Source organism: Leiobunum rupestre, chromosome 9, assembly GCF_980474605.1.
Source record: "Leiobunum rupestre chromosome 9, qqLeiRupe1.1.hap1, whole genome shotgun sequence".
NCBI classification, from domain to species: domain Eukaryota; kingdom Metazoa; phylum Arthropoda; class Arachnida; order Opiliones; family Sclerosomatidae; genus Leiobunum; species Leiobunum rupestre.
In genome coordinates, this window is record NC_143392.1 from 25,126,412 (window position 1) to 25,270,590 (window position 144,179).

Sequence of the window (144,179 nt, forward strand, 5' to 3'; positions counted from 1 at the left end):
TTTTTTTGGTCAATTTCTATATGTGGCAATGAAATATTAGAGAGGGTCACTCCACCGCCGCCGCCGCTCCCAGCTGCAGGACCAATTTTGGAGCAGGAAGGGAAAAGGGGGACCATAAGGGAGGATCCCCTACCGGATTTTACCAAAACTGACGCCTTTACGATCTACGCCATCCTCTAGCTCGTAAAACATGCTTTAAAACTTCTAGTGTCAAATGGTTATAGATTGGAAGACCTAATTGATAGGTGGCGCGAAATTCCATCTTGACCGCGAAAGTTAAATACCATGTAATATTTTTAGTCTTGCGAAATAACATCCTGACCGCGAAAATTTAAATATCGAGTGAACATATCTCGCCATTGTTAGCCTTTCATAAATTTTTTAAATCGAAACCCAAGAAGTTGGGCATTTGCCCAACTTACCGATTTCGGGAGTTTGGCTTTGTGTGGTAGATATTTTGTTAAAAATTAAGTCCGGTAACGTTAAAAACAATTTTATTGGATAGGTAAGGATTAAGTTGAATTATCCCTTCGGTGCGATGCTTACAACGTATGACCTGAAGTAACAAATAAGTGTGACACTTATCGGAGTAATACGCGTTGCTAACAACGTATGACCTGAAGTAACAAATAAGTGTGACACTTATCGGAGTAATAGGCGATGCTTACAACGTATGACCTGAAGTAACAAATAAGTGTCACACTTATTGGAGTAATATGTTGGAGGCGTTTTCCTTATGAAGTTACATTTGGACCTCGAATTTGAAATTATTCGCGCTCCTAGGCCGAAAAAAGTTTGTTTTTATGAAACCATTTTTTATACATAGAAATATACCCACAATTCCCAAGTGCAATTTATCGCTTCAAAAGACGGGGATGGAAATTAACTTTTATTTGACTCGATTTTCTCATCATTTTCATAAGGAAAACGCCCTCCGATTCTGAGCACTATTTCGATAACTTTGGTTCATTTACTTCTGGTACAGGGCGGTTGATATTTTGGTGCAATTTACACTTCATTTGTTATAGTCGACTTATTAATTTAATGTACACGGTGATTTAACTATTGTTCATAATTAATGGACAGGGTGATTATTAGAGCGTGGTCATGTATTTTTCTTTGAGTAAAAATTCCGCTTTGATTGTTAATGCTTAGTGTGTTAGTTATGTTAAACGACAGTATGATTGTGATATGGTTTTTAATATACAGTTTGGTTGAGCAAACGTTCATTTTCGACAAAATTCCTCTTCGCTTATAATAGTACGTTTATTTAGTTAATATACAAGATGATTGAAAATTTTTTCAAATTTAAATTTAATATATAAAATATATTTAATACATTGGGAGGATTGTGTGTACTTAAATGACTTTGCCATCTTGCTTCTTATAACCAGAATTATTGTACCGCGGGGAAATTATTAATAAAAATAATAAAAGAAAAGCAATGGGATAGATCTTCTTGATAAAGGATAACAAATAACTGGCTTGAAATAAAACTCAAGAAAGTTGAAAGATCTGTCCGGCCAAGGCTTAGTGATTCCGATATTGTTAAACAAAAACATTGCTAATGTTATTTTCAATCGTAAAGCCTTAGAACTGTGCCAATCTTCTACGCAAGCTGAGAGAGAAGTTTGAATACCAAAGGTTAATATATAATAGATCTCTTACGAGTGAAGTATCCATCTCATCCATTAAAATGAAACATGTACCTTCGCGGGTTCATTTAAGAACTACTTGCTCGGCAATTCACGGTCTAAAATTTACCGAATATATTACTTCGCTTGAAGATTTGAAATGTAAAAATGACACTACGTAGTGATATTAACCTATTTTAATATTAGCGATGAAATTGTATTAGAAAATCAATATATGACGGTCTTCATCCCGCACTATTTTTCTTCCCAAACGTTTTTGAGAAATCAACGGGTGCCTGAGTAGGTGCATGTTATGAGCTAATAATATTTGATAGGTAGGTAGATGAATAGGCCCACTTCTCTCGTAAGATATAGATTATAAAAATCCGTTTATACTTCGGGAGAACAACTATTTTGGGACGATCCGTGGGTATCATGATCGAATTTTTCAATGAGGGCGGGTGGAGAGAGGAACATGTAATCGCGTCGGAAAACGGCAGTTTTAGGGAATCGCGCTGATTTTACTTTGTTTTGGGGGCAGGATCTTACTCTTCGAGCAGTAGGGTGATTGGGAGAAACGCCAGGAATCATCTCAACATAGTCATTCTCCAGAAGTAGAAATAACTAGGACGTCTCAAAACCCGGAGCCGGCATTCTCGACAAAGACTTGAGCGGAGCGTGGGCGCTACGATAATCGTGAATTACGGAGTTGTCGAAGAGTTGTATAACTTTAGTAATGATAATAAAACGTAATTAGCATAAAAGCAATAAGAAGTGTATTTTTTGAACCAACTTAAAAACAAGCAGTTTATTAGTCCAATCTTTTTCATAATTTATAATAAGTCCTCTTTATTTTTCGCTCCCCCCTCTCTTTTCTTGTCCCCCCCCTCTCTCGCGGCGAAGGTCTCCCTCTCCTAAATAATATTTTATTAGTCCAATCTTTTTTATAACTTATAATAAGTCAACTCTTTATTTTTCGTTTAAATTATATCCTGAACGGCAGTGCCTTGCCCCCCCACTCTCGCGGCGAAGGTCTCCCTCTCTTCCGGACATTACCGCGAATTTCCCCCTCTCTTCTCCGTCTCGTTCAGAGTCCCTTTCTCTTCTCCCCCAAGTGCGACACACACACACACACATACCCACACACAACTTTCCCATTGAAGTCACCACAGTGAGAGCTCCACTCACTCGCTTCGCTCGTTCGCTCCGCTCAAATACATTCTTGGTAACATAATACATTCTTGGGAACCTAAAACATTCTTGGAAACATAAATATATTCTTGAGAACATAATAACATTCTTGGAAACATAAATACATTCTTGAGAACATAATTACATTCTTGAGAACCTAATTACATTCTTGGAAACATAAATAAATTCTTGGAAACATAATTACATTATTGGGTATATTAATGTACTCTTGGGAACATAAATGCACTCAAATGTACAAATTTCAATGGACAAACCTTCACGCTGAACGTTTTACGGGCGGGGGAAAACAAATTCCGAATTTTTCCCTTCCGACGGCAGCCGGCGCTAAAGCCTCTAACCAATGAAAACTGTACACGATAAATCCCACGATTTTTGACGGGTTGCGTTCTCCTTATGTGGGGTGCTGTGTTTGTCGCTCCTAGCAGGAAGTAAATGGTTTCCTGTTCCTAAACTTCCGATTGCGTAATCGCTTTGAGACAGACTATCATTAAGGGAAATATTTCAGTGTTATACTTATACGTGTCATGTTACTTATTGCTTTAGGTGATAAATTGAGATCAGTTACTAAAATCATTGAAAATTTTCCGTTCAACCCTACCACGCTGACCTGTTTTTCGTCATTCTTCAAACATCAAATAGTTCAATGTTTTATATCATATTCTCTTTGAAAACGGAATAATTGTAAAGAGAGGAAAATCCAATTTACCCATAAGCCTCTACCTGGTAAGTTTGGATCCGAGTGCCATGTTCTAAAAGCTATACCTTCATATCGTCAACGATCTCGGAATTGGGACTTTCAACGTACTTCAAAAGAAAATTTTTTCAACTAAAAACTATAGATTAAACCAAAACGTATTTAGGTTAGTAGGAACGTTCGAGTCTACCTTCACTATACTTATACCCTATTCAGACGAGGGTAATAAAACTGGGTTCAGTAAACCAAAGTTCAATTTTTATAGCACATTTCAGTATAGCTAGATAAGCTGTGGTTTCAAAAACGGGATCTAAACCCGGATTTATAAGCCTCGTCTCTAAAGAGTATTACGATCCTTTTAGGAATCTCCATCTACTATCGGCTTTAATCAAGTTTTCCGCTATTTTACAAAAGAACGCGGATAATGTGTAAGATTTTTTCTCAAACTATCCTGAAGATGGCGCTACACAACACTATGGGCTTTCAAGCTTCTGTTTATTAACGGGGCACGATGCGTGCTTGATGTCACGTGTTAATTGGAACGCACAACCGATCATGAAAAGGGAATGGGGGTTGTAATTCCCATTTGCGGACACGTCAATTTTCGTGCCATTTGCGGACCGTATGTTATTAGTAAAGTAAACAAGACGGCCCAGCCATTATATTAGTTCCACATAAGCCAAATGTATGGTCCCCAATGGGCATCGCTATAGATAAAAAAATTATACCTCATGAATTGACGCATCGTTTACATTTGTGAACTCATCGGTTTCCAAGAAATCAATTTCCAAAATTTAAGGGCCCCAATGGATAACGCGATCGAAAATTAATCGTTTATATCTGTGGCCTCAGTGGTCGATGATAAATCAAGGGTCCAAAGTTACGGGCCCATGATGGTATCATGCCTCTTGAGAGTTTTTCATACCCTATTTATGACTTATCGTTCATATTTATGACCTCAGTGGTTGCTAAGAAATCAAAGACCTAAACCAACTTGTTTTGTTTCATGCCCTCAAAGTGGGGTGGCGGAGTGGTTAGCACTTTCGCCTCGCAGCAAGAGGAGCCGGGTTCGATCCCAGCTTGTGGCACTGGGTGAAAACTCGGAACAACTCCTTCTGCGTTGAGTTTGCAAGTTCTCTCCCCACTGGTTTAAGGGGTTTTCCCCCGAGCTCTTCGGTTTCCCCTTCCATAAAAACTTGTTGAGGTTAACGGTAATAGTGAGTGTAGGGAGCTGTTGGCTTGATCGCGTGGCATGCAGGGCTTGCCACCACCCTCCTACGCATTGTAACCCGGCCACCTGAATTAATGGCTTCAAAAGTCGCATGATGACTTAGGCCTAAGGTGGTGCCTTGGGTATTAGCCTAGCTGATTATTATTATTATTATTATTATTATTATTTCCGTTTTCACAAGATGTTTGCTGGTCCTCATAGTGACGTAGGAAGTTACTGAACGGTGTTATTTCTAGTCAGCGCTGTTTTTAAAGATGGTGGCTATAAATGTTACGGGCCCAAAAATATTATTTTCAATAATTAATGAGTTGGTAAATGACAATATTATTTATTGTCGCAACGATCAGTCTTTTATTAAAAAAGCGTAAACAGCCAGCTGAGGCAAAAAATTATTTTTTCCAAACCCATGAAATTGTCCCGATTTTCGTGAAAATTAAAATATAAAACTATTACTAGTCATCGAATACCCCCTACTTCTACAATACAAAGTTTTGGTGAAAAACGCTTTTATAGATCAATTTGAAACACCCTGTATTTTCTGTGGTCTTCCCCATCTTAATCTTTTACCTGGGCTATGTGAACAAAACGTTATTTTCCTATATTTATCCCACTGGCCAGGTCGGCTGGTCGGCGTTCACCGAGGGCCCCCGGCTCAAATGGGCCCCAAATCGCTTATAATATTTTTTTTCTAAAGGTTCTTTAGACGCGTTTGACGTTTCAAATTATTGTGCACGTAGAATCTAGTACAGTTTAAACGTTATTTGTTGTCCTATAAATTAGCATTTAGAATTTTATTCCATATTCCCACACCGCCCGGATCAAATGGTCCTATCTCCACCTCTGACTTTCAGGTATTGGCTGGAAACTAGGCTTCGGCTCAGGCCAACGGAGAGGGTCTAGACAAACTGGTCACCTCGGCGGATTTGGTAGCCTACTGTGGGGTGGCGGGTCTCCGTATTGAGCACGTGGCTTTGTTTCCTGGCCTGGTGGGGCCCACCGGGATCTCCGGTGCCACCTGTGCCGGGTTATGCTGAGTCACAGTGTGCCCATTAGGCACCATTTCTTAAGGGCTTTGGCACTTTACTTAAGTAGGGTGTGTTAAATCTTCGCTAAGATTGCGTAATTTTTGTATTTAGTTTATTTCATTGTGAATTCATTTTTAAGTTTATAAGGTATTTCTATTTTTTCTAAGTGCATTTTCCCACAATTTTGTTAACGACCCCTTTTTTATTCTTCGCTTCTCGAAGAATAGTTGAAAAGCCCCAATATTGTCCCCAGTTTCTTTCCGTGGTGAAATCGTGGAAAGTTTTTCTCCGTGCGTCAGCGGACCAACATTTTCCACTCCCAGGGTACAAAACCCGAGGACCGCTCCGAAGCTGGGGTCAGTCGTCACCTTTGTTCATTCCGAGAGAAACCCTTTTCGAGACCTTCCGCGATTTTTAAACCAAGTTTTAACTAATTCTATTTTTGTAAACCCCTCTTTATATTTTCAATTAAATTCAGTTTATTTTCAATTCTTAACAAGTCGTTATTATTTAATGTCGATTAAGTTATTCGCGTTACGCGTTAAGTTTTCATTCAGTGATTCCGTGATTCCGCGAACACCGGGCTTATTTTTCAGTCGGTAGGCCCACCTTCCGTGACCCCCAAACGCTCTCCCAAGCTATTCGTGCACAGGGTGATATCCTAAGATGCTAGAGCATCCGCTCTTATTTCCCTTGCTGTGTGCGAAGTGAGGGGTTGGTCTTCCCATTGTTGCACCTTCTGCTGGGTTGAACGGCTTGCGTCGAAGGTGTGACTGTCAGCGGTAGGGTTCTCTCACTGCCTTGGCTGTTTTATCACTTGTCCGGGCTGTGGACGCAGGCGTAGGGCATAATGATGAAGACCTCCCGTGTGAAGACGGTACATTTGGAGCTGGGACAATAGAACGACTTCAAAAGGTCCGGTTCGAAAATGACCCGTGATTAAGCGAATTTTAATGAAACGGTATCCCCTAGACTTCAATCTGACCATATTTAATTGTAATCTCCCTAAGTTAATTCGCCAAACCCAATAGTGAAAGTTAAGTCAAAACAAGTTCAGATTTAGGGTAATTTAATTTTCCAGGACACTACGAAATAAATTATTAGTGCACCAATGCCTTAGGGCGAAATACGGTATAATTTATACCAAAAGTATATTTAGTATCTCGTACGATATAAGTACGACGAAAGTTTAAAAAATTAATATATTGGAACTCTTCTAGAAAGTGAAATCCAAGTTGTATGGTTTCACCTAGGACCCGGAATTCCGTTAATACCGACTTTATTTAAAGTACGATAGCAAACTTTCCTATTTATACCACGCCCACCTTATCAAATAAAATTTCTGCGTAGGAGTTGATAGACATGTTCCGCAAGGCCTCGTTGGAGTGCAGACATAGCTTTACTGCGTACAGTTGGCAAACTTACAAATTCCCCCGTTCACGTCGTCGAGGGCTGGATTAACCTGTTTATCAATTACGCGGTATTTATATACTTTTGATATCACCACTTGATGTACAAAATAACACTTTTTATTGTCAAATAAAAACTAAAAGTATCGGTATTAAAATATGTAAAGAAGAAAGTAAACTTAAAGTTGTCTATATGGTCAAAATTAGACATGATCTAATGAATGCAGTAGGGATATTTCCCTTTCGTTGTTAGATATTGCACCCCCGTGGCCCGCGTAGAGTCGCTGAAGTAACCCATTCGGCCACAGCTTCCCGTGTTGTTCCCTGATCCACAAGCCGCGCAGTCATCCACGTCCAATCCGCAACTATTGCTCAGAAAATGGCACTTTGTTGACAAAATACTTTCGGTGAATAAATACACCGCTCTGAAGTGATCGCAGTAAAATCCGAAGAGGAAATCTACATTTGGCAGGAAAAAGAGGCAATTGTAATTTCTGTAATTATAGACACGGCCAACTTTGATCTCTCGCGCTACAGCGGCCGTCTCATTCGTTGACGTTTCTGTGTTAACCTATGAGCAAAAGATGTGTATGACGTCAGCGCCCCTAGCGGATTATTATTTTTAGTATAGTTTTTACATTGAAGACAATATAACCACCGAGCGTGGCGCTGACCTCCTACACATTATAGTACAGTTTATAGGGGGCAAATCCTTGCTCGCGGAATTTCGACGAATGTGTTGGCCGCTGTAGCGCGAACAGCGCGTGATCAAAGTTGGCCGTGCTATAGAGTAGTATAGACTCTCCAATAAGACCGATCCCGCAATTAACCTGGACGTGCAAATTTCTCTTATTATAGTGCTTGCCGCTTGAGGTTAAAATGGTGCCAGAAATAAATGTTGATTTTCAAATGGGTAAAAACCAAAGAGGTAGAATAAATAGAGATCCAAATCCGCCTTCCAGGACCTACCATTTCGCGGGATATTATTTTTTGAGTTGGAGAGTTAGGCCTAGTAAATTAACATGATCAAATCGTGTTAGCGCCATCTATCGTGTTATTGGAAAACTAAACCTTAATATAGTGTGTAAAAGTGTCTGCTTATATAGAAACAGATGGCGCCAACATGATTGGATAAAGTTGAAAATCAAATAAAACGTGTCCCGCGAATCCCAGATTTGTTTGCATCTCTAGTTCATATTCTACCTTATTGGCCAAAACGGCGAGCGTTGAAGCTTAAATGGAATGCCTAAGCCTTGGCGTCTAATGGACGCTTCAATAAAAGATACTCGGTTTTTACTCCCGTCTCCAAATTCATCTGGGAAGGAGCTATTTCCGGTCGGTCGGTTAAACGGTTAGAATGGCTAGCCAAAAAGTCATATTTAAGCCCATTGGTGACGCGTTTTTGCCCTCATGAGAATTTTACGTCAGATAAGAAACCCGACGGCTCACGTGTATAAGGAACATATAAATGTTAATTTTCGATAATATATTTTAAGGTAAAATATATGATGTTATTAAAAGTAAGTATAAGAAGATAATATTTTTATTATTATCATCCTCTTATGGTATAAATAAATAAAATTATATGTAATATTTTTATAATACCGGGCAATTTTAAAGCTTCTCATGGAGGCAGAGTTAATTTATTTCGTATAAAATTATCTTTTGGAAAAAGATGAAAACTCATTCCTTTAGAACTAAACATATTACTTTTGCAGTACGGTATGCAACAAGTGTTTCCTTTTAACCAGGTAACTTTTTGTCATCTTAAGGCTTAGCAAAAAACCGATTTATGTTCGAGAAAGTTTCCAGCTTTCTAATATTTCAACAAGCACTATATAAATAATAACTTATGAGTCCTGGCTGTCGAAATATTACAATTTCTGGGAAGATGTTTTTTTTAAGCGCCTATTACTCATAATCATGGATCAAGAATCTAAGGGGACTCGCTGTTCCCGAAATTTTGACACGGTAGGCGTGGCTTAAATTAGAAGGCTTACCGAGGTACACCAGCCACTTGGAAGCGCCTCAAGAATTCTGTTCAATTATCATTACGATAATCTTAGATGAGGCTTAGGCGACAGTACGTGCGAAAATTTACTTTTAGTTCATTAAATTTGAGATTTGAAATGAATTGGATTCCAGTAAATTTGATTAAAAAAAACTCGGCCATTCGTGGCTTACTGGTTATATTTGCTTAACACAATGGTTAATTACTATTACTTAATCTTTAATAAATAATAGGTCTAAAACTTACTAAGCCTAATCATTTAGCCGACAACAACGGCGCCATTTTGTCAAAATTGAACCTGAACGCTCCAGATTCTCTACCGACATAACTCCAAAAAAAAAAAATACTTTGATTTGATTTGAACTACGCAGGAAATCGACTTCAGCGACTCCAACTTTGTCCACATTGAACTAAAATTAGCCGTGATTTTCCTATTCCCAGTATTAACGCGTGCTTTTTAAAGCCTGAACAGTGAATCCCTTTAAATTCTTGGTTCAATCGTTTTGAATTGCGCGCCTAAAGAAAAATTCATTATGACGGACGCTAGTTTTTTTTTTAAAGAACAAATGGTGTTAGCATCAGGCCTTAGACACCACCTGGCGGGCTTTAGTTGTCACCAGCGCGTCTCCAATCTTTGGTAAGTACAAACGTTTTTACGCACGTAAAGAAAAATACAATATGACCATGTTATGACGACCTAGTGGAAAATAAGATTTAGGCCTAACGGAGATTTTTCGCGTCTACGCTAACTCGCTCGCCTTTAAGCCTAGTTCCCACTTAGCGGAAAAAAAAAACAATTTTCGCGCTGAAAATTGACGCTCGCGAATAAAATTTGCGATTTTTTCAAATTCGCCGCTAAAGTCGCGTCTTCGCGGTATCTAGCGAATGTTCTATTTTTTGACGTCCACACCTTGGCGATAAAAAGCTTCAGCCAATCAGAAAACGCATTCCCTCGATTAGTGGCGGACTGGCCATAGAGTGAACCTGCCCGATGGCAGGTGGGCCCCATGGAACGTTCATGAAGTGGGCCCAATGTGGGCCCCATTAAACATGATAGGGTTATAGTTGTTAAGGCTGGGGCCCTTTGTCTCCTGGCAGTCAATAATATTAGACCCAGTCCGCCACTGCCTTCGATCTATTCCGCTCCCGTCCGTCACTTATTAAGCCTAGGTCTTTAGAAAAGCGGCTCAGCCAACTTGACCAAGATACTGAAGTAAAGGTAATTATCTCACGAATAGAATCGTTTATTTATTGAAATTATCAACAGGAACATCCATTTGGTTCATTTCGAACTGATGTTTTATGTTAGGCCTAAAACATTACTAAAAACCCGCGCGAGTTGTTCTCAGCGTATTTAAATTTTCGCGCTAAAGTGAGAACCGCTTCCCCAGCGACCGAAAAAAACGCGTCTTTTTTCGTTGCGCGAAAATTTTATTCGTCTCGAAAATTCGCCAAGTGGGAACTAGCCTTCACAGAGTTTTTTTCCCCATTTTAAAAATGAAAATCAACAAAAAAAACTAAAGTAAATTTATAAAGTGAATAAGTTGACCTTGGATAAATAATAGTGTTACACTATTATTTATCCAAGAGTTGACTATGTTTGGCTTGAGTATATTTGCTTCTTTGATTAGCCAATTTAATTTGGTAACACGACCACTTTTATGGAAGCGTCTATAGTGATATTTTTGCTTACGACATCCGGCTTGATTGACGCCGCCATTGGGGTAATAGTCCACGTGTCCGATCGGCTTCTTGATGCCGACGCTGCCGGAGGCCATGTTGAATCCGTGGCTAGTGTGTATTACGTCAACGTAATCTGCATCAGTTTCTCTCAAGTGAATGTCATTACCGTAATCGATGAATAGAGTGGCGGCCGGATCCAAAGCTTTACAGATGATTGAAATTAGACTTAAATACCAGAAGTATATAGTACATATCTTAAAAGAAAAGTAGCCATCTACCCACACTGCTAATCAGTGGTGGTGCAAGGAAAATATTTGGTGGGGTAGGCGTAGTAATAATAAATTATGGGCTAAACGGAGGCGTAGTAATGATAAATTATGGGCTAATACGGAGGCGTAGTAATGATAAATAATGGGCTAATACGGAGTTGTAGTAATGATAAATTATGGGCTAATACGGAGTTGTAGTAATGATAAATTATGGGAAATACGGAGGCCTTGCAAGGATAAATTACGAGTTATACGGAAGCCTTGCAAGGATAAATTACGAGTTATACGGAAGCCTTGCAAGGATAAATTACGAGTTATACGGAAGCCTTGCAAGGATAAATTACGAGTTATACGGAAGCCTTGCAAGGATAAATTACGAGTTATACGGAAGCCTTGCAAGGATAAATTACGAGTTATACGGAAGCCTTGCAAGGATAAATTACGAGTTATACGGAAGCCTTGCAAGGATAAATTACGAGTTATACGGAAGCCTTGCAAGGATAAATTACTAGTTATACGGAAGCCTTGCAAGGATAAATTACGAGTTATACGGAAGCCTTGCAAGGATAAACTACGAGTTATACGGAAGCCTTGCAAGGATAAATTACGAGTTATACGGAAGCCTTGCAAGGATAAATTACGAGTTATACGGAAGCCTTGGAAGGATAAGTTACGAGTTATACGGAAGCCTTGGAAGGATAAATTACGAGTTATACGGAAGCCTTGGAAGGATAAATTACGAGTTATACGGAAGCCTTGGAAGGATAAAGTATGAGCTACACAGAGTTATAGTAATGAGTAATGGGTGATACCGAGGTATAGTAATGAGTGATAACGAAGCATATTTATAAGTGATACAGAGGCATACTTATGTTAACAAACGTTTATGATACCGAGGTTTAATATTGAGGTATCATAAACTTATGATGTTACAAATAGTTTAAGTAAATACGTAGTTGTACTTAATAAAACGTAGTGACTTACCGGTAATCCTGGCAATGGTAACTCCGCGTTGCTGTTTCAAATATCGACCAATAAATCCGCTTATTTGGGCGCCGAGACTGAAGCCAATTACGTGGATTTTTTTAGGCGAAGTTCCTCTGCTCATTAAATGCGTAATCAAGACTGCCGTTTGTCTGGCAATTAGCTCGCAGTTGACAGCAGCGGTGAGGTAATTACGCACGTGGGCACCCGCCCTCCAGTCCACCATCACCACGTTGACGTCTTCCGACTGAAGAAGGGAATTATGGTAATTATGGCCGACGAGATAGGGCGTAAAATTCAGGGCCTATTTTAGTCGGCATTAGATACTTCCATCTAGGAGCAACAAACACAGCATCCTACACAAGGAGAACGCAACCCGTCAAAAATCGTGCATTTTCTTGTGTACATTTTACATTGGTTAAATGCTTTAGCGCCTGCTGCCGTCGGAAGGGGAAAATTCGGACTTTGTCTCCCCCCCCCACCCGTAAAGCCTTCAGCGTAAAGGCTCGTCCAATGAAATTTGTACGCAACACTGCCTTAGCGTGTTAAAAGGCTAGCTGCGTTCTCCTTGTGTTTGTTGCTCCTAGCTTCCATAAAATCCCCATCAAAGTCAAATATATAGTTTGTGCTTACAACTAGTTTTTTGATATACGGCCAAAGTAGTCGTCAAAGTTATAACAGAATTGTTTGGCCTGGGAGCAAGACCGTCGGGGATGATTTTATTTAAAAGACTGCAGTATTTGGAGAGGTTCGAAAATTTACTACTACCTAAAAATGTTCAGTTTGGAAGGACTTCATTTATGGTAGCGGAAAAATTGTTTTTGAAAAAAATTTCTGCAAAAGCGACAGAATTACCAATCTTAATTTTCGTTAAAAATCCGTAAATAAGGCATTGATAAAAAATAGCACAAATTACAGTGGTGGCCCACCCTTCTGGCTGGCCCGGGTGGTGGGTCTTTTGTTAAAAGTGTATCTTTTATAAATTTTTACTTCTAGTAGTAACCGAGGGGTCGAACATTCGTCTAGCTGTATCTCGTACATTTTGAAAATCTTGAAATTTAGTCGAAAAATAGAGTGTTGAATTGGGCAGAGTGTTCCATGAGTATTTTGAACACTTGTCAAATCCCAAATATTTATTTAAAATATTAAAATAAAAAAATTGTAAAATATGGTTTAAAATAAATTCCGAAGTCTCAAAATTTGCAAAAAAAAACCATGGGAAATCAGCTCCAAAACCTCACTTTCGTATTATCTGTTTTGAAATAACCTTGAGATTCAAAATGCCGTACACAATATTCGTAAATGCGAGCGTAAATGTCAGAGTCGTCACTAATAACGGTTCTCTTCGGGTCTGGTAATATTGTTTTAGCCCTCAATACGTATATTATTAGAAGTACCCGTCGAATCCTTCTTACCAATCTGAGCAAAGCGTTTTTCAGGCTGACAAACTTCTTAATTGAGCCACTCTCGGCATATCCGTGGACGATGACCTTGACTTTGTTTCCCGGACGGTAGAAGCTGCTACGAACGACGGTGTCCGGTTGCTGGTAGAGGAGGAATTGGGGCAAATTGGGATTTCGCTTGGTGTACAGCATAAATCGAGTTTGTACTTGTTCCGGGGTGTCCGGTAACACCGCCACGTGATTGAAAGTCGCGTTACGATAGAAGCAGCCCACGTATTCGTAGCACACCGAATTCTCTCTCGTCGCGAATAGCTTCCGTCCAAGTACCGCTAGTTTGACCAGCTTGGCCGTGTTTAGAAACAATGTTTGACCAGTGGTTACGAGGCATAAAAACGTTAGAACCATCGCCACTAAATTATTAAGGAATTAACGTTACATAATTAAACGGAGCTAAGGGTAAATTGGAACAATAGCCCCGCCACTCCCTATCCTTCCCTTTCCCGACCCCCCTTACAGTACTTTTTAAGGAGATTCCAATGGTGCAAAAATTATTCCCCGCAAAGCATTATTAAAAGAGGTACGGTTACTTAAACCATTAGTTTCCCCTTAATAAGTACGTTGGTAAGGTGTAACTAAAAAGTGGAAACTGTTTGGCGGGGCTATTGTTCCAAATGGCCCGGATGGAGTTACTAAAGGACAGATACAAAATTGAAATAATAATAATTAATAATAAAGTATATTATTATTTGAATGCTGTATCTGTTGTTTAGTAACTAAACAATTATATTAATTCAAACCATAGCAATTATATTTTCATTTTATGGTTATATAATTAAGTTACGAGAATCCTTAGTATGATTTTAATAAATACTAACCGTTCATAATGGTACGAAAAGTGTCTAACCGTCGCGTTAGAAAATATAGGGTAAAATGAACTCTACGAAAACATTTTTGCAATGAACGTCAGTAAGTGCCGAAACTGCCGACTTCAGCCTTTTTTGATAAGTGCCTGGTAGCCCTGCTGACTGCAGCGCCTCTAGCTGACTGCAGCGCCTCTAGCCGTCTTACGGTAACAAATATGGCGGCGCTCATTTATTTCTCATGAAATAGGTATAGACTTATACCACGTGATGACTGAAGCATGGCTGAAGACCAAAATAAATCAAATCGTCGTGTCTACGGTAATACAATGTCCATGGGTCTACATTTCCAAAAAAAATATATAAAAAAATAACAAATTTATAATCTAGCTAATCTAGTCTATGATACTTCACATCTGTGATGTTTGAATTAATAAATGGATAATTCTGAATTTTAGTTAGTAATAATAATTTATTTCTTTATAATAAAAAAATCATATTTTTTAAATCTGGTTCGTTTTGCCTTCAAGGGGGGGGGGGGGGGTAATATTTAATTCCTAAAATTTCAGGGGTTCCACGGATTTTAATTTAATAAAGGTTGAAAACCCTTGCGCTACGTCATATATAAGGTACAGTCCCGGACAAAAGTTTCTGGACACTTTGTTTTTAAAATGTTTCAAAAACCGTTCACAGTAGAAAGTCGATTAATACCTTTTTGGAAAGTTTAAAGAACGGAGAAACTTTCTGCTGCTTTAAATTTTTAAATATTGTATAAGTATTCGACCGAGCCCTAATAAACCGAAACCTCGCCTTTTCAACCAATATTAATTCGTGACACTCTTGCACGTGACAAACACCGATCGACGCCCGGAAGTGTTTCCTTTCCGAAACTGGATCCGGTTTCAAAATCGGACTAGTGATTCCGATAATATTGAGGAAAATCCAAAACCGAAAATCGAGCTTATTAAGCCTAATCGAAATTCTTTCAAATTTAAGTCAGTTTTAGTTGGCAGCGAGGAATTGGCCGACGCCCCGGTATACGTCTATTTTAAGTTGTTGACGGTGTTGTATGATATTTCTTGGTAGTTTTTTCGGTAATTTAGGTTATTAATATCATATCTTATAGCTTAGTCAGTGTTTTACGTTTCCCAGTTTCCTCTAGCATTTCCTCGCAAATGCCATCAGAGGGACTAATCCAAAAATATCGACCTGATTATGCAGTTTACCGGTACGCCGCGAGCGAACTTTGGCGCTGTGTGAAACTTCCAGGCAACGATGGCACATTGGTTTGGTGCGGAATCTCCTAAGTTTTGATTGAGACCAAGGCCTATTGAAAATTTCATGAACGCTTTCATAATGAAAACTGGTGCTTACTTTGGCGAATTAATGACAATTTATGTAATCAGACTGTAAAAATTGTAAAATCGACTATTATAAACAATCGCTTCGTTTCTGGAGCACATGTTTTCAAATTGGAGATCCAAAACACGTTTTCACTCTTATTTATCACCATCAACGTAACCTGGTAGTAATTTTTCCAATAAAGACTCTAAAGACCGATAAATAGATATTCACTATACAGTGAAACAATCAATTGGAAGAGTGATAAAATAAAATACGCGAATGCAGTCCATAGGTGGTTCTTAATCAATTGGTAGTCCTTAGATGTTTGATTTCAATGCGTGTATTTGCAATTGGTCGCTTGCTCGTAGCGTCATAACAAAGTCCTGCCTTGAATCGGCCTCCTTGACATTATTTTAACGTCATATTTCAAATCTTATGAAGAAAATGTCCCAGAATGCCTGGTCTTAATAGACGCGTCTCCTGCAGAAGACTTCTTTAGATATTGAGCTCCAACTCAATTTAAATCAAACTCCGAAACTTAAAATTGTTAGTGAGCACTTACAAGGAAACGACCAGAAGTGATTTTCACCGATTTTATTTGAATTCGGGGGATAAGTACACCTTTATGTAACGTGAAATTTCCCAAAAGGAAAAGTTTCGACGGGCTTTAGTTTTGCCATAGCAACCAAAATTGTTTTTGATTATTTAAAATCTACTTTTTCCTATGGGAATTAACATGGAGAAATCGCCGATATTTAGGCCCCTTTGAAAAAAAATTAAATATTAAAAAAAAAAATTATGTAAATTCAGGTTAATTTGGGCAAATTTTGTCAATTTACTTGCTTTTACCTAATTTACACATTTTACTAATATTTATCGAAATGTACATGCATATTCCCATTTTTACCCAATTTAAATAATGTAATCCAAATTTACACGCATTTACCCAAATTTACCCAAATTTCTCTGAATTTACCCAATTTACAATTATTTTAATATAATTTTATTTTTTAATATTTGAAATTTTTCAAACCATTGAATCTGCGATCAAATCATTTTTGGTTGCTATGTCAAAACTAAACCCCATCGAAACTTTTCCTTTTGGGAAATTTGAACAAAATCGGTGATGAGCAGTTGAGGTTCAAAACACCAACACTTGGACTAGGTGGCTGGATGAGGTGTATAGTGTCGGTGTTATTTATTTACTCCTGTATGCTTGATTGTCTCCATACTGACGTTTTTGTTGGGATGGCTAGAAAATTACTTAAGTTAGCGCAAAGAGCGGGTAGTACGTTTTTCAGGGTCAAGCGTTTTCTTGGAGTACTGTGGACAAGGGAGGCCCACGGGGCTCAGTCCTGGGACCTATTTAATGGCTTTCTAGTGGGGTGGCAGAGTGGTTAGCACTTTCGACTCACAGCAAGAGGAGCCGGGTTCGATCCCAACTTGCGGCACTGCAGGTGACAGCTCGGAAAAACTCCTTCCGCGTAGAGTTTGCAAGTTCTCTCCCCACTGGTTTAAGGGGTTATAAAATAAAGGGGTAAAAATAAAGGCGTTATAAAGGTGTTTAAGGGTGTTATAATGGTTTAAAAGGGGTGTGAAAATGGTGTATAGCCTCTTGTTAAGGAAACAAATGGTATTAAAAGCACCTTTTAGGAAGGTATAGTTACTCTTTTTATACTGTTAAAAACACCCTTTTGAAGATCGAAGTGACACCCATAAATAATTAAATTACACCATTTATGTTCTAATTAACACCTTTAAAGATCTGAATTAACACTTCTCGGGATCGAAATTAACACCGATTTGCCAAAGTGTTAATACGCCTTTTTAAGAGTTAAATCACACCTTTAATAGTGTAAATAAGCCCTTTTGTTACAGTAAAATCACACGTTTAAAAGTGTTAATACGCCTTTTTAAGAGTTAAATAGCACCTTTTAAGGTGTTAATAAACCCTTTTGTTAGAGTTAAATAACACCTTTGAAAGTGTTACTACGCCCTTTATAAGAGTTAAATAGCATCTTTTAAGGTGTTAATAGGCCCTTTTGTTAGAGTTTAATAACACCTTTAAAAGTGTTATTACGCCCTTTATAAGGGTTAAATAGCATCTTTTAAGGTGTTAATAGGCCCTTTTGTTAGAGTTTAATAACACCTTTAAAAGTGTTAATACATCCTTTTTAAGAATTAAATCACACCTTTAAACGTGTTAATACGCCCATTTGTAGAGTTAAATCACACATTTAATACTACACATTTAAGCACATCGTTAACTAGAGATTTTTCATAATTCTTTATTAACTTAAACATGGTGTAATTGTTTACCATTTTACACGGTTAGGTGTAGTTAATCCCAATAAGGGTTTTCCTAGAAAGATAACGTTTCTGTCAAAAATGGATTAAATGACAATCAAAAATCGAATAATTGCACAAATAACTAGTCTTATAATGTGCATTTTCATTAACGCTTACCGTGCCAAAATGTTTAATTACGTGTTTAAAATAAATGTATTTTAATTTATATATATATTTTGTAAATATTAGTGAATAATTATCTGTTTTTAAATGTTATTGGAATTTCAATTTAACTTATTGTTTAATTTGCTTATTGGTTTAAGCAAGAAGTGTTAAAATTTCTATAAAATGCGAATTAAAGAAGAAATAATGACCAATAAATATCATGTTTTTGATTGATAGTGACACCTATTATCACGTTAGTGTCAATTTTTTAGTTATTGCTAGAAAATCTACAACGCCTGGGCCAATGAAATGGTCCACAACCCCAAATTTGCCCATTGCGCAAAGCGTATCAACATCCGTGAATTATATACAACAGAGCTGGTCCGAGATGGTCAGCCATTACGCCTCAAGTATAATATCTTCATCGAGGGTGATTAGTTAAATAAAATACAAATAAAATATTTTTTCCTGCTTAAGCTATCAATAAGTTTTTTATACATATTTTATCTCTCCGTCATTCGGTTTTTTAACCGATTTTATCTCTCCGTCATTCGGTTTTTTAACCGATTTTATCTATCCGTCATTCGGTTTTTTAACAGATAAGAATACTTTTTTTACACGTTTGGTTTTCGGTATAAAACACCCTGGAATTATTGTTCGTTGTCGCAGTTTTATTTACGTCGTAAGTGTAGCCGGTTCCTTGTTGTGTTAGTGTTACTTTAGTAATACTGAATTTTAAAAACTTTCTCGATTACTTTGCCGTGCTGAAAACTTTCTTCATTGAAAAACCACTTCTTCGAACTAGTTTAATTGAAACCATGTGAAATGAAAAATATATATTAATTTAAAAATTAATATCAATTTGTATTCAACTACACTAGTGTTTTGTATTTTCACTGTTTCTAGTGGTAAAATAGTATTTATTAGAAACACAATTCCTTTAACAATCTTTCAAGGGTGTTTTTCAAACCAACAAAAGGTGTTATTGAACACTTTAATAAGGCATACTAAAACCATTACAATTGTTAGTGAGCTATTAGGTGCAATGTACTTTTTAAAGGTCATTTAAGCCGATTTATAGGTTCATTTATTTATTAAAGGTGTGCTTTTACTCTGTGAGGGGCATATTTTCACCTTTAAAACAGTGATTTTACTCCTTAAATGGGCATATTTAGAAAATCGAAAGGTGTGATTAAAGTCTTACCAGGTGCAACTAAGCTGTTTTAAAGTGTGCATTAACACCATTGAAAGTGTGATTGTACTCTTTAAAAAGGTGTTTTTACACCTCTGTAGGTATTATTTATCTCTTACCAAGTGAAATTTCTCTGTTTTAAAGTGAGCATTTACACCTTTAAAAGGGTGATTTTTTTTTTAAAAGAACCTCATTACACCTCTGTAGGTGCGATTCAACTCTTATCAGGTGCGAATCAACTCTTATCAGGTGCAATTTGTATCTTTTAAAATGCGCATCTACACCTTTTATATTGTGATTGTACACTTTAAAGGTGAGATGTAACTCTCACCAGGCGCAAATTACACCTTTAAGAGTGTAAATTTATTATTTAAAGGTGTTCTATAACTTTTTAAAAGGGTTTTGAACTCCTTCACGGGTTCGATTTTACCTTTTAATACGCGTATTGCCACCTTTGAAGTCATGATTTAATGCTTTAAGGTGCAAAATGACTCTTTAAAGGTGTATATTCTGCGGCCAAAAGGTATACATTGTAATTGTATATTTTTAAAGGTGTAGTTACTGCCGCAAAAGGGTGCAATTGCATACATTTAAAGGTGTAGTTTCTTTTGCAAACAGGAGTATTTTCGTTTAAAAAGGTGTACTTGGTATCCCGAAAGGGAGTACATTAAGTATCTGCAAGGTGTCATATTTGTGGCGAAGAAAAAGGTGTTATGAAGCACCCGTTTTTTTTAGAGTGAAGGTCGCTAGCTGATTATTCCATGCCGGCTGGGGTTAATTTTGGGATTCTTCTGCTCTTCGTGGATGATTCAAAACTTTTTCTTAAAATTAAATCTCTACCAGATTATATAGAGTTGCTTGTGTATATACTCAGAATTGAAAGATTGAAAATTCAACTTTATTTACACAATACCAGAAGTAAATGAACCGAGTTATCAGACTGCTATACTCCCCATGTTGGAGGCGTTTTCATAATGAAGTTACATTTTGACCTCGAATTTGAAATTTTGCCCGCTCAGAGGCCGCAAAAAAAAAGTTTTGGTTTTTATGAAACTATTTTTTTATACCCACAATTTCCATGGGGGATGGAAATAAGCTTTTATTTGACTCGATTTTCTCATCATTTTCATAAGGAAAACGCCCTCCGATTCTGAGCGCTTTTTCGATAACTTCGGCTCATTTACCTCTGACAATACCATGGGGGACGAATGTCCGGTAACTAAATAGGTTTTGTTACGCGATAGAGGGGGTAAGAGGTTCTCTATCAGATTGCTCCAAACTCCAGGCTGGCCTTCATGCAGTAATGCAGTTAATACCTGGGTTAAAATTAAGGCTTATCCTTGAATAACACCAAATGATCTGTGCTCCATCTCGGCACCAAAACCCCAAATTTTAACGAACTTCACCTTAGAATCACCACTGACCCGGCTCTTAAAGTGTTAGTTGCACCAAAAGTGACATAATTACCAAAATTGTGAAAATCCCTGTACTTTCGTATGCTAAAGGTTTAATGAATGCTCGACTCGAGATCGACCACATAAAAGACTATTTATTGTCGCCTTTCTGGATCTTTTTTTAGTCTATGGTACTAAATAGGTAGATGGCGATAGCATCTCCATAGAACGACCAAAATTCAAAAAATACACTAACTTTGACCAGTGCTACTTACAATTGTTAGTTCCTCCGTTACTCACTACGAGGCGTTATTTGTTGGTTTTAACTTCCTTCCCTCCCCAACGCATACTTTCCCTAGAAGGAACTGAATTGGAGGGATTCTGTTAACTTGTAGAAGTTTTTAAACCCGAGATTTTTAATCATAATATTAGGCTTATTATCGACGTTTTCATGAAGAATAAAATAATAACGGTTCTACAAGGCTTGCTTCGGTTTCACATCATTTTTCTAATACGTAGCCTATTTCAATTACTACTGCGTAGAATTTTTCCTGGGTGTTAAATCAACCTGCTTTTAATCCCAGATATATTACAGACAATTAGCCAATGATACGCTTCGCATTTTCTGACGTCACGGGTTCGAAATTAATTTGAGAAGGAAATTCGCTAAAAACTTAACCTCTGGCTTAACCGATTTTGATGAAATTTTCTGCTTGTTTTCTGAAATGTTCGCTCTTTCTAATGCATCATTAATTATCCATAGCTAAAATTTCGTGCAACCGACCTCAATTTTATTTGTTATTATCCATAACCGAAAATAATTTTTGCATATTAAATCGTTTTATAACCGCGAATAATATCCATAAATAAACAGTTAACCGAAATTTTTATGAATAATCTAAATGTTTGCGGTTTATTTATCTGTTCCGCCGAGCTCTACCCTCGACTCATTAAAACTCTGTATAATACTAAAGATAATATATAACTCTGTACCCTAGATTCGAATGCTGAGAGCTTCCCGATTGATGGTTTGGTAAAGAAGCGATTACCCACTTCCAGCACGTGACCTCCGAAACATCGGCCTCCATCGGTCGCTGTCATCTAGGTGTAACAAACACAAGGAGAACGCAGCTAGGCTTTAAACACTCCAACGCAGTGTTGTGTACAAATTTCATTGGATGAGCCTTTACGATGAGCGGTTTCCGGGCGGGGGGGAAGACATTTTCCGACTTTTCCCCTTCCGACGGCAGCAGGCGCTAAAGCGTCTAACCAATGAAAAATTGCATGACAACTTGCGCCTTCATGTAAGACCATAAGTGTACCAAATGGATACATAAATGTGACACTTCCTATTCTTCACATGCAAAACTTTTACTGAGAGCTATTCACAAGACAGACAGCATTACCGGGATTCATCACCGTTTTAAATAAATAAACAATCAATCAGCTAGGTTAATACCCGCGGTACCACCCTATAGGCCCCAAATCATCTAGCGACTTATAATGCCACGCGAGTAAACAGCTCCCTACACTATCTATTACCGTTAACCTTTACAAGTTTTAATGGAAAGGGGAAACTGAAGAACTCAGTAAAATATTCTCCCAAGTGACAAACCTACGGAACGATATTATAGACTTATTCATAGATTTCGAATACTTAAAAAATCGGTCTCCTTTGTCTAGTATTCCGCGAAACCAAAGAATGGTTTCCTCCCTGATACAAAAGTAATTTGTATTTAAAAGGTTTCATAAAGATGCATTAGTTAATCGTTCCATTATTTAGAACACTCTTTTAAAACCTAAAATATTCAAACGAAATCTTAAACCCGAAAAATATTTTTATTAGTACATTTTCGCTATGAGATACAATACTGGCATTTTAAAAGACACGGAATTATTTTCATTTGGCCTGGGGCAAACAGTAAGGTTGGTCGTCTTTCGTCTTTAAGTACAGGGATCCTCTTCCCGGGAAGTTGAGACTATGATATCCCAGCACTCCGCAAACCTGCGCCGCGCAGTCGACTGGACATTTACCTTCTTTGAAGGAGGTCAGACCTCCGGCGCAAGGGTACGCCTTGAAGACGCACTCGTTCTCCAGGGACTCGATAAAGAGCTCCACGGATCTCCTGTGGCTGCAGGCTATCGACCCTGTGGGATTAAGTGGTTGGAGGGAAATAACAAAAAGAAAATTAAAATCTTCTTTTAATATTCGCCTTAAACGATCCACGAATTTCATAATTTTTCGAATAATTGCTGGCGATTGATTTTTAGGATGAAAAGTCCATAGGTTACTCCGTTGCTACTACCATAAGTAACATAATAGCAATAAGTATGTCAATTAGGAAAAATTATCACCGTGACTCTCGACGTTGTCGTTTAAACTTCTAGAGTGTTCTGCTTAAACTCTCTATTACTTCTATTACGTAACATCCCTTGAACACGGTTTCATTAGGAAAATACAGAAATCCATACTTCTACTTGGCAGTGGCGTAGCAAGAAATTCGACAACGGGGGGTCGAAGTATGTGAATGTTAAGAGGGGGGTCGAGAAGGGGGTGGGAATTTAGTACAGTCAAAGGTAGGCCCAAGGGGGATCTGGACCAGGAAACCACCCCCCCTTGTCTACGCCACTGCTACTTGGAATGCTTATCCTGGTGTATCGCGTACGTTAAGATCACTCTGACGGCTTTGGCCCCACCTACGAGAGAACAAATCCGCTCTGCGCACGCTCCCCTCTCACGTAATTGTTTGTTAAGTTATCATAGTGACGTCAATAAAAACCGACAACCACATCGAGACGAAAATCTGCCGAGATAAGCATTCCACCCAGAGGTATGGAATACTGCCGAACAGATTTTCAGAGCTATTATGCCTTTCGCACTTTCGACTCGCAGTAAGAGAAGCCGGGTTCAATCCCAGCTTGTGGCACTGGGTGAAAGCACGGAACAGCTCCTTCCGCGTTGAGTTTGCAAGTTCTCTCCCCACTGGTTTAACAGTAATAGTGAGTGTAGGGAGTTGTTGACTCGCGTGGCATGAAGGGCTTTCCACCACCCTCCTTCGCATCGTAACCCGGTCACCTGAATTAATGTCTTTAAAAGTTGCTTAATGACTTGGGCCTAGGGTGGTGCCAAGGGTATTAGCTTAGCTGATTATTATTATTATTATTGTTACTTCCAAGGACGATAACATGCTACTCAGTTCTAGTGCAAGTCCATGTCGGAGCTCAACTAGAATGTTAGTGTCGAAAAAAGAATCGAGCAGGAAATTAGCAATAACAAAGTGTTATCAGAAATACATGAACCAAAATTATCAGCGAGCATATTTTTGTCGGACGGCAATTTCCCCGTGCGAAAGGGGAGGGTTAACAAGCGAGGCCTTGTTAATTTTCCGCCTCCCGCGAACACAGGGAAAATTTCGAATGCACCACGGGTAACTAGACCGCCATCTAGTGAGGCTAAGATAAATTATTTAATCGAAGAAGATCGTGAGAAACGTGGTCTGTAAACCTAGGCTTAGCCGTGTTTTGTTTTTGATAGAGGTCAGTGGAAGGCGGTAGCTGCAGCAGCTGTTCAATATGGAAAAAGTAGATGAATTAAAAACCTTTTCAACTAATCTTACCAGATCATTTATGTATGAAAGAACAGAGAAATAATTAGTTTTATTCGAATCAGAAAATATACCAATTACTTAATGGAGCTACTTTAGATATATGAAACCCAGATAAAAATATTTAAGCCTGCAGTAGCAAAGAATATGGGAAGACCAAAGAAACAGAAGGCTACGGAAGAAGAAGAAACTGAAATTAACCACAAGAAAAGAACTAGTAGAAATAAGCTATTTATATTTCAAATAAAGCAAGTACAATTATTTTAACAAAATAATACAAATACTTATTGTTTATAATTCTTAACGTAGTCAAGTTAGACTAGTTTTTATTAACTGGGCTTCATTAATTAATAACAATTAACTGATTACGATGATATTTGTTTGAGCTATTCTTTCCCTGGACGTTTCTTCTAATAGTGACAGCCTTTCTTCCACAGACACATGATGCACTTGTAATTTTTCCCCAGTAACATATTTTATTTATTTATTTGTTTTTCGAGAAAGTTTCGCTCGGCCGTCGCCAGGTAGCGTATTCAAACCTTCGCCGCGGACGTGGGGAGGTTCTCTTTTCAAGGAGGGGAAGTTGACACGTGGCCACTAAGGTGGGGGAAAACGGGGAACTTGCCTCCCGTGTTAGAGGAATAGGACGCTGATAATTTCGGTTCATGTATTTCTGGTGTTATCCTTATTGTTATCATGTTACTTATGTTACTACCAAGAATCTACTTAGGGAGAGAGACTATGTTGAGACAATCCACGGGCACTATGATCTAATATACCCCAAAATTCGTCTTTCTCAGGGGCGTTCTACTCCACTCTCTTACTTTTAGAAGTTAACGACGCTTGCTAAAGTAGTGATTTTTCTACTCTAGCTTGTTACGTAAGAGAAAAAATTTAAATTTCGTTACCTAAGTTTAAACATAGACAAATGAAAGATTCTCCAGAACAGCTGTCCTCTGCAAAACGCGTCTTCTCAACGTAACTCTCGACTTCTAGCGCCACCTTTTGAACAAGAGTTGCTAACGCATAAATATGTCGATTTGGGTACAGCTTACGTCACAAACGTTTTAAAGAATTTTTAACAAACCGGATATTGTAACCAATTCCGTTTCCTCCCCTACGCCATCACCAGGTGGACTCGTGGAGAGTTACGTCGAGGAGACGACCATTTTAATACGTGGAAAGGTACGGGTTAGCGGCCTTGGCCCTTTGGATAATGGTTTGAAAAGGTCGTTATACTTGAGCTACGACGTTTTTAAACTAAGGTAACGATTTCTACCTTTTATTGATTTTTATTTTATTAAAAATTCTCTACTTCCTTTACCATCAGTCTCTTTTGGAAGGAAGCTAAACAAACATTAAAACAGGGAAGCGGAGCGTTAAAAATAGCCAGATACCACCATGGACATTAAATGTCTTGGTTTTCTGCGAATTCACTTCAGTTCAGAGTCAAAGGAAGTCGATGTAGACCAACCGTTACGTAACGTTTAAATAAAAATTAGTTAAAGACCGAGAACAGAGCGAATTTCCAATATAATCCCGTACACAATAGAGTAGTAGCACTCCTTAGTTTTTTCCATGGCAGCCATTGCGGGCGCGAATTTTATATGAATAGGAAAAAGCATGGGTGACGTCGTGTGACGTAGCACTGCCATATTACTCTATATTTTGACGAGTGACAAATTGATTGATAACTATGATATTGGCAGTTTTGCTAACTTATCACTTATTTGGGGAAAATGAAAAGAAAACTTTATTGATTTTAGTCTTTAAAATGGATTCCTCCAACAAAGACTGCTAGCGCTCGTATTTAACCCTTGGCTCTGCCATTTTGTTTTGTTTTCATTGACGAGAACAATAGAACAATTTACAGCGTGGCCAGATTTTTTAAGCAATAAGGAGAAAAGTATTAACACAGGGCGCGTGAAAATTCGAAGAATTCTCACTTCTCAGAATTTTGACGGTCCTTCTCACAGGACCTGACGTAATCTCTTCTCATGAGTTCTTAAGAGAAGAACTCTTTAGAATTTTGACGCGCCCATGGGCGACTCAATTCATTTATCAGTCTCGGTAATCAGGAATACATACCTCTACTTGGAATGCTTATCGCGGCAGATTTTCGTCTCGATGTGGCTGAAGGTTTTTTGACGTCACTATGTGAACTTAACAAACAACAACGTGAGAGGGGAGCGAGCGCAAAAAGGATTTTTTCTCTCATAGGCGGGGCCAAAGCCGCCAAAGTGATCTTACCTTGGACGAATAATTACTGGACCCGAAACCAAATGGCGCGCTTGGTGCTTTTACGGCAGCGCCGCTTGTAGCGCCGTAGTGTCAAGTATTGGAAAGATTTCTATTCAAATACTAAACACGTGCCCAATATTAGGCCAAGCGTTCTTAGCTCGTCACTGTCGTCAAAGCTTACACCTTTATTTCCATTTTGACTAGGCATTTTAAACTTATAATCTATTTACACCTTCACACAAACTATATATGCAAAAACATTAAAGCGAACTTCCTATTTAAATTAATTAAATCATTACCCTTTAATTTTTATTCCAATACCATTATTACTAAATAATCTTAAAGGGGCTGGAAAGTGGGGTTTTGAAAAACGTCATCCGTGACGTCATTAACGAAATTTGGCGCGTAGAACTACTTTTTCTCAAGTTCGCGAAGACGTAAACAGGCACCGCTGTGTTGAGATTTTTGTATGACGAAATCCAGCGTGGTCTTGGTTAGTGTTATAGCTGAGCTCGTAGGAAGTTTTCAAATTTCATTAATCTTTATTGAGATTTAGTTTAGTTAACAACAAATGTTTAACGAAAAATTCATTTGAGTGATAAGGTCTTTTGGTAGTAGTGTGTTCGTAATTTTTTAAATTATTATTTACGAGTTTCATCGAATTTTGTAAAAAAACGCTAGATGAATCGAAGCCAATTTCTTAGGGCCTTGGTTTCACTGGAGCATTTTGATAAACCTTAGTACTACAGAACAGTTTTTTGCCTTTTCCCACTTATCTAATTCGCCAACAAGAGATATTTTCGTATCATCACGTTTCCGTTTTTTATTTGAATTAAACTCGTTCATTAACATCATTATAATTAAATAAATATTAAAATACTAGAACCAAAACCACGTCCACGAAGGCCCGAATATCTTAGTACGCGTATGAATACCTGCAGAAGAAAATAGGGGGAAGTACGCTTCTAGTCAGCTTTGGAAAGGCGTCACTTTTCACGAATTTTCGCGCCAAAACGGTTTGGCGGGAAATCGCGGATGAATACATCGTTTAAAAAATCAATTTTTCTTAAATAGAACAATTGTAACATAATGTCCTTCTCATTCTCTGCTAATTGAGCTAAGGCGTATTTGCTTTCGTCGTTTATAGCCGAGTTGAATCAAAACAAAAGTGGAACTACTTTTTCAGTTTGGTTTATTATGCGTAAAAAGGCATTTTCGTGGGTCACACGACGACTTCTATGGCTCAAAGCTACAGATACGTACTTCCCCTATTTTCTTCTGATACCTGTCACTATAGTCTCTCTCGGGTCGCTCCTCACTATTTTCAAAACATCTCCGTCAGAGACAAATTCCTCAAGCGGGGAAAAAAGGAAATAAAGCAGGGTCCGGATTTTTTTGGAGATACCACGTCACTAGACGATTTCAAAACCCCACTTTCCAGTCCCTTTAAGCCTATTAAAATTCCAAAAGCCTCACTTCTATTAAAAACAGTAGAGTAGACGACGGAATGCGGGTCATCTGACATTTTTACGCACGAGTTTTGTATTTGGTAGAAATATTTAGCGATTATCTCAGTAGGAGCGCTGACGGGCGATGCAAATTGTAGAACCGGGGATTTGGCTTAGGTTTCGAGTCTAGTAATTATTCGTCCAAGATGGTACCATACGTGATACGACAGGATAAGCATTCCAAGTAGAGGTATGGATTCCTGTGGTAAAGGAATACCCTTGAGAATACTCACAGAAATAACAACCAGGTTGATCTCGGCCGCCATTGGGGTAAAAATCGACGTGTCCAATCGGTTTCACGATGCCAAAATCAAACATGAGGATGTTTTTGCCGGCGCTGGTGTGGACGACGTCCACGAAAGTGGCGTCGTTTGGTGACAAGTGCACTTTGCCGTCCTTGTCCTCGAAGCTGGGGCCGGCCGGATCCAGGCCGGTGATGCGGCCCAAGGAACGGCCGAATTTGACTCGCAAGTTCTTTCCGACCAGTCCCATCAAATGGGCGCCCAGACTGTAGCCCACGGCGTGCACGTTTTCGATCACTAAGCCTCGGCTTTCTCGCAGTAGAGCGAGAATGTGGGTCAATTGCCGGGCTACCACTTCGGAGTTGACCATGGCTTGACCGTAGTAGGGAAGAACGGCTCCTTTACCCCAGTCTACCAATATAACGTTGCAATCGTGCTGGAAGGTACGAGTACTTTGATTAAATTATATGATTTTATTATCTTAAGCTAGCCAGTTTGCCAGTATAGCAACTGTACCCAATTTCATTGACGGCGTATTACGTCATCTTGTTTCTTTTCCGAGGTCTATGAATATCACGACTTGACGGCTTGGCCTAGTTTTCCACGCTGCTTTGTTTAGGTAGGGACCGTTTAAGTTGGGTTAAGTTTAGGTTGAGCTTAAGTTGGGTTAAGTTTAGGTTGGGCTTAGGCTAAGTTTATGTTTGGTCTAGCGCTGTGTTAAGATTAGGGTTGGCTAAAGTTGGACCAAGTTTAGGTTGGGCTTAGACTAAGTTTGGGTTTGGTCTAGCGCTGTGTTAAGATTAGTTTGGGCTTAAGTTGGGTTAAGTTTAGGTTGGGCTTAGGCCAAGTTCGGCTTTGGTTTAGCGCTGTGTTAAGATTAGGTTGGGCTTAGGCTAAGTTTGGTTTTGGTCTAGCGCTGTGTTAAGATTAGGTTGGGCTTAGGTTATGTTTGGTCTTTGCCTCGTCGTCATAGTGACCATCACGTGCCTTGCTGAGATGTAGGACTAGGGACATAAAATAAAGGTGACACAGGGTGTTTCAAAAGGTTATGCAAAATTTTAAGGAGTTGTAGGGAGTGAGTTGAGAAGTATGACTGTTTTTCCCCCATTTTCCTACGATGAGTTAAAAGAGCGCCAGAGAGCTTCAAAGTGTGGCCTACTAGCCCCTGGAAGTCGGCTGCAACAAGCAGTGGTAAAAGTCCGTGAGACGGGGATGTGCCGGTTCGGGTACCTTTCCTGATAGAGACGTTGAGTAGCTAAAGCATTGCCATCCGCTAGTCTATACACGAAGTGAACCCCATTGCTGCAGTTTGAAAATGATGATAAATCTCGGTCCATCACGACTTTAAATAATGTTTAAGTGTACTTTTCTACGCTGTACATATATATATATATATATATATATATATATAGATAGATAGATAGATAGATAGATAGATAGATAGATAGATAGATAGATAGATAGATAGATAGATATGTGGTTACTTCTCTCCTAAGAGATATCTCTCGTATCAGTAATTATTTGGTCTAACTGGCACACTTACGGAAGATAATTACAAATCAAATAATATCATACTTGGGCTAAGAACAAATTCTTCATTTTCTGCATCCAATCTTTATTGGAGTCTTCGTTAAAACCGTGGCTGATAATGAACAGAGGTTTATCCGGTTGGTAGAAGGCGGTGGTCAAGCTGTTCTTATCCAAATAGCTCAGTTCGACAGGCTCTTTTGTATTATGTCGGCTAAAAAGTAGGAATCTATTTTGCATATATTCCGGAGACTCAGGGTCCAAATCGATGAAGCTGAAAGGGCCTTCTTTCTTGGGAAAACATCCGATTTCCTGGAAACAAATAGTCTCTTGAGCGTGCATGGCGTAACTGCTACTCGGAGATTCCCCGCGTGCGATCTTTCCGGAATCCAAAGCGATGGCGATGGCTTCTCCCATATCTTCGAAATTGCCATTCGTTTCATTTCCAGAAATTCCTTGGAGGCAGAATAAAGCTAGATATGGTGGGAAAGAATACCCGCTTACTAAAGTTAATTAACGCGTTAAAATGGAGGAATATTTATAAAAGCATTCAAGAATTTTAATAATTAACTCTGTAATCTATCGGTGTTTTGGTAAACAATGATATAATTCTAAAACTACATTAAATATAAAGCCAGATCTTGTTATAAGTAATTACAAAAGTATATAGTATATATCGTAGAGTGAAGTATACCATATTCCTTATAATTCTAAATACGTTTTGGGATAAAAAATAGCCCGCAGGAAAATAATAATCAGCTAGGCTAAGAAATAGCCAAGGCACCACCTTAGGCCCAAGTCATCTAGCTATTTATAATGCATTTAAACAGGTGGCCGGGTTATAATGCGTAGGGTGGATGGTGGTGGCCAGCCTTTCATGTCACCCGAACCAACAGCTCCCTACACTCACTTTTACCGTTAACCTCTACAAGTTTTTATGGAAAAGGGAAACCGAAGAACCCGAGGAAAACACCTTTAACCAGTGAGAAGAGAACTTGCAAACTCTGCAAGTTTTCACCCAGTGCCACAAGCTGGAATTGAGCCCGGCTCCTCTTGCTGCGAGGCGAAAGTGCTAACCACGCCGCCACCCCACCAAATACATTGTTTTTGAAATAAATAATCTCTACGCCGTGCAAGTTTTATATTTTACATCTGTTACATCACAACAGACGCTAGTGGTTATTGGCGCTAGTTACGTTAAAATCAACTCGTAGCGAGTGTTAGGCGGAGTAATACCAAATGTTAAGAGGTGGATACTTCACTCTTAAAATGTATATTACATAATTCTGGTAGTTAAGAAAAGACAATATTTAAGTATGATTAAAGATTTTGTAAAAAATATGAATTTACCCAATAGCAGTCCTAATATCAAGCACCGCATTTTTGTTCTACTTTCGTAAGCAAGTTTGTGTCTAAAGGAATGTTACGTTTGGAGGACGAACACCTGAATGGTAGTGTTACAAAAGGTATTTGCTTTTTACTTTAAACGTCCCAGATGTTTTATTTCATGATGACGATAGCGGCTCCTTATCTTGTTTTAATCCTTTAATTGCTATTGGATCGAGGCAAACGATGTTTATTATACCTAGGATTATTATATATTCCTTTACAAGTCGAATTATGTTATCAACATAATTTATTACGTATTAACGGTAATTATCGGATTAAATAATAATTTACCGCTTCGAATATAAACCGTTTAATTCCTCTGATAAGTGACTTCTTCGTAAATGCTACCGATTGGGGTTGGTGGCGATCGTACCCGAATATTTCGAAAGTTTTGATGATCGTGTGATCGAAATTTCGAACCCGATATCTAACTCATGACCTTTAATAAGTTATTAATTAAACGCGATACTTGCACCGAAGTTCCTTCTTCTTATCAGAGTACTTTACGTGTGATTGAAACCAGGTGTATTCAATGTTTTGTTCCGCATAGAACGCGCCATATTATCAGCTCAACGCCATTGAACTAGTGACTTCATTTTCGGGTTTCATTATATTTTTATTTATTTTATTTTTATTATTTTATTATACTATTTTTTACTATATTATTTTATTACACTATTATTTTACTAAATTACTTTATTACACTATTATTTTACTATATTACTTTATTATACTACTATTTTATTTTACTACTATTTTATTATACTATTATTTAATATACTACTATTTTATTTCTATTTTATTATATTATTATTTTAATATAATACTATTTTATTATATTATTATTTTAATATAATACTATTTTATTATACTATTATTTATTGCACTACTATTATTATTTTACTACTATTTTATTATACTATTATTTATTCTTATTAAAATATACACAGGTGTCTTCAATTTTATATTTTTATATTACTTATTGCACTACTATTTTATTTTAATACTATTTTCTTATACTATTATTTAATGTACTACTATTTTATTACTATTTTATTATACTATTATTTAATGTACTACTATTTTATTACTATTTATTATATTATTATTTTAATATACTATTATTTTTAGTGTTGTAAGTCGGAAATTTTTCAGTGGAAAATTTCCCGCTCGAAAAATTTTCCGGAAAATGACCGAGGCCTTTTTTCCGGAAATTTTCCGTATTACTTCCGAAAAAAATAAAAAAAGTTTTCATTCCATGATTAGTCTAATACATTGTTTGCATATTTAAATAAAGCGGCATTTTCACCTAATTGTTGGGAATCTGAAAGTAAAACTAAACCTCTAGACTAGTTTAAACTGATTAACTATGTAACACTATTAATGTTTTGTAGTATGTTTACTGATATTAGACATTTTATATCGATAAAAAGTTAAAAACATTAAGAACCTCTAAAAAGTAATTTATGTTTCAATTTTTTATTTTTCCGATTTGCGAAAAATTTTCTGGAAAATTAACAACACTAATTATTTTATTATACTATTATTTTATTATACTATTATTTTATTATACTATTAATTTATTATACTATTATTTTATTATAATATTATTTTATTATAATATTATTTTATTATACTATTATTTTATTATACTATTATTTTACTATACTATTATTTTACTATACTATTATTTTATTATACTATTATTTTACTATACTATTATTTTATTTCATTTTATTTTAAATGTATTTATTTATATTTAGGGATAATGACTATGGTGAGATGATTTTTGGTCTTGCTTGCAATCCCCTCACGCTCAAACAGTAAGATCCTTTTTGATAAAAAAAAATTCAAATCAGCCTGAAACTGACGTCTTGCGAGGCGATTGAAGGACAAACCGGTGAGGTTTTTCCTCCCCCCTCTCGTGCTAGGGGAACTTACTAATAACTCGTACAAATAGAGTGTTGTCGTCTGATATGATTTTGAAAACTTGTAACGTCACAGCTGTAGTGTTAATACCCCTGTAGCAAATTAGAGTCGGGCCGACGTCGGCAAATGGTACTAAACACTAAAGTCGGCCAACGGTCAGCCGACCTTTGGATTTAGGGTCCAAATGTCCTAAGGGTAAAAGGGTCGGCCGACCGTCGGCCGACTACAAAACGTCGACTCTTTACCGCCTTTTAATAGACCTAAGAACCGACGTCATTCCGACTTAGAATGTACTGTATAATTACGTCGGCCCTCAAGGGGTCGGAGTGTGCAATAACTGGTGGCTTTACCGGGGAGTCGGGGTCCGGCTCTTGTAACCCATAAGGGCGGTGGCGCTCTGGGAGATGTTAGCTCCGTCCAAATGGTCCTATCTCCACCTCCGACTTCGGTCAGGTGTGGGCTGGATACTGGGCTTCGGCCCAGGCTAACGGAGAGGGGCCGGGCAACCTGGCCGCTTCGGCGGATTGAGTAGCCTGCTGTGGGGCTGCGGACCTCCGTATGAGGGCACGGCGGACCCGGGTTATGCGGGCTGCCATGTGCCCGCCGTTCCCCTTTAGGAGCTCTTTCCAATGGGCTTGGCTCCCTGCCTTTCTAGGTGGGGTGTCGGCCGGCGTTGCTAGAGCATCCGTTCTCTGTCCCACTGCTGTGTGCGAAGTGGCGGGCTGGTCGTCCCATTGTTGCGCTTTCTGCTGGGTTGAGCGGCTTGCGTCGAGGGTGCGACCATCAGTAGTGGGGTTCTGCTACCCATGCTGGTTTTGTCACCTGTCCGGGCTTGTGGACGCTGGCGTAGGGCATTCTGATGATAGGCCTCCGGTGGTGTGGTTCTTTTCTTACCGGTACACCGGGCTATAAATTCTGACAACATGTATAATTACGTCGAAACGACTTACTTTTTGATATTTTAAGTGACTGAAAATGACCAAATAAAACCGTAAATATAGCTATATAAATAGCTATATACATGAATGTAGTTGGTCAAGTCCCATGAACGGGAGTGAAACAATGAGTTTATTTCCGTCAATTGGAAAGCTCTTGAATCTAGAGTACAGAGTTCTAGAGTTTCTTCGGGCTTAGTAAAAGAACCGAATAAATCTTCATTAATAATATCTTAGCCTAACATATTTAGCTATACGAATGTAACCTACTTGAGCTGAGAGATTTTTAATAAAGAAACATTCTCAGATTGAATATATAATCTTTTTCGAAAAAATATAATACAGAAAGGAAGTTATTTTAAAAATATTTCAATTTGTTTTATTACATCGCCAAAGTTTCACAGTTTTGAGCGATTAATTGGCAAAGCGCGACCTTAAATAGACCCTTTGTGCCACAGGGGTAATAATTAAATGTAAGGTATATTTTAAGTCGGATAATGGTCGGCATACCGACCATAAATAGTCCCAAAAAAGGATTTACGGTTTTAGTGTCGAAAAACTTTCGGACGTTTTAGGTCGGCATTTGGTCGTCAACTATAAAGCGACTTTTCGACCGTACCCCGACCCTAAAACGACTTCATGTGCTACAGGGGTAGTGGCCGCCATGACAGTTACCGTTTTTTATCAATAGGCATATTACAATGGTGACGTCGCAGGGTTTCAGACGACAACACTCTATATGCTATTTTATTTAGTTTTTATGTAGTTAATTTCTCGAAGATCTATTCTATCCGAGATTCGCGTTTTTTGTTTGCTCGAAGACCTATTGATACGAGTTATTAGTAAGTTTTTAAATTTCTTCTAATTTGTTTAGGGTTTAGCTATATTATCCCTTTTAATTATGGATTAAATTACTTTTTCGCGTATTTTATCATCCTTCGCACAGTCCATAGGTGGTTTCTTCTAACTTAACTTATCGTGCTAGGGGAAATTTCAACCAAAATACCCGCGGATGGACTGAACATAATCATTCTACCCAAGTTTAAATAAATATATTTTTGTTATCACGTTAATGTTTAAAAATGCAAAATATCCGTAAAATTTATGATTTTATAAAACAAGATATCCAGGAAATTTAAGTACACGCAATTGTATTGTATTCCTAATGATTCTACGGATAGCCGATGCGAAATAGTTCATAATAATAATAATCAGCACGACCTTAGGCACAAGTCATCGAGTGACTTTTAATGCCATTAATTTAGGGGGCCGTGTTATACTGCGTAGGAGGGTGCCACCCTACACAGCCGGGCCCTCAAGCTTCTAGGGTCTCAACTGGTATAAACCTGTCCTTGGCCCAGATTACTAAAAATGGATACAGAGATAGTAACGACTTACTGCTAAACTACCGATGGTAGTGGTTGTTTATCAAATTCAAATTTAAATTCAATTTTTTTTTATTTACATATGATATTAGAAAAACTTGTTGAGGTTAACGGTAATAGTTAGTGTACGGAGCTGCTGGCTCGCGTGGCACGAAGGGCTTGCCACCACCCTCCTAAGCGTTGTAAGTAACCCGGCCACCTTAATTAATGGTTTTAAAAGTCGCTTGGTGACTTAGGCCTAAGGTGGTGCCAAGAGTATTAGCCTAGCTGATTATTTAATAACCTATAATTGGTATAATTTCCCTTAATTGTAATATCTGACCCGAGGTGGCCGATGAACTCGACACTCCCCTAATCACGACCTTGACCTCTTCGTTGCCCTTTCAAAGTCGAAGATCAAATATTTGGAGAAAAATGACTTCTTTGTCTTAATATTCAATTGGTATTACATACAAATATCACCATAGTGCGTAACTGAGTTGCAGGATACTGTGAATTGGCCAAAAATTCTTTGAAATTGAAATTTTTTGACGCAACTAAAATCGCTCGTAGAAGACAAGGACGTATATAAGGGGGGGGGGGGGGGTTATGGGGTTCAAACCTCCCCCCCCCCCTTAGGACTCGATTCCTTTCTTACGATAGGAGCGCAACATTAACATTATTATTTTCCAATAAAAATATTAAATTTTGCAGAAAGATATCAATTTTGTTCTTTGTTTTATTATCATTTTCTCGCAAATATATTAAAAAACTTCGTTTGATACACGTGCGGAAATGTCATTGTCACTCGTCCCGACTCCCGAGTCTAGCCAGTACTTTAAATATGCGTTATTGCTAACGAAAAATATCGTATTCTCTGAAATGGCCGATTTTCTTGATTTTCATGACGTTTTCTTTGAGTTAGAAAAAATATTTTTCATTTTTCATTTTGCATTTTGAGTTTCTAGGAAACTGTTTGGCATTTTGCATTTTGTCGGTTTGATAAGTGGAAAACAAATTTCGAAATCCTTTTTCCTAATGTTTGTACTCCCAAGGTACCATCATCGCAGTTCGTCTGCTATTTACTCCCAAGTAATTATAGATGGCGATACTCAGCTATTCATTGACTCAGAAGCAGACGAACATTTGTACAGTGCCACAGCTTTATTTCCCACGCTGGCTGCGAGGATGGTTTTCAAATATCTACGTAATTATTATTAATTACTAATTAATAATAATAATTAATTAATTAGTAATTAGTTATTAAAAATTACAAACTAACTGTGCATTTGTAAAAATATTTGGCATTTTGAAAAACCAATTTTCAAAATGCATTTCGTGTTTTTATTTTGAGCTGCAAAAACCATTTTATATTTTGCATTTAGGAAAACCAATTTTTAAAATGCAGTTTGTGTTTTGAGTTATTGAGAAAGTATTTTGCTTTTTGAAAAAGAAATTATTTTTAACAACCCTGAGGAATAATTTATATAAAAAATACATTCTTGGTATACCTAGTAACAATAGTAGTAACAATATTTGGTCTTATTTATGTCGAATTGTCGATTAAGGCTCAATTAATAAAGGTTAATCCAGCACCAGAAAATGGGAACAGGGAGCTTGTAGTAGGTGCAGGCTGTACACACAAAGGTACATCTACACTCGTATAAGTTCGTCCTGCGCTGTCCCCGTTCGAAGCATTGAATTGATGTTAAGCTTTTTTATTTTGGATGTTTTTGCTTTTTATTTATTTTGCTCTGGAATTATTTCAATTATTTTTTTATTTTGGTAATAGCATAAGTTAATGATACCTGGATCTAAGTAGACAAATGGCTATGCTGCCTATGGCGGATATGCTTGTCCAAATCGCCCTATGTCTCTCAGACTCTCCGTACTGCGTATCAAAGTAGCCTTAACATAAGTTAAGTTAGAAGAAGCCACCTATGGACTGTCACTGTGAGAAGGATGATAAAATACGCGAAAAAGGAGATTAGTCCATAATTAAAAGGGATAATATAGCTAAATCCTAAACAAATTTGAAGAAATTAAAAAACTTACTACTAACTCGTACCCAATAGGTCTTAACATACACTTGGAACTGCCGAAGCTGACGTTTCTTTAATCCCGTTTGGTGCAAGGCTAGCTTGAACTTCCCCAAAAGAGATATATTTCGGTATTCCCTTAGAAAATTCGTTCCCCCCCGCAGAGGCAAAAGAACGTTTTTTTTGCTATTGGTTTATTTATCTCAGCCCAATATAGTTTCATTCTCGACCGCACAGCGTCGCTGGGTCCGAGATATTTTTCAAATCTTTCATTTTCGCGGGAATCGGAGAGACAAGATTTGACATCATATTTTCTGGACAAAGATTCCACTTTGAAAGGTCTTATTTGTCTACTTAGAGGTATCATTAACTTATGGTAATAGTAAGTGTAGGGAGCTGTTGGATGGCGTGGGATGAAGGTCTTGCCACCACCCTCCTACGCAATTTTACCCGGCCACCTGAATTTAAGGCAATAAAAGTCGCTAGATGACTTGGGTTTAGGGTGGTGCCTTGTGTACTATCCTAGCTGATTTTTATTATATCAAAAAACACAATTCCCAAGGTTAATTTGATATGGTTTTTAGCCATCTTCTTGTTGGAAGCAGCATTGCAAAGACTAAATAGTAAGCCTAAAAGGCGGTAATGTTTTTGCTGTTGTTTTACTCAAATACTAATTTCGTCGTCATGTAGCCTACTTTACGTTGTAATTGGGAGGGTTGTAAGTCGGAAAATGACCGAGGCCTTTTCCCGGAATATTTTCCGTATTTTTCCGAATACAAAAAAAATTTCCATTCTATGATTAGTCTAATATTGTTTGCAAATTTAAATAAAGCGGAATTTTCGCCTAATTTTTTCGATTATAAAAGTAAAACTAAACCTCTAGACTAGCTTTAAACTGATTAACAATGTAACACTATTAATGTTTTGTAGAATGTTTACTGTTATTAGACATTTTATATCGATAAAAAGTTTTAAAAAACCCTTAAAAAGTAATTTATGTTTTCTGGACATTTTTACGCATTTTATTTTTCCGGAAAATTAACAACGCTATAAATTTGTATGGATTTCGTATCGCCTAGTTGTCTACTTCTTTCGTAAACGAAATGTTAATATACTTCTGATCTCAAGCAAATCAGGCTTCCTTAATGAAATTCTTCAATATAATAGATGATGACCTTGAATACCTTCGAAAAATCATAACACGTTATTTAAGATAACATCTGGGCTTCCTGTGACTCTTTTATTTGGGGGGGGGTGTCTCCCTCCCCCCATCATGGCTTCGCAACTGACATTCCTCGTCCCCCGTCCATGGATTTACCCAGGCCCTATTTTTACACTTTTCTAAATAGGTTAAAGGGCCATACTGGCGTTGGAAAAATATGGTTGAAAATTGAGTAGCTCCTCCTCTTCAGTACCTCGTGACATCAGATGCGACCAATCATAGGCTGGAATTTTCCCTACTTCCGCATACGAGTAAAATTCAAACGCCCTGGTGTGGAACTTTTGAAAAATGACCATATATACATCTGGCTTATATTGTCAGCCCCGCCCAAAATAAGCGCCTATAAAATATCTCGCTCGAAAAACAATTTACGTAGATTGGTCCACACCCCTTAGTGTTTACGCGTACATCGGACCAAGACAGAGTTTTCTGGACGTATCATTATTACACTGACCACCGAATCGACCTGTCCGTTGCTATACGCGACCATCCAGAAACACAATGCTTTTTCTGTCATTATTATCTCTTCTAAATGGTGAGTTTGTTATTGACAATTTATTCGATCAGAATTGTAAATTTATATTACCACTAAAACCAGAAGTATATTATATATTTCTTACGATAGAAGTAGCCATCTATCTATACTGTTAATATTAGACGTATACGATAGGTCGGATATCATATTTACGCTCAGATTTTACCAGATCAGTTTATAAGAGTCAGATAGTTTAAACCCGAAACTGAATTCAGGTGAGCTGATTTCAAATGCCTCAAAGTTATCGATTTTACATTTACATATCAGTCGATTAAATTCAATTTAAAAATTTTAATATATATTTATTTCCTTTCCCCAGGTTATATAAACACTAAATGTATAAGTCAGATAACTGTTCAGCTAACTGAATCTGATGAGATAAATTTTAGCGGATCAGTTTTGATCGGTTTTTTGAGATAATGAATCAAATACACTTTGAAATCAGATTAACATGTGAGGGGAATAAAAAGATTAACCTGATCTGTGTAACTGGTAAAATTCTGAAAATTAGATTAAGGAATAATTTTTTTATAAATAAGTATAATGTTACAACGTAACTAGTTCCTGAAAATCTGTACACAGATGACAGGCGTAAGTGAAACTTACAAGGAGAGTACCCGAGGTGCTTATTGACGATTTTGTTCAAAGTCGGGCGTAATTTAGACCTATATGAGATATGAGATTTTCCAAAAGGAGACGTTGCGCTACCCATTCGATTTGCCATGGCAACCGAAAATATTTTTGACCACTAAAACAAAAAAATCTCAATTTCCTTATTTTACCCAAAAATTGTTACAATTTTAAAATGTTCTAAACTTGATGAAATTTACCTAAATGTGGTCCAAATTATACATGGGATTTCCTCTGTTTTAAATTTCAAATTTTAATTAAATTTTCCCAGAATTACCACTTTTATCAAAATAAGATTTTTTCACTATTTTACCCAAAAATTGCCACAATTTTACCCCAAAAATGTCCCAATGAAATTTACCTTAATGTCACAATGTGGACCAAACATTTTCGGTTGCCATGTAGGTCTACATTACGGCCAGCTTTGTAACAAATCGGCAATAAACACCACGGGTACTCTCCTTGTAAGTACAGCCACTGGTAATACTGTAATCAGTTACTTAATAACTAAAGTATACAGGCTTTTACACCGATTACGTTGGGTAATTTTGATGACCTATATTTGGTCAGAAGTAATCTTCTGCCAAAATTCCTTATTTTCCAATTGTAATTGGTATAGTGGTGATGGGTCAATTTTACTACGATGACTATTATAACCGTACCGAATGCTTCACCTGCCTTTTGGACGTTTCCAGGGAGCCTTACAACAAGGACCACCCTTGCCTGGTGCCCGAAGACGAAAAAGATTTAGCCAAGTGTAGCAGAAACGCCCATTTTTGCCAAGTAAGCGAATATCGTCTTGATCATCCGATTGAAGATTATCCGCGCCTAGACTTCGATTTGGCCCTTTTCGCCTCGGGCCTTAAACCGCATATCCTCCCTGAGAACTAGTAGAAACAAAGGGGGGAAACTAAGGGACGGACGCCCACTTTCGTTTTTATTAGTTACGATAGTGGAAATAGATTTTAGCTATTCTAGTATAATATTGTTATAAATAGAAAATACTTCATTTTGCATTTATTTTATTACTAATAAAAGTTCCACTCTATTGGCAATTATAACTTACACCTACAAGATTCCGCGAGAAGCTCTCGAAGATACAGAAATTATAAATTATAAATTCGCTTTTTCAATACCCATTAATGAAGTCTTCTAAATTAATAGTTATTTTTATAAAGTAAAGTGGCCTTCTTGTTTAAATGTGGCTCTTACGTCACAGTCTCTTACTTTGACAAGGCTACGAGCGCGCGCTAAAGCTGTGTCTTGTGAAGTAAAGAGCAACATTTTGACAAGTTCGGAAAGACCACTTGTTACATAAAAAAAACTAATATAATATTCGTAATAATGTTTATTTTGAAAAGACGTTTGAACCGCAACCGAAAATTCTATTAAAATCAATTACTTTTTGGTAAATGGGAAAAACATTTTTTATTTTCTAGATGTATCTAATGCGGGTTTTGTCTTTTTGGTAATTTCGCGTACTTGACGATGTGAGGTTAGGTTGACGTGACTCGTGTTGGAGGTGCCCTGGTGCTGTTCGAAAGAAGATGCGCCACGGAATGCCAACGTGGGTGTTTGGAAAAGGGGTTTGGCATCGTTCGGAAAATGTGTACTTTCTGTTGCCGTGACAACCCGGCTTGCGGAGAAGTACCCGAAAAATAAACCACTAACAATCGACTTACAAGTTTGAAGTTAAGCTGACGGAGAAGCGAAGACGAACTGGCATTCTTTCGGACGGCGTAGACTGTACCCTATCGTCCTTTTTGAGCAGACTGTCAATTAACACTTAGATATGATTGTAAGGGAAAAGTTTTTGCTTCCCTTGTCAACTGTCTTTTTTTTCCTAGAAATCTTTTGACATATCAACCGCAAAAACGTACCTTTTATACTTTCGACCAGACTTTGACCTTGGAATATGGTCATCATCCTCCACCTATTGAGCTACGTTTTCATCAAAATCCCAAATCCATGATAAAAAACCATTACTTCAGTACTACTGTTTGAGCAAACGCGGAATGAGATATGTAAGTTTCTTTCCTGTTTTAACCAACGTTGCCAGATTGTGAAAATAGCATTTAGAAATAAATTATCGTGCGTTTGAAAATTGGTCGTGAATTTGTATTTTATCTTGTTTAAACCTAGTCGATTGAGAAATCAAATATTTTAATAACACTTAAATGAAGCCTATTGATAAGTCTTGAATGAAACAAAAAAAAATAAAAAATTAGTTACCGTACGGTCCAAAATTAAATCGAAATTATGGACGTGTTCGATAATTTTTATCGTACGACCTAAAATTATATCGAAATTATGGCCGTGAACGATAATTATTATCGTACGACCTAAAAGTAAATCGAAATTATGGCCGTGAACGATAATTATTATCATACGACCAATTAAATCGAAATTATGGACGGGTACGATAATTGTTTTCGTACGGGAAAATTAAATCGAAATTATGGACGTGTACGATAATTATAATCGTACGGCCCAACATTAAATCGAAATTATGGACGTGTACGATAATTATTATCGTACGGCCGAAAATTACACCGAAATTATAGACGTGTATGATAATTATTATCGTACGGCCGAAAATTACATCGAAATTATAGACGGGTACGATAAATATTATCGTACGACCTAAAATTAAATCGAAATGATAGACGTGTATGATAATTATTATCGTACGGCCGAAAATTACATCGAAATTATAAACGTGTATGATAATTATTATCGTATGGCCGAAAATTACATCGAAATTATAGACGTGTATGATAATTATTATCGTACGGCCGAAAATTACATCGAAATTATAAACGTGTATGATAATTATTATCGTACGGCCGAAAATTACATCGAAATTATAAACGTGTATGATAATTATTATCGTACGGCCGAAAATTAAATAGAAATTATGGCCGTGCGCAATAATTTTTATCGTATGGCAGAAAATTAAATCGAAATTAATGAGATAAATATTATTTGTTTATCATCGCTGGTTTTAACCATATGGTCTGTCGTTCTACGAACTAAAGAATAAGCCCTATAAAAATATTTTAACTTGTCATTAACAGATAGGAGTAAATTTAATGAATTTTTAAGTGGAGGAATTCCTTTAAATATGTGCTTCGCATTTTTGTTTATTGAACTTTTAATTGAGTTTCGTCCAATTTTGAGCTCAGCGGGATAGGGGTTTGTTAAATTTCGTTTTCCACAACGTATCCATTTAAAATTTGTTAAATAACAGCGATAGATCAAGAACTAATTTAAGCGAGGAATAACCTAGGACTGCAGGTCTAGAGTACCATCTCGGAATACGAAATAAATTAGTTTTATAACTACATGGTATTTTGTAATATTATTGTATAGAATATTAATTATATTTCATTGGTATTTTTTTAACATTCTCGTTACAGTATTTTCCAAAAGCATATTTAGAAAAAGATAAAAATTGGGAAAATTTAATATTTGTGAAAGTTGCCTTTATGAATACTTTCGATTTCGCTCAATAGATGGCAGCATCTAAGTCCTACAAAAATAAATAGAGCTACGTGAAAATTAAAACTGTACCGATTCGAAGTTCTTACATACATAAATCGGTTCTTGGTAATGTGAACATTTACGAAAAATTTCTTCAATTTTTTTACGAATGATTTGAAATAAATTTTAATGATAAAAAGTCTAAAATTTTATTTTATAATGTTAAGTCAAGAAATAACACTTTTAATTTGACAAAAGAATTTATTTTTGCAAGAAATCGAAATACTCTGGTAATATATTAAACTGTCAGTATTATATTTGCAAAGTAAAGTTGATCGTCCTCCACGTATAAATATGAAATAAATCTTTATAAAATAGATTTAAAACTGGAATCATATTCCGGACAAAGTCGCGGTACGGAGTAGAGTATCAGGATTCTTTACGGGACTACTAAGTAAAAAATTCCCTTCGTATACAAAAAATAGCTAACGCGGGTTAAACTTTCCCATACATTATAGAAATATATAATTCAAAATAATGTTTGTCGAGATTCCTCGAATGCTCTTTGTACACGTATTGATACGGATAAAATCAAATAAAACCAACTATATGTATTCACCACATTTAATATAAATGTTCGCCATATATTGCAATATCTCGAAATGTTAAATTTTTTTAATATAATTTGAAAAATTCAATTTTGCAACGCGGATTTGGAAAAATATATACACAAATCAATTCTAATAATAAATGAAAGTCGATTAATAGGGTTCAATTTCGGAAAAGATGTCCATTGAATATTTGTTCATTGTCGTACGTCATTACGTGTAGTTAATAATTGTTTGCCAGGTTATCGCTATCTAAGAGCAAATATCAAGCGAGTCAAAAGAAACCCATTTTGATAAAAGCGATATTTTAGTTTTATATCCACAATAATCGCAAATAATAATTTTGAATAATTGAAATATACTAAAAAGATGATTAAAGTGACATTAAAAATGAAAAACACTCTGAAGATTGTTGTTTCGAATTTATTTCAAAAATCGCCTATCTCGACTCGCTTGACTTTGGCTCTCGGATAGCGTTGGTTTCTTTAGCGTCCGATGTATTGGCAGAAGTAAATGAATACGAGAAAGGCGAGTGCCTGGCGTCCGGGAACCAGGGCGTCGTTTGGAGCTCCGTTTCCGCTGTTGCACATGCTGCCTCTACAGCACTGACGACAAAAGCGTATCTTGTTTCTCTCGCCCAAAATTATGCAGCCGCTGTCGCATTTCGATGCGCAATTTCTTCGAGTCAACGCAAATAAAGAGAGAGAAATTAACTGATTAGAATTTTGTCGTGAATCATTGCCTACGTTATTAGATAGGCCAGTGCAAGCAGTGGCGTAGCTGATGGTCCGCAGGGTCCGCGTCGCGGGGGGGGGGCACTAACCATAAAAAAATGAAAAGGGGGGCCCCATAGAGATTTTTGTGGGGGGACCTCTGAGTTCTCAGCTACGCCACTGAGTGTAAGATGGCCAATATCTTAAATAACTACAAAATAACAAATGGGGGAAATGTTTAAGCACGGCCAACTTTGATCTCTCGCGCTACAGCGGCCAACGCATTCGTCGAAGTTCCGTGAGCAAGAATTTCCCCCCTATAAACTGTCCTATAACCTGTAGGAGTTCAGAGCCACGCTCGTTTTTATATTGACTTCAATGCAAAAACTATTCTAAAATTAATATTCCGCTAGGGGCGCTCAAACCATACAGATATATTTTGCTCATAGGTTAACATAGAAACATCAACGAATGGGTTGCCACTGTAGCGCGAACAGTGCGTGATCAAAGTTGGCCATGGTTTAAGAGTAGCCACCTATTAGATGGCGCCACTAAATACTAGGGGTGAAACTTGTTGACCTTTCCCCTTCTTTTCTATTGGGCGATAAAACAGCGTGACCTTTAATCCGCTTGCGCATTGCTGGAAATAACTTAAATCCCTAGTACTCAGTGGCGCCATCTAATCGGTGGCTTTTCATAAACATTTCACTCATTTCAAAACAGCTGATCAACATAGCGTCGTGAATCGTGGCCTACGTTATTAAAAAGGCCGGTGCAGGCCTCCGGATAATAGTGGTACATTTGTGTTTCTTTACGTCTGATCTGGAGCTAATAATCTTGAGGTTTTCACGAAGTTCGTTATGAAGTTAATCAAGGTTTACACCTCCATGTAAAAGGCACTTTGCACGCGGAGCTGTAAAACTATAATTAGTACTTCAAAAATGTACTGATTGTAGTTGGCATTAAAATTGCAGACTTTTAGCACGGGCTGGATTACGGACTAATATAAAACATTAATATTAATAGTAAATTTATATTTTAAATTAAAAAATAATTATAATTTTTTTAAAGTGGAAAAAAGTTGTTTAATGTTTTTAAAAAAAATATATACCCATTATTAATTAATAATTAATTAACGTCTAACGATGTTCGACAAACGGGCGTAGTTTAAACTACATTCAATATAAGACGCGGGTATTTTTAATGGTTATAGACGTCATTGACATCTACTTCCGGTTGAAGACCCGAGTGAGTTAGTGCCTTTTGTGTACGTGCCATTTACGGACACGTGGATTTTCGTCCCATTTGCCGACAAATATTTTTTTAAATAAAATAAATTAATTGTAAAACAATTGAGTGGTGCCATTTGCGGACATGGTCTAACCTAACCTAACCCAACCTAATACCAATTTAAAGGGGAACGGCCAAGCTTTTCCAAATATGGCCTTATTTCCGTATCAAAAGATTAACAAGACGTTCAATATACTAACACGTACCTTTTTTGGTCTTGAAAAAATAGCTTTTGGCCCAAAAAGTTGAAACGAAAAATAACGCCAGGTGTTTGCGTTTGAATTTTCGCCGCCATCTTAGGGGCTGCCGCCAGCGCCCCTAACGCCGTATGAACGATTTGCGAACTATCCTAACTTTTAAAATCGCGCAATTTAGGCTTAAGTCTCTTTTAACTGGAACGCGCCGCGCGTACAAAACAAATTTTTCGCGCTTTTACGTTGTTTTTCTGTCTTACCGACTTCTCACCAGGTTTCGCGGCGGACGCGCGCTTTTCGATTTCCCGAAATTTCTTTATTTTATTAAAAATTAACCACTCAATATTTTTTGATGCGGTTTTCGCCATAAATTTTAGTTTTTAATGGGCTATAGGGCTGTCTAACTGGTTAAAACTTGACCGTTCCCCTTTAAGAACATTGCCTTACGTTCAAAAACTATAATACATTTAGTATCAATATACGAATGTACGTTAAAATAAACCTTTTGTCTGCTAATGGAACTGCTTTTCCAAAAATATAATTTTTTAGTTCCACATCTATGTATATAGACTATATACTGTATATATATATATATATAGAGGTGGCAGTATTGCTAGGACTAAAATGTAGTAGTAGTAGTAGTAGTTAGAGGTCATATTTTTGCTACACCTTTCATAACTTTTTATCAGGGCTTCATATCCATAGGCTAACGCCAAGAGCTGGGCACGGGCTCACCTCACAGAATTCGTATATGAGCTTACGGTTGGTCTCGGGCTCACCTTGGGCTCACCAATTATTGGGCGGGTCTTGGGCTCGAGCTTGCAATCTAAATTTCCCTGCCGATGTGAGGTCTCGAGCTCAGTAGATTTAAAACCTACCAACCGTCTCGTGCTCGGAATCACTGTAGTTATAAATATAGGGGCAGTCTCGGGGCTCAGGCTCACTATAGTTACTTACAAATAAAATGGTGGCCTCGAGCTCGGTCACACTATGTATATAGACTATATACTGTATATATATATATATATATAGAGGTGGCAGTATTGCTAGGACTAAAATGTAGTAGTAGTAGTAGTAGTTAGAGGTCATATTTTTGCTACACCTTTCATAACTTTTTATCAGGGCTTCATATCCATAGGCTAACGCCAAGAGCTGGGCACGGGCTCACCTCACAGAATTCGTATATGAGCTTACGGTTGGTCTCGGGCTCACCTTGGGCTCACCAATTATTGGGCGGGTCTTGGGCTCGAGCTTGCAATCTAAATTTCCCTGCCGATGTGAGGTCTCGAGCTCAGTAGATTTAAAACCTACCAACCGTCTCGTGCTCGGAATCACTGTAGTTATAAATATAGGGGCAGTCTCGGGGCTCAGGCTCACTATAGTTACTTACAAATAAAATGGTGGCCTCGAGCTCGGTCACACTATGTATATAGACTATATACTGTATATATATATATATATAGAGGTGGCAGTATTGCTAGGACTAAAATGTAGTAGTAGTAGTAGTAGTTAGAGGTCATATTTTTGCTACACCTTTCATAACTTTTTATCAGGGCTTCATATCCATAGGCTAACGCCAAGAGCTGGGCACGGGCTCACCTCACAGAATTCGTATATGAGCTTACGGTTGGTCTCGGGCTCACCTTGGGCTCACCAATTATTGGGCGGGTCTTGGGCTCGAGCTTGCAATCTAAATTTCCCTGCCGATGTGAGGTCTCGAGCTCAGTAGATTTAAAACCTACCAACCATCTCGTGCTCGGAATCACTGTAGTTATAAATATAGGGGCAGTCTCGGGGCTCAGGCTCACTATAGTTACTTACAAATAAAATGGTGGCCTCGAGCTCGGTCACACTATGTTTTAAAACTACTAAAGGCTCAAGCTCGAGCTCAATGTTTCGTCGCAAACTTTATTTATAAAATAGCCCAATTAGTGTTTTCGACATCCATTCCGGCATCAATGGCACACCTGGAAGACAGTCGGAGGCGGTCAGGCAGCCCTGAGCCAGGAATCCAGACTGCGCTAGGCCGCGCTAGCATCTAGCGCTTTCTTTTTTCCAAAGTAAATTTCGAACGTGGGCTAAGCAATATCGCGAATTCGAAGGAGATCGAGCTCATCCTCAGATACGAAAACAGTATTCAAATAAGTCTCGGGCTCGGGCTCAATCGTAATCGTGAGTTGAGCTCGGGCTCACCTTAGATATGAAAACTACCAAAATTAAGTATTATATGAATGACTGTACCTTCTTCCGGGTTCGGGTGCGCTGACGATGACTCGCGAGTTCATTGCTGTGGTATTCAGTGATTTCAGTCTCACGTGACACGACGTCATCCATACTTTTTATCCGCTACTTTATTTCCAAAACCAGGAATGTCAAAAAATTCGGTTTTGAATAAAAATAATGCAAATTCACGCGTTCGCGTTTCGATACCTTATTTCCAAAACCAGGTATCTCCAACAATTCGATTTTGAATAAAAATAATGCCTATTAACGCGTTCGCGTTTCGCTACCTTATTTCCAAAACCAGGTATCTCATAAAATTCGGTTTTGAATAAACATAATGCCAATAAACGCGTTCGCGTTTCGCTACCTTATTTCCAAAACCAGGTATCTCATAAAATTCGGTTTTGAATAAACATAATGCCAACTAGGAGCAACAAACACAAGGAGAACGCAGCTAGCCTTTAAACACGCTAACGAAGGGTTGTGTACGAATTTCATTGGACGAGCGTCACGAGCCTTTACGCTGAACGTTTTACGGGCGGGGGCGAAGACAATTTCCGAATTTTCCCCTTCCGACGGCAGCAGTCGCTAAAGCGTCTAGTCAATGAAAAATGTACACAAGAAAATCCACGACTTTTGACGGGTTGCGTTCTCCTTGTGTGGGGTGTTGTGTTTGTTGCTCCTAGATTCCAATAAACGCGTTCGCGTTTCGCTACCTTATTTCCAAAACCAGGTATCACATAAAATTCGGTTTTGAATAAACATCATGGCAATAAACGCGTTCGCGTTTCGCTACCTTATTTCTAAGACCAGGTATGCAAAACAATTCAGTTTGGGTAACGATCATTTAAATTTAAAAACGGTTCGTGTTATCTTTTCGTTACCTTCGACGATTCGTCAAATTTTCTCTGGACCACAATACCCATTGCGGCCCTCAGGAGTCCATACATTTAGGTCTCTGATATCTCAGCAACCACTGAGGCCGCAAATATTAATGGAGTATGAAACACTCTCAGAGGCGTGATATCCGTTTGGGCCTTCGTGGGCCCGTAACTCTGGGCCCTTGATTTTTCAGCGACGACTAAGGCCACAAATATAAATGATTAATGGATGATTAATCTCGATCGCGATACCCATTGGGGCGAGGGGTCGGACATTTACCAAAATCCCGTACACTTTGTCTAAAATCGCAAAATCTTTTAACTCTCTCTATGGTAAATTAACATTGAAATCCCAAAGTCACTTCAAAAATAATGATAAAATCGCCAAAATCTCTACGAAATCCCGAAATCCCGTACAAAATAATGGCAAGTGTCCGACCCCTCACATTGGGGCCCTTAAATTTGGGAAATTGAATTCTTGGAAAGCGCTAAGACCACATATGGAAACGATATGTCGATTCATGAGGGACAAAAGTTCATCTCAATATTGATGCCCATTGGGGCCCTTGAGGGCCCATACATATGGCTGATGTGGAACTAACATTACGGCTGGGCCGACTTGTTTACTTTACCAATAACATAGGTCCGCAAATGGCACGTGTCCGCAAACAAAGTCCGTCGAGAAAAATACACTTTTGGTTCGCAAATGGGAGGACCCAAAAAAGTACCACCAAGGCTTACGCAGAAGACCTGCTTTTGTCTAAATTGACTTTTACTACGTTGCACGACATTACTTCAAAATCACAGACGTAAGTTTATAAAGTCAAAAATTACTTATTGCGCACAAGAAAGCTTACCTCTCGATGGAAAAGAATTTTCGAAGCATGTCCTCGCTTTCCAAAGTATACTGAACCCTCGTTACCTGAATAAAAGAACTTTTTCAATTGAGTTTTTAAACGGACCAAAAAAAAAGGTTTACAACAACCAGAATGGGGAAGATTTGTGCTCCGGATATGCTGAAGATGGCGCTATACACGACTAGGAAGTTTCCCCGCTTCTATTTATTAACGGCGATCGACGCATGCGTCAAGACTCAAGCGCCGTTATAAATAGAAGCGGGGAAACCTCCTAGTGTTGTGTGGCAACACCTTCAGCGTAGTCTGAGTAAAACTCTTCTTTATCGCATACAATATAATATCGTACGAGATAATTCGATTTAGTTGTACAAATTGAATCATGTACTTCTGCAAGTTCGAATCACTGCTCAAAATTTGCTACGTTGTGTATTGAGGTATCTCGAAAAAATGTATTGGCTAATAATTGTTTTTTTTTTAGTTTTTTTTATTTACAACAATATTACTGTGATTTCCAATGATTGCCAACAACTGTACTGTGATTTCCAGCGATTGCCAACAACTGTACTGTGATTTCCAGCGATTGCCAACAATTTTACTGTCATTCCCAACTATTGCCAACAATTGTACTGTGATTCCCAACTATTGCCAACAATTTTACTGTTATTTCCAGCGATTGCCAACAATTTTACTGTTATTTCCAGCGATTGCCAACAATTTTACTGTTATTTCCAGCGATTGCCAACAACTGTACTGTTATTTCCAGCGATTGCCAACAACTGTACTGTGATTTCCAGCGATTGCCAACAATTTTACTGTCATTCCCAACTATTGCCAACAATTGTACTGTGATTCCCAACTATTGCCAACAATTTTACTGTTATTTCCAGCGATTGCCAACAATTTTACTGTTATTTCCAGCGATTGCCAACAATTTTACTGTGATTTCCAGCGATTTCCAAAAATTGTACTGTGATTTCCAGCGATTGCCAACAATTTTACTGTGATTTCCAGCGATTGCCAACAACTGTACTGTGATTTCCAGCGATTGCCAACAACTGTACTGTGATTTCCAGCGATTGCCAACAATTTTACTGTCATTCCCAACTATTGCCAACAATTGTACTGTGATTCCCAACTATTGCCAACAATTTTACTGTTATTTCCAGCGATTACCAACAATTTTACTGTTATTTCCAGCGATTGCCAACAATTTTACTGTGATTTCCAGCGATTGCCAACAATTGTACTGTGATTTCCAGCGATTGCCAACAATTTTACTGTGATTTCCAGCGATTGCCAACAATTTTACTGTTATTTCCAGCGATTACCAACAATTGTACTGTGATTTCCAGCGATTGCCAACAATTGTACCGTGATTTCCAGTGATTGCTATTTTGCTAACAATTTTCTGTGATTTCCAGTGATTGCTGCTAACAATTTAACTGTGATTTCCAGTTTTAATTTGAGCGATTTCTAATTATTCAATTTGTTTTAAGTGTTTACTCGAGTGCTAATTTATTTGCTGAAGAAGATCAGCTTTATTTTTGTTATTGGAATCAAAGATAATGTTACCCATTGCGACGTCACCCGTATCGGCTCGACCCCTATACCAAAATGGTTTCTATGGTCTAAAATATGTAGTAGCAGTATTCTATTGTAGCGTATTTAGAAATAATGGAGGTAATGTATACTGAAGACCCATCAAATATTCTAACGGAATTATTTACTACTAACATTGCCAAACTTTCAACCATTTGGGGAAGGAGCTCGATAGTATTAATATAATACAGGCCTTGGGCAATAGCTTTGGAAATTCGCGAAGAATCTAATTTATTCATAATGGAATTTATGAGCCGGACGGACTCGCAAATTGGATCGCGAATGGCACAATGGCGATTGCTCGCGGCATTTCAATCCTTTCATATTTGCAGTTCTCGCCTCGCGGAAGGACTTAGAACAATTAGCGGCTCTGTCACGCGGTGGCGTCGTTTCTAAGCTCCTCCCTCATCCATTTCAGCCTTTGACCCGTGGCAGTCATTTTAGATCAATTTCTCGTTACACCCACTTCTGTAAAGCTATCACCAGAAATTGATAATATATATCTTGATAGAGAAGTATCCATTTAAATATAGAGATGAGTGAATTTTCAAAACTTTTACCATATGTAACATAATCACATAAGTGTATAATATTGTTACATAAGTGTGACACTTCCTATTCTTCACAAAACAGACTGCATTACGGGCTTCGTTGCTGTTTAGCGTCCGCTTGCTAACGCGTTACAAGTAGCCTTTGACAGTGCCTCGCTAGGGGGAGATATTCTTCTTGTGATGACGTCACACCGTTACTAGCTTTCAGTAAAATATTACCCAAAGTGACAAACTTATGGAATAATATTATAGACTTATGGTAAAACGCGTCAAAACTATAGTTTATAATTATGTTCCTTATGTACGACCATAAGTCTATAATTATATTCCATAAGTTTGACCATAAATTCATTATTATTTTATATAAGTTCATAATTATTTTATATAAGTTCAGCCATAAGTTCATAATTATTTTATATAAGTTCAGCCATAAGTTCATAATTATTTTACATAACTACGAACATTAGTCTATAATATTTTGCATAAGTTCGACCATTAATCCATAATTATATTATAGACTTTTGCTCATAAGTATGCCATAAAAGCATTTTTTTAATGAAACCTTGTTCACCGGATATGACGTAACCTTTTCAATAGCGCAAGGATTATACTAACTTTTGCATTTTTATGTCCATTTATTGTATGTTCCGTGTGAAACAAAGTCTCATTGCACTATTTTCTATTAAAATGTTAAACAGAGGCATTTAATGTTACTTATGCTATTAAGATATTATTTATAAATTAGTGAAAGTCCTGTAATGGGAATTTGTGACTATGAAGTTATCGAACTATTACCCTATTTTTCGTCGTCAGGCGGAGGGATACACATTTTGAGCCGTGATGCGGTTTAGCGATAAAATCGCGCCCAACAGAATCTGCGAAGGTGCGAGTTTCATTTTTTTACGTCCAAGAGGTACATTATATTATCATAAGTAACATAATATCCGAATGTATGACATAAATCATTACGTGATTAAGAACTGACAACTTTACGCGAACTGTTACTTGTCTATGGAAGGGGCCACCGATAGCCTATTTTAAAATATCAGCCAAGGCTTATTGAAAATTGAAACGCCTTCAATAGTAAAAATAACGTTAAATTTGGTAAAATAATGATACATTATTCAATAGAAACATAAAATTGACTAATAAAAACTTCACCTTTTGTTTAAGGAAGTGTCACTCTTATTTATTACCATCACACTAACCTAGCACTTCCGTTTACGCAATCACTCCGCGACAGACTATCAATACCCAAAATAGTTCAGCGTCATACTAATGTATCTTATCTTACTTAGGATAATAAGTACATTTGCTAATACTGTAAGTTATATAACAAAAATAAGTATGACCATTCCAATTGTTTTAATGCTAATTTCCTGACCGAACCTTTTTTCGACACTGACATTCGCTTGAGCTGAATCGCGTGATATCGTTATTGGTAGTAGCATATGTAACATAATTACTCATAAGTACCTTTATTATATTCAAAAATCCTCACTAATGGTTTGTTTCACCACGAACCAGTAAAAAATGGACTACGTTAGATTTTAACCTTTTTATTCATCCTAATAATTTTGGGAGTCACACTATTGGCTACTAACATATTAAATTAAGCCAATGGAAAACCTCTAAATTGAGAAGGAATTTTTTGCGTCGGAATTTTAGTCAGCCCAATGTAGCTTTATTGAAATATATAAACTCGCTTGGTTTGTGCGGATGAAGTTAAATAATGAGTAATTTAGAAAAATAAAAGGTTGGGGAAAATGACCAATAAGTGATCGCTTTCCGAAAATGGAACAAGTCGTCGAAGTGGGATATTCCACCAGCGTTATTAAAACCCATATCAAGCCTAGAAGAAATAGGCCTAGGCTCAAAAGAATCTGCAAAGACTCCAACCTTGTAGATGCGCCAGAAAAGCTCAACCTGAATTTCAACTATTTTTTCCAATAAACCTTCTTCTTTTATTTGACAATGCAAATTTATTTTAGAACGTGAGTCTCCGAGAACTTCATTAATTAGCATATTAATTGCATTAACAGCAATTGTAGTTCATTTTAGCTCCTAAGCCTTGGTTGTTCAAACCGGTTTGTTTACTAAAATAATGGCCGTCGGTTTATCAGACGTAGAGCTAATTGGGCGACGGCATTATCGGCATTTGAGATTCAATGACGTCAAATATGACGTCAAATATTACGTAGGGTGCGGATGACGCAATATCTGTGAAACAAACCGTTAGTGAAGAAATAGAGCTAGTGGCATACTTATAAGTAATTATGTTACATATGGTAGTAGCATAAGCCTATCATAAGGTCCCCATAAGCAAAGATCTACCATAATAGGGGCCCATGTTAACGGTGTTGTCCTGGAGATAAGAAAATTAACGTACGACGATAGGGTAGTAGCGCCATCTTCGTTTTCAAAATGTCTACATCTAAAGTATTATCTTACTTGGTAGAGCAGACACGCTCGGGTTGATAAATGTCACATAAAACGTGTCTAATTCTCAAATTTGAAAAATAAATACCTTCAGAAACAAGTTCTCTTATTTCTAAAAGCCAGTTTTAGGTTCTGGTGAATCATTTTGCAACGATAAGTGTTAATTTTAAGTTTAAAAGCGATAAAATTGCGAATAAGCCTTGGCTACGGAGCTAAGGGCTCGCGCCGGAGATTTATCCCGGGAGGTTCTAAGTTTAAAAACGTTCGCGCAAGGCTTCTGCGCATTCATCATGCAACGCGCGAAGTTCATTTGGGGAAATGCCTAGTTGAGGATGTGGCCACTAGGAGCTGCAGAATTTGAATACTTACCTCTTAATAACGGGTATGTGATCGTCAAAAATTTGGCCTAGACCTTTGCTTATGGGGACCTTATGATAGGCTTATGGTAGTAGTATATTTCGCCTTTATAATATTTACATACTAGGGAGCTCTGTGCTGAGAACTAAACACCTAGATTGCGCAATAGCTCTCTCTGTAAATCAGTTCATAAATGATGTTTGTATAAAAAAAAATTAAAAAAACCAAGATATAAAGCATGATGCTGTTACGTCACACAGGGCCGCCTTATCCACCAGGCAGACTAGGCAAAGTGCCTATGGGGCCTACGAAAAGTTTACGAGACATTAGGGCCTACAAAGATCCGAAAAGTCGGTAAATGAGATATTTTTGCTTAAAGGCCGACTTCATAAATCTTCGGTTTACTCTGTCTTTCACTGGAAGTCGGCTGACTGCATCGCACACGTGTATTGCAGTCAGCCGACTTCCAGTGAAAGACAGGGTAAACCGAAGATTTATGTAATCGGCCTTTAAGGCCTACGGAAAGGTTAAAACGGCCTTGACATCACAAGACACAGCTTTATTACAGTGACGTAAACGACACATTAAAACCAAAAGGACCAGTTACTTTATAGAAAGAACTATTGACATACTTATTGTTATTATGTTACTTATGCTAATATTAATAACGTTCATTTTAAAGCAATGCCTACGACAAAATCTATATTATGAGCCTAACTGGGTCCGACCATCAATATTTGAAAGCGGACGATGTTTAATTAAATTCTCCGCTAATTGAAAATATTAAGCTCTACCAAAAGTTTTATAATTGTTTAAAATAAGTGTTAAATATTTACTGACAAGTGAGATAAATTTCTAGAATAACCAAACATTTTTATAAACTTTAACTAATAGATGTTTCTATAAAATGAAATTAATAAAAAATGGAAATATATTTCATCTTACGTCACCATTCAAAGTATTATTATTACCAGAAGCGTATAATATTGATCTTCGGAGATAAGTAACCATATCCCTATAGTGCTAATGTTATTCGAGCCGAACGAAATATCCGTCTAGCCTGCGAAGGTACATGTTTCATTTTTGTGGCCTAGATGGTAACTTTCCTCGTAAAATATATATCATAAACGTCTGGTATTAATATAGTATTAGCACGGGTTCTATTTTCATTCAAATTTAACCCTAGTTTGATTAAAATATACCCTATGTTGATCCTAATTTACCCCTAGGTGGATCCCAATTTACCCCTAGGTGGATCCCAATTTACCCCTAGGTCGATCCCAATTTACCCCTAAGTCGATCCCAATTTACCCCTAGGTCGATCCAAATTTATTAGATTTTCAACGCAATGTAAATTCTGGCTATTAGTAGACGGCCTTTTGTAACAACACTATCACCATCTGTAGATTATTTGCTGAACCACAATTCAGAAGACGATAGTTTCTAGAATCCTGGGAGCGTTGCTAATTAATAGTTCAGCAATTAATCTAGAGATGGCGCCTCGTTTGTGGCTGTACACGCTAGTCTCCAGGACAGGGTGGGATCACCTAATTTGGACCATTTACCCAACACGTTCCACTTAGGCGTTATCTAGCGCGGGCTTAACCTGTCCATTATGGTACCATAAGACTTGTAACGTCATCCCAGAGTAAGGAAATAGCGACGCGCTGTCAACGGCTACGTGAGACGCGAGAGTGAAAAAACGCCAAAACTAGACGAAGCGTAGTTTAAATTTTGGTCACAAGTATCGCCGCCTACCAATCGAGTTTTAAAATGAAATCAATCAAATGAAAAACATTGAAATTCAAATATCGTCTGCTATTCCTTCACATATTTAGTAGACGGATATTAAAGCAGATGGCGCTATATTTCATACACTCGAAGCCTATAGATTTTATAGCGCTTTGGCCCCAAGTTTATCTATACGTGCTCGTCACCATAACGATCGCGTGCAGGTAGTCGTACTCTGCCCATAGTTGGTAATTTGTTTTCCAGTTGCCTATCTTTTTCTCGATAGATGCTCTTTTTCGGGTACGACGTCATAACACACATAGCTAGCAGTAATTATTTCGACTAACTGATATACTTAGCCTAAGTAACTTAGGGTTATATTTATAAATTTATGGTCGTGCATGTGAAACATAATTATAAACTTATGGCCGTGCATGTGAAACATAATTATAAACTTATGGCCGTGCATGTGAAACATAATTATAACTTATGGTCGTGCATGTGAAACATAATTATAAATTTATGGTCGTGCATGTGAAACATAATAATAAACTTATGGTCGTGCTTATGGAATATAATTATGGATCCACGAAACATAGTTATAGACCCACGAAATATAATTATGGACCCACGAAACATAATTATAGACCCACGAAATATAATTATGGACCCACGAAACATAATTATGACGCCACGAAACATAATTATGAGCCCACGAAACATAATTATGAGCCCACGAAACATAATTATGAGCCCACGAAACATAATTAAGGATTAATGGTCGAACTTATGAAAAATGTTATAGAGACGTTCTTCTGAAAAATATAGACTAATGTTCGTAGTTATGTAAAATAATTATGAACTTACGGTTGAACCAAGAAACACAGGGACGTCTCGCTCATAGCATCAGGGGCGTAGGAACCGGGAGGGGAGGGGGCAGGGGGGCAATGCCCCTCCCTAGAATTTTGCTGGAAGGGGCAACTAATGTTATTGCCCCTCCAACTTTTTGGTCAGTTGAAATCTTCAAAAGGCTCAAATTCTCATTTTAAAAGCATATAACGCTTATAGAACCTCAACTGTGTTTAAATTTCAGTCTTTTCCCGCCAATTTGCATAGTGGTAAAAAGTACATATGCATTCGGAGAAGCTACACTCCATTAAAAATTCAAAACCATTCTCCAGACCCCTTTTGGTTTCTCTTTGCCCGCTCCGACTTCTAGAACGTTCATACGCCCCGCATAGCATACCCAACGCTTTATTTTTCGGCGGGGCTTTGTTGCGGCTGCGGTTAGAGGGGGGTTAGGTGATAGATAGTCAATAGGCGCCATCCATGAGAGATAAAAGAACTTGAAAAAAATAATCAGCTAAGAGTTACATATTTTTAAATTATTTTATATTTTTTTAATATTTTAGGGACACAAATATTAAAAAACATACCAGAAATTTCGTTTTTTGGAGCCATGCTGTTGCAGGCCACGTGCTGACAGATTGTAGGGCTGTGCACGTGACTCAAATAGCCAATAAAAACTGACTCACCTTCGCTACTAGGTCTAAGGTTGAACTTATGTAAAACTAGCCGAGAAGCCCGCCTTACAGGCGGGCCCTCAGCTAGTTGTGTGTTTCGAGGCGCTCCACTCCAGGACGCCCCCCCCCCCAACCCCTTTTTTCCATGGGATAATTTCCTTGGCACCCTTTTCCCCATAGTCGATCCACCGCAGTAAGGTCCTTACCCCCCTTTTTCCCATGTGATAATTACCGGGGTACCCCCTCCCCATTTTTTCCTTGTGGTAATTACCGTTCCTCCCCTTTTTTCCCATGTTATAATTACCAAGGTGCTCTTTTACCCATAGTAAAACCACCGCAGTAAGGCCCTTCCTCCCCATTTTCCCCATGAGATAATTACCGGGGTACTCCTCCCCCTTTTTCCCATGTGATAATTACCAAGGTGCTCTTTTACCCATAGTAAAACCACCGCAGTAAGGCCCTTCCTCCCCATTTTCCCCATGAGATAATTACCGGGGTACTCCTCCCCCTTTTTCCCATGTGATAATTACCAAGGTGCTCTTTTACCCATAGTAAAACCACCGCAGTAAGGCCCTTCCTCCCCATTTTCCCCATGAGATAATTACCGGGGTACCCTCTCCCCCTTTTCTCCATGCGAGAATTTCCGTAGTACTCCCCTCCCCCTTTCCAACGCGAGAATTTCCGTGGCTCCCTTTACCCCATAGTCGAACCACCGCTGTAAGGCCCTTCCTCCCCTTTTTTCCCATGTGAATATTACAGGGGTACCCCATCCCCATTTTTCCCATGTGATAATTACCGTGGTACCCCCTCTCCGCTTTTCACATGTGATAATTTCCGTAGTATCCCCCCCCCCCCTGTCCAACGCGAGAATTTCCGTGGTAGCCTTTTTCCCGCAAAAATAACACAAACTCGCAGTCGTTCCAAACCTCCCTGTACCCTTTTAAACCCCCTGTATCCAATGGCTGATGCATCAAGACCACGGGACTAACGTACGCCGAGAGAGCCACGGGACCAGCGTTGCCAGGTCAAAAACTTAAAATTATTGCACCCCTGATCGAGAATTATTGAATTCTTGGTAAAATTATTGCATTTCCTCTTATTCAAAGAACTTGTAGTTATTTAAAATTTTAATATTATTTTCTTCATGAAACATGAGTCAAAACCACCTAATTTAGAGATATTGAGGCGGAAGTCGGTAGTTTTGTGTTTCGGGGAAAAATAAGAGATGGCGCTATCGTCCTGGAGCTGAGTAGAACAGAACTGTCAAACTGCCGCAAACTGATTTTAGTAACTTTAGTTGTGAGTTACAGCTCCAGACAATTTTGTTTGTATGGGGCTGAACATTAATAAAAATCATAATATTCGATTTATGTAAAAATTATTGAAAATATGGTACATCTTAAGGAAATTATTGCATAAAAGCGTACCATATGGTACACGGCTAAAATTATGGTACGACCAAGATTTCGAAGTAAAATTATTGAAGTGTACCATAATTATGGTACGCCTGGCAACGCTGCACGGGACTTTCAAATCGGAACGAACCCGAAAGCTGCACAGAAACACACAGGCCTTCTGATACTACCCCCGCACGATCCCCCCCCCCCTCCGAAATTCGCGGCTGCAAGAGAGAAAATTTTCGGGTGTATTGCGTGTTGGGACAAACACGGCCCAACTCTCAGGGGCGACAGATTTTGAGCATTTTTAGAAACTGACATTTGCGTCACTTTAGAAACTTTGTAATAAAAAAACTAAAATCAGAATTGGAAATCGAAGCCGACTCGATGCGAATTGCGAAAACGCAAATCGTAGCGTACGTAAAAAAATGCCACGCGACGCTCGCGCCCGTAACGCGCGCGCGAAAAGCGTCAGAAAATAGAGAAATAAATCTCGAAAATCGGTTGACGAACCTACCTACCTACCTACCTACCTACCACCCAATCAACAGCTTTTTATTATATAGATAATAACGAATTTATGGTCAAACGTATGGAATATAATTATAGAATTATGGTCGTACTTAAGAAACATAATTATTAAATATAGTTTCGACGCGTTTTACCATAAGTCTATAATATTCTTCCATAAGTTTGTCACTTTGGGGAATATTTTACTGAGAGCTAGTAACGGTGTGACGTCATCACAAGAAGAAAATCTCCCCCTAGTGAGGCACTGTCAAAGGCTACTCGCAGGAGCGGATCCAGGCCATCAAGTAAGGAGGGGCGATCATGGGCATTCAAAAGTCGTCTGCTATTTCTTCACAAATTTAGTTGGCAGGTAGATGGAGCGTGAAAATGTAACGTGGAGCTCTCATTTTCGTTTGCTTAAACGAAGTACTTTCTACAACTAGAAAGTCTAGTATACTCTAGTCTCTATAAATATATTTCAATAACTTCAATGTTTTTTATGTTTTTTCAAGTATTCTAAGGGGGGGCGATCGCCCCCATCGCCCCCCCCCCTATGGATCCGCCCCTGGCTACTCGTGACGCGTTAGCAAGCGGACGCAAAACTGCGACGAAGCCCGTAATGTAGTCTGTCTTGCGAATAGCTTTATTGCCGATTTTGTTCAAAGTAAGGCGTAATGTAGACCTATATGTGATATGAAATTTCCCGAAAGGAGACGTTGCACTACCCATTCGATTTGCCATGGCAACCGAAAATGTTTTTGACCACTTAAAACAAAATAATCTCAATTTCCTTATTTTACCCAAAAATTGTTACAATTTTACCCCGTAAATGTTCTAAACTTGATAAAATTTACCTAAATGTGGTCCAAATTATACATTTCGTGAATTTAAAAAAAAATTGAAATTTCGTAGAAAACCGAGAAAATCCCATGCTTTTTTAAATGGAGATTTTTATTTGTTTTAAGTGGTCAAAAACATTTTCGGTTGCCATGGTATATCGAATGGGTAGTGCAACGTCTCCTTTTGGGAAATTTCATACCTCATATAGGTCTACATTACGCCCGACTTTGAACAAAATCGGCAATAAACCCGTCGGGTACTCTCCTTGTCAGTGAACTGCCACACTTGGGTACTCTCCTTGTCAGTAAAACTTTTGCGTGTGAACTGCCACACTTATGTAAGAATATTATACACTTATGGTTTTACAGTAAGGGAGGGATTTAATTTTTTCGTGGTGGTGAATGTAGGCAACTTCACTTACCATGCAAAACATTTCGTCCGCCTTACACGTTTTGGTGTAAATGTTGGAATTATTTGAGGGAAGAGTCTGACAATCGGTGTCGCTTTGAGAATTGCAAGAGAAGCAAGTTAAGTTTGGCGCGTGCACTTGTAGACCGCTCACCCGGTTCATCACTAGGGACAAAAAAACAAAGTAGAGGCGCATGGTTTAATTCGTCTGTTATTATTTAATAATCGAGCAAGAAACGAGCGGTTGTTTTTCAAACGATTATTATATTGAAAGGTTTCGTACCAATATCCGTTGCAAAGAATAGGAAGAAATGATTAACGCTAAACTTCATCCTCTAACATATAAAGGCCTGCCCGAGTATATTCACGTTGCGAAGATTAAAGCTTTCAGCGCGTATTACGGGCAAAGATTAGCGACGGTTAACGCGCTCCCGGAGTGCACGCTACCTTCGAACGTTTCTTCATCTCTCGGTGGAAAACAATATTTGATAGCAACCCCGCAGTTCGTTTTCGGAGCGGTTTACTTATTGAATGACGTTGACGTTCTCTTCTGACGCATTCTCTCTCGCTCGCTTCCGCCGATCTGTGGTTCGGGGTTTAAAATTATACAGAAATTACAATGCGGGGCCCACCCGTGCCCCGCGTTCCGACCTACACTCTTCGATTTCTATGCTATTTTTAGATCTTAGTTTTACTCAACTGCCGCCATCTGACGGCGAATATCGTAGAGATTAATTTATATATTTTATGTAAATTTATATATATTTTTTATTTTCTTTTTATAAGGTATTTTCTAGGTTTATTTACTAAAGCGTTAAAAATCGTTTTGCAATAATCGTATTTTAAATTGATTTTTAACATGTTTTAACGAAATTCAAATATTGGTCGTGGTTTAGATTATTGTCCCATGGTGTCCATGATTGTCCTATATTATACTTTTTTTTTAAATCGATAATTATCGGTTTAAAACATGTTTTAAAGTTCGCAAACTTAAAAAACTAAAGTTGAGGCGGTAATTGTAGACTTATGGTGGTAATTTTGATTTTTATAAAGGCGGTTTCTGTTTTTTGAATAATTCCATAGCTATTTATACCAAAGTGTAACAGTTTCCTATTTTCCGCATGGTACATTTTTACTGAAAGTTCGTATATTCTATAAGATAATAATAAAAGGAGGTTATTGTACAGGAAATACAAATATACAAATCTTGTGCAAAAATAAAATAAAATTAAAAACAATTAAGAGAAACAATAAAATTTTAAAGTATGACATTTAAATTTAATATAAATAATTAAATTTCAGGATAATTACATTTAAATTTCAGGATAATTACATTTAAATTTCAGGATAATTACATTTAAATTTCAGGATAATTACATTTACATTTCAAGATAATTACATTTAAATTTCAGGATAATTACATTTACAGTTCAGGATAATTACATTTACATTTCAAGATAATTACATTTACATTTCAGTATAATTACATTTACATTTCAGGATAATTACATTTACATTTCAGGATAATTACAAATAAATTTCAACATGTGGCAAAGCTAGAGCGATTTCAAAAACCACTGAGTCGTGCTGAGATTGAAAGCCATTTCTAGTATAACTGCAAAAATTTTTGGTGGACTTAAGTCGTCATTTATCTGCTCATTGTCTCATAGGACCATTATTTTTACCGCTAGAGTCGCTTATCTTCTCTCACGTATGACGTCATTTATACAAAACTTCACTAGTAATTATAGACTTATGGCTATATTATAACTGGAACGTATATACGTATGGTTGTATGAACAATTGTTTTAACATTTTTTAGTAAACTACTCTTGAGTGCTCGACAAAATTAAATGAAAAACATGTTAAATGATTTTTTAATGAAATTAAGTGACTAGGGCTACTTAAAAATAGAACCCTGTTTAGAATGGTAGTTTTCAAGGTTTTTGGTTTCGTGCCATTATTAAATATGCCCTTGATATAGTTATGTTAGGTCATTTTTTTCAACATCCCATTCGGACCATGTTTAACATATTTGGTTTTTTGAGGCTATTTGATCAATTCTACATCAGTATATAAAAAATGTTGCACATGTGAAATGCTTATAAAATAATGATTTTTTTTGTGAAAGTTAGGACGATCGTGTCGTTAGTAACTTCGAAAGTTTTAATATCTTGAATGAAAAACGCAAGAATAAAGACGTATTGCAAGAATACACATTTATCACTAGACCAGTAATATCCGTGGGAAAATTGCGTTATGCTAGGCCTGTCAGTGACACGTTAGCCAATGAAAAGGCGCCAACTGTTTCTGATAGCCAATGAAAAGAGGCCACGAATAAAAATTGGACGAATGACGTTTCGAAGATCCTCAAAAGTCAACGTGAACTTTGCGGAACTTGTTAGATTACTCTCGAACGTTGCTCTTGATTGTCGTTTAAATTAAACCTTCTTGAATTGCTAATTTCCGAACGTGGTCTATTTTGTATTAAAGCAAACTTAAATATATTTCATAGTCTGCGAAGTATTATTATATTTGTGGTGAGTATTTCGTTTTATTTTAAATTTTACTAGAAATGAATGCCGGTTTGCGTGGCACCAAGGCTTTTTTTGACGGGTAAATGGTCGATGCTGTGGGAGGAGGGTGGTATTCTAAATAGAGGGCCATTCTATTTGTTACAAAACCAAGCATTATTTAGATAGTTAATTGTGGTTTTATTTAAAACTATAGCCTTTTTTAAGCCTACCATGTATTAGGTGCCGTTTTTACCATTGGGACTAATTCTAAAGGACCCTAGTTTTGCCTTAAAATGGTATTGACAGCTGTTGTCTTATGCATAGCTACTTGGCTACCCTGAAATTCACAATTTTTGTGTCAACTTTGATTATGGACTAGTAATTAATATGAATTATGTTGTGTAGCTATTAGTGATATCTGTAATTGCTACTGTAAGGTGAATGTATAACCCCATATGGGAAGCCAATGTCCTTGATTTTAAATTGAATCTATCATTCCAGATTGAATAAAAAACAATAAAATGCTGTGCAACCCAAGGACGTTAGCTGTGGCTCTCTTTGTGGTCACACTTGCCTATGGCAAGAAGGATGATGATTCCAAGAAAACTGATGTTGGAACTGTTATTGGTATTGATTTAGGCACAACTTATTCTTGGTAAGTGACTATCTGAATACCGAAACTTGCCCTCTTCTGGTATAATAATTTCCAATTTTTTGTTTTAGTGTTGGTGTGTTTAAAAATGGTCGAGTTGAAATTATTGCTAATGACCAAGGAAACCGTATCACCCCATCCTATGTTGCCTTCACTGCTGAGGGAGAGAGGTTAATAGGAGATGCTGCTAAAAATCAGCTCACAACTAATCCTGAAAACACAGTTTTTGATGTAAAACGTTTAATAGGAAGAGAGTTTTCCGATACTACAGTTCAACATGACTTAAAGTTTTTCCCATTTAAAGTACGTTCAATAAGTGAAGCCTTTGGTGGATATTATATCTAACTATTGTCTTTAATGTTCTCTTAGGTTGTTGATAAAAATAGTAAACCTCACGTTAAGGTAGAAACATCGCAAGGAGTAAAAACATTTGCTCCTGAAGAAATTTCAGCTATGGTTCTAACGAAAATGAAAGAAACTGCTGAAGCGTACTTGGGGAAGAAAGTTACCCATGCTGTAGTTACCGTTCCAGCCTATTTCAATGATGCTCAACGTCAAGCCACTAAGGATGCTGGTGCTATTGCGGGATTAACTGTTATGAGAATTATTAACGAACCAACCGCAGCGGCCATTGCTTATGGTTTGGACAAGAAAGGCGGCGAGAAGAATATCTTGGTATTTGATCTCGGAGGTGGAACCTTTGATGTCTCCCTTCTCACCATTGACAATGGAGTCTTCGAAGTAGTCTCGACCAACGGTGACACTCATCTTGGTGGTGAAGATTTTGATCAAAGAGTCATGGAGCATTTCATCAAATTGCACAAGAAGAAGACTGGCAAGGACATCAGGAGCGACAACCGCGCTGTACAGAAGTTGAGAAGAGAGGTTGAAAAAACCAAACGTACTTTGTCTTCCGCCCATCAAGCTAGGATTGAAATTGAATCATTCTTTGATGGAGATGATTTCAGCGAAGTTCTAACCAGGGCCAAATTTGAGGAACTTAACATGGATCTCTTCCGTTCCACTTTAAAACCCGTTCAAAAAGTTTTGGAAGATGCCGATCTTCAGAAGAAGGATATTGATGAAATTGTCCTGGTAGGAGGCTCAACCAGGATTCCTAAAGTTCAGCAACTGGTTAGAGAATTTTTCAATGGCAAAGAACCGACTCGAGGTATTAATCCTGATGAAGCTGTAGCTTACGGAGCTGCAGTTCAAGCTGGAGTCCTTGGTGGTGTTGAAGATGTCGGAGAACTTGTCTTGCTTGATGTTAACCCACTGACCATGGGTATTGAAACAGTCGGAGGTGTGATGACTAAACTCATCCCACGTAACACTGTCATTCCTACCAAGAAATCTCAGATCTTCTCCACAGCTTCTGATAACCAACACACTGTTACTATTCAGGTGTGTTTCTGAGCTTTAACTCTTCTCAATTTGCGAACTTATTGAGAGTGCTTACCATTTATTTTTCTTATTCTAGGTATTTGAAGGTGAAAGACCCCTCACAAAGGATAACCATCAACTCGGAAAGTTTGACCTGACTGGAATCCCACCAGCACCCAGAGGAGTACCGCAAATTGAAGTTACTTTTGAAATTGACGTCAATGGTATCCTTAAAGTAACAGCCGAAGACAAGGGAACTGGCAACAAAGAAAAAATCACTATTACCAACGATCACAACAGGTTGACTCCTGATGATATCGAAAAGATGATCCAAGACGCTGAGAAGTTTGCTGATGAAGATAAGAGGATTAAAGAACGAGTTGAAGCCAGGAATGAATTAGAATCGTACGCGTATTCTCTCAAGAACCAGATCTCCGATAAGGACAAGTTAGGAGCTAAATTGAGTTCTGAAGATAAGGAAAAACTTGAAACCATCCTGGAAGAGAAAATTAAATGGCTAGAAAACAACCAGGATGCTGATGTAGAAGAATTCAAGAAACAAAAGAAAGAAATTGAAGATGTAGCTCAACCTATTGTATCAAAATTATACGCTGGTGCGGGTGGTGCCCCTCCGGAAGAAGAAACCAACAAAGATGAACTATAAACGCTGTGTTATTACTTTTTTAGAGGACTGATTATAAAAATGAACATTTTTTTCCTATTGAGACGTCGCAGGCCTGGCTTTACGTTTACCCATTTTAAAATTCTTTTCACTTTGTTTTAATTTCTAAGTTAACTAAATCAAATTGAACAACTTAAAAAAGGAAATTATTTCAAAATGGGGAAAATTGAAAAAGGAAATTGTTTTATTTGTCAGTAACTTTAAAAAAAACCCTTCCAATTTTGTTACCTTTTTTAAGTTTTCTGGCTTTAGTATTGATAGAAAACCACCTTACAAAGATGAACGGTTGCTGTACAACATTTCAAAATCTTCAACCAGACTAATCTTTGATCATTTTTTTGCCTGTTAAACAAGGCGTCTATTTCCGAAGTTAAGACTATCGTGGATAGTATTTTGATGTACAGGTGTATGAAGTATTTATATTCGAGTGAATTAAAGAGTTTTTCATAAAAATGAATTTCAAAAACTATTTTTAATAAACAATTTAGTTTCAATTCTATTCGCCTAATAATTCTTTTTCTTTAGATTTCAGCATGCTTTCACCCTCTGTTATTTTTGCGTCTGCCATAAATTTAATCTGAAAATATTAAAAGACATTAGGCAGGGTTGCCACACATCAGGGAACTTAAAATAGGGCCTATAAAGTCAGGGAATTTTATGAATTTGTTAAAAGTTTGAGGGTCACGAAGAGGTTTGTAAATGGTCACTTAAAGAGGAACGAAATTGCAAATATTCGGTAATCGAAACAATAGATTGTGGGAGAGCATTCCAGTCACTAACAACTGAGTGGGAGAAAAAATGTAACCGGTGAGTGGTTCTCCCCCGGGGTTTGACTAGTTTGAGGGAGTGGATGACAGAGCATTGAAGGCAAGTCCACGTGCTAATGAAATATTACATTTTCCTGAAGATTGAAGATCAAATCTTCCGAAAATGCCTCCTTCTTATTTTTGGCGTCCTTTATAAATCTATTTTGAATGACCCTTATATCATCCTTGGTTTGATTGAGAATGGCTTTAGCTTTTTTTGCTTGGATTTCTCGATGTTCCCTTGTCACCCTGAGTAAATAATTGGGCATTATTTTAAGATCTTCTAATTCCTAAGGGCAGTTTTACCTTGGAATATGAACGTAAACCATAGTTCCATCTTGCTGAACAGAAACATTTAGCCCAGACATCTCAATAGCTTGAATTGTGGGTTTAATAGCCTAGAATATTATGTATTACTCATTTCGCTTATATCAACACAACCATTGTAGTAATACTTCTACTAACTTCGGGAAAATTTGACATATTTAAAGACAAGAGTTGAGGGTTTTTCTTCATAATTTGAGTTACTTCGTTTAATGGATATTCATCCCCTTCTACTGTTACGAGTAGGCTTTCAATTGTATTAGTGTTAATTCTTGTTGACAAATGTTGAGTAAAGTTATCTTTTAGTTTATTAATTGCATGATCCAACTGATTTTTCAAGGCATCAATTCTAATTACTTCTAGCATTTCATCATCCGTTAAAAGTACTTTGGGTTTGTGTTTACCTAAAAACATATAATAATTATAGATTTCGATCACAACAACTTGTTGACTTCGTAATTAACCTTTTAGTTCTTTGACAAAGGCTTTTTTCCCATAAATTACTGCTGAATTTTGCAAGAATCTAGAAATAACCCGTCTAACTAATGGATTTTCATGTGTTTTGTCAAAAAATATTGTATTTTGATGTTCACATCTCTTTCGCAAAATTTGGGTTGAACAGGATGAAAAGTTTAATAGTTTGAGTTGTCGTAAGCTAAATTCACTATAAATATTTTGGCGAAGTATACATAATTTTTGTAATAATAGCATTGAGATCGAATAAAAGCGGCACCCAGTAAAGAAGAGAAATACCACGCCGTCCCGGACCTTTAAAAAAAAAAAGGAAAAATTACAATTTTCGAGGAAAAAAATTGATGTCACTCTACCGTGTTGATCGAAGGCACACTGCGCCATGCACCGCGCAGCCTGAGTGGGAGTGGCGGGGGAAGAAAAAAGTCGCTTCATTAATTTATTTCAGTTCTTACTCGAAATTTTTGTTGTGTTCTATCAAAAAGTCGGAAAATAAAAGAGTTCAGTTGGATATCGTAACTTAATTACGTTAAATTTTATGTTTTTAAAAATTTTAGATCTTTGAATTAAAGTATGAAAAGTGAACGGTAAAATGAAATGTGTTCAAAGTCAAGCCTTGGCCAAGAATTTTTGTTTTCGTGGAGCTGAACGTCTGAAGCCAAGTGTTAAAAAGTGACATTTCCATAAAAATGTTTGGAAATATTTTCAGCATGATTTTATAGGAATAAATTTTTAATTTTTATAATGTGATAAAAGTAAAGTTTAATTTAGCTAAGTAAATTCTTGTGGAATTTTAGAATAAGTTAGAAATCATGAAGTTGCCAACATGTGTTACAATGTCGCAGAATCGCTTTTATTGTATGAAACATAATTTTATTTATTACTGTAAGTTGATATTTGTTGTGCCTTAGTTGGAGTGTTTCATAAATAATAATATTCTTATTACAGATTTGTATATTTCACTATTCTTTATGAATCATGTTTTAACGCAAGAAAGGCCGTCGAGAGAAGGATACTTTCAAGGCTCATATTCTTATGCATTACTACCACATGCCCTTTCGCTGCATAATCCGATTTCATTCAGTTTTAGAACATGTTCATTTGGCGAACTGTTATGGCAAGAAGGGAAGAGTGGTGATTATTTAAAAATCGAATTATTACAGACCGGCAATCTCCAGTTACTTTGGCGAGTGAACAACAATGAAGAAACTGTACAGTTTCCTTCAGCTAGCCTTAAAAATAACGCCTGGCATAATGTGGAATTGAAGCAGTCATCTACTTCCATACTACTTAAAGTGGACAATTTAAACCCGTTAGTTGTATCAAATACGAGTGCAAGGACTTCCTTGTTTTCAGCCAATTTAGTCGATGATATGCCAAACCTATATATTGGAAAGAATTATACGGGTTGCATTTTAGAAGGGTCATCCGTGATGCTTAATGAAAGCAATGTGATATCTTCCTCCGTAACCTGGGGCCCATGTCCATTACCAAATTCCAGGAGCTGTGGTAAGTACACGAAGTCAATGAAGCCTTAACTAATGTCCTAAAATTTGTCTGTAAATGTTTTAGATGGTTATGAAGGGGATAAATGTTTTATGAAGCCATGTCAGGGTACTGCAATATGTATTAACACAGCTGATGGTTTTAAATGCCAATGTGCCGCAAGGTTTAGTGGTGACAAATGTCAAATTGACGAAGGTCCATTGTGTTCGAGACCTGAATTTAATTTATGCCAAAATGATGGTGAATGTATGGAAGATAGTACTGGTAACCTTACATACTGTGTCTGCAAATCAAGTTTTGCTGGAATTCACTGCGAAACTGCTTCCAATGGCACAGTTTGTGATCGAGACAAATGTAACAGTGGAACTTGCATTGCTCATTCCGAAGATGGAAATTCTTACAAGTGTATTTGCTTACCTGGTATGATTGATTAATATTAAATTATTGCATAAACTTAAGGATTACAAGAGGTTTTTTATTTTTAGGGTTTGCTGGCTCCGATTGTTCCCTGACCATTGACGAATGCGAATCAAATCCTTGTTTAAACAATGGGACTTGTATTGATGAAAAAGGCTCTTATTTTTGTCATTGTGGTGGCACAGGATATAAGGGCTCAAACTGCGAAGAAAATATCAATGAATGTGTGGAGCAAAACCCGTGCAGTTCTGGAAGTACTTGCTTTGATAACTATGGCAGTTACATCTGCGTTTGCCCTCCTGGAAGAGGTGGAAATGATTGCGACATGTCCTTGGACAGCTGTTCATCTCAACCCTGTCAGAATGGTGGCACCTGCTTAGCCCGTGGGAATAGATATGATTGTCAATGTCCTATTGCATTTGAAGGCCATAATTGCGAACAAAATATTGATGATTGCTCCTTGGCCATGTGTCCAGCTAATTCTCACTGCGTTGATGGGCTCAACTCCTATGTCTGTGAATGTGATGAAGGATTTACTGGTTGGTTTTAGTTTTGGTTGCTCTAAGTCTAAATAAATAAGGCAGCTCATAGCTAATGAATATATTAGGTAACCCGCCAAACTGCTCTCCGAATCTGAATCGAATAATTGAATCGAATTCGCCTATTTGTCACGCTTCTTCTTGCCTTAATGGAGGCACTTGCTTAACGGATACGGCCAGGAATAAAACTACTTGCATTTGCCCTTCTGGATTTACTGGTCTCCTATGCGAAAGTAGATGTGAAATCCAGTGTCTTGAAACTGGAAGGTGTGTCTGGCATGATATTTACAGTAACACTTCAGATAGCGACAGTATAATGTAATTGTTATGTTTCTCTAGTTGTTCCCCGTGCAATCTGGACGCTTGCGCTTCTAATCCTTGTCAGAATAAGAAATCTTGTAGAAGTTTGGTAAGTTATTTTATTGGCATGTTTTCTTTTTGGTTGGTGGGTTTTAGTTGGAGGTTTTTTTTTGAGTTTTGGAGCCTTGATTTTTACGTAGAGTAATCATACTTACATCTGTGATTGTTTGCCTGGTTGGAGTGGTCGTAACTGCGATTTTGCTAGCGCTCGCGAGTCTCGTTTAGAAGACTGTGATTCTCAGCCGTGTTTGCATGGTGTCTGTTACAATCATAGGTGTGTCTGCGATTCTGGTTATACTGGTAAGATCTAAAATTTTAATTGTCTTTAAATATATTTTTACTGGAGCTTCCTTGTCCCACTGACAATTTTTAGGTGAAAGGTGTGAAACTCAAATGGCAACTTGTCAGTCTTATCCTTGTGAAAATGGTGGTACTTGTGATGATTCTTCAGGTCATTACATCTGCAATTGCATTCCTGGATTCACTGGAAGCAACTGCGAAACTAATATAGACGACTGTGCTAGTGTTACTTGCCCTTTAAACAATGTTTGTTTTGACTTAATCAACAGCTTCAAATGCGAGTTAGTGTTAGTTTTATATTTTTTAATGTAATTAATTACGTGAAATGTATTTGATAATTTAATTTTCCTTGTTACCAGTTGCCCTCAAGGATTCACTGGAATTGATTGCACCACCAAAATCAGTCAATGCTCGAGTCAACCGTGTCTTCGTGGTAATTGCATAGATGGAATTAGCAATTACTCTTGCTTGTGCCCTCCTAATTTTACTGGAAGGCACTGTGAATCTGAATTGCTAAGGACTGAAAGATTAGCGGAAGACCCTTGTGCTTCTTCTCCTTGTGATAAAGGAATTTGTCAACCTTCCAATGGAAGTTTTAAATGCTATTGCGAACCTGGATTCACCGGACATCTATGTCACATTGATATCAATGAATGCTTGTCTCAGCCTTGCAAAAATAACGGGGAATGTCAGAACTTGGAGAATGATTATAGGTGCATTTGCTCTCCTGGATATGAAGGCAAAGAATGTGAAATTGATATAGACGAGTGCCTCTCATCCCCTTGCAACAATGGTGCCACATGCTCCGACAGCATTAACCAATATCACTGCTCATGCATTCCGGGTTTTACTGGAATTAACTGCGAAACCAATATTGATGATTGTAATCCCAATCCTTGCTCCGATTTTGCCCTTGGTTGTGTTGATTTAATTAATGGGTTTCATTGCGAATGTAATGACACTGGATTTGAAGGGGAATTTTGTCATATCAATATCGATGATTGTAACCCTGATCCTTGTAAAAATGATGGCAGCTGCGAAGATCACATCAAGCAATTTAAATGTCACTGTCACGAAGGTTATGATGGAACCAATTGCGAAAATGATATCAACGAGTGCCTTTCTAACCCTTGTCAAAATGGAGCGACTTGTTTTGAAAATTCAAACTCTTCACTTTACGAGGTTAATTACATGGGAAAATTTCCATCTTTCTCCTATAAAAATGCTGCTGGATATTTCTGCGAATGCTTGCCTGGTTTTAAGGGGGACAACTGCGAAATTAACATTGACGATTGTGAAAATCACGACTGTGTGAATGGAACTTGTATCGATGGAATTAACAGCTATCACTGCGAATGTATTCCTGGTTTTGAAGGGAGCGATTGTTCGATTGATATTAATGAATGTGATAAATATATACCCTGCAAGAACAATGCCGCTTGTAAAGATTTAGTTAATGATTACTCCTGTGTATGTCAATTTGGATTTGGAGGCAGAAATTGTGAAGTTGAGCTTATGGGTTGTAGAAATGACCCTTGTGAAAATGAAGGAAAATGCACCCCTTATTTGGGAGAAGATTACAATGATATTTATTTATTCAACTGCTCTTGTCCTGCTGGCTTTAGCGGCAAAACTTGTCAACTTATAACGATAAGTTCATTCAGAAATGGATCATATATGGAACTTGATCATTGGGGCAATATAAATTCTTACAATATCAGATTTCAATTCCAAACGACATTGAGTGATGGAGTATTGGTCCACACTTCTGACTCTAGCAGTAACTACTTCATTGTAATATATCTAAAAGAAGGATCCATCAATTTAGCCATCCAAAATTACGGCTATGTGAAGAATATTAAAGAACACGAAAGGGCCCCTATCCGCAATGATGGATTATGGAAGGATGTAAATGTCAGAATTACTTACGATTCTGCCAATCTTACAGTTTCCAATTGGGTCCAGACTGAATCAATAATTTCCGATAACATAGCCGGTCTGAGGAAAACCTACTTTGGAGGTGGCGTTTTGCCAACTCAGTACTCTACGTATCAAACTTTCATAGGCTGCGTGCGTGATATTTACTTCAATGACAACCTGATCATTCCTGGAAATGAAACTAAAGTGGGAGTGGAATTGGGCTGTAATAGGCAAGAGCAATGCTCCAGAGACTCTTGTTCCAGAATTGGCCAGTGTCAAGATTTCTGGTTCTCTCACAGTTGTTTCTGTCCCCGTCCTTACTTCGGATTGACCTGTGAAAATGGTGTCACTCCGGCAACATTTGGCAACAAAAACATTCAAAGCTGGACCAAAGTTATTGTACCTGAATCTGAGAAAAACGAGCTTAGCCAATCTACAAACGTTTCCCTCTTTTTGAGGACGAGACAAGAAGATGGTTTTATATTTTACCTGGGACCCACATTGGGCAATGAACAATCTGGCGACCAATATATAGGAGGCAATCAAGCCAACTCTAACAGTGCCTTTGTGGCTGCATTTTTGGAAAATGGTTATTTGAAAGCGGTTACTGGAAGTTCCATTGGGACTATAGAAATTATTATGATGGATAAGAAATTGAATGACGGAGATTATCATTTTGTGAAGGTATTATAATTTGATTCTCGTTTATTTCACAGATGGCTCAGTTTCTTATTTATTCCTCAGGTTTTCCGTAATACAACTCTGTTCGCTATTAGTATTAATAAGACAACGAACCTTGATTATGTTCCTGAAAGTGCTTTAAAAGCTGACATAGTTTTTATTGGAGGAATTCCAAAATCAAGTGACTCTGTTAGAGCTAAACGGCAAACAGAGGAGGGAAATAAAATTAACTCCGCTGTTTACAACACTCACAGTTGGGAAAATGTTACCTTCTTTAAAGGAATTATTCAAGACTTTAGGGTAAGAATTTTATTCAATTTGTGGAACGTTAGAATGTTTGAACAACTAACTAATAGAATATTTATAGATAAATGACCGATTGGTAGAAATTTATCCGTTGCAAGTTGATCCATTGTATAGTGCAGAGGGAAATGCACCTCAAAAATTCCCCGCTTATGTTGAGAAGAATGAAGTTTCTGAAGGCGTTGTTAGTGACAATCCTTGCTTCTCCAATCCCTGCGCAAATGGAGGTACTTGCAAAGATATTTGGAATTTATATTCTTGCGATTGCCCTGAGGGATATCGTGGAACTAACTGCTCAGAGCAAGAACCATGTTACATACACCAGTGCCCTGCTAAATCCACTTGCAAAAACTTGGCTATTGGTTATGAATGTAAGATTTTAAACTATGAAATTTTTATTTAGGGTTAATTTGTAAAATTTGTTTTTTCAGGCGTAACAGAAGCTGCTTTTAAAGGAGACTTAGTTCTTAAATACGAACCCAATTTTTCAACTAATGTCTCAGCGAACAGCATCAGTTTGAAGTTCCGCACCAAGAAACCAGGAGGTACTTTACTACATATTGGGTCTAATGGTTTTGATCAAAGCAACCACCTGATGATAAGCGTAAATGACTCTGTTAACGTCCAGTGGAAATTTGGAGTTAATGAAAACATTGGTAGTCTTTTGGTTGGAATGAACATGAATGACGGAAACTGGCACACTGTTGAAGTATTTGCTAATGAAACAACAGTCAAAGCTATTGTTGATAGTCAAGAAGGAAACGCCGAATACACCAGTGTTATTAGTTTAATGGAAATTGTACAAAAAGGAGATCTATTTGTTGGCTCCAGTAACAAACCCGATGGTTTTTTCAAAGGTATATTGCGGAGTTTTAAGTAAAAGATGGGTTTTTAATTTGGTATAATTTTATTAGGTTGTTTGGATAATATTCGTATTGGGAATGTTTTGATACCATTTTTTACACGGACTCAACTCGAAGGAGACGAATCTCCCAATCATTTTAACCTGATATCCGGTTTTGAAAATTTACACATTGGCTGCATCGTTTGCTGGGATGATTTTTGTCAACACGGAGGCTCGTGCCTTAATAAGACGAGCGATTTCGATTGCACTTGCCCCGCCCAATTTAATGGTCAATTTTGTCAAGATGATACAGATGAGTGTTTGACTTCTCCATGCCACAATTTGGGCTCATGCGAAAATCTGGCAGGCTCATTCAAATGCCATTGTCCCACACACTACGATGGTGTCTTGTAAGTTTTAAATCCTGCAAAGATTAATCTAAGAAACTGGTTTATCGTAATATTTTGACTTAGATGTGAAAAGGAGATGAATTATTGTGAAAGTAATCCTTGCAAGAATGACGGACAGTGTATGCACTATTTTGGAAACTTTAGCTGTAATTGTAATCACGAATATACTGGAAAAAATTGTGAATATTTGGTGAGGTTTATCTTTATTTTAAAAAATAAATTTTATACGCAAACTAAATATTATTTCTAATGAACCAGACTGTAGAAAAATGTGATAACAAACCTTGCCAGAATGGTGGAACTTGTAATCCAATTGACAGGATTGAGGATAGAGAGTTTGAATGCGGATGTAGAGAAGGCTACGAAGGTCTACGATGCGAGTTAGTTGTTAATTATTGTGGACTTGAAGATCAGCCATGCAAAAATGGCACTTGTATCAATACCCCTCACATCAGTGGCAAGAAATATGTCTGCAATTGTAATCTTGGTTTTGAAGGAAATCGCTGTGAAATTGAGATAGATCCATGTTTGCAACATGATTGTAGAGAAGGAATTTGCGAAAAAGTGGATTATGTTAGATACAAGTGCAATTGCAATCAAGGTAATGTAATATTTTGTTAGTTTATTGTACCAAACAATTTAACCTTTTTTCTTTAGGTTACGAAGGGGAAAAGTGTGACTTAGATATAGATGAGTGTCTAACTGCTGATTTGTGCAAAAATGGAGCCGTTTGTTCAAATTTAATAGGAAGTTACGAATGTAATTGCTCAGCCCAGTTTGCCCCGCCTAATTGTCTATTAGATAATCCATGCCTCGAACACAGTTGTGATAATGGAGGACAATGTGTTACAGAAGTTAATGAAACAGCGGAAATTGCATTAGCAAAATGTAGTTGTGCTGCAGGTTTTAACGGAACTCATTGTGAAGAAAAGGTAATTTCAATATGAAAGTTTTTTACATGATTGTTTCTAATTTGTGTGTTTTTTTTTTTGTTTTAAGTTAAAACATAACGAGACAGATACTCTGGCCCTGGCTGTTGGCTTAACTTTGGCCGTTGTTTGTGCAATATGCATCATAGTAGCCGTATTTATCTTCCTAAGAATTGCCAAAAAGAAACGGGCAACTAGGGGCACTTACAGCCCGAGTAGGCAAGAAATGTTTGGCTCTCGTGTTGAGATGAATCACGTGATGAAACCACCTCCTGAAGAGAGACTCATATAGAAGGGTATTTTAACGTAGTTTTATACAACAAATTATATTTTAAAAATTAAGACTTTACACCGTATCATGCAGCTTTTAATAGAGCTCTAATCCAGATTAATACGTGTACGACCAAATTATAGAGGTTTTTTTTTGTAAGATTAAGCTTATTGTAATATTTATCTGTATTATATTAATCACTGAAACTTGTTACATTTTTATACTCTATAGAAAATTCCGTCCCAAAATGAAAGAAATTAACGTACTATTTTTATAGGCCACAGTTTAAGAATTACCGTAGTTTTTAACGAACAATGAATATTTTCACATAGATATTTTATAGAATCCCACCGCGGTAGACACCCCTTTGAAAGTAATATTTGTAATTGTTAATGTGTTTATATAAGACAAAGAGTTTGTTTTTTTGTTGTTAGTATTCAGACTAATGAAAACTTAATTTAAACTTTTTTCCCCTTTTGCGGGATAGTCGTTTTTACAAATTATGTAGAATGATGTATGACTGCATGAAACTTTGTTTATTTTCATTTTATACATTAATTCCTTTGACAAAACATTCCAGTTTTATCCAATTTTATTCATTCCCTTTAATTTTAAATAAACTTTCTTTGAAATTTATTTTGTCGTCTTTCAAATTAATTCAATTTGTACACCAGATAGATTTTCAGACGATTTTGGGTTTGACCAGACTGACCTAGAAAAAATTATGTGTTCCTAAAAATGGGTGGAAGCAACCCTTTAAAATCATAAGGATTCTAGTCCAGAGGAATTGGTCAAAGCTTTCCAAATGTGGTCACAATATATGGTTTTTCTTAAAGATAAAGAACCTAGTTATCTAGCCTGAGAATCTGTTCATGAGGCCAGAAAGCCTGATGATCTGTTCATGTGGCTAGAAAGCCGGATAGTCTGTTCATGTGGCCAGAAAGCCTGTTTAAATGGCTAATGAGGGCCAGCAGCCACAAACTGTTATATGCTACAAGCAAAGAATATAAAACCCCAGGAATGTAAGGATTGATATTATTGGCCACGTGTTTTGTTTGCTTTAGAAACTTCCGGCAGAGCAAATCTGAGTAACCCGGTCTATCTTTAAAAACGAGAGGCACAAAAGCTCCACTAGACGGAGCTACACCTTCCATTCCTGGGGCTTTATATTCTTTGCTACTAGTGTTGTTAATTTTCCGGGAAAATAAATTACGGAAAAATTTCCGCAAATCGGAAAAATAAAAAAATTAAAACATAAATTACTTTTTAAGGGTTTTTAATGTTTTTAACTTTTTATCATAGTGTTTTTATCGATATAAAATGTCTAATATAAGTAAACATACAACTACACATTAATAGTGTTACATTATTAATCAGTTTAAACATTTTTGGTTGCCATGGCAAAACGGAAGCCCAGCGTAACTTTTCCCTTTAACGGGTTTCATGTTACATCTAGGTCTAACAATCCCCCAAGTTTGAACCAAATCGGTGAGAACCACCTCGGGTCGTCTCCTCGTCAGTTCGGTTGTAAGTCCCAGTAGGAGCTTCGCGAGAGTGTCAGTGTTGACTGTTGAAAAAAGTTAAGGTTAGAAAATTACTATTAAAACAATAGGAAGTTTCATTCTTATTGTTCTTATGTTACTCATGATAGTAGCAACGAAAAATGTATTGGGTCGTCATAGAGTTAATCCTAAATTTTAAATCTTATGGAGAAAATGTCTTAACAGACGAGCAGTGGCGTAACTAGGAACTCCCCCCCCCCCCCCCCCCGCGAAAATCGACTCGGGGCCCTCTTCAATAGTACCGATTTTAAAACTAACGTGCGATTTGGTCGGGGGTTTAATACGCCCTTGAGATGAGCAGCTGAGGTCGGTCCTTTCTCAACTCCTCTAACTTTTTCTGCCATTGTCTCAAGATCTTGATCGGCTAACAGTTTTATTTAATGAACTACAAAGGAAAAATAGAGGGTACACATTAATCTTGGCACCGTAAAATAATGCCCTCCTTTTCAAACAAGTTATTGAGTTAATTTTATCGACTACCTTAGTGGTATGGTTGCTGAACTAGTGAAGTTCAAGGATGGGTCCATCCGACCCAGCCTGGTCAGTGGTCACGTACTGGAGATTTGGTATTGGGCTTAGTGTAGCTAGCCCGAGGATTATGCCGTTATTAGATGGTGTACGAAACTCTTGTTTAGGTTGAAACTTATACCTCATTGTCTCATTAGGACACTACATATAGGTCGAATTGGAGGCTTAATTGGTCTTGAACGGTAGTGACAAGATGGGTAAGTTTTGCGTCATCGGCAAATAGATACACTTTGAACTACTGAAAACCATTTGGTAGGGAGTTAATTGAGATTGCGAATAAAATAGGGCCAAGGCTAGGGGTCCGACATATGCAAAGTTTTCGTACAGGATTTTCAATCTCAAAGTTATTTCAGAAATCAGAAACTGGTTTTCATATTTCAGAGCAAAAATTTCTGGTTTTTTTTAGGTTGATTTCGAATTATTTTAACAGATTTTCGCCCAGATTTCGAGATTTTCAAGTTGATTTCAAGATTTGTAAAATCATTTTATTTTTAAAGTGTACGGGATTTCTACGAATGTCGGACTCCTCGGGCCCCAGGACACTCCCTGAACTAGATACGTGGCTCTAGATGTCGGTGATCAAATCAATGAGCCACTCCAACGCTTTCCCTTTAACAACTACATCCCTCAAAGCTGTAATCAGACCGGCAGGGGCGTAGAAACCGGGGGGGGGCAGGGGGGCAATGCCCCTCCCTAGAACTTGGCTGGGAGGGGCAACTCATGTTATTGCCCCCTCCCGCGAAGCCTATGGGACCGGGTTTGAACAAACGAGGTATACTTTTCCCGGTTTGAACAAACGAGGTATACTTTTCCCGGTTTGAACAAACGAGGTATACTTTTCCCGGTTTGAACAAACGAGGTATACGTTTCCCGGGTTTGAACAAACGAGGTATAATTTTCCCGGGTTTGAACAAACGAGGTATACTTTTCCCGGGTTTGAACAAATGAGGTATACTTTTTCCGGGTTTGAACAAACGAGGTATACTTTTCCCGGGTTTGAACAAACGAGGTAATATTAGTTCCAAAACACGACGAACATAATTCTTTTAAATTATTGAAATTAGTGGAAATATGATTTAAAGAAATTCTTAAACTGGGAAATTTATATCAAATATTTGGGTAGTTTAGGCACCAAAAGTCATGTAAATTCGCAAATGCTTAAAAAAATAGCCATGAGTGTAATTTTGCGGTAAATAGGAAATCAGTTGAAGACACGTCAGTGGCTCAGTGCGATGATATCATTACAATTTTCGTGGCGTACGATATCGTACCATTTGGTGACTCTCCCCTTAAGGGGGTTGGTCGGAGGGGGTGGAAATTAACGGCACTGCGTGCGCGTCAAAGAGTTCTATCGAATGAGACCAACTTGTTTTTTTCGGTCACTCTCCCTTTAAGGGGGTTGGTCAGAGGGGGCGTTAATTAACGGCACGCGTGAGGGGGGCGGAAAATCTTTAGACCAACTATACAAACTATACAAGTTCGCCAAGATGGCGAAAATATTATTTCGTGCCACACATAAACGACTTCGATAAGAAAGTGCCACACTTATTTCTTCTGACCACACATGGTTTCGATAAGAAAGTGCCATACTTATTTATTACTTCTGACCATACACGGTTTCGATCAGAAAGTGCCATACTTATTTATTACTTCTGACCATACACGGTTTCGATCAGAAAGTGCCACACTTATTTCTTCTGATCACACACGGTTTCGATAAGAAAGTGCCACACTTATTTATTACATCTGACCATACACGGTTTCGATAAGAAAGTGCCACACTTATTTATTACTTCTGACCATACACGGCTTCGATAAGTAAGTGCCACATTTATTTTTTACTTCTGACCACACACAGTTTCGATAAGAAAGTGCCACACTTATTTGTTACTTCTGACCATACACGGTTTCGATAAGAAAGTGTCACACTTATTTCTTCTGACCACACACGGTTACGATAAGTAAATGCCACACTTATTTTTTACTTCTGACCACACACGGTTTCGATAAGAAAGTGCCACACTTATTTTTTACTTCTGACCACACACGGTTTCGATAAGAAAGTGCCACACTTATTTGTTACTTCTGACCATACACGGTTTCGATAAGAAAGTGTCACACTTTTTTATTACTTCTGACCATACATGGCTTCGATAAGAAAGTGCCACACTTATTTATTACTTCTGACCATACACGGTTTGATAAGAAAGTGGCACACTTATTTATTACTTCTGACCATACACGGTTTGATAAGAAAGTGCCACACTTATTTATTACTTCGGACCACACACTGTTTCGATAAGAAAAATTGCCAAAATCCAGGCGGCGCCACCGTCGCGATGCGACGCGCTAGAACTAAATTCAACTTTCACCTAAGAAGAATCTATTTCCGTTTGATTAATCCAGGATAGATCCTTCCTAGGTGAAAGTTAAACATGAATCTATCACCTGCAGCTTTAGCCAGTGCAAGTTTTTATCATATAACTATTCTTGTTTTTTCTTTGAGTAAACAGTAAACAGGTTAAAAAAAATCTTTACGCCCAGGAACTAGCATTTTTTAAAAATATTTTCGTTTAAAGAAGGCTAGTTCCAGGGCCATTGCTCAACGGTAAAAGTTCAAGCTTAAAATTTTAAGTCTACGGCGTAGCTCGGTTGGTATAGGGGTCGGTTTTGGAGGTTATGCGGCCAGCAGCTATCTGGGTTCAAATCCCGGTATCGCTAATATAATTTATGTAAATTATTTTTCGCAGCTCCATCTACCGTGTCGTCGCTTTTCCACGACAAACAAACAAACACTTAACGACATTCCGTCCATAGCAATAGTGTGCAAAACACGTGTGCCACGCAGTCAGCCTACTTCCAGTGTAAGACAGAGTAAACCGAAGATTTATGTAGTCGGCCTTTAAACACTTTCAATACACAATATTCTCCATAAGTAACATAATACCAATAAATTATTACGACATCGAGGTTTAGTTCAGTTTAAATTTGGTTTGTAAATAATGGTTGAATACCATAAAGTTAGCCAGCCTCTCTATAAAAGGGCTCTTACAGATTAAAAATTACCAACTAATTGAAACTATTCAAACTTCTTTTCCAGTAACGAATAAACCTTGAAATGTTCAAACTCCAATGCTTGAATTTTACAGTAATGCTTAAGGGGGGAAGACAACAGTGGCCATTGTCTACTTTCGCGCTATTTCAAGCTGAACTCTTTTAATTTTGTATTTTAACTTATAAAATTAATATTTAAGTGTAGAACAGCCTCTTGTTTAGTGCTTAAAATAATTTTGACGATTTTAAATTTAAATGAAATTAAGTTATTACGTTTTAATTCGGACCCCTAGAGTTAAACAAGTGCGCTACGTCATCATTCTCTACATGAAGTACAATATCCCCAACACCCTGTACATTAAGAACAATAACCCCACCATCCTGTACATTAAGAACAGGTTAAATTTCGTAGGAGGGTGGTGGAAATTATCAATTCATGCCATGCGAGACAACAGCTCCCTACACTCACTATTACTGTTAAGGGGGAAGAATACAGTAAAAGCCTCTTTTTCGTTCAAGCTGAACGTTTCTGTATTAATAAATACATAATTGAATTATATTTTTCTTATTAGGCTGAACCTTCCTCTAGTGCTTAAAATAATTTTGATAATTCTAATATTAATAGTTAACGAGATATAAGGTCCTAACTAAAGGGTAGTTTGGGTGCTTGCCCAGCTTGTTTAGCTCCGGGGGTCCGAATTAAATCGTAATAACTTTAATTACTTTAAAATTTAAAATTGTCAAAATTAATTTAGTCACTAAACAAGTTACTGTTCTACACTTAAATATTAATTTTATAAGTTAAAATACAAAATTAAGAGTTCAGCTTGAAATAGCGCGAAACTAGACAATGGCCACTGTAGTCTTCCCCCTTAATAAGTACATTATAGCACCTTCAAATTAAGAGTAATTTTTAACCTAAGGTCCTTTAGCATAATATTAGCGTGACAAAAATGACTAAAAATTTTTTTTTTTAGGTTAGGAAAATAGGAAGTGTCATACTTATGTGTATTATATAACTTATAATGTCATTAATAAGAGGCCAAAAATAACACCTCGTGAAAAGTCGGAAAACGTATCTAAAACCTCTCACCCTGTGCATTCAAAACACCTTTTTTAACAACCTAAGAGTAATTTTATCATCAAGCCTAAGCTTTCTTTTTAACATCTAACATAAGTTTAATTTTAACATGTAACCCAAGTTTAATTTTAACGATGGTTAAAATAAATTAAAACAACGTATTTTAGTGCACTTTAAATTATTATTTTAATTGTAAAAATTAAAAGGACGACTCAACTAGTTTCGGCTACTGCGTATTACGCTGCCATCATCAGGAGTGAAAGACTCCTGATGATGGCAGCGTAATACGCAGTACCCGAAACTAGTTGAGTCGTGCTTTTAATTTACGCTTTTTACCTCTCCGAGGGGACTTTGTACCCTAGGAGGGGTTATACAACCACCGTGTCTGTCTGTCTGTCTGTCAGGCCTGCGAACGCGTTCGCATTTTCGGGGCAAAGTGTAATCACTGCGTACGCAGTTTCTTGGCTCATGCGTACGCAGTCGAATAACCGTTTTAGCAGTTTAAAGGTTGGCAAAACCACCGTGTGACGGTAAGCGTGAACGGATAAATCTGTGATTGCGTTGAGTTTGGTTGGTTGGTTCTTTTTCGTTAACACCTACCGTGTGTTTTTTCCAACTCCTTCTTATTGACTTTTGGGACTGACCGAATGCTGAGTGTTATGGCAACCTCTCAACGTCCAATGACAGGGTTTCCACCAATTGTTCACGGTATTCGTCTTAGTACCAATTTGCGATCGCATCGGACGGTTTTCGAACCCGAGACCGCCTGCTTGACAGGCGGACGTTCTACCACAGAACCACCGACACTCATTACGCTTCATCGAAAATTAGACCTTCAGCTTTATCGGAAGCGTATTTAATAGAATATGAAATTTTGGTTTAATTGATAGAGAACAAGATTTCGTGTAAGATTTAAATTATTGCATCGAAGAAATTCTAATTTAGCGATTTCTCTATTGATTAAAAACAAATGCGCCACCCAGGTTTTGAACCCGAGCCGTTCAGTTAGGCAGTTGAGCGCTCTACCACAGATCCAACGATAACTCCTTAACTGTACTGCAAATAAGACACTCATCGTAAGCATAATAGTTAATACAGTTTACTTTAGCGTCGTTATAACGCGTGGGGAATGAACTTAAACCCCTCCGAGGAGAGGTAATATTACGGGCTTGACCGACTTGTTAAATATCCACTATTTACATAGATTAACTAATGGGACACTTACTCATAATTAGTTTAATTTTATTGTTTTGTGTTTTATTTTGTTTTATACTTTATTTAAATTTTTGTGAATTTCTATACTTTGTTTCGATAATGTTGTTAGATGAATTTACTTAATATACAAGTTGCAACCTGACTTAGCCCTTAATTACATAAATTTATAAACTCAATTTCTAAAAATAATAACACTTGATTGTTTGAATGAGTGATGAAATCTTGTCAGGCCAATCTGTCTGTTGTAGTTCGATAGTAATTTGGGTTATAGTATTTTGGAGTAATTTTAAAATCCAACTCAAAAGTTCTGTCACCACATAGAAAAATCCATTACAATGCTTTATTGATTGCACCATAGCTGAATATCAGTTCGGTTATAATTTTCAAAATTACGTGACTATTGTTATTACCATAAGAGTATAAAATTGTTTAATAAGTGTGACACTTCCTATTCTTCACATGCAAAAGTTTTACCGAGAGATATTCACAAGACAGACTACATTACGGGCATCGTCGCCGTTTAGCGTCCGCTTGCTAATGCGTCACACGTAGCCTTTGACAGCGCCTCGCTAGGGGGAGATTTCCTTCTTGCGATGACGTCACTCCGTTACTAGCTCTCAGTAAAATATTCCCCAAAGTGACAAACTTATGGAACAATATTATAGATTATGTTATTACGTTACTTACGTGACTATGAATAGCCGTGGGTTGGTGGCGTGGGTTAGCCGGGTTCCATCGCAGCTTGTGGCACTGGTTACTCATTCTGCGTTGAGTATCTCTCCACATTGGTTACATGGGTTATCCCCCGAGTTCTTCGGTTTCCCCTTCCATAAAAATATCCCATTACGAGGTTGCATTCTATGAATAATAGTGATGTCAGAATTGGCGGCTTTTGGACCGAAGAAATTAGTGTTCACTTATTTCTTATCCCTCGAAAGGAATAAGGAAGAAAGACCCGTTATTTAGCCTTCTCGAAATCGAATAAACAACTTTATTGTGGATTTCTTTATCGTGGGTTTCAATAGAATTATCTCTGTCTCCAAGTATTCGATATGAAGCTTTTTAATTTACCCGAGTATTCGTCGCTTATACCTCTATAGCTTTAACCATAGCTATGAGCATGACACTGCCTAATTTTAATAATAATATTAAGTTAATACCAAACAAGATCCAAATTATTTACCGCCATTTTAAAGTTTAACCTAACTTGTGGCACTGGGTAAAAACTCGGAATAACTCCTTCCGCGTTTGCAAGTTACAGGGGTTATCCCCCGAGTTCTTCGGTTTCCCCATCCATAAAAACTTGTTGAGGTTAACGGTAATAGATAGTGTAGGGAGCTGTTGTCATGAACGGCTTGCCACCACCCTCCTACGCAATGTAACCCGGCCCCCTGAATTTAAGGCAATAAAAGTCGCTAGATGACTTGGCCTTGGGTATAGAGTAGTGCCTTCGATATTAGCCTAGCTGATCATTAAAAGTTTCCATGTTAAAAAAACAAAAATGTGTTTTTTTGAACTGATCAAATGACTTAATACAGAAAACGCAACATTATTTTTTAATAAAACGTTTTATTTTAAAAACAAATAAACTAGACTCGTTAAAGGTTGGAAAACGAGTCGAAAATTGGAGCACTAATACACTTAGTTCGCTTTTCGAGATTTGAACCTTCCGAAGGTACAGTTGGGGGTAATTTTTCCCCTAGTTTTTGAGTTGGGGTAGTAGATCATGATTCGAGACATTATTGCGAGGGCTAATGAACGTATTCATTTCGTAACCGGGTTGGTGCATCTACAAACGCAACACGAAGGAAACAAAAACCAGTCCATGAAGATGCCTTTGCAATCGTCGTCCGGGTCGTAAGCCAGTAACCGATGCCACTTGTACTTCTGTTCGCAACTGCAATCGTTGTTGCACTTTTTCGTCTGGACGGACCTGCGGGACGAGGCATTTCTAAGCGGAATTATTAGACATTCGTGGGTTCGCACAAAAATAATATAAAACTCGTACCCTAGATTCGAAATCACTTCCTCGCGCGTAGTCAATTGCGTTTACCTATACTTCCTGCACGAACTCCGAAAAAATTGCTCCATATTTACCATGGTAACCAACTATAGATAAGACCACGGCCAAATTTGATGACGTGCTGTTCGCGCAACAGGGAGTCATCAAAGTTGGCCGTGATAGGACTATGACAGCGACCATAAGTAACTTAATAAACATAAGTATGACACTTCTTATTCACCCAATGAATTTTTTTTAATGATAGTCTGTTTCGCCAATGACAACGTAAACCATTACGTACCGACGGACTGACAACTCTCCGCGAACTGCTCCTAGTATTTGTAGGAAGCCCGGAAAATCGCCGACAACCTTTTCGACGGACCAGCCAAGGCCTATTGAAAATTTAAATGCTTTCAAAAGTGTAAATAACGCTTACTTTTGAAAAATAATGATGAATTATTGAATCGGAAGATAAAAATAACTATTATAAACACTGTCTCAATTTCAGAAGTTAGTTTTTTTCGAATTTCCAACATAAACGCGTGTACGCTCGTATTTTTCGCCATTAAACTAACCGACTATTTTGCCAATGGAAACAGTAGGAAGGGACGAGTTTTCTGTTCGGAAACTTCCTATTTCGTAATCACTCCACGACAGACTATCGTTAACCGAATTCGTTCTGTGCCATACTTATGTTTATTATGTTACTTATGCAGCGACCAATGGAGGCCTATTTTTCGGAGTTCATGGATAAACGTTTCGTTACAAAACCATCAAACAGAAAGTTCTCAGAATTCGAATCTATAGGTCACGGAGTTCTATATTATATTTGGTAGGGGCACCCCAGCGCCATCCGACCAAACAAAAGTGAACTTACTGGCAGACTTCCTGCTGGATGGCCTGTTGCAAGTGCTGCGTGTTGACGATGGCACGAATTTTGCCCGCGCTATTCGAAGCCCAATATGGCGTTACTATTTCCACTGCTGATTCGCAAGCGTCCACCCTATGAAGAAACATTTATTATCCCTTCAGTACGATTAAGTAGGTAATTTGACTTGGTTTAATCAGGAAACTATAGGGGTATGGTGGTATACACTTGGAATGTATAAGGTTCCATTGGGACGGTGATACGAAAGCGCGTCGAGAAAAAGGCGGGGCTTAACTACGTCAAGTGTAAGACGTAACACGACATTTCAAATTCATTGGCTCGAGGTTTGACGCGAAAAGAATGCGTCGTCATGGTAACGAATAGGCAATCTTCCCGCGCAAAATAGGCTTATAAAACAATGGATTTAAAAACCTCAATTTGTTATCGTACTTAATATTTTCAAGTAATTTTAACGTTCTTCGCGAAAGAAGTGTAGTGATACCTAATTTCAGGTATTTGGATGGTTATAAAAGAGATAATCACACAATTCAAAATATTACGTACGGGATTTTGAATCTCAAAGTGATTTCAGAAATTGATTTTGAGATTTCAGAGTACGATTTTCACGTTGATTTCTGTTTTTATAGCCTGATTGGTGCCAGCATTTAATATTTTCAAAGTTCTTAACTAGTTACTTCTACGCAGCGTTGCCAGATTGTGGGAAATTTCCCATGTTGTGGGAATTTTTGGTGTCCATTTTGGCTCTGTGGGAAAAAGCTAATTGTTTTCAAAAAAGTTGATTTTATAGGAATTTTCATGTCTGCGGAATCCTGTTTTTTTTTAATTTGACTATAAATAGAAAGCTAAAAATTATCTAGAGCTGTGCATTTTCGTTTATCTTGAAATTTTAGGAATAATATTAAGGAGGCCCCTTGTAACAATCAATTTTTTTAAAAACTGTAATTCCAAAAAAAAATTTACATTAAAAAGTTGATTTTCCAAAATATTGGAAATTTATAGCATGTTTTTCGTTGAGTTTTCGTTGGGGGCGGGGCTAAATAGGAGTGTGGGAATTCGCGGGAAATTTACTATCCCGCAATGGGAATTTCGACTTTCGAACATTGGCAACACTGTTTCTACGCGTTCTAGGCATTAAAAACTAGCCATTGGAATTCGTCCAGCACGAATCTGTTGACAATACGCTGTTCCTCTTAATGGGAATTTAAACGATTACTAGTTTTTCTCGGTGGAAATCTATCCATAAATCGTGGAGAGTCGGCGGTGATGGCAACCTTGAATTAGCGAGTATTTATATTTTGAGCGTCGATTCGCGCGGGGGAGGAGGAAATCCCATTTTGGCAATGAGGGGGGGCGCTTCGAGGAGGCAGGTGCGCTGGCTCCCTCCCGCCGCCCGTCTCGCTTCCTTCCAGCTAGAAATGGCCGGCGCTCTCGGGCCTTGGCATGGCAGTCGTGCCGTGCCTTTAATTGTTGAGCCCATTCAGCCTCGATCACGATTTCCATCTTTCTCTCAACCAGTTCAACGAGTCTTGGAAGCCAAGAAATTCCTCCTTATTATCTTTATGGCCTCCGAGAGAAGTTTTTTAAACGTACGCGAAAATGCATATTTTTACGGTACGGAAACACCCTACCTGGCCTTTTCCCCCGGTTCGCTAGATTTATATATGGGTGGTTTAAATTGAAACTGATGTAGTTCTCATAATTTACGTTACGAAACGGTATCGAAAATGAGATAGGGTAACCGTGGACCGTGAAAAGATTTCATCTCGGACATGATTTATCCGTTAAATAACGTCCAACTAGAAAAACGACCGTTAGTGGCGCGATCTATCGGTTATAACACGGCTAACTTTGATTTATCGCGCATCTCTCGCGCTACAGCGGCCATCTCATTCGTTGAAGTTTCCGTGTTAACCTATGAGCAAAAGATGTGTATGACGTCAGCGCCCCTAGCGGATTATTATTTTTAGTATAGTTTTTACATTGGGGACAATATAACCACCGAGCGTGGCGCTGAACTCCTACACATTATAGTGCAGTTTATAGGGGGAAAATCCTTGCTCGCGGAATTTCGACGAATGTGTTGGCCGTAGTAGCGCGAACAGCGCGTGATCAAAGTTGGCCGTGGTTATAATCGCTAAATTTATACAAAGCTGATAACGTCACGATATAGATCAAATCACGTGACTATTTTGAAATTTTTAATTGGTCCGTGCTTAAGGTTACCGATAGATGTCCTTAAACGCTGGAAAGTTGATCTCAATTCGGCTAGGATAAATTATTCTTGGCAAAGACGGAGGTTCTTATATACTTTCGGATACTTTGAACTGGATAAGGGTCAGTTAAATGGTGCTCAAAAATATTTTTTCCAACTAAGATTCCTTCCCCGGTGCCATTTGTCATAAATTCTGACCACCCTTGATCAGCCTTTATTGCAATTGGCGTTCACCAGTGATCTAACGTACAAAAACTAAACCATTGATATTACAAAACGTAACTAGGAACAATTGGTTATCGATAATAAAACTAAGAAGTGAAACTCGAACAAAATAGGTCTGCGAGTCAAAAACGAATTAAAAAGTAAAGAAATTAGTCAGAATTTCCAACTGACTGGATCACTGGTGGCTATTTCAAAGGACTATTGAGAAAGCACCTGTCTATCTGTTGAAATGTTTTCGTAAATTATCTTCCTCTTCAATAATCTGGAGCAAAAATCAGCTAATCTAAGACCTATGACTTATCCCGTAAACTAAAATCCGAAAATGTTAGATAAATTGTTTATATAAATAAATATCCTTAGTTTTTAGGCTGTAGAGGTTGATGCTTATAAATCCAACTGTTAACCTTTTAAAAGAATGCTGTAATAGTTTATCGGTCTATAATATTTTCCCATAAGTATGACATTTCCTACAGGGTGGCGGATTGGTTAGCACTTAGCAACAAGAGGAGTCGAGTTCGATCCAAACTTGGGTGGAAACTTGAAGCTACTCCTATAGGGTTAACTCCCCACTGGTTAGAGGGGTTTCCCTCGAGCTCTTCGGTTTCCCCTTTCCATAAAAACTTGTTTAGAGTAACGGTAATATAGTGAGTGTAGGGAACTGTTGGCTTGCCACAACCCTCCTACTCACTGTAAACGTCGCTCGATGACTTAGGCCTAAGGTGGTGCCTTGGGTATTAGCATAGCTATTTTTCCGAATATTTTACTGAACACTTTTCAAACCACAGCCTGTATAGCGGACTTCGTCTTAATTTTGCGTCCGCTCGCCCTCGCGTATCACCATAAGTGTATAATATTGTTACACTTCCTATTCTTCACGTGCAAAAGTTTTACTGAGAGCTATTCACAAGACAGACTGCATTACGGACTTCGTCGCAGTTTTGCGTCCGCTTGCTAACGCGTCACACGTAACCTTTGACAGCGCCTCGCTAGGGGGAGATTGTTTCTTGGGATGACGTCACTCCACTACTAGTTCTCAGTAAAATATTCCACAAAGTCACATACTTATGGAACAATATTATGACTTATGGTATCACGAATAATTTTACAACGACTCGCTAGAGTGCGATTTTCATCCAATAATGACGTCACCCCGTAAAAGACATACTGATGGATAGTATTATAGACTGGTATGTTTAATTCGTCGGTTCTATAACATATGGGCATTGTTGGTGCGCGGACTTACTTATTAGACGAAGTACTGTAACTGGACGAGGCCCTCGACCTCTCGGACCTGGTGTGGACCGTATGTCCGTCGTAGGTCTCGTAATGGTCCCTGGGGTACGAGGACGCCATGTTCTCTTCCGGCGACAGGTTGTATTCGCCGAACATCCTCCGAATCAGCGCTTTGTTCTCGTCTATGAACATGTCAATTTTCTCTCTGCAAAGATTTATCAAATAGGAAAAAATATAAACCTTTATTATAGTTCCACAGTGACGTAAACTTCAGTGTCTAAGGGTTACATTTATTTATTGGCCTATAACAGTAGATCGTTTAGGGAAAATTATTCGTAAAATTCGTGATGTTTTTAACCGTGTTTTGCTCGGGATATTTAGACTTTCGTGAAGATTAACGCGACTCAATCACGCTTTTTCTGACGATAGGCCCCGAGTATTTTATGTTATTGGTTCCTTTTCTTCGTGCCTGGTGTACCTAATTTTTTACCACCTAATTACTTTCTAAAATGCTATCAACGGAAAGTTATCCCCTCACTTCACTTTTATCCGGAGCTATTTTGGTACAAACTTCAATATCACGATAAATAAGGTCAGAAGTAAATAACAAAGAGAAGAATCCATCTATGCTATAAAAATAAAACGTGTGTTTACGCAGGCAGTTTTAACTGGATGAAATTTTCCAGACAAACAACGCGAGGATACATTAGGTTCTCGGACCAAAAGTGTACTCTTTTTATTCTAATACGTTTTATTTTCCCGATGTTATAGTTTTAGAAATTCACCATTTCGAAAAAGCGATGGTAACTTGCGAAGGTGCATGTTTCAAGCGAATAACATTATCGGTATAGAGATGGATACTTCTCCCATAAGTGGTTTATTATTTACTTCTGTTAAGCTCTCCAGATGTCCCCAGAAGTCAGCTAAACTGTACATGTTAGATCATACTTTTAGTTCTATAGTTTTGACTTCTCTACCCCACAGAAAACATTTTCTAGTGACCATTTCAAAGTTATGTAGGCCTATTTCTACGTTAAAATGTGAATGAATTTGACTAGGTTTGAACGCGTATAAATATCCTCATAAGTAACATAATAAACAAGGAACGGTTTTCGTATTTTTCCATGATTAGCTTTATATTCTTCCCAAATTTAAATTTCGCTGCATTTTCGCCTCATTTTATCGAATCAAAAGTAAAACTAAACTAGAATAAAAACCCTTAAAGCGTAATATATGTTTCAATTTTTTATTTTTCCGTTTTAAGAAAAATTTCTCTAACAAGAAGTATGATAATTAGTAAAAATTATCACCGAACTGATTTTCAGTGCTATGGCGCAATCAAGGTTTAGTGCAGCACTGTTGGTTATTATGCCAAAGGTGAAATATACTACCACCAAAGACTACTCAGTTGAGTTAATAATAATCTAGTCATCTAGAGACTTTCAATGCCTTAAATTAAGGTGGCCGGGTTACAATGCGTAGGAAGGTGGTGACAAGCCCTTCATGCCACGTGAGCCAACAGCTCCCTCCACTTACTATAACCGTTAACCTTTAATGGAAGGGGAAACCGAAGAACTCGAGGGAAAATCCCTTTAATCAGTGGGGAGATAATTTGCAAACTCTACGCAGAAGGAGTTGTTCAGAGTTTTCACCCAGTGCCACCTAGGAGCAACAAACACAGCACCCCACACAAAAAGCCGTGCATTTTCTTGGGTACAGTTTTCATTGGTTAGACACTGTAGCGCCTGCTACCGTCGGAAGGAGAAAATTCGGAAATCGTCTTCCCCCCGGGCCCGTAAAACGCTCAGCGTAAAGGCTCGTCCAATGAAATTTGTACACAAAACTGCGTTAGCGTGTTAAAAGGCTAGCTGCGTTCTCCTTGTGTTTGTTGATTCTAGCTGCCACAAACTGAGATCGAACTTGGCTCCTCTTGCTGAGAGGCGAAAGTGCTAACCACTCCGCCACCCCAAGTTTAATTGACAGTGCCAGGGTTGAAAAACGATTCCCCAATGAAACTACCATTAAAATAATAGGGAAAGTGTCATACTCATTGTTATTATTGTTACTTATGGTATTCCAAAATCTGAATATTTTGCAGTGGATACGTTAATAACCTTGGAAAGGGGCCAACTGTAAAGTTACTTTACATAATTTGCATATGGTTGTATACCCATAAACTGAATATTATAAGTATATTTTATACTGAACTATTTTATAATCGTAGGGCACGTGCAAGGAGTATATTAATAACATTCGAAAAGGGGTTTACTATAAAGCTACCTGTGCTTAAGGGTCCGTTCCTAATTACGCAAAGCGGAGATTATTGGTTAGAGATATTATAATGTGATTTGCGAATGGGCCCCTCAAATGCAGCAGCGTTCAATGCATTAGTGGGAAGCTGCAGTTTACGAAAAATAGAATGTGAGAAGCGGACGACGTTCTTACCTTTTAACTCTTCTTGACCTTTTAACCCCGTCCGTGTCTATGTACTCGGTGTAATTCGAGTTCGTGGCGACTGTCAGGAACCTACAGAGGAAAAGAATGGCCCACGAAAGAAAGACAGACAGAGAGAGAGAAAGGGCACAGACATCAGCCACCAGCTAAATGCGCGCGAACGATTCAAAAGCCAGAGAGCATTGCGCCGAAACCAGAATTCGTTTCTTCTGCCTTCCGCCTAATGCCCTCTTTGGGATATTTATGACAATTGTGTTTAGGAGATACTAAATTAAAGGCTCTACGGGGGATAAGGGGGGAGGGGGTACACCAGGCGTGTTATGGTAATACGAACGCAGGCAGATGGCGCCACTACTCACTTGGGATAGGTGTTGCCCGGCGTTGGGCAATAGAGTTGATTTAGTCGCTTTATGCATGGGTATCCTCGAATGATTTCTCCGCGGATCTCGAGACCGAAGACGATCGACAACGTCGTTAACACTATCTGCAAAATATCGGACAAAAATAAAATAAATTAGCCCAAAATGTAGGCACTTATTTTAACTTTAAAATGTTTACTAGGGAGCAATATTCGTCTCGCTATACTCTCATTTGTAACTTAGACTTACACGGGCTTTTCAAAATGCGATTTGAAAGAAATTATTAGAGAGGAAAAATATTGCTCATTTAACGAATAACTATTAAAAAGGCGCTGAAAGTTTTACCTCTAACATCGTCAGGCGAAGTAATTTTGAGACACATGTGAGGGACGGGTCACAATCGTTATTATTGGGACACCCTCAAAAGATTAAATCACGAATATCGGGACACCCTCAAAAGATTAAATCGTGAATATTGGGACACCCTCCAAAAATTAAAACGTGAATATTGGGACACCCCCAAAAAATTAAATCGTTAATATTGGGACACCCTCAAAAGATTAAAACGTGAATATTGGGACACCCTCAAAAGATTAAAACGTGAATATTGGGACATCCTCTAACGATTAAATCATGAATATTGGGACATCCTCGAACGATTAAATCATGAATATTGAGACACCCTCTAACGATTAAACCATGAATATTGGGACACCCCCAAAAGATTAAATCATGAATATTGGGACACCCTCAAAAGATTAAATCATGAATATTGGGACATCCTCAAACAATTATATCACGAATATTGGGACACCCCCAAAAGATTAAATCATGAATATTGGGACACCCTCAAACGATTAAATCATTAATATTGGGACACCCTCAAACGATTATATCAGATTTAATCACGATTGTTGGGACACTCAAAAGATTTAGTCATTAATTATTGGAACACTCTCTCAGACCCCCCTTGGGCCTACTTTTGACTGTACTAAATTCCCACCCCCTTCTCAACCGCCGAATTTCTGGCTACGCCACTGAGAAGGGGGAAGGAAATCCGTCTCCGGCATGCGCTTCATTGACGTCGGAAGACTAAAGTCTTCCGACGTCAATGAAGCGCAACCAATGGACACTATACTTAATTGATTAATTTATGAGGAAGGAGCTCATTACATAATAATTCTCCCTAAATATCAGGGTTGGCACATTTTTTCCAGGGGTGGAAAAACCGGGTGGCAAAATGGTTTTTTGCCGGGGTTTTTTCCACTTAGCTTTTACCGGTAAAAAGTGGGCGGCAAAAATTAATTTTTTCCGCGGTTTTTTTCCACTTCCAATGGAAAAAATAGAAAAAATTTGATGCTTGAGGGAAGATGCAATAGCGGTCAAGCGGGGACAAGTAAGAGGGGGTATAATTACGACGCGAAAAAGAGCCCTTGGGAAATCCCTTGACTGGAAATCGAAAACACCTAATTTTGATTGGAAATTCGGAATATAATAGCTGTTTAAATAAATATCTAAGCCTATACGTAAAGTATATATCAATTCTTAATTTCCCTTAAAATATGTTTTTCCATTTTTTCCGGTTTTTTCCTCTTTTTGCCACCTGTCCCGAATAAAACTCAATTTTGCCGGGTTTTTTCCAGCCCTGCTCAATATAAATAAATACATGGTGTGATTCAGAATAAAATTAAAACCAAATATAATTAAGTAATTATGAGCGAAGGTTTCTAGCGACTTTTAAAGCCATTAGTTCAGGTGTCCGGGTTACAACGTGTAGGAGGGTGGTGGCAAGCCCTTCATGCCACGCGAGCCAACAGCTCCCTACACTCACTATTACCGTTAACCTCTACAAGTTTTTATTCGAAAGGGGAAACCGAAGAACTCGGGGATAACCCCTTCAACCAGGGGGGGAGATCACTTGGTTACAGGGTGTTATCATGATCAAAATTTTAATTATGATTCAATCATTGTATATCCAAATCTACAGATTTAATTTTAATCTTATCATGATTTAATCATAGAGAGTGTCCTAATAATCATGGAAGTGAAAGTTTTCACCCAATGCCACAAGCTAAGATCGAACCCGGCTCCTGTTGCTGCTAGGCGAAAGCGCTAACCACTCCGCCACCCCAGTAATATTAATTGAAACCGGCTTCAATAAAACGGATAAGTTTAATCCAGCCAGAAAAAAAAACAAGTAAGGGAGCTATCTCAATCTGTAAGTTCCCAGTCAAATGATATCTCGCTTTTTGGTACCGACGGTGAATAGTGATACCTGGGAATTTATGGGGCTATTAAAACCGCGCTGATATATAATCCTTGTCAGCAGTGGGACGAACATTTGGTCGTTACTTCAATCTCCCTCTTTCTAACTGCTAACTGTAAAAAATGCCATCCCTTTTGATAAAACCGTATTGAAAGACAGTTGTAAATTCCCCACTCAATCCCACCCCAAAACTTTACGTTAAATAGCTCTTTCGAATGACCGTATTTCACATTTTGTCGCTCCAGCCTACACGTGTTGAAATGTTTGCGCCCACCTTCTAAGGTAGGAAAGATTTTACGAACTCCTCGATACAACCAGAAGTACATAAGATAATTCGTAAAGGGGAAGTATACCTTCGCGGCTAAGGATGGTTTTACAAATGAATTTTTGTAGTAACCGGTGTAATGGTTTTTATATATGTAAATATCACTAGACAGTAAAATTATGACATTTTGCGTCATCTGGTGGTAAATGCTTCTGCTTTTTGGTGCTAAAATAGTTCCCATTGGAAAGTAAATAATACCCAAGGTCTAAGTCATCTAGCGACTTATAATGCCTTTAAACAGGTGGCCGGGTTATCAATGCGTAGGAGGGTGGTGGCAAGCCCTTCATGCCACGCGAGACCACAGCTCCCTACACTAACTATTACCCTTAACCTCAACAAGTTTTTATGGAATGGGAAACCAAAGAGCTCGGGGGAAACCCCTTATACCAGTGGGGAGAGAACTTGCAAACTCAACGCGGAATTAGTTGTTCCGAGTTTTCACCCAGTGCCACATGCTGGGATCGAACCCAGCTCCTCTTGCCGCGAGGCGAAAGTGCTAAACACTCCACCACCCCTAGAACCTACGAAAGTACATGTTCCATTTTCGTGCTATCTACTTCATCTTAACAAACATATTATGTACTTCAGTTGCAACGCATTTATTTGACTGATTTTGTATAAATAAATTCGGTTATCGACTTAAATAGTTATAATTAATTCAAAATTGTGTTTAACCTAATTTAAATACACAAAGCTAGTTTCAATAACTGCGTTGAAAATAAAAATTAGGTGACGTCATCGCCGGTGGTGTAGTAACACCTTCAATCCCACAATTCATTTCGTTAGCCTAAACGGGCACGCGGCGAACATGACTGAAACTCGAATAGCGTGTTCAATCGTAATTAGTGATTTTGTTCATTAGGAGTTTTAAATTCGGCTGATGTGGTCATACAACGTAATGAACGCCAAGGGAAATTAAGCAAATGCAAATGAAAATATCCCATTACGAGGTTGCATTCTATGAATAATAGTGATGTCAGAATTGGCGGCCTTTTGTACCGAAGAAATTAGTGTTCACTTATTTCTTATCCCTCGAAAGGAATAAGGAAGAAAGACCCGTTATTTAGCCTTCTCGAAATCGAATAAACAACTTTATTGTGGATTTCTTTATCGTGGGTTTCAATAGAATTATCTCTGTCTCCAAGTATTCGATATAAAGCTTTTTAATTTACCCGAGTATTCGTCGTATATACCGCCATAGCTTTAACCATAAGTTACGGAATTGATAGGAGTATGACACTGCCTAATTATATTAATAATATTAGGTTAATACCAAACTATTTACCGACATTTTAAAGCTGGACCAGGCAACATATTTAACCTGGCACTGTGTGAAAACTCGGAACAACTCCTTCTGCGTTAAGTTTGCAAGTTTCCCCTTCCATAAAAACTTGTTGAGGTTAACGGAAATAGTTAGTGTAGGGAGCTGTTGGCTCGCGTGACATGAAGGGCTTGCCACCACCCTCCTACACATTGTCACCCGGCCACCTGAATTAAAGGCATTGAAAGTCGCTTGATGACTTAGGCCTAAGGTGGTGCCTTGGGTATTAGCCTAGCGGATTAATATTATTATAATATAATAATAATAATAATAATCAGCTAAGTTAAAACACAAGGAACCACGCAGGCCTAAGTCAACTAGTAACTTGTGAAGGCAAATTACCGGTGGCCGGGTTAATTTGGTTAGGGGATGGTGGTAAATCCTTCAAGCCACGCGAGGCAACGGCTCCTTTCAGTTACTATTATCGTTAACCTCAGCAAGTGATTATGGAGTGGTTCCGAATTTTCACTCACAAGGAGAGTTCCTGAGGTGTTTATTGCCGATTTAGTTCAAAGTCTGGCGTAATGTTATGAAATTTCCCAAAAGGAGACGTTGCACTACCCATTCGATTTGCCTGGGCAACCGAAAATGTTTTTGACCACGAAAAACCAAAATAAGATCCTTTCCTTATTTTACCCAAAAGTGTTTCAAATTTACCCCAAAAATGTTCCAAGTTACCCAAACTTTATGAAATTTACCTAAATGTGGTCCAAATTACCCATTTCCTGTTTTTCAAATTAAAAAAAAAACGTAGGAAGTACCCTGTGAAACCGAGAAAATCCCAGGTTTTTGGTTTTTAGTGGTCAAATGTTCTGACCTAAACTTTTTTCGACACGGACATTCCCGTCAAGCTCTGACTTGGATTTACAATCGAACAAATAGTATATTATCGTCCTTGTTAGTAGTTAATTTATCAGTTCGCGTGTTTGGACACTGCGTTGAACTAAATCTTGATTGTCCATTAACTATGAATAATAATATTTGCTCATTGTAATGATACTTACTGGCTTTATGTTGCTTATGGTTAGACTATAAGTTAATAATTGTAAGTTTGTCGATTTTTCGGAGGTCACGTGGATAAACGCTTCGGAAAGCTCTCGGAATTCAAATCTAGGGTACGGAGTTCTGTATTATCTTTGCAGTTTATAATAATAATCCATAAGCGTGTCCCTTACAACGAGACGACCCGAGGTGATAATCACCGATTTTGTTCAAACTCGGGTATAGTGTACACCTCCATGTACCTTAAAAAACCTGCAAGGGAAAAAATTCGACGGGCTTTCGTTTTGCCATGGCAACCGAAAACGTTTTTGACAACATGATTTGGGATTTTTCCATTGAAAATAACATGGGAATCTGAAGGATTTTAAGGGCCCTGTGAAACCTTTTAAAAAAAGAAAAATTTTGAAAATTTCTAAAACTTTAAAAAACAATTAAATTGATTTTAAAAATTTAATTTAATCAAATTTAAATGCAATTTGGTCAATTGGAGGACCCTTAAAATCCTTCAGATTCCCATGCTATTTTCATTGGAAATAATTCGAAATGTTGTCAAAAACGTTTTCGGTTACCATGGCAAAACGAAAGCCCGTCGCAACTTTTCCCTTGCAGGTTTTTCAAGTTACACGGAGGTGTACATTATACCCGACTTTGAACAAAATCGGTGATTATCACCTCGGGTCATCTCCTTGTTAGTCGAAAAAGTACTAAAAGTAATGGGTGTAGTGACGTGGAATTTACCAAAATTCACAACTAAAAAACAAATCATCAGGCTCAGATCCTACGTCTTGTCAAGACTCCATGCACGACGTGGCCAAAAGCACTTAGTAGTGTGGTCATTCTAAACAGAAATTCGTCAAAGGGGGAGGGGGGTCGAAGTACGTGAATGTTAAGAGGGGGGTTGAGAAGGGGGTGAAATTTAGAACAGTCAAAGGTGGGCCCAGGTGGGGTGGGGTCTGGACCCGGAAACCCCCCCTTGTCTACGCCACTGATTCTAAAAGTAGTAATCGGTTAAAATGTAACACGCCGGAAGATAGGAGCCGGGACACACTTATATTATAATGATTTATTAACTTATGGTGAAACAAGCCTCGCTTGAATCGCCTCGAATTAGGCGCGGGGAATTTGGCTAGAAGCGTAATGGGACGCCGGACGAGAAATTTGAATATTTTTGAGACTGGAAACCAAGCGGTTTTTACGATCCCCTAAAACGTGAAATTAAAGCCACATCTTTCAGATACAAAGTTATTTGTTTGAAACTATGTATATTTTTCGTCTACATTGGTATTTAGCTCCTTTTTAAGGGCGTATAATAATGTCATTCTACGTATGCCGAAATGACTCAAAGCGCGAATGGTTCCCGTTGACACTCTTCCGGCATTTGATAGTTAATTATTAGGCTTTCCGGCTTCTGTACTTTCAATATTCATAGATTCATTCGTGAATTGACTAGGAACAGTTCCAAGTGCTTGGAATTGTTCTCCGAGGCCTACGTGACGAAAATGTGTTCGCTTACGAAATGCTGTTCTTTAGTGTAGCATTTGTTAAATACATTTTAATTTGATCATCCACGTGCTTTATTATTAATGCTTCTTATTTTAAAGTGATACGCTTTAAGAGCAGCATTTTCAACCCTGGTTTGTTAAGTACATTTTAATTGAACAATCGACGTGCTAAATTATAAGTGATTCTTTTAAAATGATATTAGTTAGTCTACTTTTAAATTATTAAATTACTAGTGTATTTAATTTAATACTTACGTACGATATCAATAAACTACATATTTAAAATGATTAAAACACGAATCAGTGTAACAAATATAATATAATTTGGTTTTATTTGATTCTAACGATAGATTCTAGAATACATTTTTCAATTAAATGTTAAATTGAACAAGGAAATATGGTTTTACGGGAGCCCGGGCCCGCCGCTCTTGGTAGGCCTATATGGGTGTAAGTATGAAAAGCACAGAAATATAGTGTCAGGTTAATTTTACACGCACTGAATATTATTTGAGAAAATTATTTTAGTGACTGGAACTAAAAAAAAATGTTTGTAAATTATATTAATTGTATTTCTGTGCTCAACAAATTTAGATTTTTTTGCTTTTTTTAGAGAAAAATAGGGTGTACTACAAAATACTTTAAAATTCTAATTGTTAAAAAACAGCCATGTCGAGTTGTAATATCACTATCACAGACCATAAATAGTACTTTGGCGAATTCTATAAGCCGCTATGGGAACCAGTTCAACGCTTTGTATAGAGAATTTATAGTCGAGGTAGGGCTGTTAAGGTGAACTCGAAGAACAAGGCGAGGGGGCTATTTTACCCCAAAAAACTCACCCACCCACCGTATCGTTAAAAAAAAACCGCTAAAAAAGAAATGGTATAAGATGTAGGTCGTAGCTAACCTGCGTAACCACGAACAAGGCGACGGTGTGACCTTTGATCCCGTGTTTGAAAGCACTAATAAAAGTTGAACACATCTTCCTGCAGAGTCCCAAGGTGACCGATTCCATAGCGTACGTAAGTATATATATATATTTTTTTTTACAAATAAATATGAAATATAAAAATGTAGACAGGCCGCGGTAAAAATTGAAAGCGCAATTAAGCGAAGTCCGAAAGGCCAGCGCGGTGTCGCGTCGACTATCGTGAAAGACTAGAGAATGAACTAGCAAATGCATCCGAAGTAACACGAATCGCTCCCCCCTTCGTCCCACACTCGCACTCTCGGATTGAAGAGGAGATGCACTCTCCTTCGTGAGGCTTGACAGTTTGGGCCAAGGTGGGCCGCTAGGTACGGGCTGTTCGAACGCCGATTCACGACGACTTTCCGTTTTAAACGTTTCGTCTCTAGAGATCTCTTCATTTGGTTTTTCCGCCCGCTTCTTTTTGGACTGTTGAATTGATGGAAACGTCTTTTTAAAAGTTATATACTTGGGGGTGGTTTATTTTAAAGATGGTGGAGTATTTTGAAGACCACACACTAGCTTACGCTATACTTTATATTAAATTCTTAGAAATTTCTGTTTTGTTGGAAAGGGGTTTATGACATTTATTTTTTTATAGGAAGGTTTTAATATTTTATACAATTAGTACAATTTTAATGGCGGAAACACAAGGACGTTTTAAAAATAAATTTATTACGGATTAAAATTGTAATTTTTATTTTTAAAATGGATCAAATTAAGAATTTTAATATTTAAATCTGTTTTAGTTCAATAACGAACTAAATTAATAGGGAGGTTAGACCAGCCCCAGAAAACGTGAACGGAGGAACTTTTAGGAGGTTTGGGCTGTACACACAAAGGTACGTCTACACTCCTACAAGTTCCACTTACACGTTTTCGGGCGATGGCTTCACCTCTCTATTCTATCCATTTATTTGTTGATATTTTGGCAGTAAATCAATTGGGATAGTTTGTTGTATGCGAAATTCTGTTTACTTACGTTTAGAAAAACTTTAATTTAAACTTTTTAAATATAATAATAAATATCGTTCACTAAGATCAAAGTGTAGTATCTTTTGGCATCGGCTGCTAAACATATATCTGTCTACGTCCAACCTTAAAGGGAGTATGAACTAAATAGAAAAATCGTCTACTTAAACCGGCTATAGCTGCTTTTTTAAAGTAATAATAATCAGCTAGCGCTAATTACCCTAACTTCTGTTAAACCTGGCGGTAGAAATACGAAATGAAATATGAAAGTTCATACCGTACATACTTTCTCGACCTGATAATTAAATCATAGATTCAATAACATACTAATAATTTAAATCAAATAAATGTAACCAATTTGTGTACCATTATTTTAAATTAAAAGCTTGGATTAATTATTATATTATTAAAAAAGAGTACTTATGGTAGTACGTTAAAAAGAGTACTTATGTTAGTACGTTGAAAAAGAGTACTTATGTTAGTACGTTGAAAAAGAGTACTTATGTTAGTACGTTGAAAAATAGTACTTATGTTAGTACGTTGAAAAAGAGTACTTATGTTAGTACGTTGAAAAATAGTACTTATGTTAGTACGTTGAAAAAGAGTACTTATGTTAGTACGTTGAAAAAGAGTACTTATGTTAGTACGTTGAAAAAGAGTACTTATGTTAGTACGTTAAAAAATAGTACTTATGTTAGTACGTTGAAAAAGAGTACTTATTTTAGTACGTTAAAAAAGAGTACTTGTGTTAGTACGTTAAAAAAAGAGTACTTATGGTATTATTCTAACAAGAGTACTTATGGTATTATTCTAACAAGAGTACTTATGGTATTATTCTAAGAAGAGTACTTATGGTAGTATTTAACAAGAATAAGTATGGTGGTATTTAACAAGAATAATTATGGTAGTATTTAACAAGAATAAGTATCGGAGTATTTAAAAAAAGAGTATGGTATAAGTAAACGCGTTTGTCCGTCAGACAGCGCTCTTAAATTATTACGAATCGGTAAACCACCCCATTCAAGTGACAAGTTGAACGTGAGAAAAGGAGATCTTAGATGTTGCGCCCATCGCCAACAAAAAGGACCAAAAAATTATCATTTCTTCAAAAATAATTGCTTTCGGACTACGGCGGTAAAACACCCCCTTTTTACCAAGAATATAATTTCCATTCTGGCCATAATCGTGGGAAAACGTAGTTCGTGATATACCTTCCATCCACGGATAAAACTCTTCAGAAAAGGATCTATAACACACCCTTTTTTGGGACAAATAATTTTACCGCGGAGTGGAATGCTACCTTCGACAGTCGCAGCCCGTACCTCCTCCTTCGTCAGTTAAGTATTTATATAATAATCAGTGGTTTTGGGGGAGTTGTTGAGAAAAGCCCACTTCCGCCACCAGAAGGCAGCACGTGCCTCCGTTTAATGTTTTAGGCATGCTCTAGAGGGCGGCCGCGACTGTACGGAAATGCTATCTTTACTGTACAGGGTGTACCCCATTCCGAACGACTGAATCGTCTCGAAAATTAATGTTATCGGAGCCAAATATCTTTGAAATTTGATCACTCATTTGGTGAAATAGGCGAAATTATAAAGTAAATTTGGTCTTAATCAACTTGCAAAAATGGGGAGAAAAAAAATAACGTTACTACCATATCACAGCCAACTTTGATTCGATAACTCGTGTTCATAGTTGGCCGTGCGATGGCAAAAAAATTATTATTTCAAGACACTGCAGACAGCTAATTAATTTCCACTTTTATATTACAAAATGTTGTAAATAACAACTATAATTAGATCAAAATTTAAACCGCCATTAGCCAAATAAAATGAATAATAGTTCATAGTGCTTAGTATAGATGGCGATGCCATTCTCCACAAAGCCACGTGACTACCATCTTTTCAGCCCCCCCCCCTCTCTGGACTTTATAGTTCCACCTATTAATTTTCATTTCAAACTTTACCCATTTTAACTTTCGATATACACGAGTTAAACGCAATAGTAACTGTCATTTAAACCTGTGGCTCGATCGAGTTCAAATTAAAGTTTAATATAAATATTAATCTCCTGAACGTTGCTGAAGTTCGCGTAAACGCCTAGAAATGGGTTTGCTGAAACTCTCTATTAATATTTCTAATTATTATTTTAATTATTATCGAAATAAAATATGATTGTCAAGAATGAAAGTTTATTAGAAATATTATTTTTATTATCAAAAGAAAAATTTAGTTTTCCCCGTAATTAACATGATTTTCAAAATGTTTGACATTTTTGATTTAGCGAAATAATTGCGAAAAATAATTCGATTTCTTCTAAAATGTATATGAACGTTTCAAAGTTTGCTCCGTAATTTTAAATTTGAAATTGAAAAATTTCTTATTTTTCAAAATATTTGAAATTTAATCGTAAAATCTTTGTAAACCTGATTACTGTCTTTCGAAAAATGATTGGAGTGGTGAGCACTTTCGCCTCGCAGCAAGAGGAGCCGGGTTCGATCCCAGTTCGTGGCACTGGGTGAAAACTCGGAATAACTCCTTCCACGTTGAGTTTGCAAGTTCTCTCCTCACGGGTTTAAGGGGCTTTCCCCCGAGATCTTCGGTTTCCCCTTCCATAAAAACTTGTTCAGGTTAACGGTAATAGTTAGTGTGGGGAGCTGTTGGCATGAAGGGCTTGCCACCACCCTCCTACGCAATTGTAACCCGGCCACCTGAATTAATGGCTTTAGAAGTCGCCTAAGGTGGTGCCTTGGGAATTAGCCTAGCTGATGATTATTACCTACAACTATTAAATTTGAAACTTTTGGTACCGAAATATTGCAATCGAACAACCTGTACACGTTCCATAAAAGGTGGGGGGGGGGCGAGGGGGTGGAAGCACGCTGAGTTCCTATCTGCGGGGGTTCTACGGGGGTTCTTCGGGTATAAATATAAATAGGCTTCTTTTTACGGGAAGAATGATAATTATTAATAGCACTCGTTGTTCGAAATAGAATACCTGCATTTCGCTGTACAATGATTAGTATTCTCCATTATGATGCAACGCGTCTGTCCCCGCCACGACAAAAAAAAAACAAAAAAAACACGACGCTTACGTAAAACGTGCAACTTAGGAATGCTACCTTAAACTTATTCAAATGACCGTGTAGCGTAAGCCATAAACCTTTTGGGACTCGCGTGTATATTATTAGACAAACTCCGCGGAATCTTCGGAGGTAATGGCTCGTAAAACTATTGGAATTTCGTGGTTCATTGGCTGCGTCAAACATAACGGTTATTTAAAAAAATGATATTGATTAATGCGGACTATTTTAGAAGATCCTTTTTTCCATCAAAACCGACCATTTTCCTGCAATTATCTACTTATAAACGCGTTCTTGGAAATTTTAATAATTATGAAACCTTTCCTTTACCCTTAGAATGATTTCGAATTATCTTGTCTCAGGGATCCGTGAAATCATTTTTTTCCCAACTGGTCAGAGGAATTAATCACCTGGTCCCAGAGGAATTAATCAACTGGTCCCAGAAATTAATATACTGGTCCCATTGATTAATAAAATGGTTTCAGGAATTAATAAAATGCCCCCAGGAATTAAACTGGTCCCAGAAATTAACATACTAGTCTGGATGATTAATAAAATGGTTTCATCAATTAATATACTGATCCCATCAATTAATATACTGATCCCATCAATTAATAAACTGGTCCCGTTGTTTAATAAAATGGTCCCAGAAATTAATATACGATTCCCAATTGCAGGCAAGTGAAACTTGCACAGCCTTTGGTAATGAATATAAGTCAGTTCTGACTTGGCCTCAAATAATGTGTTAACTAACTATTTTTTTACTTCGTAAAATGGTTCCAGGAATTAATATACTGGTCTCAAAAATTAATAAAATGGTTCCAGCAATTAATTCGCTATATCTGTGGTCAAAGTTATTTCCAAGCCTGTTTTTTAGGCTCAAATGCTAGACGAACCAGTCTACTTAAAATAAGCCATCATAATTGGCAGTATCGGTGTCTTTAAAGATAAAAGGCGAAAAATGGTATTAAAAATAAGAATGCCGTTAGATTTGCGGAATGGCTTCTGATCAGTGTGAAGGTATTCCCCAATGCCACCACCTCTCACGAATTCAAATTAAATTCGACCTTTACATTTTTATTCATATTCAGTATTTCTCTGTTTATTAAATTCCCCTTTTGAAAGGCGTGGGAACATTGGGCACCCTTTATTTGCGCGTAAATAAATCTGAATCGAGAACGTGAAATTATTTAACCTTCGATAGCTCGTTATTCGCGCGTTGTTGTTTGCCATGCCGCTAGATCGATCAAAAACAAATAGAATAATAAAATACGCGCAAGATTTAACAGTTATTCAACTTTGAAGAAGTTAATTCCCAAGGCTGTAAGCATTTACAAAACGGGTTGATTATCTCGAAATAATCTCTGATCAAAAATGAGGAAAACATTCAATTCAATTGATCAATTTCAAATTTATGGACTTACGGAAATTTTAGCAGTAAAAGTGGAAATTAATTTTTTTTCAAACAATCTCAAATGATGTGTGAACGCGCTATAGATATTTCGTGTAAGTTTAAAGGAGATATTTTTTACGCCGAACTCATTTAAATTCTATCCGCGTTTTACCAAAATCATTTCTCCTACACATAATAAAAAATGCTAAAAAAAAGAGCCTGAAGCTAAATACGAAATGAACCATATTCTCCTCCACCTTTTTTTTACCTTGATAGTTTCTTCCGTTTGGGGGCGCGTTTAGTGGTCTATGGATATATATATATATATATATATATTATATATTCCGCTCGGGGGTCAAAGCATACGGATAGTCGTAACCTTTGACATTAGCGGGGTCAAAATCGCATGGGAACCTAGGAGCAGGTTGTTGCTACAGGTTATGTTTTGCGGAATTTTTTTCTTTTTAATATTTACATGTAAATGATCCTCTGGATGTAGTGGGAAAGCCTAGTGGGAAACTATATAAGTAGGGGTTTCTTAATAACACCGAAAAAAAAAGAACATTAAACATTGAAAAGACCTGATAGTCCCTTTGCATTCCGAAGCTGAGAAATGGGCCCAGCCCGTAGCCAATTTATCCTAGCCTTTTTATCATAATTTGATTTTTATTTCATTTCATTCTACTTTCTTATTCTGACCCCCTAACCTCCCCCCTCATCGCGTACCCTTGAAGTAGAAAGTTCCCTATCTAAGTGAAATAATATCGTATCACAAAAATGTCTGGTTTGAGATGATGAAATTGCAGATTTTTTATGTTAAAATAATATGACGTTTTATAAATGTTTTCTTGCATTTATTTATTTTAAATTTACAGTTATTTTCTACTTTAATCTAGCTCAATTATGTGAAATTTTAGATTTATAAATATTTTTTTTTAATATGATACCTTAAATGTATACAATAACAGTACACTCATGTTTTTCTAAATTTAAAATATAAGTTTTATAAAAATAATATTGTAACAGTGAAATTCTTGAAAATGCTATAGTTCTTAATCTTGGTCTGGTCTGAGAGGATGAAATTGCAGCTTTTTAACGTTATATTTTTTTTAATATCGTAATGTTAAAATAATGTGATGTTTTACTTATTTTAAATTTACGGTTATTTTGTACTTTAATCTAACTGAATTGTGTGAAATTTTAGATTTATAAATAATATTTTTTTTAATATGATACCATAAAGTTACAATAACAATACACTAAGTTTTTGCTTAATTTAAAATATAATTAGTTTTATAAAAAAAATAATATGGTAAGAGTCTGAAGATGGTGTAATACTGGACTTTTTTAATATTTTTTTAAAATATGATAACTTAAAGTTGCAATAATATAACACTGAGGTTTTACTTTTTTTTAAATTTACAATACTTTTATAACAGTACTAATTTAGTGTAACTAAAAATTTAGTTTTTAGAAAATACGAGATCAAAACTGGGATGATGAAATTTTGGATTTTTTAAAATAATATATTGAAAAATACAATAATTTTATATTTACATTAAACTAGTGCTGTTATAAAATATCACCTCCAAAATGTTCGTTTAAGAATTTTTTTTAATATTTAAAAAAATATGATAACTTAAAGTTACTACATTATTACACTGACGTTTTACTACTTTGAAATATTTATCCTAATTTTACCAAAAAAAATGATTATGATATTCTTGCTCAGAGATAGTGAATTTCTTCAAGCTGACTGTGTTTTTTCTAATTGTTCTTTTTCGGTGTTTTATGATTTAATATTTTACCTTCGTACAAAGAAATATAAAGCCATTAAAATAGACGGCATTCGTGATCAACGGATTTCCAAACGTTTTTCTCTGCTCACACATTTCTTACTCTCTTTATGAAATAGGATTATACGTCTTAGGTAATAAATAAAAATTATTATTTACGATTTTCATGATGAAATAGGTTTATGCATGGTTATTGTAACTTCATTGTTTTATGAAAAACGTTCTTTATATTTTAGTTATTTTTCTAAAATATTTGGATTGCCATTGAAAAGTTTACGGCTAATTTTAGCTACATTTCTGCAGGAACTAAATATATAAAGTTGATAGTGGTACGGCTTGGGATAGGTGTATAATTTCTAACTCTTATTAATGATAGGAATTAAGGATGGTTTTTTAAATTACCCTGATTTTAATATTTTTTTCTTACATTCATTTATTATTTTTAGGATTTCGGAAACGACTTTTTAAGTTACATAATTATTAGTTTTTTAGTATTTTTATGAATATTCGATAGTGAATGGATGTTTTCAAAGAGGGGGCGAGAGGTGAAAATCTTTTTATCTAAGCCGAATTCGCGCTTAACCTAATTTGAATATTTGTCGAAAAATTTGTCGTTCTTATAAGACAACCTCCAATATTCATGCTATTTAGAACCGGAAATATGCTCCCCCTTTTTTGCATATTCGGAAGTCACGTGACTTCCTTTACACCTCCTTCCCCTTGCCCCTGCACCCCCCCCCCATTTGGTAACAATTTTTACCGCTACTTTTTGGCCTATTGATTAAACGTAGTCTTTGTTAACTAATGCCATTAATTAGAAAATTCCTGGATTAAAAAACATGCCGTGTTATTTCCAAATTATCTTGTACATTCGTTTCATTGCGTGTTTCCTTTTTTGTCGGTTCTACGAAGTCGCATATTAATTATTAAAGCGACTGGCTTGGTGACAAATTGAAGACTGGTAATTTCGTTATTTTCTTTTTGCCGCGGGGTACAAGTAATTCGCGCCCCTCTTGTGTTAATCCCCTCACACCGTTATGCTAGTTATGTAAAGGTTGGAATTAAGTTTACATGGACGGTTCGATATTTGGAGGGACTCGCCACTTTCACTTTGAAAAAACCGATATTTTTATAGGAGGAAAGGGAAGACCTACATTGTAGGCCGTGGTGGCGGGGTACAGGAGTATATTGTACCCTCTCAGATTTCAGTCGGGGGTACAGTGTATGTATTTGTACCCCCCCCCCCCCTCTAAAAAGATCACTTTCAAAACATTTTAAATATAATTTTCTAAATTTGAATTATAGAAGATTTGGATAAACGAAACACGAAAACCATTATAAGAATAATTATATAATATATATATATATATATAATCAAGGATGTATTTATTTATTTATTTATAATAATAGTAATAATAATAATAATAAAAGGATTTTAGTGGATAGCTCTTTCAGACAAAACTGACTTACAAAGAGGTACTTACATCATTAAATTACATTAAATTAAATTCAATTAAAATTAATATATTTACAAGGAGACATCCCGAGTTGTTTCTTCAAAAAAATTTTCAAACATCATGTACCTTGAATGCTCCTAAAGGGAAAAGTTTCAATGGTCATTCGTTTTGCCATGGCAAACACAAAAAATGTTTTTCATATCTCACGTAAAATAGCATGGGAACTTCACGAATTGTGCCATTTTCAAAAAATTAAAATTTTGCCAAAACAATTGGGTAAAATTGATAAAATTGGGTAAAATCAATAAAATTTCTGTAAAATCGTAAGTGTTTTCCCATGCTATTTTACGTAGAGAAAGTTTAAACTTGAGTTGCGAAAAACATTTTTGGTTGTCATGGCAAAACGAATGTCCATTGAAACTTTTCCCTTTAGTAGCTTTCAAGGTACATGAAGGTCTACTGAACCCCCGAGATTGAAAAAACACCTCCCTTCTTCCCGAGATGGGGAAGGGAAAACGTCACAGGCCTGCGCTCCAATCGCGTCGGTTTTAGAGACACAATGATATACCGTGCTGATTTGATTTTGTTTAGGGGAATGCAAATTTTGAATAATAAAGAAGAAAACCGATATTTTCGCCGTTTTTTACTTGAAAAAAACATTTTTTTGTACCGACCCTCTACTAATTTTATCAATTGATAGATCCCGATAGGTTGAAGGTCTAGCTAATTCTATTCCTTCGCGAGGATTCCAAAAAGGTAGCTCAACCAAGGATAATAGCTAAAGGATACGAAATAACCCGCGATTTTCGCTCCCCTTCCGTAACAGTTTTACTCCCACAAGTTGGGAGAAAAGGGGTACTAAAAAAGGGGGAAATGTGTATGATCCTGGTAAGACCACTTTGTAGCGCCCTCTCTACTAAGGATATTTGAAAATATCCTTAGTTTTGCCGCCAACGGCTTTGGACCACGCTTTTCTTTTATTAATAATGAGATATTAAGTATAATATAATAATATAATATAATATAATATAATATAATATAATATAAATAATATAATATGGATCACAATTATTTTAAGTTAAAATCTTTGAAAAAACCTACTAAGGCGCAGCAAAAAATTTTACACTTACTAAACACACAGTATTTTCCCATTTTACAAAATAACTATTTAAATCAAAGCTCAAATCAAATCGCCGTTAAAGTTAAAAGTTTTAAAGCTATCCCGCCACTTGACCTAAGCCTAGATCGAATCACCGATTATTGTCGCTAAGAGTCGCAGATTTTTGCCTCTAGATGGCAACAGCTAGCATAGCTAGCGTTTTACCAGGATGCCATCCCCACTTTTTCCACCCACCCCATCCACCCGTTGGGGGAGACTCCTTTCACGAGAGAGGTACGAGCTCGCTTCGCCATTTCGTATCCTTTAGCTATTATCCTTGGCTCAACTTCGATGTTTTTAAAAAAAAAATGTCCATGCCAAACCCTCCGTGTCGAAAATATTTGAGCCGTGAATCCCTCTATTGATTTCTTGGTTCGTGTACGATCTAAATAATGATTTTACTTCATACTAACTTACTAAAACTTCCCAACAAACAAAGCGACTAAATTCGACGGTGGCGACATCGTAGACAAAACATTTAGTGACCAAACAAAGCGATAAAATTCGACGGTGGCGACATCGTAGACAAAACATTTAGTGACCAGACAAAACGATAAAATTCGACGGTGGCGACATCGTAGACAAAACATTTAGTCACCAAATAAAGCGATAAAATGAAAACGCGAAGCTATAGTTTAATTTTCTATTTGAAACGTCGATGTTTGAAATCAGCTTTGGCGCCGTAGATCCGCAGCCATCTCTAATGTATTTCGAAACTTGCTATTTTAATTCGATTCCGAGGAGACCAGGGCGAGAAAGTATTGACACTGATTGTAAATTTCCACAGAAAGGGAGATAGTTTTGTTATACATTGGCCAAGTTGGTATCACCGTCGAAGACACCCCGCCGATCGTGAGAACCAAATCGTAGGTGTTAGAACGCGCAACCTGACTCACATTTACAAGGTTATAAAAGACATTTTGAGAAAAATATAAAATATTTGGTGCCTCCTCTACAACATTTATTGCCCGATGAAAACTAGATATTCCTCGATTCTTTTAAAATACCGGTTCGTCTAAAAAGACCGAGCCCGTATTAGAGATTAAAGGGCAGACTTTACCCCTTTCTCGCTTTTGAAATGAACCGTCGGGTGAGCTTTGTCGAGATTTGCGAAAGACCTTCGGAAGACTCACCCTTCGCGTATAAATTTTATGCCATTTTTTTCTTGTTTTTTAAAAGGGTGTTTGAAAAAAAAAAAGAGTTGTTTTTTAAATTTAATTTATGAGGTTCTTTTTCTTTCTGTTTATATCTGGTATTATTAACGGGGCGAATGAGTATAAAATTTTGTTTAAAGGTTAATTTGTAGTTTTGCCTTTTAAGTTAGTGACCAGTTTGGATTACGGTTTTTATCTTTTGATTAGATTTAAAAGGTTTAGATTAATTTGTTTTTTTATTAACAGAAAATATTACAAAGAATTTTAACCTACAGATGTCCAAAGTAACTATATTTTTGCTAATGTTAAACGAATGACACTTTTTTTTTAAACGTGATCAAGGAGAACTAAACTTTCAGAAATCCAGCAAAGTATAATTTTAACCTACTTATGTCAAAGTAACTATATTTTGGCTAACGTAGAACGTATGAAAGGACTTAGAAGCGTTCCACGCTTTCAGGGTTTGACCAACTCAGTCATTTGCTTACCAATGAATTATTATAATAATTATAACAGAATGAAACGATAAATTAAAATACTTCGAGGTAACTCAACCCAATCTTACCTGATATTGCTGCATATTGATTTGGATATAGTCTAATTTATACACACAAAACAAAATTTAAGAACGAGAAACTAAAAGATAATTTAAATATTTGAAGTCCGCCACATAATCCTTGTCGCGATTGCAACGGGGTGATCACTCGCGACAGAATATTCCATATAAAGTTTAAACAAGCGGACTCGACAATCGAATGGACTCGTGATCCGAACGATGGTTAGTGGCTGAATGATGATCTGTCCGTCGCTGTGGGATGCTTTTGTTGGTAAGCGGTGATTTCTCCGAGAATTTAAGCTGGTAAAATTAGAAAAAGAAGGGGTGGTTTTGGGACGGGGGAGATTGCCTACTCGCGAGCTAGCGGCGCCCGGAGAACGTAACTCCGAGACATCTGGCGGTTGACCTTCGAGAGCCGACGGTGCCGTACTGGTGGTGAAAGCAGTCGAAGGTCGGCCGCGATCCGTCCAGGAGTGGCGAACGGGGACAGGGCCGGTCATGTCGGGGGATGGAACCACGCGGAAGAGGCACGCAACGCGGCTCTGGCCGAATGTTCCGAGGGAGTGTCTGTCTGATATTTGGCCGCCGGCGGTTCTCACGTGGTGCCTTATGGCCTCTCTCTTCCACCCCGAGCCAGGGTCACGACAAAGGTCATCCGTCGTTTCTTTCTCGGCGGAGTGGGGAGCCACCGACGCCACTAGCGACGCCACCCGCCCAGATACTATTGACATACATGTTGAACGATTATTAGCGATGCGGCGGGAAGGTGAGGGTGGTTGTGGTGACCCGTTCCAATTCTCCCGTTCTGATCGTTTGCCCGTTTCCATTATCTTACGTACCTTCTTTGTTATATTAATTCTCGAAGTTGAATAATTTTACACAAAAAAATAAATCTGAATAATTTTACACAAAAAAATAAATCTGAATAATTTTACACAAAAAAATAAATCTGAATAATTTTACACAAAAAATTAAATCTGAATAATTTTACACAAAAAAATAAAATCTGAATAATTTTACAAAAAATTAAATAAGCCTTTTTTTTAAAAAAAATCAAATCTGAAAATTTTATGAAATGCTTCAAACCTGATAATTTTATGAAATGCTTCAAACCTGATAATTTTAGGAAATGTTTCAAATTTGATAATTTTCTAAAAAGTTTCAAATCTCATAATTTCACAAAATTTTCCAAGTATGATAATTTCATGAAAATTTCCAAATATGATAATTTTACGAAAATTTAGAATCCGAAGATTTTAGCAAAAAATTATTCTGATAATTTTACAAGAAATGTAATCCGATAATTTTCCAACTTTTCGCCTTTGATAATGTTTCTAAACTCTTTTAGTGTCCGATATTTTATAAAACATTTTATTTGGATGATTTTTATAAACCAGAAGTACATAATAATTATCTTACGTGAAAAGAATTCACATTATTCGCTTGAAACACCTACCGTCGCTAGCTTCCGCTGTACGTACACTTTTCGTCTCGCACTTAGCAACGAAAAACAAGTTTACAAAAGTAGAATGTTTTCATAATTATTGTTGTACCCAGAAATAAAACGCATAGAGGTAACTCAGAATTCAAATTCAAATTATTTTATTTGTTTTTAGAGTCATATTAAGATATTTGAGGGGTCTTCTTGCGACTTATAGCCCTCAGTTACAACTTGGATGAAAAATATACTGGATATGGCACTCGTACCTTCCGTAAGGCATTTACGGACGTCTCTCAAAAGTGGAAAAAGCGGGTGGGTTTAGCGCGGGCGGGATGAATTTTTATTGAGACAAATTCTTCGGCGCATGCGCGAAATTTCAAAAACGACAGTTTGAAAATAGGTTCTTTAAATTTTAGTCGCGCTTTTTGGTTCAGTGTTGGATTTATATGTTATATACATTATTTTTTAGGGTAAGATAGATTTTTAGATAGATAGTATTCATTTTGAATGAAGTTATTTTATTGTAATGGGAAGAATTAAACATTGCGCGTATCCAAAGTGCAACAGCGATACAAGATATGGTGATAAACCCCATATGTTTGGAGTAACTTTTGTAACATTTCCTAAAGTGAAAAGGAAACCTGTGATTTGTAAAAGATGGTTTAGTTGGTTAAAGGAAGTTAGAACCGATTTCAAAATGGAAAACATAACATCAAACACGTATATATGTTCTAAACATTTTTTTGGTCAAAAAGGACCTTCGATACTGCATCCTGATCCTATTCATTTCCAAGTAATTATCTTAAAAATAATAATCTCTTTATGTAGTAGTTACAACTTAGTGATATTGCTTATTGTAGGGTGCGATTACGGGAAATTCAGATCAATTGACTCCTAATAATTTTTCGGACTCTGGAATGATTTCTAATGAAGATGAAGGACAAAATATATCACATTCTCATGAAGAGACTGTCAACGACTCTCTGGAAGAAGCGACTCCTAACAACTCTTTGGAATCAGGACTGATTTCTAATGAAGATGAAGGACAAAATTTATCAAATTCTCATGAAGAGACTGCTAATGACTTTCTGAAATCAGCCATATTTGATGAATACGAAGAACAAAATACATCATATCCTTGTCAAGCTACTCCTAATAACTCTTTTATGATTGAAGATCTAAATATTAATATAACGCCGATAATTAATCAAGATGTGATTACAATCATAACCCGTTTTAAGCATTTTATTATTTCTGATGATTGGTTTAAGATTCAAAAAGAGTTTAACTGGTTTGCGGCATTAGATGACATTAGACTGCAATTATTCCGGATCCACAGAGAAACTAAAAGAGTCGAAATAGATGCTGTTGTAAATGCTGACTTTCAATTTAAAGTTTCCATTTTGGGTGAAAATTTTACTACCCATAATTTGATGCTAGTGCCATACGAAGTTTGTTGCGCGAATGACCTACACAAAGTCTTGTCCAGCTTTAACCAATTTAAAGTATGTAGTGGCATCGCAGAGGAAAATCTGGTCAACTTGTTACAAGGTTACAACATATATGTACAAGAGAGAAAACTCGGGTAATAAAAAAATTTAAATTAATACAATGAAAAAAATTTATAAACAAGTGTAAAGATTATGAAATAATTAAAATAACATTTTTTAGCAGAAAAAAATTGTAACAAAGAGTCGTTATTAAATGTTATTACTAATATAAGAAAAGACAATTACAGTTAAGATCGAAAATCAGCGAACTTAGCCTATTTGACTGAAATATTTGGGAATATTGCATTTTTTATATGTTTTTTAACTGCCGTAAAATTTTAATTTTTTACAATTTTTACATATTATCGGAGCTTTCGGGTTCGAGACCCCTCGTCAAGCGGTGTTCTTCTTGTAAAAATTGTAAAAATTTAAAATTTTAAAGATTTTAATAAAAATACCATGAAGTATCAGTCGTGCTTTTAATACTCATTATAATTGAAAATTCAACCATGGTAACAAAACATTTTAACGTATATGAAGTATGTAGGTTATTTAGACTATCAGACATTATATTATGAAAATATTAACTATATATGAATTATACTTCTCAATATGGGGGAATTATCTATCGCTCTCTCGTGTCTACATTTTCGTATATTCGTGGAAAATGGAGTGAACAAATTACACTTTACTATTATTATTTATCGTTATTATTACTATTTCTGACTAATTTTGAGTGAATAAATTAGACTTTACTATTGTTATTATCGTTATTATTATTATAAATACAAAACTTCTGACTAATTTTGAGTGAATAAATTAGACTATACTATTATTATTTATCGTTATTATTATTGTAATTATAAAACTTCTGACTAATTTTGAGTGAACAAATTATACTTTACTATTATTATTTATCGTTCTTATTATTATAATTATAAATCTTCTGACTAATTTTGAGATAATAAATTATACTTAACTATTATTATTTATCGTTATTATTATTATTATTATAAATCTTCTGACTAATTTTGAGATAATAAATTATACTTAACTATTATTATTAATCGTTATTATTATTATAATAATTATAAAACTTCTGACTAATTGTGAGTGAACAAATTATACTTTACTATTATTATTAGTCGTTATTATTATTATTATAATTATAAATCTTCTGACTAATTTTGAGAGAATAAATTATACTTAACTATTATTATTAGTCGTTATTATTATTATAACTATTATAAAACTTCTGACTAATTTTGAGTGAATAAATTATACTTTACTATTATTATTTATCGTTATTATTATAATAATTATAAATCTTCTGACTAATTTTGAGAGAATGAATTATACTTAACTATTATTATTAATCGTTATTATTATTACAAATATAAAACTTCTGACTAATTTTGATTATTCAATCAAAGCGGGCGAGGGAAATATCCCACTTTTGCATTATCGAGATGGCGCTACAAACGTTTTTTCGGGGCGTTTCCATTCTGAGAAGTAGAACATCATGGCAGCAGGGGATAATGTTATCGCGTTTAGTTACTTCTAGTCTTCTACGCGTTCTTGGTTGAATTCATTCCACACCAACGACCGCCATTTGAACATTAAAGATAGGGTAAGTCTAACGCCTTTCGCGCCGGAAATGGGCCCGAGTGTCCATGCGTATTAAGTAGGTTTATATTTCTAAAGATTTCGTGGAAAGAGGGAAATCCGAGCAAATGATCTCATTGCTCGGAACAAGCCAAGGTTCGTAAGCGGCGAGGGTCGTGCACCTGCTGCCGAGAGATGCTTTTTCCCAGAGTGTTTTTTGGAAGAAAGTGCTGAGCCACCCCCGCCTCCGGGACTCTCTTGTTCATCGTCTAAACCATCCGCCATCGGCTATTATCTCTCGGCACGACTTTCGAGTCATTCGGATTTCCCTCCACCTTCCTTTGCGAAGATGAAAACCCAGTGAAATACTGACTGATGAAACCGCGGGAAAACACAGCGCCGATTTTTCTCCGAGATTGTTATAAGCCTATTGTCTCGACGTCTTTTTTAAAAAGTTACCTCGTCATTTTTAACGCGTATTTTTACCCACTTTTCAATTTTGGGTAACATTTTGTTGGCTATTGGTAATTTTGTTTTTTTAAATTTTTATATTTCATTTATAATATTTCAAGTTTAAAGGAACTCTGTATCGTATTGAATTCGAAGGGGTAGTAATTTAAGTAATCAGGGATACAAATCGAAGGTAACCACGAAAAATCACTTAAGAAAAACACTGGAAATCACAAGAAAGTTGTGAGAAATCGCTGGCAATCATTGTCAGTCACAGAAAATTTGTGAGAATTCACTGACAATCGTAGAAAAACTGTGAGAACTCACTGACAATCACAGGAAAATGAGATAACTCACTGACAATCACAGAAAAACGTGAGAACTCACTGACAATCACAGAAAAAATGTGTGAGAACTCACTGACAATCACAGAAAAAATGTGTGAGAACTCACTGACAATCACAGAAAAAATGTGAGAACTCTCTGACAATCACAAAAAAATGGGATAACTCACTGACAATCACAAAAAAATGTGAGAAATCACTGACAATCGTATAAAAATTGTGAGAACTCACTGAAAATCACAGAAAAAATGTGAGAACTCACTGACAATCACAGGAAAATGAGATAACTCACTGACAATCACAGAAAAACGTGAGAACTCACTGACAATCACAGAAAAATTGTGAGAACTCACTGATAATCGTATAAAAATTGTGAGAACTCACTGACAATCGTATAAAAATTGTGAGAACTCACTGACAATCGTATAAAAATTGTGAGAACTCACTGACAATCACAGAAAAATGTGAGAACTCACTGACAATCACAGAAAAATGTGAGAACTCACTGACAATCACAGAAAAGTGAGATAACTCACTGACAATCACATAAAAACGTGAGAACTCACTGACAAGCACAGAAAAATGTGAGGACTCACTGACAATCACAGAACAATTGTGAGAACTCACTGATAATCGTATAAAAATTGTGAGAACTCAATGACAATCACAGAAAAAATATGAGAACTCACTGACAATCACATAAAAATGTGAGAACTCACTGACAATCACAGAAAAATAGGGGAACTCACTGACAATCACAGAAAAATTGTGAGAAATCAATGGAAATCACAGAACGGCTTTCGAAATTCAATAATCAGGCGTACAAACGTGCTACGAGTGACCAACCAACCCACGATTAAATTGGCTAGTTCTAAAATGAGTAAATATTTATTTGACCCTTTGAACCGCAAATCCAATTTGCATCACGGAGGAAACCATTATCATAATTTGCAGCTACAAACTTCGAGACAAACCCAGACAAATTACTATCAGGTTATTCAAGTCGTAATTTTCGGATAACTGAAGATAGTTAGGTAGTCAAATCAGGTTGATATTATATATTCCCCCATTCAACAATCTGATCTCCAATATGATTCATTATCCCTAGTAATCGATCTGCCTATCCGTTTAGTTTATATATATTTGAAAATCAATTCAAATTCAATTTTTTATAGGAATTTTATAGGTGGATATATAAAGTCGATAACTATGAGGAATCTGAAATCTGTCGGTTTACAATAAATTCAGACTAATGATCTGGTTTGCATTTTAACCCATAATGTTGAATGGGAATGATCTGCTTTGCATTTTAACCCATAATGTTGAATGGGAATGATCTGCTTTGCATTTTAGCCTATATTTTTGAATCCAAATAGTCTGGTTTGCATTTTAACCCATAATTTTGAATGGCAATGATCTGGTTTGCATTTTAACCCATAATTTTGAATGGAAATGGTCTGGTTTGCATTTTAACCCATAATTTTGAATGAAAAAATCTGGTTTGCATTTTAACCCATAATGTTGAATGGGAATGATCTGCTTTAAATTTTATCCCATAAAAAATTTAAATTGGCGCCATCTTTTATAAATGAAAAGCATTTAAACCGAACCTGTAATGACTTTGAATACTTTACAATATTTGTTTCATTGTTAGCAATTTGTGAATATTTGATGGAGTTGAAAATGGGAGAAACAAGTTTACATGCTATTACATCGAAAAGACTTCCTTTAAATCCAATGAACATTAAAATCATCTCCAGTTATTTTCCAAATGATTATCACACGCCCAAACGAAGAAAATTGTGTCTATGAAATTACCGAGATTTTTTTGGTGTTATTCACATAAGATATATTTTTCCAATAAGACCCGAAGTAAAAAAGTATTTTTCTAACTATGATTTTGGTTCAATTTTAAATATTAATGACATTTATTATGAAAATTACAAACATTTTATTATTAACCAAATTCTTGATGAAATATCTAAACATTCTGAAAAATTATTAACCAAATTCCCGATGAAATTTATTAAATATTCAAAAATTTATTAATAAAATTTTATCAATGAGAATTTTAAATATTACAAAAATAATACACCAAATTCCAAATGAAAATTGTATACAATAAAAATAATAATTAAATTTTTCGTTATAATTTTAAATATTCTGAACTATTAACCAAACTCCCGATGCAAATTCTAAACATTCTCAAAATTATACAAATATTTTGCAGGAGCCGTTCACAGTAAGGGGAATTTCATAAGCTGAACCAAATGTTACAGGGGGGAGCGGTTTGCTAAAATGATACGTCAAATATCATTGCTTTATACCGTAACCTAAATTTTCAATTACTTAAACTTACTTACTTCTTTTTTTTTTCATTTGGGCCATTCCATTTGGTTTCAGTCAATCATGCCACCATGGGTTCTGCGATTTTAATGAAAATTGGTACACTTATTCCTTTCGTCAATGGAGGAACATTACCTGATTTGTAGGCCAAAAATTTAAATATTTAGAGTTTTACAGAATATTATTCAAGACCCCTGAATTTTAATGTTTTTTTTGGAAATTACTACCCCAGGATCAAAGTGTTAATAACTCTTTCATTATTTAACAAATCCACTTGAAACATTCCTTAATTATGTAGTGTATAGTACGGAATCTGATTAAAATCTCAAAATAAATAACACTTTTAGAATATTTAAAAAAAATTAAAAATGTAATAAAAAAACCTTTTGGGGGGTCTGATTCTAACGGGTATTTCGTCATGTGGTGCAACTTTTAAAAATTTGTAAAACATATTTTTCGTTACCCCTAAGCCTTATCTTTCTAACGGTTAATTATATTTTCGTTAAATTGCACATTAATTAAAATTATAAAAAATTTCACAAATTTTAATAAATATGCAAATTTAATTTGTTTTAAATATTTGAATAAACCAGCACATTAGATTTTAAAAATGAATTTAATATAAAATAATATTAACAACACTGAAAACACAAGCTTTATTTTTTTAAATATATATTATTGAAATCGGTTTCTAAATATATTTTGGGTCCTTTCTACATCTTTCTTTGATAACTTATATTTGCCAGTTGAGTCTATAGGTGTGGGTTTCGATAGAGTACAAATAATGTTTTGCAAGGGCACGTAACATTTGTCGATTTTGTTTGGCCAGGTAAGAACGCAACTATATCTTTTCCAATTTTCATGAAATTTAGTAAATAATCGTTTTCTTCATAGTTTTTTTCTTCAACAAATGCTACAAACCACTCGTTGTCGTAAACAGCGGAAAAACATTGTCCAATGGAAATGTCATCAAATAAAATAATAGATTCGGTATCTTTAACTGCAGCAACTTTAACTCGTGTACTAAATTCATCCATGGATAACCGATGCATATTAAGTTCCGTATTTGACTGCGGTACAAATTTATGGTGTGACCGAGTGCAAACGATTGTCGAAGCAAAGGAAAGTCGTTCTGAGAGATGGTCCCTGTGATTTTTCACATCGGTTTTTGAAGCTTAAATAAACTTTATTCCACTTATGTTTTGCTCGGAGCATTGATACAACTGAAGTGGAGTTGTTATTTGATTAGTAATTGGTTGGTGTAATGAAAATCTTGCTACCAAACGCTTCACTGTACCTCCTATACCATCACACGGGCTATTTCCGTGGCTAGTCGCGAAGAAATTCCAATCAGCATCCAAGAAAAAATCGAGCACATGATTGCAGAGGTTTAACAAGTTCTTACAATTTTTATACTGCGATGCAGCACCATCACTGAAATAGTGGATATGCTCCAAATTTGGTAGTTGCGTTTTAAGATAATCCAAAAATATTTTTAAGTAATAGTGAACTGTTGAAGCGCCATGGTCGGTTTCATCACTTACAATGCAACAGCTTATACATTTAAGTGAGTCGTCTTCTGCGGAGCGAAAGTAGGTAACAAGAGGGTGAAGTGTTGCTTGGGAATTCTCCAGTGGAACCCTTGCACCGCGTCCTGCACCACGAACGAATAGTTTTCAGCAAAATCCATTAGTGTTACAGCACGATTTCTTGGTAAATCTCCCTTCAATCTTTTTAAGTACAAAGCTTGTGATTTAGCCACAAAGTGATGCTGAAGGGCTTTCTGCATGGATATTGAAAAGTTTTCGGAGAAGTCATTTACTGTCTGTGTGAGCTCTTGCAGCTTCGTTTGCCCATTTTGATTGATCCACTGCTTGAAAATTATTTTATCATCCAGATCAAGACCATCGTCCGTATAAAGGGATTGAACATACATGATAAAATGTTCATTTCCAGGGCAATTTTTACACCTATGCAACATGCATTTTCTATTTTCTGTAGAACATACGAACTGTAGCATTAGATCTTTATAATTTAAATTATTTGGCAGTGCCAAGGACATCAGTTTCAAATTTTGGTGTATTTCGCACACGCAAACGTTGTGGGTTCCTTTAGAGTCCACAGTAATACACCACTTTGGACGTAATTGGCAAAATTTGGAAAACCCAACTTTCAAATTTGTATGACTCTCTTTGAACTGAATATAGATCTCTCGTGTATTGAAAAGTAATAGCCGTTTTTGTTTTTGAATTTTCTCACTATCAACTCGTACTGATACAAAGTCTTTTTTTCCCGGGCACATTCTAGAAATTTCGTCTTCCTCATAAAATGATATAACTTCTTTGAAAGTCTCTTGAGGAATATTATGTTCTTTCTTCTTTGAAAGATTAGGAAGAATTCCCTTTTCTAATTTTAGTTGGTGAGACTTTTGGGCAGTGTATTTACTTACATTGAATTCTTGACAAATTTTTGAAATCGACCAAGACAAAGGAACCAGTGTTAAGAGTTTGCATTTTTCTTGTTGGGATGAATTTAAAACCTTAACTTTAATGTCAGAAATTAAGATTCCCAAATCATCACTATTCGATGTGCTCTGTTCGCAAATTTCCTCAGGAATATTTAAAGCTTTTGCAAATTTCGATTTAACTCCTTTTACTGCCTCTTCTAGTTTTCGCTTTACGTAAACTGGTCGTTGATGTTGGGCTACAGAGTGCAATTTAACAGGACTAGTATTAACCATAATCAAGGTTTCGTTTAGTTCATGAATTTTAAGCGTCGGATATTCGAATTCTTGGGACTCTTGGCCTTGTGATTCAATTTCAGAAATACATGACTGGCTGGAAGAAGGAGTAACAGACTTCATTTTTGTGATTTCAACCAAAGACATTCAGCAATTATGGCAAAGCTTTTGACCTGGTATTACATCTTGACCAGTATTTGTTCTGAGCAAAGTGTCGTCTTCAATTGACAAAAGTTTTGTGCCTAGAGACATTTTCATTATTATTATTTTTATAAATGGTAAAAATGTGCATATACAAATTTTAGGGTCAAATTAAATACGAACTATTTATGTTCTAAGCTTGTCAAATACATAATTAAATTTTTATAAGGTAGAATATTTTTAGAGAAAAAAATCGTGCCAGTTAACCAATCAAAATAGAATTTTGAATATCACAAAATTTACCAAATTGTTCAATAATTTTATTATTTTGCAATAATTTAGCGATAACACATTATTACTCATAAGGTTTAATGAATAATTAACTTTATATGATTTTAAATTAATTATTTTAACATCAAATAATTGATTTACTTGAAGATTTAATTTAATTCCTTCAAATCTTTAACCGACTTTATATTAGCCTTTCAGTTAACAAAGAACTACATAGTAGCCAGCGTGATAAGTTATATATATATAATATATATATATATATATATATATATTGTATTTTCGTCTGCTAAGCAGACGCTTTGTCATTTTTAAATAGAAAAGCGTTTGCTTTAGCAGATTAAAATACAGAAGATAAAGACTGAAAACGTTAATTCAATAATCGAAGAAAAGTACGTGGTTATTTGACCAGTTTACAACCTATAAGAAATTAGCAATTTTTTTGTAATATTTGACTATTTGATCAGGAAAAACGAATAATCACGAACTTTCTCAAGCGCTATTCAATTCGACAAATCAAATATTCGATTTGGTATGTGATCGGACTATTTGGTGTCACCAAATACTTTGTACACTCCTAGAATAAAGTTTAAAAACTAGTAATATCAATACCTTGAACAGTTTTCCGGTGTTTTTTAAAAGGGTCGCTGCATTTTCTCTGAAAGTACGAGTATTTCTTCAGCAGGAAGGCATGATGATGATAACATACATTATTTAAAAGACCCAATGCAATTCCAGATCATTGAGAAACAAGAATTTTACTCTGATGGTCTAGTTCACCGAATTTTATAATTCCTTGTTTTCTACACTGAGTTAATTTGTGGCATTCATCCTTTTTATGTTCACCAACGGAACATACTGTTAAAACGGTATCTTCACTAGTTTCAGTAACTTCCATCATAAATAGAAAGTAAACTCAAAGCTCTGCTTTCCTAACAGTGAACGACTGACGAAGCAGACGGCAAATATCTAGCGTCTGCTTCTGTCGAGAGGCAGAACATAAGTAAATATTAAAGCAAATTACGTAATTTAGGGGTTGGGGGATCTTTTTAATTGTTTTATTTTTTTATTTTTACGAGGGGGAGGGGGGCGTCGAGGTTATAAGCCAAATTCCCGAATAAACTTCTTATCACTTTCAAAATTCTAAACCGAATTCCCGATCCAACTTCTTATCATTCTTAAAATTCTAAACCAAATTCCGGATCAAACTTCTTATCATTCTCAAAATTGTAAACCAAATTCCTTATCAAACTTTTTTAGTTCTGGAAATTATAAACCAAATTTTTGATCCCAATTCACCTAATTTCCGATGAAACTACTGAACTATTCCAAAATTATTAACCAAATTCCGGATGAAACTTCTAAAAATTCCGAGAAATTCTCAAAATTATTAACCAAACTAGTGATCTAAATTCAACAAATTCTGGATGAAACTTCTCATCAATAATAAAATTAGTAACCAAATTCTAATGGAACTTAAAAAAATGGTGAACCAAATCTGTGATCTTAATTCTTAACACGCTCAAAATTATCAACAAAATGTTTATGGTAATTCTAAACATTCTCAAAAATATACGATATCAATTATACATTAGGATTGGCGTAAGAAATACGGTTGCATTGGAAAACTCTGACCGAGTGAGTGACCCTTCGAAAATTGAAGAATTTCGCTTCAAAACTCTATTTACAGAAGAGGGGTTACGACCGGCGGTCAGAAACGCTCTAAGCTATCTACGTTTGAAGCGAAACATCTCAGTGTGAAGTTTTTGCGGGGATCAAAATGATCCGAGCCGGTCGCGGGGACCTTAATTACAGAGTGGGCCCGACGGAGGGAGAGACGGGAGTATATTATTTACTTCGCCGGGGCAGACGTAGGTGGCGTGGTGAAGGTGGCAGAGCAGATATGCTTTTCTTTCGGTCTGCCTGGGAAAATTCGTCTTTCACTCGCTCGCGGTAATTTGTGGCGTCCGAGAAATACAAGGGCGGGGGAAAGCGAGGGGGGAGCGAAATTGAACCCTGACCTCCTCCCCCATCGTAGCGGTTAGGCGAAAAAATCTCGTTTTCTCCATCTTCATTTTATTTTTATTTTTTTATTCATCTTCCGCTGAAAAGAAAAGTCACTTATCAATTCGGGAGAATCATTTTTAGTCGCGCCAGTTGGAAGCTGCCTTTAGTCGGCGGATATGTATGAAAACGGGACTGTTGTATTTGGTTACGTTTCTCTGTACATTAGATTTAGACAATGGATGCCGACTTTATGTCTTAAGGTTATAGCTATGAGCAACACACGCAAGGAGAACGCAGCTGGCCTTTAATCACGCTAACGCAGTGTTGCGTACAAATTTCATTGAACGTTTTACGGAAAGGGGGAAGACAATTTCCAAATTTCCCCTTCCGACGGAAGCAGGCGCTACAGTGTCTAACCAATGAAAACTGTACACGAGAAAATGCACGATATTTGACGGGTTGCGTTCTCCTTGTGTGGGGTGCTGTGTTTGTTGCTCCTAGATTATAGAATGTTTAAAGGATACGATTTTCAATGACTCTATATTGGTTCATTGGAACTGTACTTTTTACCTTTACATGGTCGGCTATTTCGGGATTTTTCAAGTTTTTTGAACTTTAATTTTTGATAATTTTAGAATTTAGAAATTTTTCCAAAACTATATATCATGGTAGAATTCCTCCCCGGCACGATAGGCAGGGGAAGGAATTACGTCTCGTATTTTTACCACTGTGTCGTCGTGTCCCCTAATTTTACCACTGTGTCGTCGTGTCCCGTAATTTTACCACTGTGTCGTCGTGTCCCGTAATTTTACCACTGTGTCGTCGTGTCCCGTAATTTTACCACTGTGTCGTCGTGTCCCGTAATTTTACCACTGTGTCGTCGTGTCCCGTAATTTTACCACTGTGTCGTCGTGTCCCGTAATTTTACCACTGTGTCGTCGTGTCCCGTAATTTTAATACTTTGTCGTGTCTCGTAATTTTACCACTTTGTCGTGTCCCGTAATTTTACCACTGTGTCGTCGTGTCCCGTAATTTTACCACTTTGTCGTGTCCCGTAATTTTACCACTTTGTCGTGTCCCGTAATTTTACCATTGTGTCGTCGTGTCCCGTAATTTTACCACTGTGTCGTCGTGTCCCGTAATTTTACCACTGTGTCGTCGTGTCCCGTAATTTTACCACTTTGTCGTGTCCCGTAATTTTACCACTGTGTCGTCGTGTCCCGTAATTTTACCACTGTGTCGTCGTGTCCCGTAATTTTACCACTGTGTCGTCGTGTCCCGTAATTTTATCACTTTGTCGTGTCCCGTAATTTTACCACTGTGTCGTCGTGTCCCGTAATTTTACCACTTTGTCGTGTCCTGTAATTTTACCACTTTGTCGTGTCCCGTAATTTTACCACTGTGTCGTCGTGTCCCGTAATTTTACCACTTTGTCGTGTCCCGTAATTTTACCACTTTGTCGTGTCCCGTAATTTTACCATTGTGTCGTCGTGTCCCGTAATTTTACCACTGTGTCGTCGTGTCCCGTAATTTTACCACTTTGTCGTGTCCCGTAATTTTACCACTTTGTCGTGTCCCGTAATTTTACCATTGTGTCGTCGTGTCCCGTAATTTTACCACTGTGTCGTCATGTCCCGTAATTTTATCACTTTGTCGTGTCCCGTAATTTTACCATTGTGTCGTCGTGTCCCGTAATTTTACCACTTTGTCGTGTCCCGTAATTTTACCACTTTGTCATGAGGTTCCATAATTTTATAAATTTTCGACAAGATCGATTATTTTACAAAAAATCGAGAAGTTGATACTTTCCCACTTTGTCATCGTGTCCCGTAATTTTACCACTTTGTCATGAGGTTCCATAATTTTATAAATTTTCGACAAGATCGATTATTTTACAAAAAATCGAGAAGTTGATACTTTCCCACTTTGTCATCGTGTCCCGTAATTTTACCACTTTGTCGTCGTGTCCCGTAATTTTACCACTTTGTCGTCGTGTCCCATAATTTTATAAATTTTTGAAAAGACCGATTATATTACAAAAAATTGAGAAGTTGATAATTTCCATTATCACCACGGGCGAACTTGTTTGGGTCTGGTTCGGGGGCGGATGGGTACGCTATGAAGTGAGTTGCTTTTCTCTTGGCGGGGAACTCTGTAAAACGCTGTAAATGATTAGTTAGGGACGAATGGGATATAATAGCCATTGGCCCTTTTTTCCCGCGTGATTAGGCGACGTGATGTGCATTAATGTCCCCCCCACCCCCTTCACCCCCTCAACCATTTGGAAGAGACGCAGAATGAATTTTTTCATCATCCTCGTACATATTTTTTTGCAAGGTGATATAGTTAGCAAGATACACCTCAGTGCGTCAACTCCATTCTGCCCCGGCATTTGACGGAACTTCTTAACGTCGTACGGTAACATTCGGAGTCGTGCACTCTTGTGACGAAGAGGGCGGGGCTTCATTTCAAGTTACGGAGTTGCAATTGAAGGCTGTTTGAAATCAGTGTCCGAGATAATGTGCATTTTAGACGTGGCGTTTATATTTGCCCTTGGCTTTTGACTTTTTCATCTTCCTTTTCTTCATCCGAAGCCCCACCTGGTGAGAACTGCACAGTGGCACTCAAAATCAAGGGTCGAAAGGTTATTACTGGGCCGGGAGGGGGCTAGCTGATTTTTTGTCGAATAGAAAAGGGAGTTCAAACTATCTAAAGAAGAGGAAAATATTTAAACTTTTTGCGGGTTATCGGTACATTCGTAATAGGGCGTGGCTGGTTTGACGGCTTTTTCTAGGGTGCCCTAAGGTCAGCTTTACTGTACCGGTCCCACTCGACCTTTGACATAACAAGGCTAAGATGGTATTTCAATGGGAATTTAACCTCTTACGTACATTTTATTTTTGCAATATAAGTAACTGATGAAAATGAGTTTTAAAAATTTAGATGAAGGCGTGGTCTGAAATTTGATAAGATATTTCTTAAAGAAAGGCGTTATCAAAATGATTTAAAAGTAGTGATCTCGAAAGATTTAAAATATAGACCCTAAACAAAGGCGTGGTTATAAAGATTAAAGATTTATTTTTTAAAGACAGTCGTTGTGAAAAATCATAAAGATTTGTAATCTAGAGAGAGGCGTGGTCAAAGAAATTAGGGATTTGTTTTCTAAAGTGAGGCGACGTCAAAGATATTAAGGATTTGCATTCTAAATAGAGGTGGGGTCAAAGAGATTAAGGATTTGTATTCTAAATAGAGGCGGGGTCAAAGAGATTAAGGATTTGCATTCTAAATAGAGGCGGGGTCAATGAAATTAAGGATATGTATTCTAAAGAGAGGCGGAGTCAAAGATATTAAGGATTTGCATTCTAAAGAGAGGCGGGGTCAAAGATATTAAGGTTTTGCATTCTAAAGAGAGGCAACGTCTAAGATATTAAAGGCCTAGGTTTTCTTCTGCCTGTCCCCCTTTAAATTAGGCCAACATGTTCAGCGGTTGGCCTACCACCAGGGTATTTGTGCTCCACTAAGTTAATTTAAAGGGTGACAGGCAGAAAAAAACCTAGGCCTTTAATATCTTAGACGTTGCCTCTCTTTAGAATTTGCATTCTAAAGAGAGGTGGGGTCAAAGAGATTAAGGATTTCTATTCTAAAGAGATGCGGTGTCAAATATATTAAGGATTTGCATTTTAAAGGGAGGCGGGGTCAAAGAGATTAAGGATTTGTATTCTAAAGAGAGGCGGGGTCAAAGATATTAAGGATTTGCATTCTAAAGAGAGGCGGGGTCAAAGAGATTAAGGATTTGTATTCTAAAGATAGGCGGGGTCAAAGAGATTAAGGATTTGCATTCTAAAGAGAGGCGGGGTCAAAGAGATTAAGGATTTGTATTCTAAAGAGAGGCGGGGTCAAAGAAATTAAGGATTTGCATTCTAAAGAGAGGCGTGGTCAAAGAGATTAAGGATTTGCATTCTAAAGAGAGGCGGGGTCAAAGAAATTAAGAATTTGCATTCTAAAGAGAGATGGGGTCAAAGAGATTAAAGATTTGTAATCTAAAGAGAGGCGGGGTCAAAGATAATAAATTTTGGTGATCTAGATACATGAGGCTTGGTCAAAGATATGAATGATTTGTGATCAAAATACAGGCTTAGTTATAAGGATTAAAGATTTTCTTTTGAGTAATAATATGATTCGTTGTTTATCCAATATTTTCACCATTTTCATTTCAATCTTTATATTTGAGACGCCTCGGCATTTCTTAAAGGGTAAATTTATTTTAATTTACCCGTTTTAAAAAAATCAAAATCAAAATGGCTCGAAATGAGGTTTTGATTGAGCAGCCTAAAAAGATGTAATAAATGCGTGATGGAGCCTATGCCAGATCTCCCGCCAAGTTTTCTATTCAACCGAGGAGGAAACCAAGGAAGTCGTTTCTGGAAATATCTATTTTATCTTTGATTCCTCCTTTCCTTACCTCCCCCCCCCTCCTCCCGCATCTTAATAATTCTTCTTTCGGCATTTCTCTCTTTGAAGGTTTGTTACCGACGTGATGGGGATCAAGGGGGGATGGGAAAAGGGGGGTTTACACTCAGGACAAAATTCAAAGAAAAGTGTTCCTTTACCAAGATCCAAAATGTATTTATTTCTATTTAGAGATAATGATTATTTAAGACATTTTTTCGTTGCTCCCAAAGCCGATCACGCTCTTACGGTAAGCCCCCCCCTTTTTATACATATAAATAGCTATACCCACAATTACCAAGAGCAAATTATCGCTTCATCATTTTCATAAGGAAAACGCCCTCCGATTCTGAGCGCTATTTCGATAACTGCTCCTGGTTAATACATTATTTCCGCTAGGAGCAACAAACACAAGGAGAACGCAGCTAGCCTTTAAACACGCTAGCGCAGTCTTGTGTACAAATTTCATTGGACGCGTCTTTACACAGAACGGTTTACGGAAAGGGGGAAGACAATTTCCGAATTTTCGCCTTCCGACGGCAGCAGGCGTTAAAGCGTTTAACCAATGAAAATTGTACACAAGAAAATGTACGACCTTTGACGGGTTGCGTTCTCCTTGTGTGGGGTGCTGTGTTTGTTGCTCCTAGATTTCCGAAATATCATGTTTTAATTTGTTTCATAGAAAAGGATCAATTTTCCCAATTGTTTATTAAGTTAAGTTTTTTTTAATTCTATTACGTCCAACATTTTTTCATTTTTTTATTATTTGATAAAATATGATGTTTAATTAAAGAAATAACAGCCTAACTTATTGTTAAAGATAATATAACCTCAGGTATTTCTTGTGGAACACCAACGTTTGCATCTTTTGGCTTTAGAAATGTTTGACGCCCCTGTATAGGGTAATTTGAAAAATTAAAGGGTTCTTGATTGATTTGCAGGTTATATTCTCTTTAATAAATCTTTGTATTTTTTGTATTGGTTACAAGATTTTTAATAAAACAAAACGCATATATAACTACTTCATTTATTCACATCAAACTACCTTCATCCTCTAGAGAAATTTGGTGCATTATTAAAGGTAATATAACCTCGAAGCATTCTTTATGGAAGAGCGCATCACAATTTGAGCGATAAATCACTAACTAGCGCTAGACATATCTAAAGCCACATAATGGAGCGGCCCAGGGCCGTGCTTAGAGGTCTCGCGGCCCCGGGTGAAATGCATGGGCGAAGCTGATTGTAGCGGCCCTCCGGTATATACATACCTATGGTAAAATTTTAGAGGCCCTGGGCGACCGCCCGGCTCGCCACCCCCTAAGCATGGCCCTGGAGCGGCCAATATTGAAACTGTTGGTGTTCCACACCTAATACCTAAGGTTTTATTCCCTTTAAATAATATTGTAACATGCAGAGATATATTTTTAAATAGTTCCTATCAAGATCTATAATAAAAGCGAAAAAAAACCACTGTCGCATAGTAAAGGATAAAATATTTTATTAAAAATGTTGGTAGTTTTGCTACCGACCGGTAGCATCATCAGGTGTGTAATGAGATTGAGATAAAAAATAAAATAAAAATATTATTTTTAATATAATTTTTATGTTCGTTTAAAAGAACCACTAAATTTTTCAAAATTCCCTGTACAGTGGCGCCAAACATTTTTAAAGTTAAAGGCAAAGCTGCAAATGTTGGTGTTCCACACCAAATTCCCGAGGTTAAATTCCCTTTAAGATAAAATTGATATTAAAATAATAAAACCTAATATAATTGGTTGCAAGTTGATTTTAAATAATATTTATTCGCACTGTATTTTGATATTGTTTAACTAGAATTTTGTATTGATATACTTATTTTTTTAGTTCTATATTAAAGGACTATTATTTATTTAATAAAAACTATCCTTCCGCTCTATCTGAGCAAATAAAGATACCATTTTGTCGCGGGCTTAACATTGAATGTGCCGTCCCTTTTTCGTTTAGTCTAAGATGGAACGTAAATACGATCCATACACGTTCTCAGTTACCTAAATACGTTCTTAATAATATTGCAGAACACACGCGTACGTAGCCCTTAAGTTTTAATCAAATCGGATTTAAATAATCATCTAGCGTTCGTTGTAAAATCTCGTATGTCAACCCGGGCCCAAAAAACCCACGGATTCAATTTCATCCGACTAATTTGCGAACCAGATCGCAATCTTCCAAAACCCGAGCGAGGTGAACGTATCTTTTAACATTAAAACCTAACAGTTGTCTTTCGGCAAAACTCAAGCACTAAATTACTCGCTGATAAATCTGGAGAAGTCGCAAAAGATGGCTTCCTACGGACATAAATTCGCTTAACTCCGCTGCTACAAAAAAATATCCATCCTATCTATTTTTTCTTGCTCGAAACTTGCGCTCCTCGTGTCAGACACTAAGATACCTTTATCTTAAGTATGGGGGAAACAAATCAATTTGAGAGGGACTGCACCCCTCTTCGCCACCGGCCCAAGAATGACACCCATTCCCCCCAACTTGTTAACCCTTGTTACTGGTAATGTCACTGAATTTTTAAACGATTTTTTAACGACTTATTGGAAGTTTGTATGTGAAAAATATATATACATTCTTTTACGATCTTGGTTTTAAAGCATGGTTTTGTATAACTTTGATAGAACTACCTCAGTGCAAAAATGTCCTAACTGATTTAAATTTTAAAAGTTAATTTTTTTACCTAAGAGTAATTTATTTAATTATTTTATTAATTTTAGGTAATTTTTAAAATATAAAAATCTTGATGGGATATTTATTTATTTATTTATTCATTTTAGGTAATTTTTAAAATATAAAAATCTTGGTGGGATATTTATTTATTTATTTATTCATTTTAGGTCATTTTTAAAATATAAAAATCTTGATGGGATATTTATTTATTTATTTATTTATTCATTTTAGGTAATTTTCAAAATATAAAAATCTTGGTGGGAGATTTATTTATTTATTTAAAACGTTTCGAGATCCTCCCAGTAGGAGCGCTGACGGGCTATGCAGTTTTGCTTATGATTCGGGTCCAGTAGATTATTGGTCCAAATGAAATATTTCGCACTAATATTATTTCAAATCATCCAAGACTATACTCGATTACTCGTTGACCATCTTAGAAAGGGAAGTAATCTAATAGAGAATCGATTGGAAATAATTCGCAGATCTTTACCCGAATTGAGGTAAAAAGAAACTTCAACCATTCTATTTCTAAATTCGCCAAATAACTATTGTACTATAATTTTATTTTCTTTCCAAGGTTGCAACTGACTTTAGGCAATAAGATCTTTTAAAAATAAATTCCTCTAAATTACCATTTTTTAGTTACTTTGTTTTAACACCGAAGTAACGCTATAGAGTATCCACTTTACACTTTAATAAAGGAGGACGATGAGGTCCCAGTCTACGTGTGTGGTACCAAATATCGTAAATCAATCAAATAGTCATCGGAATCACCGGTATTGGAGGAAAAAAAAGGTCTAGTTAAGGTGGGATGGGGGGGGGGGGTTAATGTGGAATGTTGATACGTTTATATCCCGCGAGAAGTCGCCTCAGAACGAATATCCATTTCATTTTATTAAGCCCCGCAGAAATGTTTTTTATCCCAAGAATTATAATTCTCCTTGGGTGTTTTAAAGCCTTATACTTATAGCTTCCAGACTTCCTTTGTCATAAATTTATCAGTTGGTTTGCTCTCAGATCACATTTCCCAAACCCTAGTTCCAAAACGTAGTATAATGACTTACGCGTATTTTTTGTGTTATTTTCAAATCTTCATTATTTGTACTTAGAGATAAAAATCTTCTCAACATAGTCATTTTCAGAATTAAAAAATTTAATTACCACGGCTTAAAGTTAATATAATTATTTAGTTACTAAACAATTATTAATTATCCCTAAATATAATTAAATGTATTCTTGTTTATTCTAAAAATATATAGAATATTTGTCAATTTCTTATCAATTTTATAAAGTATTTCGTAATACAATTTTTTTAATATTTAAAATATTTTTTATCAGATTTCTTTTTTTGGAATACCTGGTTATGGAATTAAAGACGAGAAGATAGTTTTGTATTCCATCGTACCTACAGAATAGTGTACGTTCAAATGAGCCCGAACTTCTACAATTATTCGTAATATTAGAACTATATTACTAGTTGTTAGAAAGCAAATAAGCTAATTGAATCAAATAGCGAATTTCTATAACTTGCATCAGAAAAATATGATTACATTTTACTCGACTGTCCCATGGCAAAACCTAGTAAACGCCAATTTATTAAATTTTAGTTATTTCAGTTTCTTTATTTTGATTCCTGGGATTTTTTGGGGGTGGTGGAATTTTTAGAGTAGTTGTATTACTTACCTATGTACTGGAATTTACTAATAATTCTATATTTTCTAAATTTTCCATGACAGCCAATTTGACATTGCATGAGTGGAAGAAATACTCAAGCCCATTGGAAGCCGCGTCGAGCCTGCGAAGGCTCATGTTACACTTCTATGTTCTTCTGATAATATAATGAACTGATTTAGTTTATAGAGAACGTATGAATTAATCGCCATTCAATTTGAAACAGTCATGCCATATGCCGGGTAAATGGTTTAAAATATATTTTGTACACATTAATTAAGAAAATAGCAACTATTTGGCTATTTACAACGAATTAAATAAATTAAATCATTAAAATTAGCTTTTATTCAAGTTGCACGAGCGAAATTAAGCGTTAAATCAAACGTTTTCTTGAAAGTTAAAAGAAACGTTCTAAACAACGATACTAGATGGCGCTATAAAATGGAGGGTTTCTCTTTCATGGGATGAATCTATCCATTTCATTAAGGCTTAATTGGAGCGAATTTTTTTTCTTCATGTTTCAATACGCATCTTTTCGATTGACAGAAAATATGTAAAAATATTAAAAGTTAATACCTTTATTCTTGATTGTCAACTGATCTTTAATAGAACAGGTATTTTTCTAAGATTACGAGTAATTTTCTTTACCTGTCAAAACGCGCAATTCCGAAAACATTTTGTGGATTGCGTCAACGACAAACGGTTGTTTTCTGATTGGCTTAAGTGATGACGTAAAACCCGAAACGGTACCGCCCATCCTAGCCCCAGATAGCGGAAAGGGATATTCTTTGTAGAAATTAATCAAATAGCTGGTATGAAAGGTAGACTCGTACGTTCTCAGTAATCCTAATAGGTTCTTGGTTTTACCAATCGCCCACATCGTAAAAGGCACGAATTTATTTCGTTTGCTTTAAAACAAGGGGGGTTCTGTTAAAGGTCGGTGATTTATGGCAGATTGCGAATTCATTCTAGAGCCGAAAAGGCAGTAAAAAAGGTTGACATTGAGACCCTCGAGAAAGTTTCGACGGTCGGTTAAATTCCGCGACGTCAACAGTCGCCGCTAGAGGGCGGCCTACTTAATCTTTTCGTATATAATATTGTTAAGCTTACGTTTTTACGCCCAAAGGTATTTTAACTGGCTCCTGTCATGGACAGAGGAAGCATTTTTATCAATTCAGTGCTCCAAAAATTGGACCTTTTCTCTCGGTACAAAAATGTCTTAACTCAATATTTTCCATCTTACGTCGAGGACTCGCTGTAATCGGTGTACAAAATGGCTGAATGGTTTAAATGGTAACTGTAATTGCCCGGTACTCATTGTGGTTTAGAGTATTCAGTTATAATCGCCGTAATCGCCCTGAGCTCATTGTTTTTTCATGTATTCAGTTATATTTACTGTAATCGTCGAAATTATTTTTAAATGGCTCTGTAATCGTTGTACCCTTGTAATCTCTGTAAAATTTCCGTAATCACCGTAATCGCTGTAATGGCTGTATAATTTCTGTAACCGTTTGTGGTAGTTGATCTGTAATCGCTGAATTCGATCCGTAGTTGCTGTAATTGATCCGCAATCGCTGTAATCGATCCGTCATCGCGGTAGTCGATCCGTAATTGCTTTAATCGATCCGTCATCGCGGTAGTCGATCTGAAATTGCTGTAATCGATCCGTAATTGATGAAGTAGATCCGTAATTGATGAAGTAGATCCGTAATCGCTGTAGTCGATCCATAATTGCTTTAATCGATCCGTAATTGATGAAGTAGATCCGTGATCGCTATAGTCGATCCGTAATTGCTGTAATCGATCCGTTATTTCTGTAAACGATCCGTAATTGCTGTAGTCGATCCATAATCTCTATAATCGTTTCGTATTGGCTGTTAAATTTCTGTAATCGCCATAATTGGTGTAATCGATCCGCATACTCCGTAATCGAAATAATCTCTATAGCAACCTTATACTCAATGATTACGCAATCGATGTAAAGAAAAATTAGAATTTGCTAGCCCCTCGCCTTACGTGAACTATTTCGAAAGTAGCATTTTTAAAGTTAGTAAGTTTTCGCACTGAGCTAGCGCGTGTAGTGAAAATTAAGCGAACACAATTAATGGGCATTTATTGCGTCGGTTTCGTTTGATTTGAGCGCGCATGATGGAGGGTCGTTGGAGGTGGGCTCTTTTCAATAGTTAGATTTATTCAGACGAGTTTCATTGTGTAAGAAGTAGATGGTCTTGTATCGGGGTGGTCCCGGCTAGATTCCGATATACTTTATAATACTGACGCTATTGACTGCTTTTGAGGTTTTTTTTTAATTTTGTATACATGGTTAGTTTAATTTTATCATGCTTTTCAGTATTGGCCAAGCGAGCACTAATGCACTATACTAGTAGACTTAAAATCTTTATTTGTTTAAAAAAATGAATTAATAATAATCAGCTAGGGAAATACCCTATAGGCAATGAAGGCAACACCGTAGGCGAATTTTATTGCTATTAATTCAGGTGGTTACAAGGTGTAGGAGGGTGGTGGCAAGCCCTTCATGCCACGCGAACCAACAGCTCCCTACACCTACTATTACCATCAATCTCAACAAGTTTCGATGGAAAGGAGAAACCGTAGTACTCGGTGGAAAAACCCTTTAACCAGTCAGCAGATAACTTGCAAATTCAACGCACAAGGAGAGTACCCGAGGTGTTTATTGAAGATTTTGTTCAAAGTCGGGCGTAATATCAGACATGAAATTTCCCAAAAGGAGACGTTGCATTACCTATTCGATTTGCCATGGCAACCGAAAATATTTATCACCACTTAAAACAAAAATCTTTATTTAAAAAAGCGTGTGATTAACACACTGTACGAAATTTTTTAATTTTAAAATCACAAAATGGGTAATTTGGACCACATTTAGGTAAATTTCATCAAGTTTGAGTAAATTGGAACATTTTTTAGGTAAAATTTTAAAAAATTTTTGTAAAATAAGGAAAAAAATCTCATCCTTATTTAAATGGAGATTTTTTTGTTTTTAGTGGTTCAAAAGATTTTCGCTTGCCATGGCAAATCGAATGGGAAATTTCATATCTCATATACATTGCGCCTGACTTGGAACAAAATAAGCAATAAACACCTCGGGTACTCTCCTTGTGAGTACCATGCATAAGCTAGGATTGAACCCGGTTCCACTTGCTGTAAGGCGAAAGTGCTAACCACACCCCCCATCTTTGTGTGTTTGTCCTGACGCAATAACGAACACTATTGGTTGCTCCTAAAAGGTTAACATTTTTGCAATATTTTGATAAGTATACCTTTCTTTGCTGTGAAGATTTTGGTGTAATTCTGTAACATACTGTTTGGAAAACCTTGAATAAAACATTGTTGTGCATATATTTTAAATAGATTAGTTAAATTTATATTTATGAGGTTTAATAATAACCTACTTCATAGTTTGTCTAAGATAAAAGTTAGCAGACGAAAATTAAAGAGCTTATGAGCTTCTGGTACTGTCCACTACGTGGCTCTATGTAAACTGCAAAGGCTAATTAACTCCTAATATGTTTGGCCAAAAGTGAAGCGAAGGAACAGTTTAATTTTTTTTCCAACGAACAATTAGTCAAATTAACAATAAGCAAAAAAATTGGTTGGTAGTAACGTTTATATCTTAAAACATTCCATGTTCTCCAATTAAGGTTATACGATTTGTGAGAACTTTTATCGCTGTACTAGAATGGGCGCGGCTATGACAAGCCCGTGAAAATAGTTTCATCTTCATTAATTCGTTATATTAATATTAGAGGAGTAAAGAAAGTGAAATACGTCATAAGAATACGTCAGAAATATCGGGTCTTTTGAAGGTGTTTCGTAAGCCTAACGACCTGATATTTCCATTGAAATGTTTCGCTTCCCACGATTCGTCAAGTATCGCGAATAAATACTTCAGAAATTAACATCGTTTTAAATTATGGTTATTTCAAAAGATGTAATTAATCTCTTCAATAGATTTTCCTACTTTGTAGTACTAAAAGAGTTAATTGAAAATGAAATATCGTTAGCGAGTGGATGTTTTCGAAATTTTAGGGATCGGCCATCGTGTTAGCGCCGATGTTTGAGGTTTTTTGCTTCGATAATTATTTATAGAAAACTCTTATAAAGTAAAAGCCGTTCATAAATGATGTTATAGTCATAAGATAAAATTTATTAGATTTAAAAATAATTACTTTTCAAGTTGAAAATGGTTCAATTGGCGATAAAAAATATTGAAAATAATGTTAGATGAAAATAAATTTATTTCACATAAAATAGTGGCCCAAATAAAATTCGAAAATCTTGTAAGAATGTCAAACTTTGGTCCAAATAAGATTCTAAAAAATTGTTAGAATGCCAAAATTTGGACCAAATAAAATTCTAGAATCTTGTAAGAATGCCAAATTTGGACCAAATAAAATTCTAGAATCTTGTAAGAATGCCAAATTTGGACCAAATAAAATTCTAGAATCTTGTAAGAATGCCAAATTTTGGATCAAATACGATCCTAGAATCTTGTAAGAATGCCAAATTTTGGATCAAATACGATCCTAGAATCTTGTAAGAATGCCAAATTTTGGACCAAATAAGATTCTGGAATCTTCTAGGAACGCCAAACTTTGATCCAAATAATATTCTAGAATCTCGTAAGAATGCCAACTTTGGTCCAAATAATATTCTAGAATCTCGTAAGAATGCCAACTTTGATCCAAATAATATTCTAGAATCTCGTAAGAATACCAACTTTGGTCCAAATAAGATTCTAAAATCTTGTAAGAATGGCCAACTAAACGTAAAGACCAAAATCTATTTGATTATTGGGCTTATTTATTGGAAACATTTGTAGAGTTCTATTAAGAAAAATTAGTGTTGCAAGTCGGAAAATTTTCCGGAAAATGACCGTGCCCTTTCTTCCGGAACATTTTCCGTATTTTTCCGAAAAAAATAAAAAAGTTTTCATTCCATGATTAGTCTAATATATTGCTAATAAAGCGGTATTTTCGCCTCATTTTTTCGAATCTAAAATTAAAACTAAACCTTTAGACTAGTTGAAACTGATTAATACTTTTAATGTTTTGTAGTATGTTTACTGTTATTAGACATCTTATATCGATAAAAAGATAAAAACATTAAAAACCCTTAAAAAGTAATTTTTGTTTCAATTTTTTATTTTTGGGATTTGCGGAAATATTTTCTGGGAATTTTATTTTTCCCGAAAATTAACAACTCTAAGAAAAATAATTTTATTTCGTAATTTTACATCAGAAATATTTAATTTAAACAAAGGCAGGGGATAAGGTACAATACTCTCTGCTGTACGTTAGGATATTCTTTGACAGACATAGCGTTACGCGAGTAACCATGGTTCCCGTTCTTTCCCCGTCCCCAGAACCCCCTACTAACGTTTTTAGCGAAGTTTAAGATTCAACTCGAGTGAAAATGAATAATACAAAAACGTGAGAGGGTGATTGCCACGTTCGATAGCGTACACCAGGTCCTTCTAAATGTATATATTTTATATCGGTATTCGTATCGGGGTCTCCGTTCTCTATAATCGAAGAAAATCTTTTAAAAGTGTTTTAAAAATCTCCTAATGCTCTGGCAAAGCGCTTAAAAAACAAAAGAGAAGGATCAGCCTGGGGTCCCTGAGCTCAGCGAGAACCTTTAGCGGATTTGGCCACAGCTTAGGAACGGAAACCCACCTTTTTTTGCTACAAATTCAAACCGAAAGTTTCAGATTTTTTATTTCCCTCTTCAGCGCGGATTTAACGTTTTTTTTGGTGGGTCCCCCTCGATGGGGTCTTCCCCTCGACTCATTCAAATTCTTTCAGACTCCCTGAGGATTTATTTTTTCAGATCAGAGATCAGTTTCTTTCACGAAACACCTCACTCTAAAGGATTATTTTCGCTCGATTATATTGAATCTATTGGGATCCATTGTAGACACTTTTTAGTATATTTATAGCTCTATTTTTTCATTTTATATTCGACGAATTTATTGGAGAAGGGAACGAAATATACTGGAATTATTGTCAACAAAGTATCAACTCGATAAGAATAGTCGATAAAACTATGATTCTTGATTATTGAACTTTTGGATCAACAAGAATTTGGCACCCGCCCACCCATGTTTTGGCTCAATAAGAGTTAGACAACTAAGTGTTTGGCTCAATAAGAGTTAGACAACTAAGTGTTTGGCTCAATAAGAGTTAGACAACTAAGTTTTTGGCTCAACAAGAATTAGCCATCTAAGTTTTTGGCTCAACAAAAATTAGACAATTAATTTTTTTGCTCAACAAGAGTTAGACGATTACGTTTTTGGCTCAACAAGAGTTAGACGATTACGTTTTTGGCTCAACAAGAGTTAGACGATTAAGTTATTGGCACAACAAGAATAAGACAATTTAGTTTTTGGCCCAACAAGAGTTAGACGATTAAGGTTTTTGGCCCAACAAGAATAAGACAATTTAGTTTTTGGCCCAACAAGAGTTAGACGATTAAGTTTTTGGCCCAACAAGAATAAGACAATTTAGTTTTTGGCCCAACAAGAGTTAGAAGATTACGTTTTTGGCACAACCAGAATTAGCCTTCTAAAGTTTTTTTGGCTCTACAAAAATAACTAAAATAAAATTATGTTCGTTAGTCAACCAATTTGTTATACGATATAGGATAGATCAGAAGTTACCATCCAAATTTTGACTTCGTAGGAAAAATCCGCTCGGATAAATCTAACTCGGTTTTTACTTCATAAGAATTAATCAACTAGGCTTTTACTTCATAGGATGATAAAATACGCGAAAAAGTAAATTAGTCCATAATTCAAAGGGGATAATATAGCTAAACCCTAAACTTCATAACAAATAGACAACTAGGTTTTTACTCTATAAGAATGAAAAAACTAGGTTTTTACTCTATAAAAATGAAAAAACTAGGTTTTTACTTTATAAGAATTAGAAAACTAGGTTTATACCGACTGAAACTCAGGTGTAGATTTTTTGAAATCGGGAGGTTAATATGTTTGCCGACTTTTTTGTATTCCTCTAAAAGCATTGCCTGGAATTTTGGAAACATTTTACCACATGGGTTCCACCTGTGCACTTAAATATAAAGGAGTTTATTTTTGCTCAAAATGATTTAATAAGTTTAGTTTCATTTTGTAAAAACCTAGTTTTCTAATTCTTATAAACTAGGTTTTTACTTTATAAGAATTAGAAAACTAGGTTTTTACAAAATGAAACTAAACTTATTAAATCATTTTGAGCAAAAATAAACTCCTTTATATTTAAGTGCACAGGTGGAACCCATGTGGTAAAATGTTTCCAAAATTCCAGGCAATGCTTTCAGAGGAATACAAAAAAGTCGGCAAACATATTAACCTCCCGATTTCAAAAAATCTACACCTGAGTTTCAGTTGGTACATTGTCAACTAACTATTGGCCACTTACGTTTAGTACGCTGACTATACCGTCGTCGTAGCATCGACCACACTACCCACTAAACCTTTCTATTGATGGGCCATAGGTTCGCAAACCCCACGTGGTGGGATAAAAGTGTTAAAATCTTAGAACTCCCCAACACGGCCGTCCTTAACAATAGAAAATCGCGGTAGCTATGTTTAATCAGAGGGGCTGTGATAAAAGTTCCCGTAGAAAGCTTAGATGGAATGTTTCTTAATATTCCCGAAAGATGGCGCCCCCTCAACGCCATTAAGAAGAAATTTCAACAATATAAACGGCTAAATGCGTATTTACCAATCTTTGCCCCCCCCCCCATCTCTTTAAATATTATTCTGGAGTCTTCACACTTAGGGCTCAACTCTAATCGGATTTGGGCAGCTCCCTCTTTTCATCCACGAAGCCGTGTGTGCCCAAAGAAAGAGATAGAGAAAAGGATTTGCGGGAAGGAAAAATACGAAGACCCCGAGGATAATCCTCCACCGTGTCTCCACCTTTTTTCCTATCTCTTCAGTTCGCTTGTCAATCACCACTCCTCGCTTATTTTTCATTGGATCCCTTCCCTCCGAAACCGAAACCAAACAGGGGGGACGAGGGGTTGAGGGGGTGGGGGAAACCGCAGAGCGTTGACGGTATCGCCCAAAGTGGTATTTTCTTACCAATTGCCCTGGGAGAGTGTTGTCAAAGTAGACGACGAAAAACCACAGAAAGAAATCGCGTTAAAGTTGTCTTCTGATGGTGAGTCTACGAAATAATTTAGCGATAAATCGACCGGAATTGCCGCGGGTAATGCCATATGTAACAGTATCATTTATAAGTATGCCATAAAGAGTTTTTTCCTTCATGAGTTGTCGTAGAAATAATGTGAAGTGAATTGCGTAGCTTCCAACGCGTGACGAAATTTGCGTCATTAACGTTTTAGATGAGAAAAGGTTAACCTTTTAACCTATTTTATTTGCTTGTGCCAAAGGTATAAGTATAATATAAGAGTATTAGGATTTTTCAGTCCACTAATTGAAATGGTTTCTACGAAGAGACATACTTACGGGTGATAACGTTACATATGGTAATACGTTACAAAGGCCAGTTTCCGTTGCTAATGTGAAATTTAAACCCCGTTGAGATACGGAACTGCTCAGGGTAAACACGGACTTTTAAAGTGTTGTCGGCCGCTTAGAGTCTATGGTAGACCATTAAAACGGCCCTGATCAGGTCTCACTGACTCTTGGGAAATAATCGAGTCGTTGGCGTCCTGATTCGGCGGCGAACTGTTGATGGAAACGTGATCCGCTGGAAACTTATCGAAGGACGCCTCTCCGGAACCATATTTTGGTCTATCCGCCCGTTAAGAACCAGGACCGTAGTCGAGAAGCTAAGTGGGATGGCAGGGATAGGTTCCCATATGGACCACGACTAGAACCATCTTTTTATCAATATGGCAAAGGATGGTTTGAGCGTGTGTGAACGATTCCTCTTTGGTAATCCGAGTATTTTAGGCCTTATACGGGTCTAAACGTTTCGACCATAAACGGTGTGAGCTAGATCAACATTCTCGACTTTTGGGACTGGCGCTTTTTTAGTCGATACAACTGGGACGTACGTACGCCTTCGAAGACGCGTAATATCTTTTGTTAACATTGTCGTATCAAATATCCTGGTTCGCGCCCTTCAAGTACTTCCTCTCAATTCGCCGTATCACTTTGTGTGGCTCCCGCTTGTCCAAACAACGCGTCTCTTTGCCAGAAATCACTTTGGAATCGGCGGTATTATTTTACCTAGCGAGTATCAGGGCTCTCTCTCTCTCTCTCTATAAATCGCGTGTTTTTCTCCTTTGAGTCTATTTGGTCCCTGACTAACGACATGTCCAGTTCCGTTTCTTTCTCGTCATCCCTTAACACCATCTCTTCCCCGCAGGACTCTCTGTCCGGTGGTACCGCTGCTTTCTACCGACCGTCCTTACTCGGAGGTACTCATCCTGGTCTTCTACAGGACACGTTGCCACTCTTGGGTCCTCATACGCATCAGAATGTGCCGTTCACGTTATGTTGGAACGCTTCTCATGCCAATCCGTGGCATGCCAGGGAAAGATTTTCAGGTACGAGTCCTAGTTGAACGCGATAGAATCTTGTTTAAAATGGATTCGGCAAATTCGATAGGAACCTGGTCGTGCAAGCTAACCTTTATATAGTCTTTGCCGCTTGGGCTTAAAGCAGTGCTAGAAATAAGGGCTCAATTTCAAAAGGGAAAAAACGCCACAATTAACGGCAAGTGTCGCTGCAAAAACATTGCATTGAGCCTAATAAATTTTTTTTTTTGCATCGACGTGTCTTTTTCCCCAGTGAAAACCAGTCTTTAGGCCTAACGGAGATTATTTTTTGCG

At 36.8% G+C, this 144,179-nt stretch overlaps 9 protein-coding genes across 13 annotated transcripts in view; 4 read left to right on the plus strand and 5 right to left on the minus strand.

Annotated features, from left to right (window-relative positions):
• Positions 1-7,303: 7,303 nt before the first annotated feature.
• LOC149926953 (pancreatic triacylglycerol lipase-like) lies at positions 7,304-14,532 on the minus strand. Of its 2 annotated transcripts, XM_090158230.1 has the most exons (5): positions 14,431-14,532; positions 13,568-13,965; positions 12,153-12,399; positions 10,910-11,101; positions 7,304-7,664 (listed from the first exon to the last, which is right to left on the minus strand). In XM_090158230.1, the coding sequence occupies exons 1-5, from the start codon at positions 14,435-14,437 to the stop codon at positions 7,420-7,422; spliced, it is 1,089 nt and encodes a 362-aa protein (XP_090014356.1). In that variant the 5' UTR covers positions 14,438-14,532; the 3' UTR covers positions 7,304-7,419. The 2 variants fall into 2 exon arrangements, with proteins under 2 accessions (XP_090014356.1, XP_090014357.1); XM_090158231.1 differs by lacking the exon at positions 10,910-11,101.
• An 8,087-nt stretch (positions 14,533-22,619) lies between these two features.
• LOC149926954 (pancreatic lipase-related protein 2-like) lies at positions 22,620-31,384 on the minus strand. The gene is made up of 4 exons (XM_090158451.1): positions 31,273-31,384; positions 29,971-30,395; positions 28,387-28,831; positions 22,620-22,947 (listed from the first exon to the last, which is right to left on the minus strand). The coding sequence occupies exons 1-4, from the start codon at positions 31,301-31,303 to the stop codon at positions 22,700-22,702; spliced, it is 1,149 nt and encodes a 382-aa protein (XP_090014577.1). The 5' UTR covers positions 31,304-31,384; the 3' UTR covers positions 22,620-22,699.
• A 9,205-nt stretch (positions 31,385-40,589) lies between these two features.
• LOC149926955 (uncharacterized) lies at positions 40,590-41,900 on the plus strand. The gene is made up of 2 exons (XM_090157782.1): positions 40,590-40,748; positions 41,466-41,900. Exons 1-2 carry the CDS (start codon positions 40,590-40,592, stop codon positions 41,625-41,627), a joined length of 321 nt encoding a protein of 106 aa, XP_090013908.1. The 3' UTR covers positions 41,628-41,900.
• Positions 41,901-43,723: 1,823 nt separating this feature from the next.
• Positions 43,724-62,227, minus strand: LOC149926956 (uncharacterized). The gene is made up of 4 exons (XM_090158623.1): positions 61,853-62,227; positions 61,583-61,734; positions 50,215-50,279; positions 43,724-44,734 (listed from the first exon to the last, which is right to left on the minus strand). The coding sequence occupies exons 1-4, from the start codon at positions 61,899-61,901 to the stop codon at positions 44,542-44,544; spliced, it is 459 nt and encodes a 152-aa protein (XP_090014749.1). The 5' UTR covers positions 61,902-62,227; the 3' UTR covers positions 43,724-44,541.
• Positions 62,228-63,955: 1,728 nt separating this feature from the next.
• Hsc70-3 (heat shock protein 70 cognate 3) lies at positions 63,956-67,259 on the plus strand. Its single transcript, XM_090158240.1, has 5 exons — positions 63,956-64,109; positions 64,587-64,740; positions 64,809-65,040; positions 65,107-66,141; positions 66,218-67,259. Exons 2-5 carry the CDS (start codon positions 64,607-64,609, stop codon positions 66,782-66,784), a joined length of 1,968 nt encoding a protein of 655 aa, XP_090014366.1. The 5' UTR covers positions 63,956-64,109; positions 64,587-64,606; the 3' UTR covers positions 66,785-67,259.
• On the minus strand, positions 67,256-68,891 carry mRRF1 (mitochondrial ribosome recycling factor 1). Its single transcript, XM_090158241.1, has 6 exons — positions 68,760-68,891; positions 68,397-68,700; positions 68,074-68,336; positions 67,915-68,006; positions 67,698-67,857; positions 67,256-67,379 (listed from the first exon to the last, which is right to left on the minus strand). The coding sequence occupies exons 2-6, from the start codon at positions 68,641-68,643 to the stop codon at positions 67,299-67,301; spliced, it is 843 nt and encodes a 280-aa protein (XP_090014367.1). The 5' UTR covers positions 68,644-68,700; positions 68,760-68,891; the 3' UTR covers positions 67,256-67,298.
• Positions 68,762-77,517, plus strand: crb (cell polarity complex component crumbs). Of its 2 annotated transcripts, none has more exons than XM_090158238.1 (17): positions 68,762-69,288; positions 69,352-69,912; positions 69,976-70,329; positions 70,395-70,865; positions 70,934-71,132; positions 71,205-71,274; positions 71,366-71,525; positions 71,599-71,812; positions 71,885-74,129; positions 74,190-74,426; positions 74,494-74,800; positions 74,861-75,286; positions 75,344-75,683; positions 75,747-75,873; positions 75,942-76,284; positions 76,341-76,615; positions 76,683-77,517. In XM_090158238.1, the coding sequence occupies exons 1-17, from the start codon at positions 69,216-69,218 to the stop codon at positions 76,902-76,904; spliced, it is 6,624 nt and encodes a 2,207-aa protein (XP_090014364.1). In that variant the 5' UTR covers positions 68,762-69,215; the 3' UTR covers positions 76,905-77,517. The 2 variants fall into 2 exon arrangements, with proteins under 2 accessions (XP_090014364.1, XP_090014365.1); XM_090158239.1 differs by having other exon boundaries at positions 71,599-71,806.
• Positions 77,518-85,939: 8,422 nt separating this feature from the next.
• On the minus strand, positions 85,940-112,869 carry LOC149926960 (protein spaetzle 3-like). 3 transcript variants are annotated; one of them, XM_090158422.1, is made up of 6 exons: positions 112,659-112,869; positions 93,698-93,822; positions 93,330-93,410; positions 90,895-91,089; positions 87,203-87,328; positions 85,940-86,274 (listed from the first exon to the last, which is right to left on the minus strand). In XM_090158422.1, the coding sequence occupies exons 1-6, from the start codon at positions 112,671-112,673 to the stop codon at positions 86,088-86,090; spliced, it is 729 nt and encodes a 242-aa protein (XP_090014548.1). In that variant the 5' UTR covers positions 112,674-112,869; the 3' UTR covers positions 85,940-86,087. The 3 variants fall into 3 exon arrangements, with proteins under 3 accessions (XP_090014548.1, XP_090014547.1, XP_090014546.1); XM_090158421.1 differs by lacking the exon at positions 112,659-112,869 and adding an exon at positions 101,021-101,465 and having other exon boundaries at positions 85,940-86,256; XM_090158420.1 differs by lacking the exon at positions 112,659-112,869 and adding an exon at positions 101,021-101,465.
• Positions 112,870-143,659: 30,790 nt separating this feature from the next.
• Positions 143,660-144,179, plus strand: part of LOC149926961 (uncharacterized) — a 6,100-nt gene continuing 5,580 nt past the window's right edge. The window contains exon 1 of the mRNA XM_090157783.1: positions 143,660-143,894. Coding sequence (XP_090013909.1) covers positions 143,660-143,894 — 235 coding nt within the window. The remainder of the gene's footprint in view (positions 143,895-144,179) is intronic.

What these genes read in the sequence shown, in the direction of transcription:
- LOC149926953 (XM_090158230.1), bottom strand. An exon ending in AAAACGCTTTGCTCAGATTG is followed by an intron (nt 12,400 to 13,567) that starts GTAAGAAGGATT and finishes TCCCTTCTTCAG; the next exon opens with TCGGAAGACGTCAACGTGGT. An exon ending in CGTCAATCAAGCCGGATGTC is followed by an intron (nt 7,665 to 10,909) that starts GTAAGCAAAAAT and finishes TGCCAAATGTAG; the next exon opens with ATTTCCTCTTCGGATTTTAC.
- LOC149926954 (XM_090158451.1), bottom strand. Translation starts at nt 31,303, where the DNA reads ATGCGGTGCTTGATATTAGGACTGCTATTGG. An exon ending in GATATTAGGACTGCTATTGG is followed by an intron (nt 30,396 to 31,272) that starts GTAAATTCATAT and finishes CACCATATCTAG; the next exon opens with CTTTATTCTGCCTCCAAGGA. An exon ending in TCAACCTGGTTGTTATTTCT is followed by an intron (nt 22,948 to 28,386) that starts GTGAGTATTCTC and finishes TTAATCCCACAG; the next exon opens with GGTCGATAGCCTGCAGCCAC.
- LOC149926955 (XM_090157782.1), top strand. Translation starts at nt 40,590, where the DNA reads ATGGGTCAATTTTACTACGATGACTATTATAACCGTACCGAATGCTTC. An exon ending in GAAACGCCCATTTTTGCCAA is followed by an intron (nt 40,749 to 41,465) that starts GTAAGCGAATAT and finishes ATGTGAGGTTAG; the next exon opens with GTTGACGTGACTCGTGTTGG.
- LOC149926956 (XM_090158623.1), bottom strand. Translation starts at nt 61,901, where the DNA reads ATGAAGTTTAGCGTTAATCATTTCTTCCTATTCTTTGCAACGGATATT. An exon ending in ATTCTTTGCAACGGATATTG is followed by an intron (nt 61,735 to 61,852) that starts GTACGAAACCTT and finishes TTTTGTCCCTAG; the next exon opens with TGATGAACCGGGTGAGCGGT. An exon ending in AAATTCTTTTCCATCGAGAG is followed by an intron (nt 44,735 to 50,214) that starts GTAAGCTTTCTT and finishes GTTGACTCGAAG; the next exon opens with AAATTGCGCATCGAAATGCG.
- Hsc70-3 (XM_090158240.1), top strand. Translation starts at nt 64,607, where the DNA reads ATGCTGTGCAACCCAAGGACGTTAGCTGTGGCTCTCTTTGTGGTCACA. An exon ending in TAAAGTTTTTCCCATTTAAA is followed by an intron (nt 65,041 to 65,106) that starts GTACGTTCAATA and finishes ATGTTCTCTTAG; the next exon opens with GTTGTTGATAAAAATAGTAA. An exon ending in AACACACTGTTACTATTCAG is followed by an intron (nt 66,142 to 66,217) that starts GTGTGTTTCTGA and finishes TTCTTATTCTAG; the next exon opens with GTATTTGAAGGTGAAAGACC.
- mRRF1 (XM_090158241.1), bottom strand. Translation starts at nt 68,643, where the DNA reads ATGCTATTATTACAAAAATTATGTATACTTCGCCAAAATATTTATAGT. An exon ending in CTTTGTCAAAGAACTAAAAG is followed by an intron (nt 68,337 to 68,396) that starts GTTAATTACGAA and finishes ATATGTTTTTAG; the next exon opens with GTAAACACAAACCCAAAGTA. An exon ending in GTTTACGTTCATATTCCAAG is followed by an intron (nt 67,858 to 67,914) that starts GTAAAACTGCCC and finishes TTATTTACTCAG; the next exon opens with GGTGACAAGGGAACATCGAG.
- crb (XM_090158238.1), top strand. Translation starts at nt 69,216, where the DNA reads ATGAAGTTGCCAACATGTGTTACAATGTCGCAGAATCGCTTTTATTGT. An exon ending in GAGATTATCATTTTGTGAAG is followed by an intron (nt 74,130 to 74,189) that starts GTATTATAATTT and finishes TTTATTCCTCAG; the next exon opens with GTTTTCCGTAATACAACTCT. An exon ending in ACCCGATGGTTTTTTCAAAG is followed by an intron (nt 75,287 to 75,343) that starts GTATATTGCGGA and finishes TAATTTTATTAG; the next exon opens with GTTGTTTGGATAATATTCGT.
- LOC149926960 (XM_090158420.1), bottom strand. Translation starts at nt 101,296, where the DNA reads ATGCATTTGCTAGTTCATTCTCTAGTCTTTCACGATAGTCGACGCGAC. An exon ending in CCGGGCAACACCTATCCCAA is followed by an intron (nt 93,411 to 93,697) that starts GTGAGTAGTGGC and finishes TTTCCTCTGTAG; the next exon opens with GTTCCTGACAGTCGCCACGA. An exon ending in TACAGTACTTCGTCTAATAA is followed by an intron (nt 87,329 to 90,894) that starts GTAAGTCCGCGC and finishes GTTTCTTCATAG; the next exon opens with GGTGGACGCTTGCGAATCAG.